This window comes from Natator depressus, chromosome 2 (genome assembly GCF_965152275.1).
Source record: "Natator depressus isolate rNatDep1 chromosome 2, rNatDep2.hap1, whole genome shotgun sequence".
NCBI lineage: Eukaryota > Metazoa > Chordata > Testudines > Cheloniidae > Natator > Natator depressus.
Window position 1 is genome coordinate 126,214 of NC_134235.1, and position 144,179 is coordinate 270,392.

The 144,179-nt window shown below is 46.1% G+C and overlaps 2 protein-coding genes across 6 annotated transcripts; one reads left to right on the top strand and one right to left on the bottom strand.

The window, feature by feature from the left end:
* Positions 1-10,066: 10,066 nt before the first annotated feature.
* Positions 10,067-76,058, top strand: MAPK15 (mitogen-activated protein kinase 15). Of its 5 annotated transcripts, none has more exons than XM_074943598.1 (15): positions 10,067-10,368; positions 17,996-18,094; positions 18,554-18,583; positions 23,974-24,064; positions 24,689-24,813; positions 25,111-25,274; positions 28,448-28,587; positions 30,551-30,608; positions 52,938-53,075; positions 53,390-53,495; positions 64,043-64,337; positions 72,352-72,417; positions 73,163-73,317; positions 74,313-74,474; positions 74,857-76,058. In XM_074943598.1, exons 1-15 carry the CDS (start codon positions 10,300-10,302, stop codon positions 75,079-75,081), a joined length of 1,923 nt encoding a protein of 640 aa, XP_074799699.1. In that variant the 5' UTR covers positions 10,067-10,299; the 3' UTR covers positions 75,082-76,058. The 5 variants fall into 5 exon arrangements, with proteins under 5 accessions (XP_074799699.1, XP_074799698.1, XP_074799701.1 ...); XM_074943597.1 differs by having other exon boundaries at positions 24,683-24,813; positions 74,857-76,057; XM_074943600.1 differs by having other exon boundaries at positions 10,067-10,393; positions 18,556-18,583; positions 24,683-24,813; positions 74,857-76,056.
* A 14,106-nt stretch (positions 76,059-90,164) lies between these two features.
* On the bottom strand, positions 90,165-141,632 carry FAM83H (family with sequence similarity 83 member H). The gene is made up of 5 exons (XM_074942907.1): positions 141,521-141,632; positions 99,408-99,871; positions 95,323-95,487; positions 94,870-94,994; positions 90,165-93,686 (listed from the first exon to the last, which is right to left on the bottom strand). The coding sequence occupies exons 2-5, from the start codon at positions 99,855-99,857 to the stop codon at positions 91,046-91,048; spliced, it is 3,381 nt and encodes a 1,126-aa protein (XP_074799008.1). The 5' UTR covers positions 99,858-99,871; positions 141,521-141,632; the 3' UTR covers positions 90,165-91,045.
* Between the last annotated feature and the right edge of the window lie 2,547 nt (positions 141,633-144,179).

Below are 144,179 nucleotides of genomic sequence, written 5' to 3' on the forward strand. Positions count from 1 at the left end.
AGTATTGGACTCCAGGAGCTATCCCAGAGTGCTCCATTGTGACCACTCTGGACAGCACTTTCAACTCAGATGCACTAGTCAGGTACACAGGAAAAGCCCCGGGAGCTTTTGAATTTCATTTCCTGTTTGGCCAGCATGGCGAGCTCATCAGCACAGGTGACCATGCAGTCCCCCGAAAGCGGGGGGAACTGGATCTGATCGCTGTATGGGGAGACGAATCCGTGCTATCAGAACTCCGTTCCAAAAGACGTAATGCCAATATATATGCCAAAATCTCCAAGGGCAAATGTGAGGTGTTTACAATGCTCTCAACTGCAGCGGTGAGCGGAGCGGGCTCCCGCTTGCAGTGCTATGGCGTATGCGCGGGCAATCCAGGAAAAAGGGCGAGAAATGATTGTCTGTCATTTCTTTCACGGAGGGAGGGAGCGAGGGAATGGTCACTGACGACACGTACCCAAAACCACTGGCGGTTTCCTTGTCCGTTATCTCAATTTTTTTTAATTAATAAAGAATGCATGGTTTCAAAACAATAGTTACTTCATTTTGAAGGGGGGAGGGTGGTTGGCTTACAGGGAATTAAAATCAACAAAGGGGACGGGTTTGCATCAAGGAGAAACACGCACAACTGTCACACTGTAGCCTGGCCAGTCATGAAACTAGTTTTCAAAGTCTCTTGTGATACGCAGTCTGCCTTGCTGTGCTCTTCTAATCAGTGTCTGGCTGCTCAAAATCGGACGCCAGGCAATTTGCCTCAACCTCCCACCCCGCCATAAACGTCCCCCCCTTACTCTCACAGATATTATGGAGCATACAGCAAGCAGCAATAACAATGGGAATGTTGGTTGCGCTGGTGTCTGACCAACAACGCCAGTGAGCTTTTAAACGTCCAAAGGCACATTCTACCACCACTCTGCACTTGCTCAGCCTATAGTTGAACTGCTCCTTACTACTGTCCAGGCTTCATGAGCCATGGGAGCAAGGGGTAGGTTGGAGTAGGTGAAACTGCACGGTGTTGCCGGCTGGGAGAGCAGCCTGAGGCAGAAGCCTGCAGCTCGCAGGAGATCAGGATAGCAGAGTTGCAGCGGAAGTGGTGGAGCGAGCAAAACACCATTGATGAGGACGGCTAGCAGTCCTACTGCACCATCTGCTGCAGAGTTGCTGTGAAAGCAGTGGAGCCGTTCACCATTGATGCGAAGGCACCTAGGAGCTGCTGCTGTGTGGCCGAGGCAAAAGAGCAGGAGCCCTGGAGCTGTTTCATGTGGAATGTGCGCCTGCAAGACTTCTTCACCAGTGACAAAGGACAGGAATATGATGCACCTGAAATCTAAAAAGGCCTGCACATTTCCCAGAGTCACTACCCTTGATAACAGAATGTCAATGATTGCATTGGCTACTTGGATCACAGCAGCCCTCACAGTAGACTTGCCCACAACAGCAGTGGTGACGGAGAGCTGAGTGGGCTCCCGCTTGCAGTGCTATGGCGTCTGTGCGGTTAATCCAGGAAAAAAGCCGCAAAACGATTGTCTGCCGTTGCTTTCATGGAGGGAGGGAGAGAGGGAGGTGCGACTGACAACATGTACCCAAAACCATATTTTTGCCCCATCAGGCATTGGGAGCTCAACCCAGAATTCCAATGGACAATAGAGACTGCGGGAACTGTGGGATAGCTACCCACAGTGCACCGCTCCGGAAGTCTACGCTAGCCACGGTACTGTGGACGCACTCCGCCGACTTAATGCACTTAGTGGGGACGTAGGCAATCGACTGCATAAAATCGCTTCCAAAAAATCAACTTCTATAAAATTGACCTAATTTCATGGTGTAGACATACCTTAAATCATGATACTAATTTTTCAGTCTCATCCACCAATTATGCAAAGGTTTTTGTTGAAATTTGGCTAGTAAATTTCCATCTTCCCTGATGTCAACCACTTGTTCTTGCAAACTAATTGGAAGGTGTTGCATTTTTATATTTTTAACAAATGGGTTCAAAACCCACTGAAACTCTTTGTTTGGAAGATTTTTAAACAGGTTAGAAAATTCTGTTTCCAAGTTTTTTAAGTGTGCAGATATGAGAGTTTTTATAGGTGACACACTTACGTCGTTTTCGGCAACAAAATCACATAACGATGGAAACATTTCCAAACATCTGTTTTCAAAAAGCTCTTGCCATAGCACGAGTTTCTTTCAAAAAGCAGTTACTTTCTCACTCATTGTTAAAACGTCACCTTTACCTTGAAGGGACAGATTAAGTGTGTTTATTTTTTCAAAAATATCTGCTAGGTAGCATACTACTGACAGCCACTTGTCATCACAGAAAAGGTCAGCAAATTTGGAACACTTGACTTTTTGTAAAAGAAAAATATGTAACTCATCTTTAAGTTTGACAACTCTTTTAAGCACTTTGCCACAAGATAACCAGCGAACCTCGGTGTGGTACAAAAGATTTTCATGGTCACTCCCCATCTCATTTCAAAGTATTGTAAAAATTTTACTATTTAAAGGTCTTGTTTTTATAAAATTAACCACATCGATGACATCCTGTAGCACTTTGTGAACTTCTGGCTCCAACTTCTTTGCTGCAATAGCTTGCCTATGAACGATGCAGTGAATGAATTTCACATGCGGTGCTATCTCTGTAACCTTACCCCGGAATCCTTTCTTTATTCCAGTCAAAGCAGCCACTCCATCAGTGGTTACACTTACACAGTTTTTCCATAAAACATTGTTTTTATTAAATAAGTCATTTACTGTTGAGAATATATATTCTCTGGTACATCTTTCCTTTAGTGGCTCACAAAAAACTTAGTTCTTCATGTATTTCATTATTGAAACAGAATCTAGCAAATACCATAAGCTCTCATCTAGCAAGAGATGTCAAGAGTAACAAGAAGGGTTTCTTCAGGTATGTTGGCAACAAGAAGAAAGCCAAGGAAAGTGTGGGCCCCTTACTGAATGAGGGAGGCAACCTAGTGACAGAGGATGTGGAAAAAGCTAATGTACTCAATGCTTTTTTTGCCTCTGTCTTCACGAACAAGGTCAGCTCCCAGACTGCTGTGCTGGGCATCACAACATGGGGAGTAGATGGCCAGCCCTCAGTGGAGAAAGAGGTGGTTAGGGACTATTTAGAAAAGCTGGACGTGCACAAGTCCATGGGGCCGGACGAGTTGCATCCGAGAGTGCTAAAGGAATTGGCGGATGTGATTGCAGAGCCATTGGCCATTATCTTTGAAAACTCGTGGCGAACGGGGGAAGTCCCAGATGACTGGAAAAAGGCTAATGTAGTGCCAATCTTTAAAAAAGGGAAGAAGGATGATCCTGGGAACTACAGGCCAGTCAGCCTCACCTCAGTCCCCGGAAAAATCATGGAGCAGGTCCTCAAGGAATCAATCCTGAAGCACTTACACGAGAGGAAAGTGATCAGGAACAGTCAGCATGGATTCACCAAGGGCAGGTCATGCCTGACTAATCTAATCGCCTTCTATGATGAGATTACTGATTCTGTGGATGAAGGGAAAGCAGTGGATGTATTGTTTCTTGACTTTAGCAAAGCTTTTGACACGGTCTCCCACAGTATTCTTGTCAGCAAGTTAAGGAAGTATGGGCTGGATGAATGTACTATAAGGTGGGTAGAAAGTTGGCTAGATTGTCGGGCTCAATGGGTAGTGATCAATGGCTCCATGTCTAGTTGGCAGCCGGTGTCAAGTGGAGTGCCCCAGGGGTCGGTCCTGGGGCCGGTTTTGTTCAATATCTTCATAAATGATCTGGAGGATGGTGTGGATTGCACTCTCAGCAAATTTGCGGATGATACTAAACTGGGAGGAGTGGTAGATACGCTGGAGGGCAGGGATAGGATACAGAGGGACCTAGACAAATTGGAGGATTGGGCCAAAAGAAACCTGATGAGGTTCAATAAGGATAAGTGCAGGGTCCTGCACTTAGGACGGAAGAACCCAATGCACTGCTACAGACTAGGGACCGAATGGTTAGGCAGCAGTTCTGCGGAAAAGGACCTAGGGGTGACAGTGGACGAGAAGCTGGATATGAGTCAGCAGTGTGCCCTTGTTGCCAAGAAGGCCAATGACATTTTGGGATGTATAAGTAGGGGCATAGCGAGCAGATCGAGGGATGTGATCGTTCCCCTCTATTCGACATTGGTGAGGCCTCATCTGGAGTACTGTGTCCAGTTTTGGGCCCCACACTACAAGAAGGATGTGGATAAATTGGAGAGAGTCCAGTGAAGGGCAACAAAAATGATTAGGGGTCTGGAACACATGACTTATGAGGAGAGGCTGAGGGAACTGGGAATGTTTAGTCTACAGAAGAGAAGAATGAGGGGGGATTTGATAGCTGCTTTCAACTACCTGAGAGGTGGTTTCAGAGAGGATGGTTCTAGACTATTCTCAGTGGTAGAAGAGGACAGGACAAGGAGTAATGGTCTCAAGTTGCAGTGGGGGAGGTTTAGGTTGGATATTAGGAAAAACTTTTTCATTAGGAGGGTGGTGAAACACTGGAATGCGTTACCTAGGGAGGTGGTAGAATCTCCTTCCTTGGAAGTTTTTAAGGTCAGGCTTGACAAAGCCCTGGCTGGGATGATTTGATTGGGGATTGGTCCTGCTTTGAGCAGGGGGTTGGACTAGATGACCTCCTGAGGTCCCTTCCAACCCTGATATTCTATGATTCTATGAGACATGTTAAAAACATCTGTATTTTCATCCAACTGTATAGCAAACCTCCCACACTGCGTAATTTGTTCTAATACTTGTTTCTTTAAATCTTCACCAATGTTTTCTATGCGTCTTCCAACAGTATTTGCTGACAAAGGAATGCATTTTAGTTTGTCGCCACACTGTTTTCCGTGTATTATTTCATTCATTTTTACTGTGGCAGGAAGAACAAGTGTTTCCTCAATGGTATGTGGCTTTTTGTCTTTCGCTATAAAGTAAGAAACCTCAAAAGAGGCTCTTAACATTTATCATTGAGTTTAGTGAAATTCTGTAAAGCACTGGATTGAGTATTGCATGACCTTAAACATCGCTGAAAAAATAGTAGAGATTTGTCTTCATGTTCTGGATGCTTAGTTTTTAAATGTCTTGCTAATCGTGATGGCTTCATATTATCATTAGCTAATACCTCAAGGCACAATATACATTTAGGGCGAGGTTCATTGTTAACGATAGTGGATATAAATCCATATTTCAAATAGTCTTCTTGATAATTTAGAATTTTTTTGGCCAACTTTTTGTCAGATCTGATAATATGGCTGACGAAGAGCTCGTACTAGGAGTAGGAGAACTGTCAGCTCTGCCATTTTCTTGTTCGCTTGTGCTTGCTTTATTAGTATTATCTTCAATCCGCGGTTTCTTTGCAAGAATCTTTTTAAGCCACGTGTCCATTTTGTGAGGGTTAGTTTAGTTAAAACTAGATAATTTAATCTGTAAATCCACTTAACCGGGCACACGTAAACTGCAATACGTCGCAATACACTGAAAGCGAATGAATGAGTGAGGACGCCACTGTCAACCCCTCCGTGTTGTGGAACTCCCACTCTTCCTTCAGGATACCTCGCAGGGCCGGCTCCAGGCACCAGCGTAGGAAGCACGTGCCTGGGGCGTCACACTGTAAGGGGTGGCATTCTGGCCAATCTTAGGGCAGTGCTCCTCTGGCTGCCCCCCTTTTATTTTTTCATCTGGCGGCGCTCCTCTTGCCACGCCGCCCTTTTGCTCCGGTGGTGCTCCTCCTGCCGTGCCCCCCAATGGATCGTCTTGGGCACCCCACTTTGGAGACCACTGCCCTAGAGGGTCAGGGATGGGAGACATGAAAACCGCCCCCTGAGGGTTGTTCGAGGACTAGGGAAACTAAAAAACCTCGGGGGCGGCAGTGATATGGGGGACGGAGGGGAAGGAGGCGGGCAATGCGTTGCCAGGGGCGGAAGCGGGGCTGGTGTCAGGACCAGGAACAGAGGCAGGAGTAGGGGAAAAGGTGGGAGCGGAATCCCCGGCGACTATGTCACTGGGGTGCAGCACCTCTTGACCAGATTCAGGGGCCGAGGGGGCGGGGATGGGAAGGGGGCCCTCACCAATGCCTGGCCTGGGCGCTTCAATTAGCTCAGTGCCCTCAACCACAGCGTTGGGCATGGTGGCATCAGCGGCAGGGCCCCCAACCGGGTTGGGAAGCAGCTGCCTTGTCTCAAAAAGGGGCGCACCCAAGAGCTCGGGGCCTGGCTGCTTGGCACCGGCCATCACCACCAGGGTCTCAGCAGCCAAGAGCAAGGTCCAGTCTGTGGCCAGACAGATGGACTAACCCAGGGGTGCCCCAAGGTCGAGAGCAGGGGCAGCTGCCTGGGGCAAGGGGGAAAGAGGAGGAGGGGGTGGCGTGACTAAGCCGCCACCTAGATTGAGGCCCATTGGCAAAGGGTCATTCACCGCCTCAGTGATCGGGATCAGACCCAGGGCCGCGATCTCCTCAAAGATGGAGGTGAAGTCTCCCCACACCACCCCAGAGTCCTCCCTGCCATCAACCAAGACAGCAATTGCCTCGGCGCCGACGGGGGGCTCGGGTGACAAAAGGGTTGGGGGGGCTCCATCTGAGGTTCCCTTGGGGAGAGATTCTGAGAGGGGGGTAATTCCGCCCCCCCTCCGCTACCATGGCATTCCCGACTGACTCCACCTGCTGGACTCTATCAGGGGGTGCAGCGGAAGACTCAGCAGCGGCAACCCCCCTCATGGTCTTGTGGGGGGCCTCCCCCCTCCGCATTGAGGGGGTGTTTCTGAGCCCAAGACTTCCTTTTGCTGCGCTTTCCCTGCACGAATACCCAGCCCTCCGAGGTGGAGGGCCAGCCAGCAGGCGTTGGGCCAGGGGGCAAGGGCGATAAACTTGGGGGTTCGGGAAGCAAGGAGGGGACAACGAGGGGAAGGGAAACCTCCCCCTGGGGAGCGCCCTCTCCTGTGCCCAGCAATGGCCCTGCTGCCCTCTCCTCCATGGGCCCCGCTGGACCACACACGATGGAGGCAGGGCCCACCCCCTCATCTGGGCACACTGGGGGGGGGCTACCCCTGGGGCCCGAGCCAGAGCGATGGAAGAAGGAGGAGGGGTGACTATGGGAGCTGGACCACCAAGGTCACCGGCAATGGCAGGGCCGGTGCCCTCCCGGATCTCGGGGATCCGGGGGCCCCTCCATCCTGGGCCAGGGGGCAGTCCCTCCCAAAGCCTGGTCTCCCCTGAGGAGTAGTGCACCCGGTAGTGGGCCCCCTGGTAGGGCACCAGAAAGGATCCCTCGAGCGCCACCCCGCCACGCACCGCTGGCGGCAGTTGGTTGGACCTGCTGGCGGAAGGACAGGACATGATGGAGGGCGGGGTCCTTGCAACCAAGTGGGAGAGGGCTGATAATGGAAATGGGCTTCCCCAGCTTGGAGAGGAAGGGTAAAAGGGCAGCATTGGACAGGGCAGCGCATGGAGCCCCTGTGGCCACCTCTGCACCTAGGAGCCAGAGGGAGATGCCGGCTGCTTCCCAGGAGCCGTGCAGAGTCAGGCAGGCAGCCTTCCTGCCCCACTGCTGGTGGCCAAAAGGACTTTTAACGGCCCAATCAGTGGTGCTGGCGGGAGCCCCCAGGGTCCCTTTTTGACTGGATGTTCTGATTGAAAACCGGATGCCTGGCAACCCTAGTGAAGACTTTCTAAACAATTACTCTAGCTCAAACATGGGTTTGGTGCTTAATACTAGGCAATATTCTATAGCCTGTGTTATGCACCAGATCAGACTAGCTTATCCTAATACTCCTTTCTGGCCCTCCAATATTAGGGTTGCCAACCCTCCTGGATTGGCCGGGAGTCTCGCGGAATTGGCCTTGATCTCCTAGTGGCTATTGAAAGCCATTTGGGAGATTTTAATGGGCCAAAAGTCCAGCGGGTGGCGCAGCAGGGCTAAGGCAGACTCCCTACCTGCCTTAGCTCTGCGTGGCTCCCAGAAGTTACCGGCATGTCCCTCTGGCTCCTAGGCACTGGGGCGGCCAGGGGGCTCTCTGTGTGCGGGAACCGCAGCCAATGGATTGCACCGCAGAGCCGCCTGGCCACCCCTGAGTCTAGGAGCCAGACATGCTGGTTGCTTCTGAGAGCCACCTGAGGTAAGCGCCACTGTTACGAATTATACCTGATAGGACATGCACACAAGGGGACCCCGAATACAGATTATACAAAGGTTATATACTTTTTAGCAAAGCATGTTGCCCTCGTGCATCAGAAACCTTAGCCAATAAACAAACCCTTTTCTTATCTACCACCTATCCCTGCTTGGTGCATTCCTCGTGCTAAACCAGTATGTTAATAACACAGCATGGTCCTAAAGCCATGCATCAGTAACTTTTATTATCAGGATGGGAGGCCTCACATCAAAGGCCAGGAGATAGGGAGTTAGAGACTGACAAAAAGCAGATACTGGGAGTCAAGGCAGGCTGGAGACAAGGAGGAGGATTTTCACAGGGATGCAGTGTCTAAGGAACACTCCTCCTGGTGTATGATGTGCTTGCTTTTAGACAATGGTGGGCCCCAAACCAAAATGGAGTCACATGTGCTAACTTTTCCTTAACATCACCCAGCTGGAGCCTGCATCCCAAACCCCCTCCCACACTCCAACCCACTACCCCAGTCCTGAGCCCCCTCCTGCACCCAAACTCCCTCCCAAAGCCTGCACCCCACACCCCCTCCTGCACCTCAACCCCCTGCCCCAGCCCTGAGCCCCCTCCCATATTCCAGAACCCTCGGCCCCAGTCTGGAGCCCCTTCCTGCACCCAAACTCCCTCCCAGAGCCCACACCTAGGGCTGCCAACTTTCCATTGGCACAAACCTAACACCCTAGCCCTGACCCTTCCCCGAGGCCCCGCCCCTTCCCTGAGGGCCCACCCACTACACTCCCCCTCCCTCGCTGGCTTGCTCTCCCTCACCCACTTTCACTGGGCTGGGGCAGGGGATTGGGATGCGGGAGAAGGTGAGGGCTCTAAATGGGGGTGTGGCCAGAAATGAGGGGTTCAGGGTGTGGGAGAGGGCTGTGGGTTGAGGCAGGGGGTTGGGGTGTGGGAAGGGTGAGGGCTCTGGGCTGGGGGTGCTGGTTCTGGGGTGGGGCCATGGATGAGGGGTTTGGGGTGCACGAGGGGGTTCCAGGCTGGGGGGTGGGGCTGAGGGATTTGGAATGTGGGAGCGGGCTGCAGGTTGAGGCAGGGGGTTGGGGTGTGGGAGGGGTGAGGGCTCTGGGCAGGGGGTGCAGGCTCTGGGGTGGGGCCAGGGATGAGGGGTTTGAGGTGAAGGAGGGGGCTCTGGGTTGGGGTTGGGGCATAGGCTTACCTCGGGCAGCTCCCGGTCAGTGTTGCAGCAGGAGTGCTAAGGCGGGCTTCCTGCCTGTCCTGGGGCACTGCGCTTGCTCCCCAGAAGTGGCCAGCAGGTCTGGCTTGTAGGCAGGGGGTGGGGTAGGAGGCTCCATGGCGTGTACTGCTCACTCCCGGAGGTACTGCCCCCCCCCCCAGCTTGGCCAATGGGAGGGAGAAGCTGGTCCTCGGGGCACCATGAGCCTCCTGCTTTCCCCCCACCCCCCGACTAGGAGCCGGACCTGCTGGCTGCTTCCGATGCCCCAGGACAGGTGGGGACTAGCTTGACTTGGCATCGCAGCACCGACCGGACTTTTAGCAGCCTGGTCGGTGGTGCTGACCGGGGCCACCGGGGTCCCTTTTTGAGGGGGTGTTCCCGTCGAAACCCAGACAGCTGGTCACCCTACCCACACCCCAACCCTCAGCCCCACCCCGATGAGAGGGAGGGGGTGGAGTGAGGTTATGCCCGTTAGACAGTTGGAAATGGCGCGATGGAGTCCCAGGCGAGAGACGCCTGCAGGCAAGGGGGCGCCCGCACGGTGATGTGTGTGGACGCTGCCCCGCGGCAGGGGCGGGGGAGCCGAAGAGCGGCTCGCGGAGCAGCGCGGGGGCGCCCCTGGAGTCGGTCCGCTGACCCGAGAGCCCGCAGTACTGCCCACACTGGGGGCGAGTGAGACGCTCTGCGCATGCGCGCACGGCACCCCGCCCACTATTTCTATGGCAACAGAAATCAACAGGCCTGCTTGCGGTTTGGGCCCCGGCCTGCACCTCGGCGGCGGGGTCTCGCGCCCATTCCCCGCGTTCAGCGTGTCCTCCGTGAGGGCAGCTGGGCGGCGCGCGCCGCCGGGAGGCTGAGGGCGCCTCGGGCGTCAGCGCTCCGGACCCTCGGCTGTGAGCGACCCCGGGGCCTGGGAGGGCCCCCGCTGGCCAGGGCCGAGGCACCATGAGCGTGGCGGAGGTGGAGGAGCTCGTCTCCCAGAAATACGAGATCAAGAAGCGCCTGGGCAAGGGGGTGAGCGCGGCCGCTGCCCCGCGGGGTAGGACCCCCGGCGCCTTCCGAGCGCCAGCGGCTGGCCCCCGCCCGGAGCCGGAGGGAGGGATGGCACCCAGGCTGCTGCTGTGGTGCGGCGTTCGCCGGCTGCCCCTCGCCGCGGTAACCGGGGGCCGCGGGGGCAGAAGCGCCCCTTCGCCCGCTGGTGCCTGGGCTCCTGCTGCCCGGGAGACGGGCTGCGGCGTTGCTGACGGGCTGCGCGCCGCGGCCGAAGCCCCACCGCGCTGGAAAATGCCGGACAAGCTAACCCTGAGGCGGGCAGAAAGGGAAACGCAAGCCAGTGGAGTGGGAAGCTTGGAATGGCTCTGCCTTCAAATTTGCCAGTGATGTTTAATGTTAGAGCAGCCCAGTCACTTGGAAACAATGACCATGTCAGTCCCTTCGCTGTCAGCCCCGCTCAGACCATTCGTTAACTCACTTATGTTCGCGCTGTGCTTTCTAAATGCTAACTCTTAACATTAGGCAAGCAAACAACAGGAAAAAGCAGGTTTTTCCTGCTGATCTAGCCTGAGGGATGCAGGACTTGCTGGGGTGCTTTACACTTTAATGCTTTTTAAAGGGTAAACCCAACCAGTTCAGGCCTCCCAATTAATTTTCTTAATTAAAACAAAGCTTTAAATGACCCAAGTTGCTGATAAAGTGGAGGAATAGAGGGTTTAAGGAAAAGAGGTCGTTTTAATCCCCTCCTCCTCCTACAATGCACAGTTTACCTTTTAAGTAGCACTTTGACTCTTCAGTCATATTTTCTATTACAATTAGACTGGAAGCTGTTTTTTTCAGGGTTTTGTTTTTCTTTTTCAGTAAAAAGACAGTTGAAAACATTCCTGAAAGGGCAACTAGACTTATTAGGATGAATGTGGTCTGATGAGGCCAAGAACCTATAGAAGAGAAAAGTGATATACTTCTTAAAACTCATGCAAAATCCTGTAGGAGCCTAAACTCACTCAGTGCCTAAGTTTTGTTTTTTTTTTTTTTCTTCTGGGTAAAAATTCCCTATATGCCTACATTTCTGCCTCTGGGCATGATCACTGCTGTCTCACTCTAGGCATCTGGATGTCTGTCTCCCACTTAAGCCCCAGAGCATTTTGCAAACCAGGGGAAGATCGGCATTGAGCTGCCTAACTTCATGCAGGGCTCAAATTGGTAGGCATGCTTATAGGCAGTGGTGAGCTGGAGCCGGTTCGCTAGAACTGGTTGTTAAATTTAGAAGCCCTTTTAGAATCAGTTGTAAAAGGGCTTCTAAATTTAACAACCGGGCAAAAGTGGCGCTTTAGGTGCAGACTCCGTGGGTGCTCCGGGGCTGGAGCACCCACAGGGAAAATTTGGTGGGTGCAGAGCACCCACCGGCAGCTCCGCACCCGGCCCCAGCTCACCTCCGCTCTGCCTCCTCCCCTGAACGTGACGCCCCGCTCTGCTTCTCCACCCCCCCACCCCCAGCTTCCCACAAATCAGCTGTTCGCGCGGGAAGCCTTGGAGGGCTGAGAAGCAAGCAGCAGCTTCGTGCTCAGGCCCAGGGAGGCGGAGGCAGAGCAGAGGTGAGCTGGGGCAGGGGGGGCGCGAGGTGGGCTGTCCGCACTGCAGCAGGTAACCCGGGGGGCGCAGGGGGACTGCTCCCTGCCCCAGCTCGCCTCCGCCTCCACCTCCCTGGGCCTGAAGGCGAAGCCACTGCTTGCTTTTCAGCCCTCCCAGGCTTCTCGCGGGAACAGTTGATTCGCGGGGGGCCAGGGGGTTGCGGAGAAGCAGAGCAGGGAGGAAGTGGAGGTGGAGCGGAGGTGAGCTGGGGCCGGAGGAGGGGCAGGTGGGCCCCCTGGTAGGGCACCAGAAAGGATCCTGGAGCTGCTGGTGGGGGCTCTGCACCCACCAAATTTTCCCATGGGTGCTCCAGCCCCGGAGCACCCATGGAGTTGGTGCCTAAGGCGCCACTTTTGATGTGATCAGTGGGGGGAGCGGCCACTCCCCCTGCTTCCCCCCCCCCAGCTATGCTACCCCTCCCCTAGGAGCCAGAGGGACTTGCTGGATGCTTCCTGGGAGCCGCCCCAGGTAAGCAACGCCAGGACTCCCTACCTCGCTCCCTGGCAGGTCCCTCTAGCTCTTAGGGGCAGGGTGGGCATGCACTACGGTGGCCCATGAGATCCTCCTGCCTGGTTCTGGGGGCAGTCAGGGGACGGAGGAGGGGGATGAATGGGGCAGGAGTCCCGGGGGTGGGGGTGGGCCACGACCCCCTCGTGGGGTGAGGAGGGAACTGGTTGTTAAGATTTTGGCAGCTCATCACTGCTTATAAGTGCCTGTTGGATTTGGTCCCATTCAGAATCAAAGAGGAGGAGCTGCTTCCAACCTTAAAACTTGTAGCCCAGTGGTTAGGTCACTCACTTTGTATATGGGAGATCCAGATACAATTCCCCCATTTGCCAGAGATGGGATTAAGATTTGGCCAGGGGTCTTCCACCTCTCAGATGGGTGCTCTAACCACTGTGCTATGGGATATTTTGATTTGGAGCTCCCTCAAGCTGTCCTGTTGAAGCTATTCCACTGTGGATAGATACTAAAATAGCCATTGGGTGAGAGAGAATGAGTGTGTAGGAATGACTTTGTAACGCAATGATTAGGACTTTGGTGAGGTGGGAAAGCCCAGGTCCAGTCCTCCTGCTTAAACCATTCTTTCGTTATTGATCCCCAATGAGACAGCTTCAACAGGAGAGACTTAGGGAGATCCGCATCTGAATATCTCGTAGCTCAGTGGTTTGTGAATGCTCTTGAGATGTGGGAGACCCCTGTTCAACTGCCCCCGGACAGCTATGGGGAGTTGAACCTGAGTCTTCCACATCCCAGGTAAGTGCTCTAACTAGTGGGCTACAAGTTATAACATGGGTACCACTGCCGCCACCTCTGGCCATTTTGTTTGGCATGAGGCAGGCACCTAATTCATTTTCACAAAGAATTCCTTAGCACCTAAGCCAGGTGGAAGGTGCTTGTTCATGGATTGCTAAGCAGAGCTAGGCATCTCTTTACAGCCCAGACTTTTAAGTCACCTGTCTTCAAAAGGGGGACCGGGCTTAGCACACCCACCTCTTGTTGGCATTTCCCATTAGCTAGCTTAGGCCGCTCCCTGCCTAGTGTCTTGGCTTTTGAGGATCTCAATCTAAGAGTATGTCTACACTGCAATAAAACACCCACCACTGGCCCATGTCAGCTGACTTGGGTTCCTGGGGCTCAGGCAGTGGGGCTGTAAATTTGCAGTGTAGATGTTTGGGCTTGGGCTGGAGCCTGGGCTCTGGGACCTCGTGAGGGTGGAGGGTCCCAGAGCCAAGGCTCCAAGCCTGGATGTCCGCACTGCAATTTTATAGCCCTCAGAGCCCAAGTCAGCTGACACAGGCCAGCCATGGGTGTCTTATTGCAGTGTAGACATACCCATTCATTGTATACAGAAAATGTGGAAATCGCAGAGGTGCTTAATAGCTTCTTTGTTTTGGTTTTCACCAAGAACCTTGATGGTGATTGGATGTCTAACATAGTGAATGCCAGTGAAAATGAGGTAGGATCAGAAGAGGCTAAAATAGGGAAAAGGAACAAGTTAAATATTACTTGGACAAGTTAGGTGTCTTCAGGTCACCAGGGCCTGATGAAATACATCCTAGAATACTCAAGGAGCTGGTTGAGGAGACATCTGAGCCATTAGCAATTATCTTTGAAAAAGCGGCAGAGAGTCCTGTGGCACCTTATAGACTAACAGACATATTGGAGCATAAGCTTTTGTGGGTGAATACCCACTTTGTCGGATGCATGTAGTGGAAATTTTCAGAGGTAGGTATAAATATGCTTCAGTTCATTTGCAAATTTGACCCTATCAGCTCAGGATTAAACAAAGACTGTGAATGGCTAGTCAACTACAAAAGCAGTTTCTCCTCCCTTGGTGTTCACTCCTCAGCTGCTAGAAGAGGGCCTCATCCTCCCTGATTGAACTAACCTAACTAACTCATTATCCCTAGCCTGATTCTTGCTTGCATATTTATACCTGCCTCTGGAAATTTCCACTACATGCATCCGATGAAGTGGGTATTAACCCACGAAAGCTTATGCTCCAATACGTCTGTAGTCTATAAGGTGCCACAGGACTCTTAGCCGCTTTTACAGATCCCGACTAACACGGCTACCCCTCTGATACTATCTTTGAAAAGTCATGGAAGACGGGAGAGATTCCAGAAGACTGGAAAAGGGCAAATATAGTGCCCATCTATAACAAGGGAAATAAGAACAGACCAGTCATCTTAACTTCTGTGCCTGGAAAGATAATGGAGCAAATAATTAAGCAATCAATTTGCAAACATCTAGAGGATATTTTGATAAGTAACTGTCATCATGGATTTGTCAAGAACAAATCGTGTCAAACCAACCTGATAGCTTTCTTTGAGAGGGTAACAAACTTTGTGGATGGGTGGGGGGAGTGGTAGATGTGGTATATCTTGACTTTAGTAAGGCTTTTGATACTGTCTCTTATGACCGTCTCTTAAACAAACTAGGGAAATCTACTACTATAGTAGGGAGCTACTATAAGGTGAGTGCAAAACTAGTCGGAAAACCATTCCCAGAGAATAGTTATCAGTGGTTCACAGTCAATGCTGGAAGGGCATAAAGAGTGGGATCCAGCAGGGATCAGTTCTGGGTCCAATTCTGTTCCATATCTTCATCAGTGATTTAGATAATGGCATAGAGTGTATGCTTTATAAAGTTTGTGGATGATAGCAAGCTGGAAGAGGTTGCCAGTGCTTTGGAGGATAGCATTATAATTCAAAATGATCTGGACAAACTGGAGAAATGGTCTGAAGTAAATAGGATGAAATTCAATAAGGACAAATGCAAAGTACTCCATATAGGAAGGAACAATCAGTTGCACACATACAAAATGGGAAATGACTGCCTAGGAAGGAGTACTGTGGAAAGGGATCTGGGGGTCATAGTGGACCACAACCTAAATATGAGTCAACAGTGTAACACTGTTGCAAAAAAAGCAAATATCATTCTGGGATGTATTAGCAGGAGTATTGTAAGCAAGATGCAAGAAGTAATTCTTCTGCTCTACTCTGTACTGATTAGGCCTCAACTGAAGTATCGTGTCCAGTTCTGGGCGCCACATTCCAGGAAAGATGTGGACAAATTTGGAAAAAATCCAGAGAAGAGCAACAAAAATGATTAAAGGGCTAGAAAACATGACCTATGGGGGAAGATTGAAAAAACTGAGATTGTTTAGTCTGGAAAAAGGAAGACTGAGAGGGGACATAATAACAGTTTTCAAGTATATAAAAGGTTACAAGGAGGTGGGAGAAAAATTGTTGTTCTTAACCTCTGAGGATAGGACAAGAAGCAATGGGCTTAAATTGCAGCAAGGGAGATTTAGGTTGGACGTTAGGAAAAACTTCCTAACTGTCAGGGTGTTTAGCCAATTTATTCCAGTGCTTAGGGAGGTTGATGAAAATTCCACATTGGAGATTTTTAAGAGCAGTTTAGACAAACACCTGTCAAGGATGGCCTAGATCACGGGTGAGCAAACTTTTTGGCCTGAGGGCCACATCGGGGAACAGAAATTGTATGGCAGGCCATGAATCCTCAAAAAATTGGTGAGGGGGTGCTGGGGTGGGGCTGGGGATGAGTTTGGGGTGCAGGGCAGTGCTCCAGGCTGGGATCAAGGGGTTTGGAGAGCAGGAGGGGGATCAGAGCTGGGGCAGGGGTTGGGGCTTTGGGAGAGGCTCAGGGGGTGCAGTCTCTAAGCGGCGCTTACCTCAAGTGGCTCCCAGAAGCAGTGGCATGTTTCTTCTCTGGCTGCTACACAGAGGCACAGCCAGGTGGCTTTGCACGCTGCCCCTTCCACAGGCGCTGCCCCTTCCACAGGCACCGCCCCTGAAGCTTCCATTGGAGTGTGTAGGAGCCGGAGCGGGGCCATGCCGTGGCTTCCAGGAGCCATGTGGTGCGTCCCCCAACCCTGCGCCCCAGCCAAAGTGGGGCCGAGACATGTGGTATGGCTCGTGGGCTGGCTTAAAACGGCTTGTGGGCCAGATCCAGCCTGCAGGCCAGCCATAGTTTGCCCACCCCGGTCTAGATAATACTTAATCCTGCCATGAGTGCAGGGGACTGGACTAGATGACCTCTTGAAGTCCCTTCCACTCCTATGATTCTATGACTGAATAGATAGCCTAGGCACCTAACTCAGCATTATGGATCTCATTGTTGTTTTTGGATTTTCTAGGCACCTAAAGTTAAGCACCTTCACGCTCAGCATTGCAACGCTTGAGTCCCTTTGTGCATTCCACCTCTCATGCCTACTGCAGTTCAGTATTTTGCCTGTGTCAGTACCCTTTATTTAATCTCTTAGCCAGTTTTCAATCCACAGGACAGTGACCTATTTAAGATCATTTGAATTCCTTTTTCTGTCAAGATTTTGTGAGAAACTGTATCACATGCTTTACTAAAATCCAAGATATATAACATCTTCTGTAGGCCCATCATCAGCTGCTAATGTAATTCTATCAAACATATTGATAGGACAAATTCCCAATGCATAACTTTATTCACTCCAATCTCTCTAGATACTCATAGTCCTAAGAGTCCCTCAAAAACATTAATATATAATAGTCATAAAATATAATTGAGATCAAGTGCTTAATAGGATTTTAAAAATGACTGAATATTTAGGGGAAGGATTGTCTTTTGGTTAAGGTACTGAAATGAGGTTTAGGCGATATGAGTGCAATTCCCAGCTGTGTCACAACTTTCTGTGTTACCTTGCTGGGCAAATCATTTAATGTTTCTGTGCTTCAGTTCATAATATGTAAAATGGGGATAATACTTCCTTTCTCCTACTGTTTGTCTTGTGTATGTATATATTGTAAGCTCTTTGAGACAGAGCCTGTCTGATAGTATGTAAACACATAGGCCCAGATCCACAGATATTTAGGCTTCTTAGGAGCCTAAATACTTTTGTGGATTTGGGCCATACATAGCATATAGTACAATTGCATCCCATTCTCAGTTGGGGTCACTAGGTGCTAATGTAATAAAATAATAACTATATGGGTAATGAGACTGTCCAGAATTACATTGGATAGGATAACTTTTTTTTATTAGAGGTATAAAGTATAACGCTTCAGTGTCTAAGCTGATCTCTGACAGGGGTTAGGAAGAAACTTCTCTTATGGACATGATTTTCGGTAACTGTCTACTGTGGGGTTTCTTGCACCTTCTTCTTAAACATCTGATGCTGGCAACTGTCAAAGACAGGATACTGTACTAGAAGGACCCCACTAGTTTGATCCAGTGTGACTGTTCTTATGTGACAAAAGTATTGCTATTTTTATTTATTTATTTATTTTTTAAATCTAGCAAGATTTATTTTTTACAGCCCTCAATCCTAACAGTGCTTCTTATTGATCCTGGGTCTCTACCCTTTAGATGTTTAGTGATTGATTTTTTTTTTTTCTGTTAATACCTTCTACTAAGAACATTTCCCCCCTAATCTGGTCCTAACTGAATCTAGGGACTGAAAGGAAATTTGGTGTGGGTGATATAACTGGTGAATCCATCTATCCTTTTTCCCTAGGCCTATGGAATTGTGTGGAAAGCAATTGATCGCAGGACAGGAGAAATAGTTGCTGTCAAGAAGATCTTTGATGCTTTTAGGAACAGAACAGATGCTCAGGTAAGGAACTGTTTTACCAGTGTGTTCTGAAAGACCTACATGGTGAGTTCAGGGGTACTTCAAAGAGTCACACATTGACCTAGATGGGTAGATCTCTGGAACTTGTTGCCACAAGATATTAAGGACAAGAGTGTAGTAAGTGATTTGACATTTATATGGGCAATAAGAATATCACCCTCTACAGCTTACACTAGTTTGGCTACCTCTTACACATTTTTATCCTAACTTCATGTGTCATGATGTAACTAACCACTGACTGGCTGATGTTGAGAAGAAACTTCCTCCATAGACATGAAAATATTTTCATGTTACCAAGCAGTTAGATTTTCCCTAGTCTGACCCACACACATGGTACTCCACTCCTTAATAAATGGGGTTTAACCATCGCACTGGGCAATCACTTCCTCTTCCATCTATTATCTTATTGCTATGACAGTAAATATTTTTGTTTCTTTCTAGAGAACGTTCCGGGAAATCATGCTCCTGCAGGTAAGTAACACCTGTCTTCTGCCCTCTGATGTATTCTTTAGCTCTCCTTTGTATCTCTTCCAGCCAGCATTCGCTTCTTTCCTTCTCATCCTTTAGTTACAGTGCAGTGACTACTGCCACTACCTCTTGTCATATCTCAATCATTCTTTTCTGTGTTGTCAGTCTCAGCAGTAGCAAGCAGTCTTTCCATGCCTTTTATTTATTTTTAAACGAATCTGGTGGTGTTCCTCCCAGAGTGTGTCCATCTGACTTGTCTGTGGATTCACTACTCTTTTATCTTCTTAACTATGCTCCTGTCATTGTTTCTGATCTATAATCGGTCTCACTCCCCCTGCCTTCTTTCTTCCCTTTTCTAAATGATATATCCTGCACACAGCCAATCCTTGGTTTTAGCTCTTGCATTTTATTAGATGCTCTGGTAGGGAGGTCATGCTGTCAGGTTTGGAAGTCCTTGTCTGGGGAAGGAGGGCATGTGGTGTTCAAAACCAGAGGCCCTGGTTGGGTAGGGAAGAAGGTGAAAGATGTTCCTTACCTCACCTGTGAGGGAGAGAGCCTGATCATCTGAAATAATCAAAACTTGACAGAATCCTATAAAATGTATTGTAAGGAGCAATTCTATACATAGATTTGAAGGTCAGAAGGGATCATTGTGATCATCTAGTCTCACCTCCTGTATTATACGGGCCACAGAACCTCCCCAAAATAATTCCTAGAACATATTTTTTAGTAAAACATTTCAACTTGATTTAAAAATTGTCAGTGATGGACCATCCACCACGACCTGTGGTAAATAGTTCCAATGGTTAATTACCGTGGCTGTCAAAAATGGATGCCTTATTTCCAATCTGAATTTGTCTACTTTCAACTTCCAGTCACTGGATCATGTTATATCTTTCTCTGCCAGATTGAAGAGCCCACTATTAAATATTTTGTTCCCCCTGGAGGTGCTTACACACTGTAATCAAGTCACCCCTTAGCCTTCTCTGTATTAGACTCAAAGAGCTCAGTTGATTTAGCTTACCCCACTATAGGGCAAGTTTTCTAATCCTTTCATCATTCTCGTGGCACACTAGCATAATAAATCGTACAATAAAATTAAGTCTCAGCAGCATTAAAATCAATTCCACAGGAACTCAGCCAGCCAGCCACCTTGCTACTGCCTTCATCATTTATGAAGCATATCTTCTCCAGAGACACTATCAAACAGAACTGATATTATTAGGCAGATGATTTTATCTTTGTATGTAGCATTGCTGCGACTGATACTGCAATACTATATCCAGTTCTGGTGTCCACATTTGGAAAATAATAATAATAATTTGAGAGGGAGCAGAGAAGAGCCAAAAAATGACTTAGTGACAGAGTTAGGAGGCTCAATCCGTTTAGTTTATAAAAAGGCAACTTGATTACAGTGTACAAGTACCTTCACTGGGAGAAAATACTAGGAGGGATAGCTCAGTGGTTTGAGCATTGGCCTGCTAAACCGAGGGTTGTGAGTTCAATCCTTGAAGGGGCCATTTAGGGATCTGGGGCAAAAATTGGGGATTGGTCCTGCTTTGAGCAGGGGGTTGGACGAGATGACCTCCTGAGGTCCCTTCCAACCCTGATAGTCTATGATTCTATGAATTAAGAGGTTCCTTAATCTAGCAGAGAGAGACATAACTTCCAGCCATTTGCTCTTGTTAAGACAGACAAATCCAAATTAGACATAAGGCACACACATTTAATAGTGAGGATGATTAACCATTGGAAGAAACTCCCAGGGGAAGTGGTGTGTTCTCCATCTTGTGAAGTCCAAATCAATTCTAGATGCCTTTCTGGAAGATATACTTTAGTCAAACAGAAGGTATGGGACTCAATACAGGAGTAACTTGGTGAGATTCTATGGCCTATGTTATACAGGCGGTCAGACTAGATAGTGTGATGATTCCTTCTGGCCTTAAAAATCTATGAATCTGAAAAACTAATTATAGATGACAGGTTTCAGAGTAACAGCCGTGTTAGTCTGTATTCGCAAAAAGAAAAGGAGGACTTGTGGCACCTTAGAGACTAACCAATTTATTTGAGCATAAGCTTTCGTGAGCTACAGCTCACTTCATCGGATGCATACTGTGGAAACTGCAGAAGGCATTATATACACAGAGACCATGAAACAATACCTCCTCCCACCCCATTCTCCTGCTGGTAATAGCTTATCTAAAGTGATCACTCTCCTTACAATGTGTATGATGATCAAGTTGGGCCATTTCCAGCACAAATCCAGGTTTTCTCACCCTCCGCCCCCCACCCCCCACAAACTCACTCTCCTGCTGGTAATAGCCCATCCAAAGTGACCACTCTCTTTACAATGTGTATGATGATCAAGTTGGGCCATTTCCAGCACAAATCCAGGTTTTCTCACCCCCACCCCCCAAAACACACACACACAAACTCACTCTCCTGCTGGCAATAACGCCACTAGCCGTCACCTTCAGCCCCCAACTAAAACCCCTCCAACGCATTATTAAGGATCTACAACCTATCCTGAAGGATGACCCAACACTCTCACAAATCTTGGGAGACAGGCCAGTCCTTGCCTACAGACAGCCCCCCAACCTGAAGCAAATACTCACCAACAACGACATACCACACAACAGAACCACTAACCCAGGAACCTATCCTTGCAACAAAGCCCGCTGCCAACTGTGCCCACATATCTATTCAGGGGACACCATCACAGGGCCTAATAACATCAGCCACACTATCAGAGGCTCGTTCACCTGCACATCCACCAATGTGATATATGCCATCATGTGCCAGCAATGCCCCTCTGCCATGTACATTGGTCAAACTGGACAGTCTCTACGTAAAAGAATAAATGGACACAAATCAGATGTCAAGAATTATAACATTCATAAACCAGTCGGAGAACACTTCAATCTCTCTGGTCACACAATTACAGCGACCTTCATGTCTGTCTTACAACAAAAAAACTTCAAATCCAGACTCCAGCGAGAAACTGCTGAATTGGAATTCATTTGCAAATTGGATACTATTAATTTAGGCTTAACTAGAGACTGGGAGTGGCTAAGTCATTATGCAAGATGTTCTGGTTAAACTTGGATTTGTGCTGGAAATGGCCCACCTTGATTTTCATACACATTGTAAGGAGAGTGGTCACTTTGGATAAGCTATTACCAGCAGGAGAGTGGGGTGGGAGGAGGTATTGTTTCATGGTCTCTGTATATATAATGTCTTCTGCAGTTTCCACAGTATGCATCCGATGAAGTGAGCTGTAGCTCACGAAAGCTTATGCTCAAATAAATTGGTTAGTCTCTAAGGTGCCACAAGTACTCCTTTTCTTTTTAATTATAGATGATGCAAGTAGTGACCACTATATTAAGGTTGCTTAATTCTTCCTTTGATGACCCCTTATTTGCAGTTGTTTATATCTTTGCTAAATTTAAACTATTTGGGTTGCAGTTTTCCATGCTTGGGCTCTGCCTCAGGTTGGATTTTTAAAAAAACTTTCAGTACAAATGATGTAGCCATTTTTAAGACTAAGCTGGTAGTCGGGGGTGGGGTGGATAGGAAGATTTTCCAGTATAAGCCACTTTCTCTGACCAGTTTTTGGAGAGCTCAGGCATTTCAAAACTTCAGAACAGGAACTTGAAATTTGGTCAGGGGGTAGTTGTTGGGTCAGAGGTGTGCTTTTTGCTATTCCTGAAAAAATGTGTTTAGATCTTGCCATGTAATAAGAGAAATTGCTTTTCACACATGTACAGTAGAACTTGTTGAATGTTTTGTGCTTAATTTTCTAAACATATTATCTGAACTGTGCATGCTCCACTGCATCATTGAGCTTCTGACGTCATTCTGAAGTGAGCATACAGAGCTGATTCTCTGGATGAGAAAAAGACACACAGGTGGTGCTAATATTACAGAATTTGGAATATGTATAATGAATGAGTCAGAGGACTGTTGGAAGAGAGAGGATGGTCTTGTAGTTAAGGCAGTTAGTTGATTGTGCACCATGAAAACTGAATTCTGCCCTGATTCTGCCTCAGACGTCCTATGTGATGGTGGGCAAGTCACTTAAACCAAAACTTTCACTACCACTGCTATTCTGGGTGGTCAGTTTGAAACGCCTACAGCCTAATTTTCACAAGTGCAGCACACTCACAAATGCAGTTAAAAGCAATGGGTACTGCAATGGCTTAGCACCTCTGAAAAATCAGGTCCTGGTTCTCTTCAGTAAGGCATCCAGTCATCGAGGAACCCAAAATTAGTGGTCACTTCTGAAAATTTTGGCCTTAACCTTGGTATGCCTCAGTTCAACATCAGTAAAACAGGAATAATAGTATCACTCACTTCATAGGGATGTTGTGCAGATAAATTCACTGTTTCTGAGGCACTCAAACTATAATGATGAGCACTATAGAAAAGGTTTCAGAGTAGCAGCCGTGTTAGTCTGTATTTGCAAAAAGAAAAGGAGTACTTGTGGCACCTTAGAGACTAACCAATTTATAGACTGTACTAAACTATAGAAAAGGAAATTACTAATTCTTTCTTTATTTCAGAGTTTGGGTTGTGAGCAGTAAATAAAGAATGGGGCCATTTATTGAATAATCAGAATAAAGGAGACTAATGCAAATCTTTAACAGTGACATCCATAGTGTTATAGCAAATTAACTTCACAAATTCATGGAAATGAGCCATGACAATGAGCCATGCTGATGTGTTTATGTAGTTGATACAAAAGCATAAGAAGTCACTGTTAAGGCTTTCCATTAGAGTGTGAGTTTAATGAAGTTGGAGTGTGAATTACTTTTGGGTATCTGTTGACATGGAAGTGAAAGCCTTGTGGAGCATTGTACTGTATTATCAACAGTGTTGTAGACAGTATGAAGGTGGAAAGGAATGCACAAGTCATTCCACTTAACCTTAAATGCATGGAAATAAGTTTTTGGTGGATGGGGTGTATCCTGCTTCAACTTTAACTGTCACTAAACATAGGGTTTTTGTGATAACAATAATGATGGTAATGCTTAACATTTATATATGTTTCACCATTATTATCACACTTCTATAATCAAATAGTTCTTTGCTTTAAATACTATGTGTGGATTGATGTGAATATTCAGGTTTTGCAGTTATTTTGTGTATAATGCTTTTTGGTACTAAAGTGTGAGGAGGAGTAACCTGAGAGCCAAGTGGGAGGGTTGTGTAGCTTAAGTGGCAGCTCATACTACAGAGCAAGGTAGGCTTTTTATTTATTCCCTAAAAAAAGTCTGTATTTTAGTAGAGGCACAATGAAGGGAATATCCTCCTGGTCTTTATTTTGGAGTGTAATCTTTCATATAATAGGTTCAGTCACTTGACTCTGACAAGTGGGTCTTATTTCCCTGCAGGAATTTGGAGAACATCCAAATATCATCAAGCTGCTTAATGTCATCCGAGCTCAGAATGACAGGGATATTTACCTGGTTTTCGAATCTATGGGTGAGACCCACCACTGCTTCAGCTGTTTTCACTCTTTAGAGAGAGAGAATGTATTTCATTCACTGCCTTGAAAGTAGCAAAATAGAAAGATTCATGTAATGAGATAAATGTGAATGTTGGTGGAGCTAGATGGAAAAGTGAACCAATGAATGTGGTGAAGTTAGTGGGGAAGCAATTGCATAGGAATTGATTTGGAAGTGGGACAATGGCAGGCAGATTGGGAGAGATAAAGTGAATGGGTGTCCAGCTGCAATTTTGGGGTAATGAGGAGAGTGGGACAGTAAAACAATTTAAGAGGATAAATGAATGAGTGACTATAGATGGGTGGATGTAATGTAGGATGTGAGTGGAACAATAAGTCCCATTGTAATTTTTCAGTTACTGTCTAGTCTTTGCTTTCAGTGAAGTATTTTTCCCTGCCCTAAGTGAAGTTCAGGAAATAGGGCTGCAGTAGTTCAGGAAATAGGGCTATAGCAGATACAACTTTTTCAACGGCTGTCTTGCTGAGCTTCTGTTTAAAAATGAGCTAGAGAGCTTAGAGTTTGGAGAAGAGACTTGCTGCCCTAGCTTTGGGTTCCTTTCACTCCCAAACAATAATTCTCTAATGTTCTATGTTAGAGACAGATTTACATGCTGTGATCAAGAAGGGGAATTTGCTGAAAGACATCCACAAGTGTTACATCCTCTACCAACTCCTGAAGGCAACCAAATTCATCCACTCAGGGAATGTCATTCACAGAGACCAGAAGGTACATTTGCACTCACTAGGCCTTACCTAAATGGAAAGATTTGTCCTCCATTCAAGACTGGAGTTAAATGATATATGTAGGGGGGTGAAGGGAGTGAAGAGAAAAGAAAATGACCATAGTATCACATGACCTTTAGTAGGTCATGTATACCTTTTGTTTCGGTTTCCTCCTAACACCCCTAAAAGCACTCTGTCCCTGGCAGGGGGAAGTGCAGCCTGACATGGGTTTTTATTTCCTCCCTTTCTGTCCTATACAGAGAATAAAGAAATTCTTATAAATGTTTGTGTTCAACTGCAGCCCTCAAATATCCTGCTGGATGCAGACTGCTTTGTTAAGCTTTGTGATTTTGGACTGGCTCGCTCCCTTTGTCAGATCCATGAGGACCAAGGCAGCCCTTTACTGACAGAGTATGTGGCAACACGCTGGTACCGAGCCCCTGAGATCCTGCTTTCCTCTCATAGGTAATTGTTTTCCAGTCTTTCAATCTGCCTGATGTCTCTGAGATGGGCTATTTTGAGATGGTTTGGGAACCCAATTTTGGTTTTATTATACACCCTTGAAACACTGTCAAGAAAACTTAACAGTTGAGGTAAAAATCTTATAGTCCACCCTTACCACAAACATCAACACATGCAATCCCTTGTCCCCAGTTCTCTTTACACATACAACCATACACACCTGAACTCCTCTCTCTACATTGGTCTCTTGCACACCAGACAGCCCTGCATTCATCTGCTACTCAGCCCCCACCATTCGCTTGACTTTCACCCAGTTCTTCCTCACATATACCAAATTAATCTTTTCTCTTCCTACCTTTACAAAATTTGGAAAATGCCTCAGCCTTTCTTTTCAAGTCTGGCCTTAAGTGTTCCCCAATGGCAATCTTTTCTCCTTATCTCCTGGCTGCTCCACTTGAAAAACTGCTTCCCTAGTCCCTGTGGAGGGGCTCTGGGGGGGGCTTTGCTCTGTCAATTCTCTTGGTCAAGGAGAAGCCACTGGAGCTGATAAGACTTTTTTTTTTTTTTTTTTTTTTTTTAAATCCCACCTAGGATGTCATCTGTTCCCTTCACTAGGCCTAGGAATAGGATTGCTAGAGCTGGATGAAAGCTTCTTTTCACCCCTAGACACTGGCTGTATGGCAGGAGACTTTTGAGCCTAGCCTCAGCCAATTTTAAGTGAGGAGGAAACAAACCTATCCCAAGGAGGAGGAGCCTAGAGGAGCTGCTGATCTTTACTCCCATTCATGGGACATAACAATTTAACTAGGGCTGTTACAGTTACTCTTCCACTTGCTTTGCTGCTGAAGGAAGGCAGAGTAATTAGAGTTCCTGTTCCATGATGTGATGCTTTTGCACAAAGTCGAACATTTATAGCAGCCTTTCTTTGCAAACTCATATCTAATACGCTGCTCAATTTAAGTATCACACCGCATGGTGATGGACTCAGTACAAAAACCTAGATAGATAAGATTTCACTCTTCAGTATCTCAATTAGCTATTTTTGCTTCCAGGGTTTCTCCTTTCCACTAAGGTTCAGTGTGTTTTAGCTGCCTTTGGTCCATATTAAATCTCATTTTGCTATTTTCTGCACATATTTCTTTCCGCTGGTGTTTGTTGCTCCTCCTAGTTTAGTATGCTCTGTACATTTTTAATAACCTGTTGTAAACACCCTCTTCCATGGGATTAATTCATAGTCATAGATTCCAATGCCAGAAGGGATGATGTGGATCATCTAGTCTGACTTCCTGTATAACACAGACAAAAGAACTTCCTAAAATAACTCCTGTTTGAGCTAGAGCATATTTAAAAAAAAAAAAATCCAATCTTGATGTAAAAAGCACTAGTGATGGAGAATTCACTGTAACCTTTAGTAAATTTTCCAATTGTTGATTACCCTCACTGTTAAAAATTGACACCTTATTTCCAGTCTGAATTCGTTTAGCTTCAACTTCCTACCATTGGATCTTGTTACACCTTTGTTTGCTAGATTCAGTAGTCCATCATCAAATATTTGATCCCCATGTAGGTATTTACAGACTGTGATCAACTCACACCTTAACCTTCTCTTAGTTAAACTAAATAGATTGAACTCCTTGATTCTATTGCTATAAGCCATGTTTTCCAACCCTTTAATCATTATTGTGGCTCTCCTCTGAACCTCTCCAAATTATCATCATCCTTCTTGAATTTTGGACACCAGAACTGGACCCAGTATTCCAGCAGTGGTTGTACCAGTGCCAAATACATAGGAGAAATAACCTTTCTATTCCTACTCAAGAGTCCCCTGTGTATGCATCCAAGGATTGTATAAGCCCTTTTAATCATACAGTCACATAGAATCATAGAATATCAGGGTTGGAAGGGACCTCAGGAGGTCATCTAGTCCAACCCCTGCTCAAAGCAGGACCGATCCCCAATTAAATCATCCCAGCCAGGGCTTTGTTGAGTCTGACCTTAAAAACTTCTAAGGAAGGAGATTCCACTACCTCCCTAGGTAACGCATTCCAGTGTTTCACCACGCTCCTAGTGAAAAAGTTTTTCCTAATATCCAACCTAAATCTCCCCCACTGCAACTTGAGACCATTACTCCTTGTTCTGTCACACTGGGGGCTTATGTTCAGTTGATTATCCACCATGACCCCCAAGTCCTTTTCAGAGTCTGCTTCCCATGATAAAGTCCCTCATCTTGTTCCTAGATGTATACATTTACACTTGGCCATATTAAAATGCAAATGGTTTGCTTGCATTCAGCTTACAAAGTGATCTGGATCACTTGATGTCAGTGATCTATGTATGTAATTCAAATTTGCACTAGACTTACCACCAACCCATGTGAGTCCCCAAAACTCGATATGCTGTCATACATAATAACACTTCTGTTTAGGTCCTGCAAGCCAACTTTTAATCTGTGTGGAGGCATGATATCCCTGCCAATTTGAATTAATTATTGCAGTTAGATTTCATGAGACATAGTTTTAGATTTTAATACAGTATTTGATACTGTCACATCCACTGCATTCTCTTTATCCACTAATTTTTTAATTATAGCAACAGCCTAAAAAGGCTATTATATTTGACTGGAAAGATTTGTTTAGCCACTCTTCAAGTGGTTCGTTCTTTTAATATTTGGTTTACTTTTTATTAGTAGTTTAATTATTTAAACATATATATTGGGTTAAGGAGTATGAATGTTGACAAACTTTTATATCATTCTCTGCATTGTTTCCCATTGACTCTGCTTAAGTAATTTTAACTGATTTCTGGATATCTAAGATCCCAAGAGGTTTTGTCATTGACCACACCATGTCAGTTCCCAGAAATCAGCTTGTGTCTTGATTTTTAGTCATATGAGTACCCCAGATTTTTATTATCTAATTACCATCTTCATCTTTAATTGTGTAATGAACTTCCTCTGACTGCTTATTTCAAATAGGCCTCGACAATAAATCCCTCAGGTGATTGCCACCTCCATATTTTCTTTGGCTTCCCTTATAGCAACAACCCATCAACACATCATCTCCTGTGGGGATATTAGACATGTTTGTTTTTCCTTGCAGGATGGTCAGAAATAGAAGGGGGTCTCAGTGTTACAAAAGCATATTGGCGCGTCCTGATAAATCTGTTCTTTCTTGTAGCTACACAAAGGGCGTGGACATGTGGAGTATTGGCTGTATTCTGGGGGAGATGCTGCTTGGAAAACCTATTTTTCCTGGAACGTCCACAGTGAATCAGATAGAGCAGATCTTGAGTGTCATTCCTGCCCCATCCCAGGAAGGTGAGACTTTTTTCCATGAAGGGAAGTATTAACAGCCCAATTGCTAAGAGAATGACTCATAATTGACATTCTTGCTGTCTCCCAGGAACTCAGAAGACTGAGTGGTGGAATGTTGGGAACAGCATGGAAAATAAAACCTTAAGTGATGTGATACAGCAGGGCCAGGGAGCAGTGGGAGAGGAGAGATATATAAGCCTTGGGGTAATTAAAGCATGGTTCCCTGTAGACTAGGGAAGGCTACTCCAGGTTAATTGGAGCACCTGTAGTCAATTAAGGCCCTGTCAGGAACCTAATAAAAAAAACCCTGCTTCAGGCAGAGAGGGTGGTGTGAAGAAGGAGAGAGGACTGGAGTTTGGAGTTGTGTTGCTGAGAATTGAAAGACCAGAGGAAGGCAGACCCTGCCGCAGCACGGCAGGGAGACTCCCTCCCCCAGTGTCAAGGATAGAGGGTAAACCTACCCAAGGGGGAAGAAGGTAAGAAGCCTGCAGGGGTTGAGAGGGGCTGAGGCTCAGAGTGAGGAACAAACCCAGACACTTCCCTCCTCTACCACCTTCCTGGGCCGCTAACGGGGCCCTCGGCGCTTCAAGAGCAGGGGCAAAGAGTGGTGTCCTAGGTACCCCCCAGGAAAAGCAAAGGACCCACCATACCAACATTGGCCATTTTGTCACCGTGATCAGATGACATAGATAACATACTGCTTCTAGCATGCATGGAGGTGGTTGATGACAGTTACATATATTAAGGTGATTGATGTAATAAGTCAATCAGGCTTCCTGACCTGGTCACCTGAACACAAACTCGAAGCCTGAAATTCATAGATGGCTTTTTTTTTTTTTTAAGGCCAGAATGATTTATTATGATCATCTAGGCCAGTGGTTCTCAACCTATTATCATTGTGGGCTGCATCCATGTGCGCGCGCTCTCTCTCTCTCTCTCTCCACACACACACACACAGACACAGGCACACAACCTGTATGGCCCTGAGGATGTCACATGAGCCACAGCTGTGTGCTGATTGGGCCGCAAACGGGCCGCTGGTTGAGAACCACTCATCTAAGCTGACTGTTTGCATAACACAGGCTATAGAATTTCACCCAAGAATTCTTGCATCAAGCCCATATGTTATGGTTGAGCTAGAGCATGGTTTTCTAGAGAGAGATCCAGTCTTGATTTAAAGATTTCCAAGTGATGGTGACTTGACCTCATCTTTTGGCAAATTGTTCCAGTGGTTAATTACACTCACTGGGGATTGTCTATATGAACATTAGTAAATTTATAGCACAATAGTGTGCCATGCATTAACTGGCTGTGTGGATCCTGTTACAACACATTAAAAGTTCCATGGTGCACTTTGAACTACTCCCATTTCAAAGTGAAATAAATCAAAGTGGACTATGGCACTTCTAGTGCAAAGCAGTTGGGTCCATACAGCGAGTTAGCACACTAGCCTGCCGGGCACTATAGACTTACACCCCAGCTACTCATGCACTAACTGTTCATATAGACAAGCCCACTGTTAAAAATCAGTCTGAATTAGTCTTATTTCTAATCTGAATTAATCTAGCTTCAATTTGCAATCTTATTATGTCTTTAATCTATCAGACAAACAGTCCTCTTCTATCAGAAATATTCTCCTCCATGCAGAAATTCCAGGATTATAAACCCTGCTCTTCCACTTACTATCTCTAGAGTACCTGCTATGGTGTACAGGAATCTCTGTCACTCAATTGCCATCTGTTAAATGGGACTCTTGCTTATAATACCTCATAAGGTGCTGTGTTCATTTAATGTATGTAAAGCAATTGAGATTCTCTCTTGGAAAACATTAGAGATGGGTAAAATATTATTGAATCTTCTCTACCAAAATTAACACCTTAGGTTCAAATTCAAAGTTTCGAGTCACAAACTGCATGGCTCTTGGAATCCTGCCCATGGCGTTCACGAAATCTGTTTTCCGTTGCAGATATTTTAGCTATCCATTCGGACTACAGAGCCTCTGTTATTAACCGCATAAGTTCCAGGTAAGCCTTTTACGTTGTGTCACTAGCAGAAACCAACAGATGTTGATATAATGTGGGAATAAGCTCAGCAACCAGCTGGCAGGGATCTCTGTCTACAGACTCACTTATTCATCCTCAAGGCAGTGACATTAGATAGAAACAACTGAAGCAAAAACCAGTGACCGCTCATCATTCAGGACTAATATTAAAGTTGACCTGACAGCTTTTTACTTGCCATGGCCCAAATTCCAGGCTTTTATGTTGTGATGTTGTCAAAAGTAGAACATTCCCTTGTATTCTTTGTGCTGGTTATAATCTTAAGATTATGCAGTCGAGGATGGCTGGTTCTCTCTAATATGTTGGGGGTTTTTTATTTCAAATTTATGAAAAGTTTCTTTATGTATTTTTATTAGAAACCTGATTTTTCTTAGAGAGCCCACGTTAAAAATTCTGTATAGCTTAAGACAGAGGATTCAGGACTCCACCCTTGTAGTAAGCAAATTCCACTTTTATTACTACTTATTAAAAACAATCAATAAAAATGCATGTCACATTACAACACCACAGTGCACTTCTGTTAGCTCATACATTGCACTGTAAAACCAACCAAAGTGCACATTATGGGGAGTTTTACCTTGTATTAATTTTAGTTACAGGAACAGGTTTACCTTACGCAAACATTTATTATTATTGTATTTGTTTTAAGAAAAATGCTAAAACTTTAAAGTTACTTATTAGAAATTGTTTTTTCTTCAAACTGCAGGGGTTTTCAGATAACTTAGTCTACCTTAAATCTGGCTAAAAATCATGTAACATATCATAGAATATCAGGGTTGGAAGGGACCTCAGGAGGTCATCTAGTCCAACCCCCTGCTCAAAGCAGGACCAATCCCCAATTAAATCATCCCAGCCAGGGCTTTGTCAAGCCTGACCTTAAAAACTTCTAAGGAAGGAGATTCTACCACCTCCCTAGGTAACGCATTCCAGTGTTTCACCACCCTCCTAGTGAAAAAGTTTTTCCTAATATCCAACCTAAACCTCCCCCACTACAATTGAGACCATTACTCTTTGTCCTGTCCTCTTCTACCACTGAGAATAGTGTAGAACCATCCTCTCTGGATGATCCTGTATCTGGATATACAATCTTAGATGTTGTTCCATTTAGGCTTTTAATACTAGTGTGGAGTAATGCTTAATTTCTGTCTGTGTGTAGTTACATCTCCAGATGGGTAAGATGGGATCTTACAATTCTTTAGTTTGCCTTGACACAGTTCTTCTCCCATGGACTAGTTTTGGGTACTAGTTTTGGCTAGTCTACTTTGGATTCAATTCTCTGCAGGAGCTGGTGAACAGCTTTGTATGTCCTAAACAATCCTCTTTTAGGTAGAGATGTTCTTTCACCTGGGGGTAATTCTGCCTTGCACTAAAATATTGAATTGTCAGTCCTCAGCTTCTGCTGACCAATATCTCAGAAGAACTTTTTAACTTCCATCTTGGTGCTTTCCCTGAATATTTTTTGTAACTACATACTGGCTAGTCCAGTATCTGGATTTAAACCTGTTAATCTTAACCTCACACTTACATTCCATTTTCCTTCTGTTTCTCCTTTTTTGAGAGAGGTGCAAATGGCTTCCTCTTATTTAAGAATATTTTGGTGGTTATACTTTTTATAGGATGAGTTGATACACTTTTGTTTTTGTTATAATGTGACACTGTTTAGTTTTATCTGACAAAAGTGTAATTTTAGCTTTAACTTTTTGTTTCAACACTTTTTCCTCAACGCTATGTATTTGTACCAACAGCCCATCATATGTTACTTAGTCTAAAACAAGTGACTACAAGTATCCCTTCCTTGGTCTTTAGGCTTTTCCCCTTCTGTTCACAGCCCTTTGCGACACCTTAATGGGAGGAAAAAAACCGAGGAGTACTTGTGGAACCTTAGAGACTAACAAATTTATTCGGGCATAAGCTTTCATGGGCTAAAACCCACTTCATCGGTTGCGTGCAGTGGAAAACACAGTAGGAAGATATATATGGAAAAAATGGGTGTTGCCATACCAACTGTAACGAGACTAATCAATTAAGGTGGGCTATTATCAGCAGGAGGAAAAAAAATGTTAGTAGTGATAATCAGGATGGCCCATTTCAAACAGTTGACAAGAAGGTGTGAGTAACAGTAGGGGAAAAATTAGCATGGGGAAATAGTTTTTACTTTGTGTAATGACCCATCCACTCCCAGTCTTTATTCAAGCCTAATTTAATGGTGTCCAGTTTGCAAATTAATTCCAATTCTGCAGTTTCTTGTTGGAGTCAGTTTTTTGAATTTTTGTTGTTGGAGAATTGCAACTTTTTAGGTCTGTCCTTGCCCTTCCTGACTGATTCTTTGGGTGAGGGTTGAAGCTTCAGAACCTCCTTAACACAACAAGTGCTGATGGATAATAATGGGGTGTGATTGGTTGTCACCCTGGGGTGCAGTCTCAGAGTTGTGGGCACTGCGGGGGCCCCTCTAATCACTCAGTTGGGTTGGCCCTACTCACCCTGGTTGGGGACACAGCCAGCCTAATCCAGGCCGTGTTATCATAGAATCATAGAATATCAGGGTTGGAAGGGACCTCAGGAGGTCATCTAGTCCAACCCCCTGCTCAAAGCAGGACCAATCCCCAATCAAATCATCCCAGCCAGGGCTTTGTCAAGCCTGACCTTAAAAACTTCCAAGGAAGGAGATTCTACCACCTCCCTAGGTAACGCATTCCAGTGTTTCACCACCCTCCTAGTGAAAAAGTCTTTCCTAATATCCAACCTTAAACCTCCCCCACTGCAACTTGAGACCATTACTCCTTGTCCTGTCCTCTTCTACCACTGAGAATAGTCTAGAACCATCCTCTCTGGAACCACCTCTCAGGTAGTTGAAAGCAGCTATCAAATCCCCCCTCATTCTTCTCTTCCGTAGACTAAACATTCCCAGTTCCCTCAGCCTCTCCTCATAAGTCATGTGTTCCAGACCCCTAATCATTTTTGTTGCCCTTCGCTGGACTCTCTCCAATTTATCCACATCCTTCTTGTAGTGTGGGGCCCAAAACTGGACACAGTACTCCAGGTGAGGCCTCCCCAATGTCAAATAGAGGGGAACGATCATTTGGCCTTCTTGGCAACAAGGGCACACTGCTGACTCGTATCCAGCTTCTCGTCCACTGTAACCCCTAGGTCCTTTTCCGCAGAACTGCTGCCTAGCCATTCGGTCCCTAGTCTGTAGCGGTGCATTGGGTTCTTCCGTCCTAAGTGCAGGACCCTGCACTTATCCTTATTGAACCTCATCAGGTTTCTTTTGGCCCAATCCTCCAATTTGTCTAGGTCCCTCCAGCGTGTATACCACTCCTCCCAGTTTAGTATCAGTTATCACCCAACACGACAGCAGGTGGCACCACACACCCAAACTGAGCTACCTGAGAGAGCAGCTTCACGGAAGCCACTCAAATACATGCAGCAGACAGCAGCCAATTTCCCAGCTTTCCAGAGTCATCTCCTTCTCTCCCCCCCTCCTACGCTGGAGTATAAACCCAAAATTATACCATCTTGTGCTGCACAGGGAACTGTACAGCATAAGCTCATAAAATTCACCCCTTCCCCCAACGTGGAGAGGAATATGCAACAGCCTTTTCCCCTTGAACTAAGATTCCCATACACGTCACTCCAACTCACTGGTTTAGATCAGGGGTGGGAAAACTTTTTGGGCTGAGGGCCGCATCTGGGTGGGGAAATTGTATGTGGGGCAGGGGGTTGGGGTGCGGGGTGTGGGAGGGAGTGCAGTGTGCAGGAATGGGCTCAGGGCCAGGGACTGGGGGAGAGGAGAGGTGCAGGGTGTATGAGGGGGCTCAGGGAAGGGGGTTGGGGTGCAGGAGGGGTGTGGGGTATGGCAGGGAGTTGGGGTGTGGCAGGGGGCTCAGGGCAGAGGTTTGGGGTGCGGCAGGGGGGTTGGGGTGCAGGAGGGGTGCTGGGGGCTTAGGGCAGGGAGTTTGGGGGGTGGGGTGCAGGAGGGGTTCGGGCTGTGGCCCAGCACCACTTACCTAAAGCAGCTCTGGGATGGCAGTGTTGCACACCGGGGCCAGGGCAGGCTCCCTGCCTGCCCTGGCCCCGCACCGCTCTGGAACCGGACGGAACCACGTCCCTGTGTGGCCCCTGCGGGAGCGGAGACACAGGGCTAGATGCGCTGCCCTTGCCATGCCTCCAGGTACCTCCCCCAAAGCTCCCATTGGCCGCAGTTCCCCCTTCCCAGCCAATGGGAGCTGCAGGGGGCGGTGCCTGGAGGCAAGGGCAATGCACGGAGGCCTCTGGCACCCCCCCCCTTCTATCCCCCAGGGATGTGGTGCCAGCCACTTCTGAGAGCGGTGCAGGGTCTGCGGCATCACGGGGTGCAATCCCACGGACTGGATCTGGCCTGCAGGCCGTAGTTTGCCCACCCCTGCTTTAGATAAACAAAAACAAGTTTATTAACTACACAAGGTAGATTATAAGTGAATATAAGATCAAAGCAGATTACTTAGCAAAAAAACACAAACTAAGCTTAATATACTAAATAGACTGGCTATGAATAGCAGATTCTCAACCTAAGAGCTGATACAAGCAGGCTGCAGATTCTTAAGGGGCAAGCTGCACTTACTTTACAGCTTGGAATCCCCAGGTGTCTCATTCACTGGCTAGAAATCCCTTTAGCCTGGATCCAGCACTTCCCCCAGTTCAGTCTTTGTTCCTCAGGTGTTTAAGAACATCATAAACATAAGAACAGCCATACTGGGTCAGACCAAAGGTCCATCCAGCCAAGTATCCTGTCTACTGACAGTGGCCAATGCCAGGTGCCCCAGAGGGAGTGAACCTAACAGGTAATGATCTAGTGATCACTCTCCTGCCATCCATCTCCACCCTCTGACAAACAGAGGCTAGGGACACCATTCCTTACCCATCCTGGCTAATAGCCATTAATGGACTTAGCCTCCATGAATTTATCCAGTTCTCTTTTAAACCCTGTTACAGTCCTCGCCGTCACAACCTCCTCAGGCAAGGAGTTCCATAGGTTGACTGTGCGCTGAGTGAAGAAGAACTTCCTTTTATTTGTTTTAAACCTGCTACCCATTAATTTCACTTGGTGGCCCCTAGTTCTTATATTATGGGAACAAGTAAATAATTTTCCCTTATTCACTTTCTCCACACCACTCATGATTTTATATACCTCTATTATATTCCCCCTTAGTCTTCTCTTTTCCAAGCTGAAAAGTCCTAGCCTCTTTAATCTCTCCTCATATGGGACCCGTTCCAAACCCCTAATCATTTTAGTTGCCCTTTTCTGAACCTTTTCTAATGCCAGTATATCTCTTTTGAGATGAGGGGACCACATCTGTACGCAGTATTCAAGATGTGGGCATACCATGGATTTATATAAGGGCAATAAGATATTCTCCGTCTTATTCTCTATCCCTTTTTTAATGATTCCTAACATCCCGTTTGCTTTTTTGACTGCCACTGCACACTGCGTGGATGTCTTCAGAGAACTATCCACGATGACTCCAAGATCTTTCTCCTGATTAGTTGTCGCTAAATTAGCCCCCATCCTATTGTATGTATAATTGGGGTGGATTTTTCCAATGTGCATTACTCTACATTTATCCACATTAAATTTCATTTGCCATTTTGTTTGCCCAATCACTTAGTTTTGTGAGATCTTTTTGAAGTTCTTCACAGTCTGCTTTCGTTGTAACTATCTTGAGCAGTTTAGTATCATCTGCAAACTTTGCCACCTCGCTGTTTACCCATTTCTCAAGATCATTTATGAATAAGTTGAATAGGATTGGTCCTAGGACTGACCCTTGGGGACCACCACTAGTTACCCCTCTCCATTCTGAAAATTTACCATTTATTCCTTCCCTTTGTTCCCTGTCTTTTAACCAGTTCTCAATCCATGAAAGGATCTTCCCTCTTATCCCAAGAGCCTTTGGTGAGGGACCTTGTCAAAGGCTTTCTGGAAATCTAAGTACACTATGTGCACAGGATCCCCCTTGTCCACATGTTTGTTGACTCCCTCAAAGAACTGTAATAGATTAGTAAGACATGATCTCCCTTTACAGAAACCATGTTGACTTTTGCGCAACAGTTTGTGTTCTTCTATGTGTCTGACCATTTTATTCTTTACTATTGTTTCAACTAATTTGCCCGGTACTGACATTAGACTTACTGGTCTGTAATTGCCAGGATCACCTCTAGAGCCCTTCTTAAAATATTGGCGTTACATTAGCTATCTTCCAGTCATTGGGTACAGTAGCTGATTTAAAGGACAGGATACAAACCATAGTTAATAGTTCTGCAATTTCACATTTGAGTTCTTTCAGAACTCTTGGGTGAATGCCATCTGGTCCCGGTGACTGGTTACTGTTAAGTTTCTCAATTAATTCCAAAACCTTCTCTAATGGCACTTCAATCTGTGAGAATTCCTCAGATCTGTCACCTAGAAAGGATGGTTCATGTTTGGGAATCTCCCTAACATCCTCAGCCGTGAAGACTGAAGCAAAGAATTAATTTATTTTCTCCGCAATGATTTTATTGTCTTTAAGTCCTCCTTTTGTATCTCGATCGTCCAGGGGCCCCACTGGTTGTTTAGCAGGCTTCCTGCTTCTGGTGTACTTAAAAAACATTTTGTTATTACCGTCTGAGTTTTTGGCTAGCTGTTCTTCAAACTCCTTTTTGGCTTTTCTTATTACATTTTTACATTTAATTTGGCAGTGTTTATGCTCCTTTCTATTCACCTCACTAGGATTTGACTTCCACTTTTTAAAAGATGCCTTTTTCTCACTGCTTCTTTTACGTGGTTGTTAAGCCACGGTGGCTTTTTTAGTTCATTTACTGTGTTTTTTAATTTGGGGTATACATTTAAGTTGGGCCTCTATTATGGTGTCTTTGAAAAGTGTCCATGCAGCTTGCAGGGATTTCCCTCTAGTCACTGTACCTTTTAATTTCTGTTTAACTAACCTCCTCATTTTTGCATAGTTCCCCTTTCTGAAATTAAATGCCACAGTGTTGGGCTGTTGAAGTGTTCCTCCCGGGATACCGGGAGGAAGCACAGGCAGGAACGTCTGTGATGGGAGGGCTCCTGCCTCATACTGAGAATGAGGGGCGATCAGCAGGTTCTCTCAAGTGCTTATATACGAATGCACAAAACCTTGGAAACAAGCAGGGAGAACTGGAGGTCCTGGTGATGTCAGGGAATTATGACGTGATTGGAATAACAGAGACTTGGTGGGATAACTCACATGACTGGAGTACTGTCATGGATGGTTATAAACTGTTCAGGAAGGACAGGCAGGGCAGAAAAGGTGGGGGAGTAGCACTGTATGTAAGGGAGCAGTATGACTGCTCAGAGCTCCGGTACGAAACTGCAGAAAAACCTAAGTGTCTCTGGATTAAGTTTAGAAGTGTGAGTAATAAGAGTGATGTAGTGGTGGGAGTCTGCTATAGACCACCAGACCAGGGGGATGAGGTGGATGAGGCTTTCTTCCGGCAACTCGCAGAAGCTACTAGATCGCACGCCCTGGTTCTCATGGGTGACTTTAATTTTCCTGATATTTGCTGGGAGAGCAATACAGCGGTGCATAGACAATCCAGGAAGTTTTTGGAAAGCGTAGGGGACAATTTCCTGGTGCAAGTGCTAGACGAGCCAACTGGGGGGGGAGCTTTTCTTGACCTACTGCTCACAAACAGGGAAGAATTAGTGGGGGAAGCAAAAGTGGATGGGAATCTGGGAGGCAGTGACCATGAGATGGTCGAGTTCAGGATCCTGACACAGGGAAGAAAGGTAAGCAGCAGGATACGGACCCTGGACTTCAGGAAAGCAGACTTCTACTCCCTCAGGGAGCGGATGGGTAGGATCCCCTGGGGGACTAACATGAAGGGGAAAGGAGTCCAGGAGAGCTGGCTGTATTTCAAGGAATCCCTGTTGAGGTTACAGGGACAAACCATCCCGATGAGTCGAAAGAATAGTAAATATGGCAGGCGACCAGCTTGGCTTAATGGTGAAATCCTAGCGGATCTTAAACATAAAAAAGAAGCTTACAAGAAGTGGAAGGTTGGACATATGACCAGGGAAGAGTATAAAAATATTGCTCGGGCATGTAGGAATGAAATCAGGAGGGCCAAATCGCACCTGGAGCTGCAGCTAGCAAGAGATGTCAAGAGTAACAAGAAGGGTTTCTTCAGGTATGTTAGCAACAAGAAGAAAGCCAAGGAAAGTGTGGGCCCCTTACTGAATGAGGGAGGCAACCTAGTGACAGAGGATGTGGAAAAAGCTAATGTGCTCAATGCTTTTTTTGCCTCTGTCTTCACTAACAAGGACAGCTCCCAGACTGCTGCGCTGGGCATTGCAACATGGGGAGTAGATGGCCAGCCCTCAGTGGAGAAAGAGGTGGTTAGGGACTATTTAGAAAAGTTGGACGTACACAAGTCCATGGGGCCGGACGAGTTGCACCCGAGAGTGCTAAAGGAATTGGCGGATGTGATTGCAGAGCCCTTGGCCATTATCTTTGAAAACTCGTGGCGAACGGGGGAAGTCCCGGATGACTGGAAAAAGGCTAATGTAGTGCCAATCTTTAAAAAAGGGAAGGAGGAGGATCCTGGGAACTACAGGCCAGTCAGCCTCACCTCAGTCCCCGGAAAAATCATGGAGCAGGTCCTCAAGGAATCAATCCTGAAGCACTTACACGAGAGGAAAGTGATCAGGAACAGTCAGCATGGATTCACCAAGGGAAGGTCATGCCTGACTAATCTAATCGCCTTCTATGATGAGATTACTGATTCTGTGGATGAAGGGAAAGCAGTGGATGTATTGTTTCTTGACTTTAGCAAAGCTTTTGACACGGTCTCCCACAGTATTCTTGTCAGCAAGTTAAAGAAGTATGGGCTGGATGAATGTACTATAAGGTGGGTAGAAAGCTGGCTAGATTGTCGGGCTCAACGGGTAGTGATCAATGGCTCCATGTCTAGTTGGCAGCCGGTGTCAAGTGGAGTGCCCCAGGGGTCGGTCCTGGGGCCGGTTTTGTTCAATATCTTCATAAATGATCTGGAGGATGGTGTGGATTGCACTCTTAGCAAATTTGCGGATGATACTAAACTGGGAGGAGTGGTAGATACGTTGGAGGGCAGAGAGAGGATACAGAGGGACCTAGACAAATTGGAGGATTGGGCCAAAAGAAACCTGATGAGGTTCAATAAGGATAAGTGCAGGGTCCTGCACTTAGGACGGAAGAACCCAATGCACAGCTACAGACTACGGACCGAATGGCTAGGCAGCAGTTCTGCAGAAAAGGACCTAGGGGTGACAGTGGACGAGAAGCTGGATATGAGTCGTCAGTGTGCCCTTGTTGCCAAGAAGGCCAATGGCATTTTGGGCTGTATAAGTAGGGGCATAGCGAGCAGATCGAGGGACGTGATCATTCCCCTCTATTTGACATTGGGGAGGCCTCATCTGGAGTACTGTGTCCAGTTTTGGGCCCCACACTAGAAGAAGGATGTGGATAAATTGGAGAGAGTCCAGCGAAGGGCAACAAAAATGATTAGGGGTCTGGAACACATGACTTATGAGGAGAGGCTGAGGGAACTGGGATTGTTTAGTCTGCGGAAGAGAAGAATGAGGGGGGATTTGATAGCTGCTTTCAACTACCTGAGAGGTGGTTCCAGAGAGGATGGTTCTAGACTATTCTCAGTGGTAGAAGATGACAGGACAAGGAGTAATGGTCTCAAGTTGCAGTGGGGGAGGTTTAGGTTGGATATTGGGAAAAACTTTTTCACTAGGAGGGTGGTGAAACACTGGAATGCGTTACCTAGGGAGGTGGTAGAATCTCCTTCCTTGGAAGTTTTTAAGGTCAGGCTTGACAAAGCCCTGGCTGGGATGATTTAATTGGGGATTGGTCCTGCTTTGAGCAGGGGGTTGGACTAGATGACCTCCTGAGGTCCCTTCCAACCCTGATATTCTATGATTCTATGATTCCCACCATAGAAATGTTAAATGTTGTTATATTATGGTCACTATTTCCAAGCGGTCCTGTTATAGTTACCTCTTGGACCAGATCCTGCGCTGCACTCAGGACTAGATCGAGAGTTGCCTCTCCCCTTGTGGGTTCCTGTACCAGCTGCTCCAAGAAGCAGTCATTTAAAGTATCGAGAAATTTTGTCTCTGCATTTTGTCCTGAGGTGACATGTACCCAGTCGGTATGGGGATAATTGAAATCCCCCACTATTATTGAGTTCTTTATTTTGATAGCCTCTCTAATCTCCCTTAGCATTTCATCGTCACTATCACTGTCCTGGTCAGGTGGTCGTTAAGAACAGAACAGTAGGGATCTATTAGAGCATGGAATTACTATCCATAGAGATTCTATAGAACATGTGGATTCATTTAAGATTTTTATTTCACTTGAGTCTACATTTTCTTTCACATATAGTGCCACTCTTCCGCCCCCTGCATGACCTGTTCTGTCCTTCTGATATATCTTGTACCCCGGAATGATTGTGTCCCATTGATTGTCCTCACTCCACCAGGTTTCTGTGATGCCTATTATATCAATATCCTCCTTGAACTAGAGTGCCTCATGTTAACCCATCTTATTATTTAGACTTCTAGCATTTGTGTACAAGCACTTTTAAAAAACTTGTCACTGTTTGTCTGCCCTTTTCTGATGTGTCAGATTCTTTATGTGAATGTTTCTTGTCTGATCTGGCCCATACTTTGTCCTCTTTCATCCCCCCCCCCTTCCTAAAACCTAGAGAATCTCTATCAATAGACTCTCCTCTAAGAGAAGTCTCTGTCCAATCCACATGTTCCTCTGCAGCAATCAGCTTTCCCCCATCTCTTAGTTTAAAAACTGCTCTGCAACTTTTTAATGTGAAGTGCCAGCAGTCGGAGAGAAGGCTTTGGATTCTTTGACCATGGGATGGTGTTCCATGAAGGGGGAGTGCTGGGCAGAGACGGGCTCCATCTTACGAAGAGAGGGAAGAGCATCTTTGCGAGCAGGCTGGCTAACCTAGTGAGGAGGGCTTTAAACTAGGTTCACCGGGGGAAGGAGACCAAAGCCCTGAGGTAAGTGGGAAAGCGGGATACCGGGAGGAAGCACAGGCAGGAATGTCTGTGAGGGGAGGGCTCCTGCCTCATACTGGGAATGAGGGGCGATCAGCAGGTTATCTCAAGTGCTTATATACAAATGCACAAAGCCTTGGAAACAAGCAGGGAGAACTGGAGGTCCTGGTGATGTCAAGGAACTATGACGTGATTGGAATAACAGAGACTTGGTGGGATAACTCACATGACTGGAGTACAGTCATGGATGGTTATAAACTGTTCAGGAAGGACAGGCAGGGCAGAAAAGGTGGGGGAGTAGCACTGTATGTAAGGGAGCAGTATGACTGCTCAGAGCTCCGGTACGAAACTGTGGAAAAACCTGAGTGTCTCTGAATTAAGTTTAGAAGTGTGTGCAACAAGAGTGATGTAGTGGTGGGAGTCTGCTATAGACCACCAGACCAGGGGGATGAGGTGGATGAGGCTTTCTTCCGGCAACTCACGGAAGCTACTAGATCGCATGCCCTGATTCTCATGGGTGACTTTAATTTTCCTGATATCTGCTGGGAGAGCAATACAGCGGTGCATAGACAATCCAGGAAGTTTTTGGAAAGCGTAGGGGACAATTTCCTGGCGCAAGTGCTAGGGGAGCCAACTAGGGGGGGCGCTTTTCTTGACCTGCTGCTCACAAACCGGGTAGAATTAGTGGGGGAAGCAAAAGTGGATGGGAATCTGGGAGGCAGTGACCATGAGTTGGTTGAGTTCAGGATCCTGACGCAGGGAAGAAAGGTAAGCAGCAGGATACGGACCCTGGACTTCAGGAAAGCAGACTTCGACTCCCTCAGGGAACAGATGGCCAGGATCCCCTGGGGGACTAACATGAAGGGGAAGGGAGTCCAGGAGAGCTGGCTGTATTTCAAGGAATCCCTGTTGAGGTTACAGGGACAAACCATCCCGATGAGTCGAAAGAATAGTAAATATGGCAGGCGACCAGCTTGGCTTAATGGTGAAATCCTAGTGGATCTTAAACATAAAAAAGAAGCTTACAAGAAGTGGAAGGTTGGACATATGACCAGGGAAGAGTATAAAAATATTGCTCGGGCATGTAGGAAAGATATCAGGAGGGCCAAATCGCACCTGGAGCTGCAGCTAGCAAGAGATGTCAAGAGTAACAAGAAGGGTTTCTTCAGGTATGTTGGCAAAAAGAAGAAAGCCAAGGAAAGTGTGGGCCCCTTACTGAATGAGGGAGGCAACCTAGTGACAGAGGATGTAGAAAAAGCTAATGTACTCAATGCTTTTTTTGCCTCTGTCTTCACGAACAAGGTCAGCTCCCAGACTACTGCACTGGGCAGCACAGCATGGGGAAGAGATGGCCAGCCCTCTGTGGAGATAGAGGTGGTTAGGGACTATTTAGAAAAGCTGGACGTGCACAAGTCCATGGGGCCGGACGAGTTGCATCCGAGAGTCCTGAAGGAATTGGCGGCTGTGATTGCAGAGCCCTTGGCCATTATCTTTGAAAACTCGTGGCGAACGGGGGAAGTCCCGGATGACTGGAAAAAGGCTAATGTAGTGCCAATCTTTAAAAAAGGGAAGAAGGAGGATCCTGGGAACTACAGGCCAGTCAGCCTCACCTCAGTCCCTGGAAAAATCATGGAGCAGGTCCTCAAAGAATCAATCCTGAAGCACTTACATGAGAGGAAAGTGATCAGGAACAGTCAGCATGGATTCACCAAGGGAAGGTCATGCCTGACTAATCTAATCGCCTTTTATGATGAGATTACTGGTTCTGTGGATGAAGGGAAAGCAGTGGATGTATTGTTTCTTGACTTTAGCAAAGCTTTTGACACGGTCTCCCACAGTATTCTTGTCAGCAAGTTAAGGAAGTATGGGCTGGATGAATGCACTATAAGGTGGGTAGAAAGCTGGCTAGATTGTCGGGCTCAACGGGTAGTGATCAATGGCTCCATGTCTAGTTGGCAGCCGGTGTCAAGTGGAGTGCCCCAGGGGTCGGTCCTGGGACCGGTTTTGTTCAATATCTTCATAAATGATCTGGAGGATGGTGTGGATTGCACTCTCAGCAAATTTGCGGATGATACTAAACTGGGAGGAGTGGTAGATACGCTGGAGGGGAGGGATAGGATACAGAAGGACCTAGACAAATTGGAGGATTGGGCCAAAAGAAATCTGATGAGGTTCAACAAGGACAAGTGCAGAGTCTTGCACTTAGGACGGAAGAATCCCATGCGCCGCTACAGACTAGGGACCGAATGGCTCGGCAGCAGTTCTGCAGAAAAGGACCTAGCGGTTACAGCGGACGAGAAGCTGGATATGAGTCAACAGTGTGCCCTTGTTGCCAAGAAGGCCAATGGCATTTTGGGCTGTACAGGTAGGGGCATTGCCAGCAGATCAAGGGAAATGATCGTTCCCCTCTATTCGACATTGGTGAGGCCTCACCTGGAATACTGTGTCCAGTTTTGGGCCCCACAGTACAAGAAGGATGTGGAAAAATTGGAAAGAGTCCAGCGGAGGGCAACAAAAATGATTAGGGGACTGGAACACATGACTTATGAGGAGAGGCTGAGGGAACTGGGATTGTTTAGTCTGCGGAAGAGAAGAATGAGGGGGGATTTGATAGCTGCTTTCAACTCCCTGAAAGGGGGTTCCAAAGACGATGGATCTAGACTGTTCTCAGTGGTAGCTGATGACAGAACAAAGAGTAATGGTCTCAAGTTGCAGTGGGGGAGGTTTAGGTTGGATATTAGGAAAAACTTTTTCACTAGGAGGGTGGTGAAACACTGAAATGCGTTACCTCAGGAGGTGGTGGAATCTCCTTCCTTAGATATTTTTAAGGTCAGGATTGACAAAGCCTTTGCTGGGATGATTTAGTTGGGGATTAGCCCTGCTTTGAGCAGGGGGTTGGACTAAATGACCTCCTGAGGTCCCTTCTAACCCTGATATTCTATGATTCTGTGTCATGTACTACGACCACCAGCTCCTCCCCAGCACTAGACATAAGTCTATCTATATGCCTTGAGAGATCCGCAACCTTCAAACCAGGCTGGCAAATCACCATAAGGTTCTCCTGGTCATCACAAACCCAGCTATCTGTTTCTAATGATCGAATCTCCCATTACTAACACCTGCCTTTTCCTAATGAGTGGAGTTCCTTCCCCCTGAGTGGTAACCTCAGTGCAAGAGGTACCCCAACATCATCTGGAAGGAGGGTCTTAACTATGGGAAGGTTTCCTTCTGTTCCTGTTGCCTGCTGTCCTCTGGGCCTTTCATCTTCCTTAACAGCGCAGGGGCTGTCTGATTGGAGGTAGGACAAATCTACAGTGTCCTGGAAAGCCTCATCAACATACCTCTCTGCCTCCCTTAGCTCCTCTAGTTCTGCCATCCTAGTCTCCAAAGCCTGTAAACGGTCTCTGAGGGGCAGGAGCTCCTTGCACCGAATGCACACGTATGCTACTCACCCACAGGGCAGGTAATCATACATGCTATACTGAGTGCAATAAACAGGATAGCCCTTACTCTGCTGCTGGGCTTCTGCCTGCATTTTCTCCTACACTTACCGAGGTTAATGATAGGGTTTGTTTTAAATCAAGAAGTTTTGATTATAGCTTAGTGTAAAGGTTTTAAGAATGGCAATGTACCTTGTCCCCTTCCTACTCCCCTTTCAAACTCCCTCTCGAAACTCCCTGTTAGCGGCCCTTGTTCACAAAGCTCCCGGGTTTCAGGAGTAGTCTTTTGTGTGGGGAGTGAAGAACATGAGATGATGTCACTGATGGGTTCGGCCACAGAGAATACCCCCTCCTCCCTCCCCCGCCCCCGCCCCCCCCCGGGACTGTCACCTGATGTGCTGAAATTACCTCTGAGCCCATTTTCCACTGCCAGCTTGGGACTCCAGACCCCTGCCTTGTTGAGCCAGACATACTAGTTTGCTACAACACAGACCTAGGTTTGATCCATGCCCCTAAAGCTGCACATTTTAACCAAAAACTGTTCAGCAAGTCACCTATCTCCAGCACCCAGCTCCCAATGGGATCCAAACCCCAAATAAATCCTTTTTACTCTGTATAAAGCTTATACAGGGTAAACTCATTAACTGTCCACCCTCTATAATACTGATAGAAAGAGAGATGTACAGCTGTTTGCTCCCCCAGGTATTAATCACTTTGGGTTAATTAATAAACAAGTGATTTTATTAAGTATAAAAAGTAGGATTTAAGTTGTTTCAAGTAATAACAGACCAAACAAAGTAAGTTACCAAGCAAAAGAAAACAAAACACGCAAGTCTAAGCCTAATACATTTAAGAAACTGCTTATAGGTAAATCTCGCCCTCAGAGATGTTCCAATAAGCTTTTTTCACAGACTAGACTTCTTCCTAGTCTGGGTCCAATCCTTTCCCCAGAACAGTTCCAACTCAGGTGGTAACTTGGGGATTTCTCATGACCAGCAACCCCCTTTGTTTTGTTCTCCCCCCCATTATAGGATTCCCGCCTTGTGCCAAACATTTCTCTCTGGGTTTCCAGCCTTCCTTCTAAATGGAAAAGCACCAGGTTTAAGATGGATTCCAGGATCATGTGTCATGCTCACATGTACTGTGAGACTTCATTACTCACTGGCTGGCACCCACCGTGTATACAGGAAGGCTTACAAGTAAAGAGAGCCATTTACAACCAATTTTCCTAGTTAATGGGAGCCATCAAGATTCCAAGGCATCATTAATGGCCCACTCTTTGCATAATTAAAATAGAACTTCAGAGTAATACTTTATATTTCTAGCTTCAGATACAAGAATGATACATTCATACAAATAGGATGAACACACTCAGATTATAAGCTTTGTAATGATACCTTTTGCATAAAGTATATTCCAGTTACATTATATTTACACTCATAAGCATATTTCCATAAGCATATGGAGTGCAATGTCACAGTCACTCCCTGCTTTATAGGGCTTTTGCACATGGTGAGAACCCTTTGTTTCAAAGCTTGGTTCCCAGGCCAGTCTGTGGAAAAATACTGACATCCCAAGATGGAGGCCAGCATCATGTGGTCTGACCATGTGTCCTTGTAGAGTCATAGTAGCCATTACTCACAGGCTGTTTGGAGTGTTCCCAGGAAGGCTCCTCACCAGGTGGGCGATAAGCTTCTCCTAAGACCTATTGCTTTTTCTTAATGGCCAATTGCCCTGAATCGGCCCTTCCCCACCCACGATCTAAACTAAAAGCATCTTGTCTAGTGGGCATTACCCAGGTGTAACTACATTTGAAATACAGATACATAGTAAATATTCATAACTTCAGATAAATCATATATGCATACAAATAGGATAACCATGTTCTGCAAATCATTACTTTTCCAGTGACACCTCACATAACTTATCTTGCATAAAATACATCATAATTATGTCATCTTCATAGTGATATTATTATGATAAATATGGGGTGCACTGCCACAGGGTGTATTTGGGGCCCAACAAGGGATAAGCTGTTAATAAAATCCTTGCTTAGTGATGCAACATTAAGCATGTTTTGTGGTTTGTGTCAAGTTATTGCTGGTTTACCCCAGTTGTAACAGCCACCATTGAAAACATTTTAACATCTTGTTGAACACATAGGAAAAGGGGTGGGGGGGAGTTAAAGACTTAAGTAAGACTTTTATTTAAAGAATTTTCCTTATTCCCTTTCGCTATATATGTGATGGGTTCGATCACAGAAACCCCCTTGGGACTGTTACCTGATGTGCTGAGACTACCTCTGAGCCCATTTTCTCTGCCAGTTTGGGCCTCAAGAACCCTGCCTTGTCGAGCCAGACACGCCAGTCTGCTCTAACACAGACACAGGGTCTGAACCATGCGCCCCAAAGCTGCAGACTTAACTGAAAACACTGAAGACTTAACTCCTGTCTCTAGCAACCAGACACCCAGCTCCCAATGGAATCCAAACCCCAAATAAATCTGTTTTACTCTGTATAAAGCTTATACAGGGTAAACTCATAAATTGTCCACCCTCTCTAACACTGATAGAGAGAGATGCACAGCTGTTTGCTCCCCCAGGTATTAATTACTTATCTGGGTCAATTAATAAGCAAAAGTGATTTTATTAAATATAAAAGTTAGGATTTAAGTGGTTCCAAGTAATAACAGACAGAACAAAATAAGTTACCAAGAAAAATAAAACAAAACACGCAAGTCTAAGTCTAATGCATTAAGAAACTGATGACAGATAAAATCTCACCTCCAGAGATGTTCCATAAGCTTCTTTCACAGACTGGACTCCTTCCTAGTCCGGGTCCAGCAATCACTCACACTCCCTGTAGTTACTGTCCTTTGTTCCAGTTTCTTTCAGGCATCTCTTGGGGGTGGAGAGGCCATCTCTTTAGCCAGCTGAAGACAAAATGGAGTGTCTTCCAGGGCCTTTTATAGTCTCTCTCTTGTGGGCGGAAACCCTTTTGTTCTTCTGTGCGAAGTCACAGCAACAGGATGGAGTTTGTAGCCACCTGGGCAAGTCACATGTCCATGAATGATTCAGCTTTTTGCAGTCCAATGCCATTGTTTACATGTTAGTTTGAACGTTCCCAGGAAAGCCCACATGTGGATTGGTGTCTCCCAAAGTCCAGTGTCAGTTAAGTGTTTGGTTACTGTAACGATGCTGCCTTTGGTGGGACTCTTCTGAGAGTATCAATTCAGGACAAATTGCTTGGAGCAGGGCAGTTACAGCCTAAGGCTGGGGTTTCTCCACTTCTAAGGCACGCCAAACCAGCCAGACAGGGAGGACTTTGGTTTTACCCCACTGGCTAACCATAAGTCATACAAGCAATGCCCTTAGACAGTCCAGTTTCCTAGTATCACACCAGTGCCACTTGTTATGGGGATGAATGGTTATGAAAAGCAATACCCCAGTGAAACGAAAAAAAGGTTCTCCTGATCCCAAAGGACCAAGCCCCAGACCCAGGTCAATATACAAGTTGGATCTTACCCACAAATCATGCTGTTGCCAATCTTTTAGAATCTAAAGGTTTATTCATAAAAGAAAGAAATATAGATGAGAGCTAAAAATTGGTTAAATGGAATCAGTTACATACAGTAATGGCAAAGTTCTTGGTTCAGGCTTGTAGCAGTGATGGAATAAACTGCAGGCTCAAATCAAATCTCTGGAGTACATCCACAGCTGGGATGGGTCATTCAGTCCTTTGTTTAAAGCTTCCATTTGTAGTAAGGTTCCTCCAGAAGTAAGAAGCAGGATTGAAGACAAGATGAAGGAGATGCAGCAGCCTTTTATAGGTTTCAGAGTAACAGCCGTGTTAGTCTGTATTCGCAAAAAGAAAAGGAGTACTTGTGGCACCTTAGAGACTAACCAATTTATTTGAGCATGAGCTTTCGTGAGCTACAGCTCACTTCATCGGATGCATACTGTGGAAATTGCAGAATACATTATTATATACACAGACACCATGAAACAATACCTCCTCCCACCCCACTCTCCTGCTGGTAATAGCTTATCTAAAGTGATCATCAAGATGGGCCATTTCCAGCACAAATGGCCCATCTTGATGATCACTTTAGATAAGCTATTACCAGCAGGAGAGTGGGGTGGGAGGAGGTATTGTTTCATGGTGTCTGTGTATATAATAATGTATTCTGCAATTTCCACAGTATGCATCCGATGAAGTGAGCTGTAGCTCACGAAAGCTCATGCTCAAATAAATTGTTTAGTCTCTAAGGTGCCACAAGTACTCCTTTTCTTTCAGCCTTTTATAATTTCTTGGCATGTGGCCTCTGCTTTCTTTGTTTCAAAGACAAGCTCTCCAGCACATGGCATGGAAAAAACTTAGCATGTCCCTGCCTGCCTTGCTGAGTCACAAGGTGTATATACCTTCTCTCAGTGGGTCAGTTGTATAGCTGATGGTGCTTAATGGGCTATCAAGCAGGCTAGGCAGTGCTGATACCAAATTGTCTGGGGTGTCACCCAGAAGCATAGCACAAGTTTGAAATACAGACAGTATAGAGCCAATACTTGTAACTTTAAATGCATAAATGAAACATGCATACAGATAGCATAATCATAACCAGAAAACTACAACCTTTCCATAGACACCCCACTTGACCTCCTCTGTACAAGACCTGGTGCAACCATAGGACCCTGGTTGAAACAATGATCTATGTGGTCACAGTTCATGTCAATAATGTCACAGTATAGTCTTTTATAGCAGAAGATCTCCGCTTGAAAGTCTTAGATCATATTAAAGATGGTATTAACTGTCCCTTTTGGGGGAAAGAGAGAGAGAGAGTTAAGATGGTCTTTGGTAGTTGTTGTTGAAGTCCAATCATCTTTTCTTTAAGACAAAGCCAGACAACTTGCTGAAAAAGGGAGAGAAAAGATCTGCAAAGATAGAAAATGCAGCTTCTGTCTCTAACACTTTATTTCCCTTGCAGTCCAGGTGCTGGGAAATGATAGGCCCAGCACATGGTCTTATCAGCCACTCTTAAGATTGGCAAACTTTTACCAGCATTGGGCTATTTAGGACATTACTTTTAGCTGCTTCCCTGGTCACAGCAATATTACAAAAGGTGGAGTTTTCTTGGAGGCTAAATCAGACTCTTATCAGACAAAAAAAAGATAGGAAAGAGGAGGAAAAAGGGTGGGGAAGGAAAATGACACTCCAGGGACGGGGTGACAGCTGGAACCCAGAGTGCCAATTCTAGGTGGTGGTCAAGATTTAGTTGAAGCTGGTGGATGGGGTAATGTCCTGACCAGATCAAGCCAGAGACACCTTTCAGGATCAGGATAATAAAGTCTCAGTGGTGTCTTAGTGGATCCCAGGACACTGGGAGACTGGTAGCAGCCATGATGGTGAAACTTCCTCCTAATTCACTGTCCTGTTGTCTGTCACAGTGGCCCCTATATAAATGATGTCCAAGGAGAGATGACAACCATATTCTGCTGAAATTAACCAATTTAAACAAAAGTTATTTGAACTATAAATATTTCCTCCCATTTTTAAAATCTTTTATCTAATTGTCATGGCAACCCATGACACTTCCAGGAACTTGAGGACCTCTTGTTCCACTTCTTTAACTTAAGCAATCCAGTGTGTCTCCAAATTTTGCTTGCTTTCATAAACAATTTTGTATAATGCACTGAATTGGCTTCAGTTCCTCCTACTACTAATTGGATATTGCTAACTAGTCACCTTGAGTGGGATCCATGCATACAAGGACTCAAAGAGGAAGGAACAGTTACTTACCTTATAGTAATTTGGTTCATAGAGATATTTTGTTCATGAGATCCCACGATCCACCACCCATCCCTATTTCTGAGTCTTATCCTAATAGGGTTTCTGAATTAGGGAATTGAAGGGCAGTGGAGAGGCAGAAAGATATGCAGGGTGCAGGCACGCCCCGATAGACACTGCTGGTCAAAAATTCTGATCTCTCATTCGTGAGGTGCATGTGTACCTTGGAAGGGATCCACATAGATAAATCGTCTCAAACCACAGTTATTGTAAGGTAAGTAGCTGTTCTTTTCCTTTGCAACTTTAACTCTGACTACTGTATGTGTGTGTCAACATCAAAGTATCACATTCATTATACAATATGAATCATTATGTTCAAAGAACACCATAACCACTAACCATCCCTTTCACACAACAAAAACAGATAAATACAAATAAGCAGAAGGACTTGTGACAAATGGAGAGATGATACTGTTCAGTATCCAGTCTAGAGGTGATGGATTCTTCCTAGAAGAGGGGGGCACAAGGCCCTGCCCCTGCCATGGCTCCGCCCTTGCCCCTCCTCTTTCCCACAAGGCCCTGCTCCCCAGCCAAGCTGGAGCTGGGTCAGGGAGCGTGGGCCCCTCCACTTGCCTGGGGTGGGGGCAGCTGAGAGCATCCCCCTGCCCATGTCCCCACCCCCTGTACCCCCCACTCAGGGCAGGTGGAGGGTCTGTGGCTCCCCACGGGTGCCTGCGCAGCTCTTACCCCAGCCTAGCTCCGGCTTCCAGGTGGCTTGGAGGAGGGGGCCCGGGGGCTAAAGAGCAGCAGCTAGGCCATGGTAAGAGCTGCTCGGAGAGCTGCGGACACTCTGTCTGCCCTGGGCAGGGGTCCCAGGCCGCAGGAACATGGATCGGGGGCTGCTCGTGGGAGCCCCCTACCCTGGGCTGGTGGAGGGTCCATGGCTCCCCACAGCTGCCTGGGCTCCAGCTTCCGGCCTGGCCAGGGGGTGGGCCCATGGGAGGAAGAAGAAGGGCAGGGGGCTGGGCCAGGCCTGTGGCAAAAAGCAGACTGGCCAGACCTGTCCACTTTCAAAAGCAGGAGGGCCAACATAGCCTCTTCACCTCCCCTACTCTGGCACCCCCAATCCAGTCACCCAGAAGGTCATTACCATGACATTGCAACATAGTTTAAAATAGTGATTTTATTTTTGTAATGAAGGTTTTTTAATTTGAACTGACTTTTAAAAAATTTATATCAGTTTTTATGTATGTGTTCCTAGCAGTTTACTTCTATCATAAATTCCTAACAAAGATGTTTTGCTTGTGTTTCTTTGCTTAGTTTTCTAACTCTTAGTAACACAGAAAAATGTTTCCATGTCATTACCTAGCTAGGTTTGAGACCTCACAATAATCTAGTTATTTGAGCATGACACTGTATGGCTGGGTCATGACAAAAGCTAAGATTAGGTTACAGAAGTCACAGACTCTGACTTCCAGCGACCTCTGTGACATTGAGGACCCTGCAGCCACCCGGCCTCCTTGGGCAGCGGGACCCCCTGCAGCTCCCAGCCAGCAGTGGCCCCCTGGAGATCCTCAGACTCCACTGCTGGCAGGAGCCTCCCTGCAGGTACCCTGCCTCTGCAGGCAGTGGGGGACCCCCCTCCTGCAGCTCCCAGTCCCACAAGGCAGCGGGGGGGACTCCTCCCAGCCACTGGGCAATCGGGTCTTTGCAGCTCCCAGCCACTGTGGTGGGAAGGGGCAGGGTGCTGGACCCTCCTCCCTCCCTTTGTCAGGGATGTTTTTAGTAAAAGTCAGGGACAGGTCACGGCTTCTGTGATTTTTTTTGTTTATTGCCCGTGACCTGTCCCTGACTTTTACTAAAAATATCCATGACAAAACCGTAGTATTAGTCATGAACCACTCCTTGGGAGTGAAATCTGGGGTTAGGAGTTACCTCCATGAGATTCCCAGGATTGAGATACAGGGTTTTGCAGTGAAATTGGGCACTGGGAGCTACAACTTTGATTCTTGCCTTTCAGACGGCGAGTGACAATTGAGGAAATTTTACCCTCCTCTATCCCCCCTCATGCCTTGGACCTTCTAAAGAGGCTCTTAGTATTTAACCCTGACAAACGGCTGACTGCAGAAGAGGCCCTGCAACATCCCTATGTGAAAAGGTGAGGGCATTGCCAGTGTGACATTTCCCAACCCCCGCTCCAAGCCTGTTGTGTGGCTGCTACCAGCACAAGTTTCCCTTCTGCCATATGAAATGGTGAAAGTAATGGTAGTTTTCAATCCGCTTTCTCCTCCTCTTCATGTGAAAAGGTGAGTGTGCCTTTAGTATGTGATATTTCAGATCTCTCACTCTCTCTCTCTGTTTTAGCTTTCATTGTAGCCTTAAAATCTATTAATATCTAGCGCCTCTCCTGTTGTGTTTTTTTGTGTGTGTTCACTCTCAGATTTCGTCACATATTTGATATCTTCTTGGTAGGTTCCACTGCCCCGCCAAGGAGCCCTCTCTGGACTATGATGTGATTCTTCCTTTAGATGACGATATCCAGTTGTCTGTGGCAGAATATCGCAATAAACTGTATGAGGTAGCTTCTCTTATTCTGCTTCCCATAACACTACTTCTCCAGATTACCTGCCACCTTTTCCACAGACATTCAATCCTACCTATCTCCTCCTTCCATTCACCTTCCACTCACCCCTAGTCCTGCACTTATACCTGACCTTGCTCATCATACTGTCCCATGCTGCTATATCGTGGGGGGTGGGAGGGAAAATAACTTGAAAGCCACGTTCTCAGTTGGAGGGAGATATATGTGGAGAAGGAATGTCTGAGAGAGACTGAGGTTTGATGGTGGAAAGTAAATTAGACTTGAATTTGCAGTTCAATAGAATAGTAAAAATGCCAATGAAATTCTTGGCTGCATACAAAGAAGTATGTCACAAAGCAATGAGATAAAGCGGAAGGACAGTCAGTGGAGGGATTCAAAGAGCGGCTGATAAGATCAGAAAAGTGTCCAAAGATGATCTTAGCAGAATTATTTTGTATGGCCTAGAATGGGTTGATGTGGAAGTTGGGAAGAGCAGAGAGAAGGATGACATCATAATCAAGACAAGAACATAAGAACGGCCATACTGGGTCAGACTAATGGACCATCTAGCCCAGTATACTGTTTTGTGACAATGGCCAATACCAGGTGCTTCAGAGGGAATGAAAGAACAGGGCAATCATCAAGTGATCCATCCCATCACCCAATCCCAACTTCTGGCAAACAGAGGCTAGGGACACTTCAGAGCATGGTTTTGCATCCCTGCCCATCCTGGCTAATAGCCATTGATGGACCTATCCTCCATGAACTTATCTAGTTCTTTTCTGAACCCTGCTATAGTCTTGGCCTTCACAACATCCTCTGACAAGGAGTTCCACCAGTTGACTGTGCATTGTGTGAAGAAATACTTCCTTTTATTTGTTTTAAACCTCCTGCCTATTAATTTCATTGGTGACCCCTAGTTCTTGTGTTATGAGAAGGGCTAAATCAGTGGTTCTCAACCAGGGGTACATGTATCCCTGGGGGTATGCAGAGGTCTTCCAGGGGGTACATCAACTTATCTAGATATTTGCCTAGTTTTACAACAGGTTACATTAAAAGCACTAGTGAAGTCAGTCCAAACTAAAATTGCATACAGATAATGACTTGTTTATACTGCTCTATATACTATACACTGAAATGTAAGTACAGTAATTATATTCCAATTGATTTATTTTATAATGATATGGTAAAAATGAGAAAGTAAGCAATTTTTCAGTAATAGCGTGCTGTGACACTTTTGTATTTTTGTCTGATTTTTGTAAGCAAGTAGTTTAAGTGAGGTGAAATTGCGGGTACGCAAGACAAATCAGACTCCGGAAAGGAGTACAGTAGTCTGGAAAGGGAAAGATTGAGAACCACTGGGCTAAATAACACTTCCTTGTTTACTTTCTCCACACTGGTCATGATTTTATAGATTTCTATCATATCCCTCCTTAGTCGTCTCTTTTCCAAGCAGAAAAGTCCCAGTCTTATTAATCTGTCCTCATATGGAAGCTGTTCCATACCCCTAATCGTTTTTGTTGCCCTTTCTGTACCTTTTCTAATTCCAATATATCTTTTTTTGAGATGTGGCGACCAGATCTACACGCAGTATTCAAGATTAAATAACTATCTTGAGTAGTTTTGTGTCCTCGGCAAAGTTTGCCATCTCACTGTTTACCCCTTTTTCCAGATCATTTATGTATGAAGAAATTATGAGAGGCTGAATGAGACCTTTAGTTGCACAGATAAAAGAAAAAGATAGACTTTAGACACAGTTTGGATGATCAGGGTAAGGGAAGTATCTAAGAAAAACCTGCGTTACAACCCGGAGTGATAGGGAAGATAGTGGTTTTGTCAATGGTGATGGAGAATGGGGAAAATAAGGAATTTGACTTTGGCCGTGTTAAGTTTAAGTTCATAGTGAAACAGCCATGAAGAGACATTCAAAACAGGCTGAGGCCCAGTATAGGGTGGAAGAAGACTAGTCAGGAGTGGAGAAGAAGATTTATGAGTAATCAATGCAAAGATGATACTTGAAATAGTGTGAGTGAATTAAATTATCCAAAGGCAGGGTCTGTAGTATTAAAGAGGAGAGGGTTCTGAGAAACTCTCATGCGTAGTGGGAGAAGAAGCAAACAAAAGAGACATTGAAGTAGTGGTTAGAGAAGTAGGAGGAGAACCAGGGTAGGAAGGTCAGTAAGGGTACAGGGCAAAAAAGGAGAGTGTGTATGACGGGTTGAATCACAGAAACCCCCTGGGGGTTGCTAACTGATGTGCCAAGACTACTTCTGCCCCTGCTTTCCCTGCGAGCTTGAGACTCCACCCCCCTGTCATGCTGAGCCAGACACACCAGTCTGCTCCAACACAGACCCAGGGTCTGAACCATGGGCCCCAAAGCTGCAGACTTAACTGAAAGCAATTTAAGAAGCGTTCCTGTCCTTGACACTCAGGTGCTCAACTCCCAATGGGGTCCAAACCCTAAATATATCCATTTTATCCTGTATAAAGCTTATACAGGGTAAACTCATAAATTGTTCACCCTCTATAACACTGATAGAGAGATGCACAGCTTCCCCCCCCCCAGGTATTAATACATACTCTGGGTTAATTAATAAGTAAAAAGTGATTTTATTAAATACAGAAAGTAGGATTTAAGTAAAAAGGAAAGGAGTACTTGTGGCACCTTAGAGACTAACAAATTTATTTGAGCATAAGCTTTCGTGAGCTACAGCTCACTTCATCGGATGCTGTAGCTCACGAAAGCTTGTGCTCAAATAAATTTGTTAGTCTAAGGTGCCACAAGTACTCCTTTTCTTTTTGCGGATACAGACTAACATGGCTGCTACTCTGAAACCTAGGATTTAAGTGGTTCCAAGTAGTAACAGACAGAACAAAATGAATTGCCAAGCAAAATAAAATACGCAACTCTAAGCCTAATACAGAAATAAAACTGAATATAGATTAAAATGTCACCCTCAGATGGTTTCAACAAGTTTCTTTCACAGACTGGATGCCTTCCTAGTCTGGGCACAGTCCTTTCGCCTGGTACAGCCCTTGTTCCAGCTCAGGTGGTAGCTAGGGGATTTCTCATGATGGCTGCCTCTCTTTGTTCTGTTCCACCCACTTATATATCTTTTGCATAAGGCGGGAATCCTTTGTCCCTCTCTGGGTTCCCATTCCCTCCTTCTCAATGGAAAAGCACCAGGTTAAAGATGGATTCCAGTTCAGGTGACATGATCACATGTCACTGTAAGACTTCATTACCCACTTGCCAGCACACACGTATACAGGAAGACTTACAAGTGAAACAGAGCCATCTACAGACCATTGTCCTGGTTAATGGGAGCCATCAAGATTCCAAACCACCATTAATGGCCCACTTTGCATAATTACAATAGGCCCTCAGAGTTATATTCTAGTTTCAGATACAAGAGTGATACATTTATACAACTGGGATGACCACACTCAGTAGATTATAAGCTTTGTAATGATACCTTACAAGAGACCTTTTGCATGAAGCATATTCCAGTTACATTATATTCACACTCATTAGCATACTTTTATAAAATTGTATAGAGTGTGTCACAGTATGATTATCAGCATCGAATACAGCAGAGAGGTCTAGGAGGATGAGTACGTGCCTTGAGTCTTGGCTGGGAAGAGGTCATGAGAGATGTTAATGAGAGGAGTTTCAGTGGAGCAGAGAGGTCAGTAGCTGGATTGGAGGGGATCTGGGATGAGCAGGAGAAGACGAATGTGTGAGGTAGCACTTGTAGGTGGGACATTCGTTGAGTTTAGAAGTGAGAGGGAGATGAGGGCAGTAGCTAGAGAGGCAAGGAGGGTTTTTTTTTTTTTTTTTTTTTTTTTAAGAATGGAGACGATAAATCTTAAATGATAAGGCAAAGGATTAGGCAGATGATGAGAAGTAGTGGAGGAAAGTAGGCAGGGAGCGTAAGGGTGATGGAGATTTAGGGGATGGGTTCACAGGAATGGCTGGAGGGGCTAAAGGTGAACAAGCAAGTGACCTAAAAGGTAGTTACATGGGAGAAGGGGATCATGACAAAGTTTGTTGATTTCCCTCTTCATCTCTTCCCTGCCCATTGGAAAGATTCTGCATGATCAAGAGGAGGAATGGAAGGAAGGTTGGGAATTAACGAGAGAGACAGACGTTGGAAGGAGTGGATTGTTACCCACACAATGTAGGGTTCTCACCCCCCCACCCCACTCTCTCTTGGGCACTCAGAAAGTAAGGGACCCAACTTTATACCCCTTCCCGGTGGACTCAGTGCTCTGTGTGTCTGCAGGACCTTTACCTAAGGAAAGATCCTGACACAGTAATATCCTTTGTTTGTTAATTTACTACTTTTCTCAAAATTGCTTTCCAGGTAGTTGCAAAGTATCAGTAGCAAAGTACAAAATCAGTCAAGCTGTTTCCCAACATAATTTTTAACTGTTCTTCCTTTCCTTTGGACATAATTCCCCACTCAAACAGGCTGAGCTCTAAGTCCCAGTAACAGAATTTATCCATAAATTAACTCGAACTACGACACAGGCACTTGTAGAGAACTACCCCACCACACCATCTTTTACCTCCTATTGCAATAGATAAACTGTTTGTACCATTCGTCTCCTTCCTCTCCACCAATCCTCTCTGGGGCCTCCAATTCTGTTACTGTGGTTCTAAAACCCCAAAGCTTTTGGTAACTATTACTCTTGGTGAGGCAGTGGCAGGAAATAAATCAAGGGAAACATGGCCCTCCGACCAATAGATGTCTGGCACACGCAGTACAATACAAGACTGCTTTCACTTAAAGCTGCACTTTATTTTAGTCTTAAGCACTTAAACATGTCTGCAACAGGTTAATATTCTATAGGTCTATACAGGTTTATTCATAGAATCATAGAATCATAGAATATCAGGGTTGGAAGGGACCCCAGAAGGTCACAGGGTCAGGGTCAGATTCCCCCTCAACCCCTGCCCCCCCGGCTGCTTGCTTAATTATAGTAAGGCCATTGCAGAGGCCTGTTAAGGCCTACTGATTTAGCTGCTTTTGGCAATGAGCATGATAATCAATATTCTAATTATCAGTAGTGGTCCAGGCATTTTGCTGGTGTGCCAAGATCTCTCCATACAGAATGCTTTGGTAAAGTGGGGTGAAGATTGAGACGAGAGTGGTGTGGCTGAGAAATCATGGATGGTGATCAATTAGCGGTCACAGATGGCCCGACCAGGGGACAAATGGGTGACGTTGAATAAAATGACAGTTGATAGAGAGGACACTCTGGTATTGAAGGAGCAATGGTTGGTGAAGATATGGTCAAATGAGGGGTCAATTTTGTGAGTGGGAGAGCTGGTCTCTTGTTAGAAATAAAATGAGAGGAGTTAGGCCTCTAAGGGATTGGATGGAACATCAGCATGGAAATTAGTCACCGTGTATGAGGGTAGGGAAGATTTTGATGAAATAAAAGGGAAAGCCATGTATCAAAACCAGAGAAGGGAGGTGATTAGCAAGGAGTTGAGGTTGCAGATGACAATTGCATAGACTGGGAGAGGAGAGGAGTTTCTGGAGTGCTGCTTAAAAGAATGCAGAAGGACTGGAAGATACATCACTTTGGCCAATTAAAATTAGACTGGAAAAAATTCCAGGAGAATGACTAAGAAATAACTTTGTGGTACCCTTTCAGAGAATGGAGAAGATAACTAACAGTTGAGCCCTGTGGATTTGCAAATGCAAAATAACACAGAGGAAAACAAATTGTTAAAACATACATACTCGGGAGTGACAGCTCCTGTGGATCCTGTCCTGCAGGGTTGGGGCTGGCTCCCAAATCATGTCCAGATGCACGGGTTCACAGTTCCCCTCAGGTCTGGCCCAGCTTCCACTCAGTACTCCAGATAAGGCCTCACCAATGTCGAATAGAGGGGAACGATTACGTCCCTCGATCTGCTGGCAATGCCCCTACCTATACATCCCAAAATGCCATTGGCCTTCTTGGCAAGAAGGGCATACTGTTGACTCATATCCAGCTTCTTGTCCACTGTAACCCCTAGGTCCTTTTCTGCAGAACTGCTGCTGAGCCATTCGGTCCCTAGTCTGTAGCGGTGCATGGGATTCTTCCGTCCTAAGTGCAGGACTCTGCACTTGTTGAACCTCAGATTTCTTTTGGCCCAATCCTCCAATTTGTCTAGGTCCCGCTGTATCCTATCCCTACCCTCCAGTGTATGTACCTCTCCTCCCAGTTTAGTGTCATCTGCAAACTTGCTGAGGGTGCAATCCACACCATCCTCCACATCATTTATGAAGATATTGAACAAAACCGGCCCCAGGACCGACCCTTGGGACACTCCACTTGATACCGACTGCCAACTAGACATGGAGCCATTGATCACTACCCGTTGAGCCCGACAATCTAGCCAGCTTTCTATCCATCTTATAGTCCATTCATCCAGCCCATACTTCTTTAACTTGCTGGCAAGAATGCTGTGGGAGACCGTGTCAAAAGCTTTGCTAAGGGCAAGGAACACCACGTCCACCGCTTTCCCCTCCTCCACAGAGGGAGTTATCTCTCATAGAAGATAGGCAATTAGATTAGTCAGGCATGACTTGCCCTTGGTGAATCCATGCTGACTGTTCCTGATCACTTTCCTCTCCTCTAAGTGCTTCAGAATTGATTGAGGACTTGCTTGATGATTTTTCCAGGGACTGAGGTGAGGCTGGCTGGCCTGTAGTTCCCAGGATCCTCCTCCTTCCCTTTTTTAAAGATGGGCACTACATTAGCCTTTTTCCACTCGTCCGGGGACTTCCCCGATCGCCATGAGTTTTCAAAGATAATAGCCAATGGCTCTGCAATCACATCCGCCAACTCCTTTAGCACTCTCGGATGCAGCGCATCCAGCCCCATGGACTTGTGCTCGTCCAGCTTTTCTAAATAGACCCGAACCACTTCTTTCTACACAGAGGGCTGGTCACCTCCTCCCCATGCTGTGCTGCCCAGTGCAGCTGTCTGGGACCTGACCTTGTTCGTGAAGACAGAGGCAAAAAAAGCATTGAGTACATTAGCTTTTTCCACATCCTCTGTCACTAGGTTTCAGAGTAACAGCCGTGTTAGTCTGTATTCGTAAAAAGAAAAAAGAAAAGAAGTACTTGTGGCACCTTAGAGACTAACCAGTTTATTTGAGCATGAGCTTTCGTGAGCTACAGCTCACTTCATTGGATGCATAGCATATCGTGGAAACTGCAGAAGACATTATATACACACAGAGACCATGAAACAAAACTTCCTCCCACCCCACTCTCCTGCTGGTAACAGCTTATCTAAAGTGATCATCAAGGAGGGCCATTTCCAGCACAAATCCAGGTTTTCTCACCCTTCCCCCCCCCCCCCCACAGACACACATACAAACTCACTCTCCTGCTGGTAATAGCCCATCTCTCTTTGAAACCTCTCTTTATAATGCGCATGATAATCAAGGTGGGTCATTTCCAGCACTAATCCAGGTTTTCTCACCCCCCCCCCCGCACACACACACACACACACCCCTCCAAAAACCACACACACAAACTCACTCTCCTGCTGGCAATAGCTCATCTTACAATGTGCACAGCAATAATCCAAGTTTAACCAGAACGTCTTGGGGGGGGGGGTTGTAGGAAAAAAACAAGGGGAGATAGGCTACCTTGCATAATGACTTAGCCACTCCCAGTCTCTATTCAAGCCCAAATTAATAGTATCCAATTTGCAAATGAATTCCAATTCAGCAGTTTCTCGCTGGAGTCTGGATTTGAAGTTTTTTTGCTTTAAGATAGCGACCCTCATATCTGTGATTGCGTGACCAGAGAGATTGAAGTGTTCTCCGACTGGTTTATGAATGTTATAATTCTTAACATCTGATTTGTGTCCATTTATTCTTTTACGTAGAGACTGTCCAGTTTGACCAATGTACATGGCAGAGGGGCATTGCTGGCACATGATGGCATATATCACATTGGTGGATGTGCAGGTGAACGAGCCTCTGATAGTGTGGCTGATGTTATTAGGCCCTGTGATGGTGTCCCCTGAATAGATATGTGGGCACAGTTGGCAGCGGGCTTTGTTGCAAGGATAGGTTCCTGGGTTAGTGGTTCTGTTGTGTGGTATGTGGTTGTTGGTGAGTATTCGCTTCAGGTTGGGGGGCTGTCTGTAGGCAAGGACTGGCCTTTCTCCCAAGATTTGTGAGAGTGTTGGGTCATCCTTCAGGATAGGTTGTAGATCCTTAATAATGCGTTGGAGGGGTTTTAGTTGGGGGCTGAAGGTGACGGCTAGTGGCGTTCTGTTATTTTCTTTGTTAGGCCTGTCCTGTAGTAGGTGACTTCTGGGAACTCTTCTGGCTCTATCAATCTGTTTCTTCACTTCCGCAGGTGGGTATTGTAGTTGTAAGAATGCTTGATAGAGATCTTGTAGGTGTTTGTCTCTGTCTGAGGGGTTGGAGCAAATGCGGTTGTATCGCAGAGCTTGGCTGTAGACGATGGATCGTGTGGTGTGGTCAGGGTGAAAGCTGGAGGCATGTAGGTAGGAATAGTGGTCAGTAGGTTTCCGGTATAGGGTGGTGTTGATGTGACCATCGTTTATTAGCACTGTAGTGTCCAGGAAGTGGATCTCTTGTGTGGAGTGGACCAGGCTGAGGTTGATGGTGGGATGGAAATTGTTGAAATCATGGTGGAATTCCTCAAGGGCTTCTTTTCCATGGGTCCAGATGATGAAGATGTCATCAATATAGCGCAAGTAAAGTAGGGGCGTTAGGGGACGAGAGCTGAGGAAGCGTTGTTCTAAATCAGCCATAAAAATGTTGGCATACTGTGGGGCCATGCGGGTACCCATAGCAGTGCCGCTGATCTGAAGGTATACATTGTCCCCAAATGTAAAATAGTTATGGGTAAGGACAAAGTCACAAAGTCACTAGGTTGCCTCCCTCATTCAGTAAGGGGCCCACACTTTCCTTGGACTTTCTTCTTATTGCTAACATACCTGAAGAAACCCTTCTTGTTACTCTTAACATCTCTTGCTAGCTGCAACTCCAGGTGTGATTTGGCCTTCCTGATTTCACTCCTGCATCCCCGAGCAATTTTTATACTCATCCCTGGTCATTTGTCCAATCTTCCACTTCTTGTAAGCTTCTTTTTTGCGTTCAAGATCAGCAAGGATTTCACTGTTAAGCCAAGCTGGTCGCCTGCCATATTTACTATTCTTTCTACACATCGGGATGGTTTGTCCCTGTAACCTCAATAAGGATTCTTTAAAATACAGCCAGCTCTCTTGGACTCCTTTCCCCCTCATGTTATTCTCCCAGGGGATCCTGCCCATCAGTTCCCTGAGGGAGTCAAAGTCTGCTTTTCTGAAGTCCAGGGTCCATATTCTTCTGCTCTCCTTTCTTCCCTGTGTCAGGATCCCGAACTCGACCATCTCATGGTCACTGCCTCCCAGGTTCTCATCCACTTTATCTTCCCCTACTAATTCTTCCCGGTTTGTAAGCAGCAGGTCAAGAAGAGCTCTGCCCCTAGTTGGTTCCTCCAGCACTTGCACCAGGAAATTGTCCCCTACCCTTTCCAAAAACTTCCTGGATTGTCTGTGCACCGCTGTATTGCTCTCCCAGCAGATATCAGGGTGATTGAAGTCTCCCATGAGAACCAGGGCCTGCGATCTAGTAACTTCTGTGAGTTGCCGGAAGAAAGCCTCGTCCACCTCATCCCCCTGGTCCGGTGGTCTATAGCAGACTCCCACCACGACATCACCCTTGTTGCTCACACTTCTAAACTTAATCCAGAGACACACAGGTTTTTCTGCAGTTTCATACTTGAGCTCTGAGCAGTCATACTGCTCCCTTACATACAGTGCAACTCCCCCACCTTTTCTGCCCTGCCTGTCCTTCCTGAACAGCTTATATCCATCCATGACAGTACTCCAGTCATGCGAGTTATCCCACCAAGTCTCTGTTATTCCAATCACATCATAATTCCTTGACTGTGCCAGGACTTCCAGTTCTCCCTGCTTGTTTCCTAGGCTTCTTGCATTTGTGTACAGGCATTTGAGATAACTCACTGATTGCCCCTCTTTCTCAGTATGAGGCAGGAGCCCTGCCCTCTCGCGCGCTCCTGCTCATGCTTTCTCCTGGTATCCCACTTACCTGAGGGCTTTGGTCTCCTTCCCCCGGTGAACCTAGTTTAAAGCCCTCCTCACTAGGTTAGCCAGCCTGCTTGCGAAGATGCTCTTCCCTCTCTTCGTTAGGTGGAGCCCGTCTCTGCCTAGCACTCCTCCTTCTTGGAACACCATCCCATGGTCAAAGAATCCAAAGCCTTCTCTCTGACACCACCTGCGTAGCCATTCGACTTCCAGAACCAGGAACTGAATGATGGGATGGATCAATAAATAAAGTGCCCTGTTCTGTTCAGTCCCTCTGAAGTATGTGGCACCAGCCACTTGGGAAGATGGGGTAGTTGGACCATTGGTCTGACCCAATGTGGCCATCTTTATGTTCTTAATCACGTTTATAGGTTTTAAATCTAACCAGCTTCTTGTTCCTGCAGATGATTCTGGAAAGGAAGGCAAATAACCGTCAACAGAAACAAATCCAGAGAGAGAACCTTCAACCAAGTCCATCTCAGTTCAAACCATCTCTTCCAAACACCAGCTTTGTGCCTTTATCTACCATCGGGGATCAGAGAGAGCCAAGACCCACTCTTATGAAAAGTGCACATGTGCCTGCAGGGCCTACAGTGCTTTGTGAAGTTTCCAGCCAGAGAGAGGGTTTAGCAGGAACTCTCTGCCAGAGACCTAAAATCAACATGCTTTACAACCCCATAACGCACACCACTGTTCAGAGTATGTACCAACCTCCTGAATTAGAATGTGTTGCACATAATAGCTAAGGACAGGGACATCGAAGCAGGAAGGAGATAGAAACCAATGAAATTTACAGGGGCAATATGAGATGGTGAGTGTAAAAGGGGAAGGGAAGTTGCACCAGGAAGACAGTGCATAGAGAATATCAAGACAAATGAATTTCCAATTGCGGGGGGTGGAATTTTCCCTTCTCGGAATGATTTGTACTGACACTTTTGTGGAGAGGTGCTGGGTGTTGAAATTCCCTACTCAAATATTTGGAACACCAAATGCTCATTCAAGAATCACAAACTTACCAGTAAAGACTCAATGATAATTCTTTTGGCTGTTAAACAATATCTTTCCTTCCCAAAATCCTTTCTTTCTACTATTTCCATTCTCAAAATCACATACCAGTAGAATGTGCCACCAAACTGGCCTGGGACCTATGTGAGAGACTTCCTCTCTCCCTGTGACATACTGCCACAATTACAGTCAAAGCCCCAACAGTATAAGAGAAGGAAAAGCTGGGAAGGCATTCTTTTTAGGGTTCCTGGGTCTTTGGAACTCCTTCCTTTGGGCTGTAACAGCTCATATTTGTTCGCTTTCAGGGGATGATGCAAGGCCTGCCTTTTTGCCATTGCTCATGAGGAGTTGGGTAGACCTGGTAGTGGTAATAGAGGACTCTGGTGAGGATTGTGAACAGACCAAATAATTTTTATTACTTATGTTGTCTCTGGGTTATTTGATCTGGAATAACTAATAGGTCTTAATATATTTTTTAAAGATTGTCAAATGCACCTGGAACATTGAATGGTCCTGCTTTGAGCAGGGGGGTTGGACTAGATGACCACCTGAGGTCCCTTCCAACCCTGATATTCTATGATTTAATGGGCACTCTTTTATTATAGTTTAGTAAAAGGCTAGTTACTGATTTTTTATTAAGGATATACAGAATTTTTCAGTACAAATTATCTTTTTACAGAAGAATTAAAAGAGAGGGTGACAAATACAAAATAAAAGGGAATACAGCAGAGTTAATTGAAGGCATTTCAAGCTAATGTTACATACATATATAATAGAATCATAGAATCATAGAATATCAGGGTTGGAAGGGACCCCAGAAGGTCATCTAGTCCAACCCCCTGCTCGAAGCAGGACCAATTCCCAGTTAAATCATCCCAGCCAGGGCTTTGTCAAGCCTGACCTTAAAAACCTAAGATCTAAGCCAGGGGTAGGCAAACTATGTCCCGGGGGCCACATCCAGCCCTTCAGGTGTTTTAATCTGGCCCTCAAGCTCCTGCCAGGGAGAGGGGTTCGGGGCTTGCCCCACTCTGCCTGTGCTGTGGCTCTGCGCACCTCCCGGAATCAGCGGCATGTTCCCCCTCTGGCTCCTATGCCTAAGGTCAGCCAAGGGGCTCCACAACTCCCATTGGCTGGGAACCATGGCCAATGGGAGCTGCAGGGGTGGCACCTGTGGATGGGACAGCATGCTGAGCTGCCTGGCTGCACCTCTGCGTAGGAGCCGGAGGGGGACATGCCGCTGCTTCCAGGAGCTGCTTGAGGTAAGCGCCGCCTGGAGCAGCACCCTTGGCCCCCTCCCACACCCCAACCCTCTGCCCCAGCCCTGATCCCCTTCCCGCCCTCCAAACCCCTTGGTCCCACCCCAGAGCACCCTCCTGCACCCCCAAACCCCTCATCCCTGAGCCTGCACCCCCAGCTGGAGCCCTCACCCCCCCCCCCGCACCCCTGCCCCAGCCTGGAGCCCTCTCCCACACCCTGAACTCCTCATTTCTGGTCCCATCCTAGAGCCTGCACCCTCAGCCAGAGACCTCAGTCCCTCCCACAGCCCAACCCCCAATTTCATGAGCATTCATGGCCTGCCATGCAATTTTCATACCCAGATGTGGCCCTCGGGTCAAAAAGCATGCCCACCCCTGATCTAAGCTATCATCACTAAGCCGAAGCACAATAATGATAGCCAGTGATTCCTGTGAGGCTGATTTGTCTATTACACTTACAGAGTTAGTGTAGACCAGCCCTATCTAAGTTATGCTAGTTCAGTTACTTAAGTTACTGTAACTGAAGTCGACGCAACTTAGGTTGCCTTACAGCAGTGTCTACATCGCACTGTGTTGACGGGAGACGTTCTCCTGTCAATATAGCTTTTGCTTGTTGGGGAGGTAGAGTACAGACAGACATCACCAGGAGAGTGCTCTGCCATTGACTTAGTGTATCTTCACCAGATCTGCTAAATCTACACTGATGCATTGATTGCAGCAGTGCTGGTTTAGCCAGTAGTGTAGACATGGCCTCAGACCCAACCTGCCAAAGCCTGTTACAGAAGAACAAGCTATCTCATTAAAAACTTTAAAACAAAGAGACTCCCACCCTTTTTCTTTGAGGAGTGTCCCTGTGGGTGCTCCACTTTAGGCGAGTCTGCGCCCCAGCGCTTGTAGTTGGACATTTTTAGTAGCAGTGCCTCGTTGGGTTGCACATGCGCTCTCCCCATCTTGCGCTTCATCTGGCGGTGAATAGCCCTGTGCAGCCAACACCCCCTCAGTTCTTTCTCTACCATGCTCTGCTTGAGATGAAGCACTTAGCAATGCCTCTGTTTTTCTCTCTCTCTAGTTTTAACTTTAGAATACTAGTTAGTTTTGTTTACTTCCTCTTCCCTATTTATTTTTTTCTTAAATTCCTAAAGATAAGAAAAAAAATTAAGTTTCAGTTATTAGAATACCCTCCCTCACAGGAGAAACTCTACTTTGAGGGGCATGACCAGCTCTCTGGGTTTTAAATGTTGCCTCCCTTGCCGCTCCTCAATCCCGGCATCTGACAGGCACGTACAGTGTGTCTGCTGCCTCAGCAAGACACATATTCCTCAGAAGTGCTCCCACTGCCACAGTTTGTAAGCCCATGCCAGGAAGGTGAGAGACCTACAGATAAAACTTCTCATGATGGAGAAGTTGTGCTCCATGTCCTATATAGGATCACAGACCCCTCCTGGACAGTCTCCCATGGCAGCATCTGACAGAGGTTTCCCTCCACCATCTCCGGGGAAGGAGCCCTGTGCCAAAAAGGCAAGAAAGAAGTGGGCTCTGACCTCCCCTCCTTGGGAATCCACCAAAAGCAGCATTCCCTGACTTGTCAGACCCCATCAGTACCGACCTCACCAAAACCATCCAACTATGAGGTAACAGGACCATCCAGTACCAGGTGTACCATGAGCCAAAGACCCTAAGTGAGCTGGCTTGGAAAGAGGCACTAAATGGAAACCTATAGTCCCTGCCTCAGTACCGCCGGAGCCACACAAACATGTGGCAGCAAGCAGCTTGGCAGTGCTACAGTCTATGGCTTCTGCCTCTACAGCGCATAGTGTATGACCCTCTGCACCAACAACTGTGGTAAAGGCATCAGTACTGCTGACAACACCTTCCTTGGTACCGATGCTCTTGGTACCACAGCAATTTCTCCACCACAAGGATCTTCTGATCTCCTCGGCACCGGAATCTCCACTCCTTAGTACCAACCTCACTCCAGCACGCTTGGTACGGAATTAACTTACCACACCAGCCAGATCAGCTGCTTCTTTATCCAGTGGCAAGGATGATGAAATCTACTCCTCCCATCACTCCTTGCCTGTCCACACAGCTACCAGACCAGGTCCACTAGAGCACCACACAAGACTCAAGGCTGGTATAGACATCCATGCTTTTTCCACTACAGTGGCCTTACTGGGGCCTATGGACAGCATAGCGCCAACACTAAGGTTCCCAGTCCACCTAGGGCAAGGGCAAGGGCAAGGGCAAGGCATTCTGCTTCCCCCTCTGTACCTGGACCCTCTGAACCTCCAGAAGAGGCAGTCAAGGAATTAGAGGACACTTCGGATCAGGAAGTTGCACCAACTGCCAATTTTTCATCCTCTTCCTCAAATGAAGCTATCATGCCCCCACCACCCTCACAGATGACTTTAAACAGTTCCACAAAATGTTTAAGAGGATTGCAGATTCCCAGGAGATACCTATGGAAGAAGCGGCGGAGTCCAAACATAAGTTGCTGGACATCCTCCAGACTTCAGCCTCCTCCAAGATTGTCGTCCCTATAAATTAGGCTGTCATGGACCCAGTCAAGACTGCCTGGCAAACCCCAGCAACAATTCAGCACACCTGCAAAAGAGCAGATAAAAATTATGTCCTTTCCAACAGGATGGAATTCCTATTTTCACACCCCACACCAAACTCTGTAGTGGTAGAGGCCGGGAACAAGCAGGGCAGACAACACCATTTCAGATCCACCCATAACACAGACTGGAAGAGGTTGGATCTTTTTGGGTGCAAAGCATACTCTTCAGCGATTCTACAGTTTAGGATCGCAGACTATGAAGCAGTAATGGCCAAATGCAACCACTCAAATTACTCAAAGCTGTCTTGTGGCGCTTTAGAGACTAACATTTATTTGAGCGTAAGCTTTCGTGAGCTACAGCTCACTTCATCGGATGCATTCAGTGGAAAATACAGTGGAGAGGTTTTATATACACAGGGAACATGAAACAATGGGTGTTACCATACACACTGTAACAAGAGTGATCAGGTAAGGTGAGCTATTACCAGCAGGAGAGCGGGGGGAGGGGGGAAAACCTTCTGTAGTGATAATCAAGGTGGGCCATTTCCAGCAGTTGACAAGAACGTTTGAGGAACAGGGGGGGGGGGGGGGAATAAACATGGGAAAATAGTTTCACTTTTGTGTAATGACCCATCCACTCCCAGTCTTTATTCAAGCCAAAGTGAATTGTATCCAGCTTGCAAATTAATTCCAATTCAGCAGTCTCTCATTGGAGTCTGTTTTTGAAGTTTTTTTGGTTGAAAAATTGCTACTTTTAGGTCTGTAATCGAGTGACCAAAGAGAAATTGATGTGTTCTCCGACTGGTTTTTGAATGTTATAATTCTTGACGTCTGATTTGTTTCCATTTAGTCGTTTATGTAGAGACTGTTCAGTTTGGCCAATGTACATGGCAGAGGGCCATTGCTGGCACACGATGGCATATCACACTGGTAGATGTGCACGTGAACAAGCCTCTGATAGTGTGGCTGATGTGATTAGGCCCTATGATGGTGTCCCCTGAATAGATATGTGGACACAGTTGGCAACGGGCTTTGTTGCAAGGATAGGTTCCTGGGTTAGTGGTTCTGGTGTGTGGTTGCTGGTGAGTATTTGCTTCAGGTTGGGGGCCTGTCTGCCAAGATCTGTGAGAGTGATGGGTCGTCCTTCAGGATAGGTTGTAAATCCTTGATGATGCGCAGGAGAGGTTTTAGTTGGGGGCTGAAGGTGATGGCTAGTGGCATTCTATTATTTTCTTTTTTGGGCCTGTCCTGAAGTAGGTAACCTCTGGGTACTCTTCTGGCTCTGTCAATCTGTTTCTTTACTTCAGCAGGCAGGTATTGTAGTTGTAAGAACGCTTGATAGAGATCAAGAATTATAACATTCAAAAACCAGTCGGAGAACACATCAATTTCTCTTTGGTCACTCGATTACAGACCTAAAAGTAGCAATTTTTCAACCAAAAAAACTTCAAAAACAGACTCCAATGAGAGACTGCTGAATTGGAATTAATTTGCAAGCTGGATACAATTCACTTTGGCTTGAATAAAGACTGGGAGTGGATGGGTCATTACACAAAAGTGAATGTATTTTCCCATGTTTATTCTCCCCCCCGCACCCCCACTGTTCCTCAGACATTCTTGTCAACTGCTGGAAATGGCCCACCTTGATTATCACTACAGAAGGTTTTCCCCCTCCCTCCCCCCACTCTCCTGCTGGTAATAGCTCACCTTTCCTGATCACTCTTGTTAGTGTGTATGGTAACACCCATTGTTTCATGTTCTCTGTGTATATAAAACCTCCCCACTGTATTTTCCACTGCATGCATCCAATGAAGTGAGCTGTAGCTCACGAAAGCTTATGCTCAAATAAATTTGTTCGTCTAAGGTGCCACAAGTCATGGGGAGTAGATGGCCAGCCCTCTGTGGAGAAAGAGGTGGTTAGGGACTATTTAGAAAAGCTGGACGTACACAAGTCCATGGGGCTGGACGAGTTGCATCCGAGAGTGCTAAAGGAATTGGCGGATGTGATTGCAGAGCCATTGGCCATTATCTTTGAAAACTCGTGGCGAACGGGGGAAGTCCCGGATGACTGGAAAAAGGCTAATGTAGTGCCAATCTTTAAAAAAGGGAAGAAGGAGGATCCTGGGAACTACAGGCCAGTCAGCCTCACCTCAGTCCCTGGAAAAATCATGGAGCAGGTCCTCAAGGAATCAATCCTGAAGCACTTACACGAGAGTAAAGTGATCAGGAACAGTCAGCATGGATTCACCAAGGGAAGGTCATGCCTGACTAATCTAATCGCCTATGATGAGATTACTGATTCTGTGGATGAAGGGAAAGCAGTGGATGTATTGTTTCTTGACTTTAGCAAAGCTTTTGACACGGTCTCCCACAGTATTCTTGTCAGCAAGTTAAAGTAGTATGGGCTGGATGAATGCACTATAAGGTGGGTAGAAAGTTGGCTAGATTGTTGGGCTCAACGGGTAGTGATCAATGGCTCCATGTCTAGTTGGCAGCCGGTGTCAAGTGGAGTGCCCCAGGGGTCGGTCCTGGGGCCGGTTTTGTTCAATATCTTCATAAATGATCTGGAGGATGGTGTGGATTGCACTCTTAGCAAATTTGCGGATGATACTAAACTGGGAGGAGTGGTAGATACGTTGGAGGGCAGAGATAGGATACAGAGAGACCTAGACAAATTGGAGGATTGGGCCAAAAGAAACCTGATGAGGTTCAATAAGGATAAGTGCAGGGTCCTGCACTTAGGACGGAAGAACCCAATGCACAGCTACAGACTACGGACCGAATGGCTAGGCAGCAGTTCTGTGGAAAAGGACCTAGGGGTGACAGTGAACGAGAAGCTGGATATGAGTCAGCAGTGTGCCCTTGTTGCCAAGAAGGCCAATGGCATTTTGGGATGTATAAGTAGGGGCATAGCGAGCAGATCGAGGGACGTGATCGTTCCCCTCTATTCGACATTGGGGAGGCTTCATCTGGAGTACTGTGTCCAGTTTTGGGCCCCACACTACAAGAAGGATGTGGATAAATTGGAGAGAGTCCAGCGAAGGGCAACAAAAATGATTAGGGGTCTGGAACACATGACTTATGAGGAGAGGCTGAGGGAACTGGGATTGTTTAGTCTTCAGAAGAGAAGAATGAGGGGGGATTTGATAGCTGCTTTCAACTACCTGAAAGGAGGTTCCAAAGAGGATGGCTCTAGACTGTTCTCAGTGGTAGCAGATGACAGAACAAGGAGTAATGGTCTCAAGTTGCCGTGGGGGAGGTTTAGGTTGGATATTAGGAAAAACTTTTTCACTAGGAGGGTGGTGAAACACTGGAATGCGTTACCTAGGGAGGTCGTGGAATCTCCTTCCTTAGAGGTTTTTAAGGTCAGGCTTGACAAAGCCCTGGCTGGGATGATTTAATTGGGGATTGGTCCTGCTTTGAGCAGGGGGTTGGACTAGATGACCTCCTGAGGTCCCTTCCAACCCCGATATTCTAGGATAAGTCCTTTTCTTTTTTGCGGATACAGACTAACATGGCTGCTACTCTGAAACCAGACCACTGAACACTTTCTCAAGGGTTTTTGTAACCTCTACCCCGAAATACGAGCCCCTACTCCACCATGGGCACTGCTCTACAGTCACCTCAAGTAGAGCACCCATAGAGACATGCCTTGAAGAAGAAGAAGAAAAGGTTTACTCACCCTATGCAGTAACTGAGGTTCTTTGAGATGGTTGTCATTGTGGGTGCTCCACTACCCTCCCTCTACTTCAGAATTTTCATGTTAGAGACTGTGCAGTAGAGAAGGAACTGAGGGTTGCAAAGTAGTATGTAACCACCAGAAGTGGCATGAGATGGGGACAGCACATGTGCAACCCAACTAGGCACTGATACTAAAAATCTCCGATTACAGGCACAGGCTCACCTAAAGGGGAGCACCCACAGGAACAACAATCTCGAAGAACTTCAGTTACTGAAGGTGAGTAACCTTCTCTTTCCCATGCAACCCCTTTCTTGATTCCTCTCTCTGTATTCACTCACTTTGTCTCTACCTGTTTGCTTCTTCACTATTCTTGTTCTGGCTCTGTGTGTTCCTTTTTCTTCCCCTCCCTTTGTTTCTTCCACCTTTGCTCTTTCCCTCCCTGTAGGAGAGAAGGTATGAGATGCACCTCTTCCACCTCCCTCCCCCACTTATTATCTTCTCTTCTGTTTCTCTATGAGGTTCTTTTTCTTTGTCATTTCATCCTTTCTAACCTTGCTCTAACTTTACCATCTGTGTTTCATCCTTCTCACTCTAATTCTCCCTCCTTTCTATGTATCACATTGTGACTGGGGTCCTAGTGCAGAGCTAAGTATGGTCACTCAATTAGGGTGCACTGCAAAAAAAAAAAAAAAGGGAGCAGACAAACCCCAAAAATTATGACAAAGCTGGTGGATATTCCAATACTCAGATTTACCAAGCTAGCATAAAACAGCTTCTTTATTACCTTACTGGTTACTCAATTAGTTTACAATTCATTTAAATGATAGGATGTTCTTTTGACCTCTGAATTACCAGAATGTAGCATAGACAGACTGTTGATTACATTGTCAACCCTACTCATACATATGTAAATACACAAAACACAAACATTATCTCCCCACATGTCTTGAGGGTTATTTATTTTGCAGGATGTTTAACCCTTTTTAGCCATGCATCACACACGTGTTCTTTCTTCCTGCAGATAGCCTGGGTTCTGTTGTAATGGCCAGGAACCATTCAGCACCGCTCCCTCAGCATCAGAGAGCATCCTCCATCAATAGGAAACTTGGGAGACAGATCACATGGGTGAATATGAGTGCTCAGCCACCTGCAACAAGCATACAGAATCCCTATAATGTGAGTAGCATCACACAAAACCAGTCTTACAAACTGTTTGCAGGGATCTAAGTTGCTGTGGGGGGAAATGAGTTTTTACTTGCCTTCCACTCTGGTGCCATTTCCAAGGGGAAGTCAAGTTGGTCTGTGAGTTGCTCAGTTAGAAAGGCTGAAAGGCTTCTTGTGACTGAGGTAAGTGCTGCAAGACATATGGAGAGTCTTTCATCAGAGAGTTCCCACAGTCTGCACAGTGTGGGTAATAATCCCAGTGTGCCCACACAGAAGATTGATGTTTCCTTTGCCAGGGACACTGAAGAGAAGGCTGGCTATAGAGTTTTTGCTAGCATGAGTAAGAACTGGATGCCCCACAAAGGCTTTTTCATCCCTAAGATCCAATGTTTTTACATCAGATTTTGAAGCAGTGACTAATAGTGACATCACAAGAATTAGATGTGAAGTAACAGCAGTTCTTCTAGTGTCCATGAGTGTATTCCTCTTGAGGAGGAGGAGAATAGTCATTGTTTCACACCATTAGAAGGCAGCTTTGTGATTTTCCGTCCTTTTGTGCATGTAGAGTCCTGTTGGTGACTAAAATGATCTGCCACAAGGTAGGCAGAGGTGATGTTTCTGCTGGTGAATTAGATACCAAGTGCTAGTTAACACGATGTATTTTTGGAACATGTATATGTCCAACACCTGTGCATGTGCTCATTGTCAAAGCTAGGAGAGAGTTTGAACAGAAGCAACCGTTTCTGAAGGGTTAACCCCTGCATATTCCCTTGCACTGGTACAGAAAGGGTTATCCATCCTGAGAAAAATGTAAATGGAGGTGATCACCCCAGATGTAAAAACCACAGATGTACTCTTAATAAATCCTGCCTGGCAAGAAATTCCACTTGTTCTGTGATGGTAGCAAGAGAAGAGCTTTTTCTTCAGAATACTGATCCTCCTCTCCCAGCCCCAGGGGCTGCCAGACACTGCTGCTCAGCCCTGTCACTGATATCTTTCTCCTTCAGGATCAGAAAGTGCCAGAAGGTCCTGACTCTCAAGGTCAGTCTGTATCCAACCTGAGATCATTTTCACTATCCAGTCAGGCACAGAAAGCTGCTATCCACAGTCACCTGACCAGGAAGGACTCTCCCATGATGGTTGTGGTGACAGCAGCCAGTACCAGATTAGTAAGTATGGGCATTTTCCTTTCCCCATTTCAAGTGACTGATTGGAGCTGCACAGAGTATCTACAGCTGTATGCCTTTCCCATCAAACTCTTTTCTGGTGGGATCATAGTCTGTGTCTCTTCATATCTTGTCTGATCCCCATTGTCTTCTCCCTCTCGGGGTGCAGGCTGAGCCCACATCTCCTTTACAATCTTCTCTCCTTCACCTTCTGGACAGTCCTGCCCTATGCCCCTTCTCCTTCACGTTCTGGGATTTGCCCTACTCCTCTGCATAGCCAGGATCTGTCCCACTCCCCAGACCATTCCATTTCCACACCCCTTGTTTCTGTATGAGGAGTTGATTTAGGGTGCCTGAGCTGTTTTGACTTTTCTTTCTCACACAGAATCCAAGGAACCCACAGTTTCCCAGCAGGGATGCTCACCCTCTTCTGAAGTCCAGTAAAAAGATGTTCCAGGTCACAGCAAATATGGGAGCTGCTGGAGATCCCAAGGCATCGATGGGCAGTTACTCCCAGTCCTATGGGACCATCTGTAAATCTGCACTCCAGAATCTTCCAATATCAAATTCCTGCCAACAGGCACCAGCATTGAATATGCACCAGCACTGACCAAATGGAGTACAGCCCAATCCACCCAGCGACAGGCCCTGTAGGGAACAAACAGCTGGCGTACAACCCCACTCCCAGACATTTGGCAGGACCCCAAATGCTAGAGAAGTACTGCCTGCACTCACCATATGGGGCACAGTGCCACTTTCTCAGAGCAAGATAGCAAGAATGGTCTGGCATTCTGATCCATTTAACTTCAAGCCTGTGCAAAGACACAAGGTAGGCAGGGGATGCAGCACCATTTGTTTCCATACAATGCTGTAGGCACAGTTTATCTTTATATACTTTTCCGCATATTCAGTATCGCTGATAGCTACAGAAAGCTGCTTTATTCTGCTGCTGGCTTGTGTTGTTAGATATATCCAGGCTGATTTGTCCATTTCTATTGGCCTCAATCGGTTTGTGTTCACTGAATCCAAACTTTGGAGAGGAGCAGGTAACTAAGACTAGATCATTCTCTGAAGCCCAGGAAGAATGAATTTACCATGGATATCTTGAACTCCCTTCTCTTTATGTTCCCAGTAGTTCCCATATCCTTTTGGGGTACAAAATCAGTTATTAACATTCTCTCATTCCAATAAAGTAGTTCCTTTTCTTTTATGTATTTTTCTCCAGTGTATTTAATACTATAACTACCGTGTGTCGATATACTCTTGTATGTATTGTAATAATAAACTGCTTATATTTCACTGAGGGAAGTACCTTCTTTTCACAGCATGTTGTCTGCTGTGTAAGAGAGAATCACTAGGGAAGTGCTTCTTTGTCTAATGGCCTGACACTGATTATACATTCACTTCTCTCCCAGAATTCAGCACTCCATGAGATGCCTTTGCTGAATCATAAAGTTGTTATGGAACAGTTGCCCTATCATAATTAAGGCTAAAGCTAACTTCCCACTTTAACAGCGGTCTTTCCAACGCATTCCCCTCTCAACTTCCCCCAAAAGAAGCCACTGTCCCTGAAGTTTCACAAACCACATCTCATTGCAGGGTAGTGTTTTTCCAATCAGAAAAACAATATTCAAATTATTGTGTTTTAAATATATTCCTGTTACCAACTCTGAAAATTTTCCAAGCTCTTGTTAGCCCATCGTATCTCCAGCTTTGTTTGTAAATTCAAAATATAGTTTATCTATCTGGCTTTTCTCAGAAGTGACTTATTGTTTTGGGGGAATTACAGTGATACGTAGTTTAAGGAGCTGGTGATGGGGTGTACATATCCCACACTAAGGTAGGAAAGGAATGGGTTAACTAAGGACTTAGGTTAGGGTTATAAAGAGAAGATAAAAGATGGCTGGGGAGGGCATCAAGAGGGAAAGGAAATGCTGACTGATGCTCTGCCTGCAGCTCAAGGCAGGCTTTGTACAGTTACATGGGGGCTGCCTCTTACCAAAGCCCATGGCCTCCTGCAGCCCTCTAGCCACTCCTGGCTCACCAGGGGTGCCATTTCAGATTTTGGGGGCTTGGGGGAAACTTTAACCATGTTCCAGAGACTACTTAAGCGCCTGAAAACTAGGGATTTTGTTTGGTTGGGTTGTTTTTTTTTTTTGGCGGGGGGGGAGGAGGGGTTTGCAGGTAACTTGAGAATTAGCTGACAGGAGCACAGTATCCAATTCCTATATAAAGAAAGAAAAAATACATATAAATTAAAACCATATTTTAATTTATATGTAAATTTAGAACAATCAGGAGATAATACAGCAAGATATTCCCAATCCCAAGCCTTGAGGTATCAGTTCTAGAACTTTAACAGAGATATCAGAAACACAAGTTTGATACTTTGTACACTATCTTCAGTAGAGATAAATAAAATCTGCTTACTTTCTCTAACAGATGCATTCTATGTTACTGCCATTATCTACTCTATTTTAGTAGATTGTTTTTCACTCCACTAAAAATGTATTCGCTTAATTTTAATATATGTGATGGGGGAGTCTGAGAGACAGCATGCTGTCACTTTAAGCACAGCACTCACTAGTCTGAAGGCTTGTTCAGACAGCAGCAGCTGCTAGCAGCTCCCACTCCTGACCTAGAAGCAGCAGCAGACTCCTGTTCCCCCACCCCAGTTCAGCAGAGACTGGGTACACAGGCAGGGGGGAGGGGGGACACCCTGACAGCCCTCCTCTCCCGCACTGCACAGTAGACAGGAGGTTCCCAGGACCAGCTTGGCCAGAGGCAGCTCCAAAGCAGAGGGCAATGGCTGCAGACAGCAGCAGAGCGGAAAGGAGGAATACCCTGCTTCAGAGGCACCCCACCCTTTGAACAGCACCCCTGGGAAGTCGCCCAGCCTGCCCACCCCTAAGCCTGGCCCTGTTTTCTTTCCCTTTAGATATTGGAATATTTTACTGGGAATAAATTCCCTGCTTTTGATAGTGCTTCCAGTAATGTTAAAATATGTTCAAATCTTTTTTTGGTGGAAAAGAAAAATAGGTGTAGTTCAAAGGCCCTTTGAAAGAAAGAGAGAGCTTCTACAGTCATATGTACTTCTTTGGGTGTCCCTGAGGACTGTAACCAGGATGCCCTTTGCATGGTAACAGCCATGGCCCTGGAACGGGCTGCTGTGTCAGAGGAGTCACGGACTGGTTGGAGTAAAGTTCTGGCTACCAATTGTTCCTCTGAAATGACAGATTTTAAGTCAACTCTTATTTCCTGGGGGGGCTTTTCATAGAAGGGTGATACTCTGCCACAGATCAGGTAGTCATATTTAGCAAGAAGATAAGAATGGCCATACTGGGTCAGACCAAAGGTCTATCTATCCCAGTATTCTGTCTTCTGACAGTGACCAATGCCACATGCCCCAGAGGGAACGAACAGAACAGGTAATCAAGTCATCCATCCCGTGTCGCCCATTCCCAGCTTCTGGCAAACAGAGGCTAGGGACACCATCCCTGTCCATCCTGGCTAATAGCCATTGATGGACCTATCCTCCATGAACTTATTAGTTCTTTTATGAACCCTGTTATAGTCCTGGCCTTCACAACATCCTCTGGCAAGGAGTTCCACAGGTTGACTGTGTGAAAAAATATGTCCTTTGGTTTGTTTTAAATCTGCTGCCTATTCATTTCATTGGGTGACCCCTAGTTCTTGTGTTATGAGAAGGAGTAAATAACACTTCCTTATTTACTTTCTCCACACCAGTCATGATTTTAATAGACCTCTATCATATACCCCCTTAGTCGTCTCTTTTCCAAGCTGAAAAGGCCCAGTCTTACTAATATTTCCCCATATGGCAGCCGTTCCATACCCCTAATAATTTTTGTTGCCCTTTTCTGAAGGGCATCAAAATATATCTTTTTTGAGATGGGGCAACCACATCCGCACACAGTATTTGAGATGTGGGTGTACCATGGATTTATATAGAGGCAATATGATATTTTCTGTCTTATTATCTATTCCTTTCTTAATGATTCCTAACATTCTGTTCACTTTTTTGGCTGCCCCTGCACATCGAGTGGATGTTTTCAGAGAACTATCCACAATGACTCCAAGATCTCTTTCTTCAGTAGTAACAGCGGATTTAGATCCCATCATTTTATATGTATAGATGGGTGTAATAGAGCCTGACTCACCCAGCAGCGCCTCCTGTTGGTTGTCCTTGGGAATTGCTCATCAGCCTCTGGAGCGCCCTCTGCCGATCCACCTTACCACCAGCCCCAGTCCCTCCCAGGACCCAGTGCCTCCTCCCACAGGGGTGCTGTCCCCTGGCAGTAAACCCCAACAATCCCTGAGGGTCTCCCCTCCCTGCGGAACCCCCACCTCACCTCAGTCTTGGCTACTGCTAGTCATCGCTTAGCCCTGCTCCCCAGGGCAGACTGCAGCATATCAGCCACTCATCACAGGCAAGGGGGTTTGGACCCGCTGCCTCTGTCTACCTGTAGGCTGCCCCCTTGCAACCCCAGTACCTAATAGGCCCTAATCTACACCTCACAGTCTTGGGGGTTCCAGGCCAGAGCTCCCCAGGCCTTTCCCCCTCTGCCCTGCCCCCAAGCTAGGTATTCCCTCAGGTTCCCCACAGCCAGGCCCTTCCCTCTCTGAACACAGAGAGAGACTAGCTAAGCTTCAGCCTAGCAGCCCCTTTATAGGCCCAGCTGTGGCCTGATTGGGGCATGGCCCAGCTGCGGCCATTTCCCCAATCAGCCTAGCTTCTCTTGCCCTCAGCCCTGGCTCTCTCCCAGGGCTGGCTTTTAAGCCCCACAGGGCAAGAGCAGGTAACCACCCCGCTACATTGGGATTATGCTTTCCAGTGTGCATTACTTTGCATTTATCAACATTGAATTTCATCTGCCATTTTGTTGCCCAGTCATCCCGTTTTGAGAGATACTTTGCTCTTTGCAGTCTGCCTGGGACTTAACTATCTTGAGTAGTTTTGTATCATCTGCAAATGTTGCCACCTCACTGTTTACCCCTTTTTCCAGATCATTTATGAATATGTTGAATAGGCCTGGTCTCAGTACAGATCCCTGGGGGACACCACTATTTACCACTCTCCATTCTGAAAACTGACCATTTATTCCTACCCTTTGTTTCCTGTCTTTTAACCAGTTACCAATCCATGAGAGGACCTTCCCTCTTATCCCATGACAGCTTACTTTGCTTAAGAGCCTTTGGTGAGGGACCTTGTCAAAGGCCTTCTGAAAATCTAAGTACACTATATCCACTGGATCCCCCTTGTCCACATACTTGTTGACCTCCCTCAAAGAATTCTAGTAGATTGGTGAGGCATGATTTCCCTTAACAAAAACCATGTTGACTTTTCCCTAACAAATTGTGTTCATCTATGTGTCTGGCAATTTTGTTCTTTACTATAGTTTCAACCAGTTTGCCTGGTACTGAAGTCAGGCTTACTGACGTGTAATTGCTGGGATCACCTCTGGAGCCTTTTTTAAAAATGGGCGTCACATTAGCTATCCTCCACTCATCTGGCACATAAGCTGATTTAAATGATAGGTTACAGACTACAGTTAGTAGTTCTGCAGTTTCACATTTAAGTTCCTTCAGAACTCTTGGGTGAATACCATCTGGTCATGGTGACTTATTACTGTTTAGTTTGTCAATTTGTTCCAAAACCTCCTCTAATGACAACCTCATTCTGGGACAGTGCCTCAGATTTGTCACCTAAAAAGAATGGTTCAGGTTTGGGAATCTTGCTCACATCCTCAGCCATGAAAACCGATGCAAAGAATTCATTTAGTTTCTCCGCAATGGCCTTATCATCCTTGAGTGCTCCTTTAGCATCTCGATCGTCCAGTGGCCCCACTGGTTGTTTAGCAGGCTTCTCGCTTCTGATGTACTTAAAAGGAATTTTGCTATTACTTTTTGAGTCTTTAGCTAGCTGTTCTTCAAATTCTTTTTTGGCCTTCCTAATTATATTTTTACACTTTATTTGCCAGCGTTTAGGCTCCTTTCTTTTTTCCTCACTAGGATTTAACTTCCATTTTCTAAAGGATGCCTTTTTGCCTCTCACTGCTTCTTTTACTTTGTTGTTGAGCCACGGTGGCACATTTTTGGTTCTCTTACTATGTTTTTTAATTTGGGGTATATATGTAAGTTGAGCCTCTATTATGGTATCTTTAAACATTTTCCATGCAGCTTGCAGGGATTTCACTTTCTGCGCTGTACCTTTTAATTTCTGTTTCACTAACTTCCTCGTTTTTATGTAATCCCCCTTTCTGAACTTAAATGCTATGGTGTTGGGCTGCTGTGGTGTTGCCACTGCCACAAGGATGTTAAATTTAATTTTATTATGGTCACTATTACCAAGCGGTCCAGCTATATTCACCTCTTGGACCAGATCCTGTGCTCCACTTGGGACTAAATCAAGAATTGCCTCTCCTCTTGTGGGTTCCAGGGCTAGCTACTCCAAGAAGCAGTCATTTAAGGTGTCAAGAAACTTTATCTCTGCATCCTGTCCTGTGGTGACATGTACCCAGTAAATATGGAGATAGCTGAAATCCCCCATTATTATTGAGTTTTTTATTTTAATAGCCTCTCTAATCTCCCTGAGCATTTCACAGGTGGTCGGTAATATATCCCTACTGCTACATTCTTATTATTAGAGCATGGAATTACCATCCATAGAGATTCTATGGTACAGTTTAGTTTGTTTAAGATTTTTACTTCATTTGATTAGGGGGCTGGAGCACATGACTTGTGAGGAGAGGCTGAGGGAACTGGCATTATTTAGTCTGCAGAAGAGAAGAATGAGGGGGGATTTGATAGCTGCTTTCAACTACCTGAAAGGGGGTTCCAAAGAGGATGGATCTAGACTGTTTTCAGTGGTACCAGATGACAGAACAAGGAGTAATGGTCTCAAGTTGCCGTAGGGGAGGTTTAGGTTGGATATTAGGAAAAATGTTTTCACTGAGAGGGTGGTGAAGCACTGGAATGGGTTACCTAAGGAGGTGGTGGAATCTCCTTCCTTAGAGGTTTTTAAGGTCAGGCTTGACAAAGCCCTGCCTGGGATGATTTAGTTGGGGATTGGTCCTGCTCTGAGCAGGGGGTTGGACTAGTTGACCTCCTGAGGTGCCTTCCAACCCTGATACTCCATGATTCTACGCTTTCTTTCACATACAGTGTCACTACCCCACCAGCATGACCTGTTCTGTCCTTCCAATACATTTTGTACCCTGGTATTATTGTGTCCCATTGATTATCCTCATTTCACCAAGTTTCTGTGATGCCTATTATATCAATATCCTCATTTAATACCAGGCAGTCTAGTTCACCCATCTTATTATTTAGCCTTCTAGCATTGGCATATAAGCACTTTAAAAACTTCTCACTTTTTAGCTGTCTGCCATTATATGATATAATTGAATGGGACTTTTTTTCATTTGACTGTTTTTCATCAGATCCTACCTGTTGCTGGCACAGAGTGCCTGAGGCAAGCAACAGCAGGGGTTCATTGCCCGGTATGCGTCACCGAATAATCACAACGGGGTGGAGAAGTAGAAAAGTTTATTTGGAATTCCAAAGAAAGGTACAGGGAGAGAAATCTCAAATCCTGCACACCAGAGCAGGTCATTACACACACTTTTATATTCTTTAATGCTACTGCACTACACATCAGCCAATCAAAGCTTTGCACATATACTTTGCCTTCCTTATATGGGTTACAATAATGTTTATTTCCTGCAACCTCTAACAAGCATTCCTAGCAACTTAAACAACCAGCACATCCCACCTGGCCTTGAAGCTGTCTCCTCCTGTTATCTTAACTTGGCGTCAGCAAACCCTACACTATGGAACATTATCTGTGGCTGCAACATTATTTTAAAAGAAAAAGAGCTAATTCAGGCCAGCCAGGCCTAAGTTCCATTAAGGGGGGGGGGGGTTGAAAAGAAGCCCCTGAGCCTAGAGCAGGGAGACTTCCTCGACCCTCATGGTATTCCATCCCATTGACTTAACTAGTGGCCATGCCCTGGGGCCCCAACATACCTGTATTTTATCTTCCATCCTCTCCTCCTTACTAGGACATAGAGAATCTCCATTAATAGATCCTCCCCTAAGGGATGTCTCTGTCCAAACCACGTGCTCCTCCGCACCTGTCGACTTTCCCCCAGCCCTTAGTTTAAAAACTGCTCAACGTCCTTTTTAATTTTAAATGCCCGCAGTCTGGTTCCGTTTTGGTTTAGGTGGAGCCCATCCTTCCTGAATAGGCGCCTCCTTTCCCAAAAGTTTCCCCAGTTCCTAATAAATCGAAACCCCTCCTCCCTATACCATTATCTTATCCAGGCATTGAGACTCTGCAGCTCTGCCTAACTGTCCCCGCGCGTGGAACTGGAAGCATCTCAGAGAATGCTACCATGGAGGTCCTGGACTTCAATCTCTTACCTAGCAGCCTAAACTTGGCCTCCAGGACCTCTCTCCTATCCTTCTCTATGTCACTGGTACCTACATATACCACGACCACCGGCTTCTCCCCAGCACTACACATAAGTCTATCTAGATGTCTCGAGAGATCCACAACCTTCGCACCAGGCAAGCAAGTCACCATGCGGTTCTCCCAGTCATCGCAAACCCAGTTATCTATGTTTCTAATGATCAAATCGCCCATTACTAATACCTGTCTCTTCCTAACAACTGGAGTTCCCTCCACTGGAGAGGTATTCTCAGGGTGAGAGGATACCACATCATCTGGAAGGAGGGTCCCAACTATGGGATCATTTCCCCCCGTCCACAAGGCTTGTTACTCTGTCAAAGGACCCCTCCTATGTACCTCTCTGCCTCCCTTAGCTCCTCCAGTTCAGCCACTCTGGTCTCCAAAGCCCGTACATGGTCTCTTGAGGGCCAGGAGCTCCTTGCACCGAATACACACATATGCCACCTGCCCATAGGGCAGGTAATCATACATGCTGCATTGGGTGCAATAAACTGGATAGACCCTACTCTGTTGCTGGACTTCTGCTTGCATTATCTTTTTACTCCTGAAGCTTGTACCTTTGTTGTTGTTTTGTTTTCATCAGGTTTTCTTAAGTTTAAAGAAGTTTAAGGAATGTTAAGTGTATCTAGCCCCCTCACACACTCTCCCCCTGTAAACTCCCTCACAAAACTCCCGTTAGCCTCTCCTGTTCACTCCCTTCCCACCAAACCTTTTGTGTGGGTTGTTAATTGGTATTTAATAAAAACATACTCTCTGAAAGATAACCAATCTTTATTTGTCTCCTACACATGTTGATTGCTGCTGGAATTAATTCAAAGTGGCAATTTGATCATTTGCTGAGTACAAATCACGGTCAGTAACCATCAAAATTTTCATGCAAGGCAGCCAGTTAACAAAGCATGGCAGACTGCTGGATAGAAAGACACATTACTGGAGCTCATTGTCAAAATGGTGCTTCAAAGCCTCCCCGATTCAAATAGCCCCCCATTGTGCCCCTCTAGTAGCCCTGGTATCTGGCTGCTCAAAATCAGCTGCCAGGCAATCCTCTACCATGCTCTACCCCAGGGGAAACTTTTCACCCTTAGCATTGCAAATGTTATGGAGTGCAGGGCAGGCTGCTATGACCATGGGAATATTTTCCTCATTTAGGTCTAACTTGCCATAAAGGTAGTGCCAATGTGCTTTTAATCTGCCAAAGGCACATTCTACACCTGCTCAGCCTGTTGTTGATGTGCTCCTTGCTACTGTCCAGGTTTGTCATGTGAGGCTTCATGAGCCATGGGAATAAAGCGTACGCTGGGTCTCCAAGGATCACAGAGCATTTCAACATCCCCCACTGGAATCTTCTGATCTGGAAAGAAAGTCCCTGCTTGCAGCTTTCTGTACAGGCTAATGTTCCTGAAGATGCATGCATTGTGCACCTTCCCGGATCACCCTGTGTTGATGTCAGTGAAACTGCCATGGTGCTCCACAAGCGCCTGCAATACCAAAAAGAAATACCCCTTTCTATTGATGTACTCCATCGCAAGATGGTCCAGGGCCAAAATGGTATATGTGTGCCATCTATCGCCCTGCCTCAGTTAGGGAATCCGATTGCCACAAAGCCATCCACTACTTCACGCACATTTCTAAAAGTCACAGTCCTTCATAGCAGGATATGATTAATGGCTCTGCACAGTTGCGTTAACACAGACCCAGCAGTGGACTTCCCAACACCAAACTGATTCACAACTGACCAGTAGCAGTTTGGAGTTGCTAGCTTCCATACAGTGATCGCCACACACTTCTCCACCGAGAGGGCAGCTCATTTTGGTGTCCTTTTGCTGCAGTACTAGGGTGAGTGCCACATAGATTTCCAGGAAGGTGGCTTTCCGCATCCAAAAGTCCTGCGGCCACCGCTCGTTATCCCAGACCTACATAACGATGCAATCCCAGCACTCAGTGCTTGTTTCCCAAGTCCAAAAGCAATGGTATACCTTGTGCAGCTGCTCTGTTAATGCCAAAAGTAATCTGGTGTTGTTTCTTTCCATGGCACACAGCAGGGCAGGCACCTCTGATTCCTTTTCAGATTGGGTGCTAATGATATACTGCATGACCAGCCGTAATGTGTTCATAACAGTGACCACAAAAGTAGAGAGCAGTGCAGGATCCGTCCTTTCAGACAGCGATGGTGAGCACACATAAACAGGGGTAGTTGAAAAATGCCGCAAAATGCAATTGGAAGCCTGTGGAATGATGGGAGAGGAAAAATGCATCATGGGACATTGAGCCCATACCCAGGATGCACTGTGATCCATTCCGCCTTCCCACAACTTCTAGCTGCAGAAGGTGGCAAGTAGCACAGTAGGATAGCGACCCACAGTGAACTGCTCTTTCTGTCAATGCTAGAACACCAACTGTGGACGTGCTCTGCGACAGAAGAAACCTTGTGTGAACATGCACAAGTGATGTAATTATACCAGTTTTTGATTGTCGGTGTAACTTGCATCAACAAAACTCTGTAGCGTAGACAAGGCCTTAGAGTGTCACAGCTAAATACAAAGTGGAGTGGATTGTTTAGCATAAGGAATTACCATGTAAGAGACCATTCAAGGTGAAGTGGACGGTTAACACCTCTGCAGGCATAGGACAATGGAGGGTTAGTAGGTTATAGATTGTTGTAATGAACTATAAATTCAGTGTCTTTATTGAGTCCATGATTTTTAGTGTCTAACAAAGTTATGAATTTAAGCTCCCAGGTTTGTCTTTTGAAGGTGTTGCACAGGTTTCCTTTGAGTATGCAGACTGAGAGGTCAGATATAGAAGGATCATTTTGTGAAGTCTTCTTTCCTGGGTAATATGGTGTTTTTGTCTTTTATCGTTTGAGAGCATATTAGCATACTGCGCACCAACTGTCCATGTGGACCCTGTTGCCACACCCTAAAAGTTCCCTGGTGCACTTTGGATCTTCTCAACTTTGAAATCGGAGTAACTCAAAGTCCTCTAGGGAATTTTTGATGCATGGCAGCAGGGTCCACACAGATTGTGTGTGGTTTGCTAGTCCTCTCCAAATTTATACCCCAGGTTGCTGCACACTAACTGTTCATCTGGACCAGTGGTTCTTAACCTTTACTGTGGCCTGCACCCTTTTGGTTCTCAAAATATGTTCTCACACCCCTTATCAAAAATCAAAATATGTTCTCGCACCCCTTATCAAAAATCATTGAAGTAGGTCAGTTCTTTAAACCTAGATATATTTTTTGTTTGTATATTACAGTAATTGTTAAAAAATGTATAATGTACTTATGTGCATGTGCTTAATTTGTGTTTTCGATGATTTACCTTCTAAAAATATCTGGCATGTCCCACACCCACAGAAAGGGCATCTCGCAGCCCCAGGGGGTTCGTGCACCCCAGGTTAAGAACCATTGATCTAGACAAGCCCCCAGAAATAATATATAAAATCAGTAGTATACCTCCAACAATACATTTCAGTTGCAGAGCAAGGAGGGCACAGTTATGGTTGGTAGCTTGATGGAGTGATGAAGAGTAGTATGAACATGGCAGTGGAGAAGTGGCTGGGTCACTTTACTATTCATTTTTAGACTTTCAAATAATTTGGTTTAATTCATACAGTACTGCTGTTTGTAATAACAAATGAATTATCCAAATGCTTTTCTGTGTATATAAAAATTGTGGTTTAGATCCTTAGATGGTGCAAGTCGGTGTGGTACTGTTGAAGTCAATGGAAGGACACAGATTTTAAACCACCCAAGGCTCTGGCCCTGCATATATTTGAGTGGATCTCTATCCCCTCACCTTCATAGTGCAGCTGACTGTGTTTTGTACAGCACCTTGAACAATATGGCCATGATCTTGACTAGGGCTTCTGGGTGTTACTGATTTCATATATAAAGTTATTAGAGGTGTAGAACTTGGTGTAGAATGTGTCATGCTGTTTTTATTTCTTTCTCTTCATATTAGCCACACTTCACTGAGGCTCTTTTCTTTTTAACAATCTCTTTTTATTTGGGGAAAGAAAGTGCAGATGGAAAATATGTACAGGTCAGGTAATCTGTGACCCTCCAGCTCACTGCCTGCCTGGCTTTGACATCCTTGCCTCCCTCATCTCACCTACAGCATTCAGCTCACCATCATGTGCTTCACTAAACAATTCTGTGTGTGAAATCTGACTCCAGCACAGTGTTTTAGTAAAAATTAATTTGTTTATTTTATGCACCACAATATACAGAATGGCTTAGATAGCATCCTCTTAATATATAACAGTAGCAAGAAACTGAATAAGAAAAGAGATGCAGCTCTGTACAGGAACAAGACTGTTCTGTTCTACTGTATGAACTCTTGTGCCATCTTCCTCCTAATATTATTTGCAACATGGAGTAAATTTAAAATGCCCTTTAGGCTCCTTATTGTGTTTTTGGCCCACTCCTCTGCACTTCTCTGCTCATTTCTTTGTGCGAATATATTTACGTCTAATTGAACTGTTCATGTTAGAAATGATATATAATCTTGATCACTGGAGATTTCAATCATCACTTGTGGGGCTTCCTGACCAGCCCATTCTTCAAATTGGGAAATCCAGCCACACAGGGCTTCATTTGACACTGCTTCCAGCAACCAATAAAATAACCACCATTTGTCACTGAAAATTTAATTAATTTATATAGTGCTGTTAGCATGACAGCTAGGCATCTTGAAACCTTTAATTCTTTAAGACATAAATAAAGCTACTGTCAACTGTTGGCACTCAATCGGCCCTTCCCCCACCTGTCACCCACATACCTGTAGCAGGGTTGCTGAGCTTGCAGCTCCAGTCCCGGTACTTGTTCATTAGGGCTGCAGGTTTATTTCAGCATTTTTTTCATCAAAAATTTTAAAAATGTTTTTTTTTTATTTAAAAAAATGCCCTCCTTGCCTCACCAAGGGGGCACCAACCACCTGCAGCAGGACCCTCCACTCCAGCACTGCAACCCTAATCCTGGCTGAGTGCAGAGGGGAAGCTGGTGGGAGCTGCTGTGGAGAGAACCCACCCCACAATCACCCCGCAACTGGCTTCTTTGTCCCACAGGACTGGACCTGGCACCCTGCACTGGCCCTGCAGTGGCAGCTCCTGTGTCCCATGGTTCTGGGCCCAGTGCCCTGCACTCACCCCAAAGTGGCAGTTCCTGTGGCTCCTGTGTCCCATGATGCTGGGCTCAGCACCTTGCTCCTGGCATTGCAACCGGGCACACTGGTTCGCAGCACTGCTTAGGTTTGCCTGACTGCTCTGTCATGATAGAATGTCAGGCAGGCCAAACCTGAGTGGTTCTGTGGCCCAGTCCACTGGGGCACAATGCCATTCATTGAAGTTTTCTCCCTCACCCTTCTCCCTCCCAGTCATGATGGAGGGTCTGGCAGGTCAAACTTGAGCAGGTTTGCAACCCAGGGCATGCAGAGCAGAGAGCCAAGCTCAAACCATGGGACAGGAATTGCATGAGCTGCCACTTCAGGATGAGTTGTGGGCACAGAAAAAAAGTCATGGACAAATGGGAAAAGCACAATACATGACTTTTTTTTCCTGCTATGACAAACCTGCAATCCTAGTGATCATGGAAGGGGCATCAGCTGTTTCTCAATCTCACTGGTGCTGGCAGAAAAACTCAGAAGGATAGTTCAAAGTAAGGGCACTTACTTCCTACCCACAACATATGCACCAGGTGAAACATGAGCTGGGCTGGGAATTTGGGAGATTCTTCAGATAGGGATGGAAAATACTCTTCAGTGTAGGTCACAGGAGAGAAAGAGATGGTCTGCCCAGTCCTTTAGGATCATTTGATCACTGTCTTGTAGATAGAAAAGGAGGACTTGTGGCACCTTAGAGACTAACACATTTATTTGAGCATAAGCTTTCGTGAGCTACAGCTCACTTCATCCGATGCATTCAGTGGAAAATACAGCGGGGAGATTTTTTATTCACAGAGAACATGAAACAATGGGTGTTACCATACACACTGTAACCAGAGTGATCAGGTAAGGTGAGCTATTACCAGCAGGAGAGAAAATGGAAATGGCCCACCTTGATTATCACTACAAAAGGTTTTTTTTCTTTCCTGCTGGTAATAGCTCACCTTACCTGATCACTCTGGTTACAGTGTGTATGGTAACACCCATTGTTTGATGTTCTCTGTGTACAAAAAATCTCCCCACTGTATTTTCCACTGCATGGATCTGATGAAGTGAGCTGTAGCTCATGAAAGCTTGTGCTCAAATAAATGTGTTAGTCTCTAAGGTGCCACAAGTACTTCTGTTCTTTTTGTGGATACAGACTAACACAGCTGCTACTCTGAAACCTGTCTTGTAGATGTGGCTCTAATAGAGTTCTAAAACATAGTTCTCTGCTACATTCCTCTTTTGTTTTTGCTTGACTTTCCACCTTGCTTGTTGTTGCGGGAACTAAGGAGCACCTGACATGCATGAGTTAGGCCTCAGCCCTTATATCTTTTGCCTCCCCTTGTTAGAAACACAGTCCAAAGGAGTAAGGCAGCCACTTCCAATAAGAGGTATGGGCCTCTTTCCAGAGTTACAGTTGTCACATAATGGCCTAGACTGCAGGTAAACTCCCAACCTGTGAGGCTGGGAGGGAACCACAGTTGTAATGGGGAACTGAGCTTCTGGCAGTGATGTGGAGTAAAGGAAGGTGGCCAGAACTGATTCTCAAAAGTCTTGTTACCTATTTTCAAAGAAATTATTTCTCCCTTCCCACAGCCCAGGTACTATAAGATGTTCTTCTAGGCTGCCTTGCCAGCAGAGGACTTGAGCTTGCTGTGACTTTTTATGCATTTATTTTTTAATTTACCAAATGTGTTTATTTGTACCTGTTGGCACACAGATAAAAATATAAAGTCAGATATAATTTCCAGCATTCAGACCCATTGCCACTGCTGCTGTGTTGCCTAAAAGAGAGAGTCCCAGGCTGAAGAACAACAGACCCAAGGCAGAAAACCTTATGTACGATGCTCTTCTTTCTTTTTGACACCCACCCTCCGCCCACTGTCCTGCCAGACAATCCAATACCACAGTATGAACCATACAGGCTGGTCTGGGCCAGGCCTGGTACCAAACACCTGAAAGAAATCTATGTAAGAAAAAAACATTGCTGAGCTTTAAGAAAAGATAAGTTACAGTAAAGCTCAGTTACTTCCTCCTTTTGTCTGAACCCCTCCTCCCTCTCCTGTCGTCACAATGAGGAAACCTGCTAACACTTGAAATGGCTTATCCTCTGCTACAAATCCCTCCCTGAGAGAAAACACCTCTTCTTGGCGGTACACCCTCAAGGAAGATTCTGCTTGATGAAGGCTGCATTGTACAGGCTTGATTCAGTGCCCTACTAGCTTGGTTAATTTAAACTAGAGACACCTCTGTATCCCAGCATGGCATGTAAATTCCCTCTGCTGCTGCCTTCCAGCTGCCTGCTCATGCCTCCCCCTCTAAAGCAATAATATTTTGAACTATATTTAAAAACACCCATAAGGTTATACAATGCTAAGTATAAAAGCTGGACATGTGCCGATGAACAGGGTCATAACTACAGGTAAGGGCAAAGAATTTACTGCAAGATCTTGCTCCTGGAAACTGTCAAAGATCCTCCTGGTACCACATATGTGGAAAAAATGGACCACAACCTGAGAAATATCCAAAAATCAGCATTGTTCTTGTAAATGAGAAGTACGGACTTCCCTGGCTCAGGGCAGAGCTTTGCATTATAGTTTCACCCCTCCCCGAATAATAGCAAGCTTGTTCTGTCTGCTGAGGAGCTTCCCTCTGCAGATGATAAATAGACTCCACTTTATTTTTGTTTTAAACAATCTGTTGATTTAATTTTTTTATAATTTGGATCCTATTGCAGTAAAATTGCCTTTCACCATGTAACTATATGAGGAAATCATGCTGTAGGAGGCCAGTGTTGCACAACTGCGCACTCAACAACATGAAGGAGTATTCAGTATGTTACTAGTGTCCATCACTGAAGCATAACCTCCCATTTCTCCATTGACAGACAGTAATTACAGCCCCTGGAGTTGGGATTTAGGCAGGATTTCTAAGGTCACTTTTTGGTTTTGAAGGTCCCCAGGAGTTTGGGCATCAATTTTCCCATTTTCTTGTCTTTGGCATCTGTGTCATATTCCCCATCACTCTGAACTGGTTGTTCATCCTTCTTGCAGAAGACCTCAAACCTACTATAGACCCGTTTCTCCTTTCGCATATTCTCCATCTTTTTCAGAAGGGTATCTCTGTCCTCTGATGGTTGCCTCTGAGGATTCCTCTTATGGCTCCCAAAACTTTCTGACCTGCTAATGTTGCAGCTTTTCTCCTTCTCGCCTTTACATTCCAAGCTGCTGGAAGACTTGGTAAGATCAGGATTACTTGTGGAAGGTAATTGCTTGGCCAACTCAGCTCTGTTCTTCTGACTGTTGGCAGAAATTTGCTCCAGAATCACCTTTGTGTCATCACGGAGGTTGCTGCTGTATAGGATGTTTGCCGTGGAAGAAGCAAACCTGGTCTGAGATGGCTGGTTGCTTTTGAAAGCAGGTGCTGTTGTGATCCTTTGGGATTTCTCTTCCTCCATCACTTCCTGAAAATCCCCCTTTGAAGATCGTTTAAGGCTCATGGTCTGCTTGTCAAACTTTCCACTCTCAAGAATGGTTTCTTCCTCTGATTTCTTTTCACCTTTTGGATTCAGCAACTGTTTCAACCTTAGCGACCCTTTCCTAAAAAATTCCAATGGACTCTGTTCCTGTTTGGCACCCTCTTCCTCGGATTTATTGAGAGAGCTGTCAGACCCTTGATTCTTGGATAAACTTTCAGGAATTGATGTGGTGCTTATCCTAGCCTGTGGTTTCTTGAATTCTGTGTCAGCTAGTTCCTGTGTGTCTCTTCTGAATGTCAGTTTCTCCCTCTTCTCTGGCAGAGCAAGCTTCTGAGTGTCTCCTACAAACATCAGGTTCTCCTTCATTGGAAGAGTAGGTTTGCTGTCTATGGGACAGAACCGAGAAGATAATTTTTCCATTTTGCTGCTAATATTTGTTATAGGATCTTTACTTAGTGTGTCAAGGAGCTGGGTGGCTGAGGAAGACATACCAAGCTGTTTCTCAGACTCAATGTGCATCTTGTAACTACTGAAGGATTCTTTTGAGTCTAGCACCCTACTCTCCAGGATCTTGTATTGCACAGCTTTGGTACATTTTTTCTCTGCATTCTGAGATTCTTCCTGTAGAAAACTGGAAACAGCTTTGGTGTGACTAACTGTAGCACTCTCTCTGTCTTTGCCCACAGTTTTGTACTTCTCTAAAAGCTCTGCCACTTTAGAAGAGGTGGCTGCCTTTATAGTTTCATTGTCTTTTATAATATCACTGGACATTTGCTCCTTTTGGATCATCTGAACCTTCTCCATTGTCATATTCTGCTGATCTAAATTGGCAGCATTAAAAATCAAAGAAGATCTGAGCCTTGAGCTCCTCTGGATCAAAGGATTTATCCTGGACCTAAAGGAATCCTGTTTCGCAAGGGAGGTCTCCTCGCCTGCTCTCTCAGTACCTGCCGACTCTTTGGCGCTTTCAATTCCCAATGATTTATTATTAAATGACATAGGAGACTTGAAAGATGGGATCAGGTCACTGGGGTGCTTTGTGAGGGGCTCTCCAAGGCTCAAAACATCATTATATGACTCTGATTCCATGGGCATTGGGATGCCTTCGTCTCCTGGTTCTGACTGGTATGCACTCAGGTATGAAGAAATCCTCCAGTTACGCAAACCTGTTCTATTTTCCTGGGTCTTCTTGTCCTGATCTGGGTCCTGGTCTTGTAAAAACAGTCGTTGTTCCAGGCTCTGCTTCTGTGTGGGGGATGTCTGGCACATGAATTTCTGCCCTATGTTTTGCCTCCTTAGTGACATCAGCCCTGCAGGGTTTACCTGGTCAGAACCATGCCTCACTTCCCTGGAAGAATTTGAATGCTCATAATCTAGCCTTAAGGGGAAACCCTCTTGTGGGAAGTGGGATTCAAGTTCAGGGTATCTGGGGTCCTGTGCATAGTCCTCCATTTCATTGAATCCCGGCCTACCCCCTCGGATTCGCTCAAAGAACCCCTGAGGCCTGCTGGAACCATAGGGATGTTCAAATTGATACTGGTAGAACTGGTCCTTTTGAAAGTGACTGGACTGCATTTTAAAGTCATCCAGATTGTTCATGAACATCTGCCTAGAACACTGCTTTGAGGAAGAAAAGTTTTCAAAGGTTCCTTCAGCAAAGCTGTGCCTCTTAAAGGAATCCAGCTCTAACTGCCTGGAGCGAAATAAACCTCTGACAGGATCAATCTGAGAATTCTCCATTTCTGCCTTCTTAGAATACATGCGCATTGCTGACCCCTCCATACTGTGGCGCATCAGTTCATCCCGTCTAAAGGCTGACAAGAAGTATCTGTCTGGATCAACTCTGTCCATGAAGGGCGGAAAGACAGTGTCATCCCTCTGGAATAGCAGGTGTGGTTTCTTTGGAAAGAAGGGCATATTGTTGCCAAAGGGGGCCATGGTAAATGGGTTCTCTGCCTTCACCAAGACATTGGCTGGAGGAATGAGAGGGTCTGACTGAGCAAACAGAATTCGGAATTCTTCATCAAAGCTGGACACCAGCTCCCCTTGGAAGATGTGAGCGATGCTTCGATGAATCTTCTCAAAGGACCACATAAAACTGTACCAAGATACAGAAAAGATGAGATGTGGTTAGCATCTGATGTGTCAAATCAGTGGCACCACTTCACATCCACCATGCACTAGATCTAGCCTTCTACTAGCACCAAGTACTACTCTGGCAGCTTTCTACAGCCCACAAGAGTTCCCCCATTAACAATTATTGATTATTGGGCATCAGTCAGTCCCAAAACTAATAGGCTCACGTTCTAAACTGAGAGATCTAACATATCAAGTGGTAACCACAGAGAAGAGGGGATGGGGGAAAGGAGGATGAGGGTTATGGTAAAATATGCTAATATGATTGTCCCGTGCTGAATTTTTTTTAATTAAATATTTTAAAGTTATTTTAATACATTCTTTTTATTTGTAAATAAAGTACCCACCTGTACAGCACTGAGACAAGGACTCCCCTGCAAGGAAGAGCACCCCATTCCTCAAAAGTATTATCTCACTCTCTCAGCAAGATCCATACAGCATGCTCCCTGCCTCAATGAGGTAATAATTTTCCTTATCTGGGTTTTTAATGTGGGGCCACTCACTTTAGTACCAAAAGTACTTAGTATGCTGTTTTCATTAGATTGACCTATCTAAACTCAGAAGTATAACACAGCCATTGACATAGTAACTTCTATATATTAATATTATGCAATAGTCACTCCCATACTTGTAACTAGATGCTGATTTTAATAACCCACCCATCTTTTTAGCAACTTTAATTATTCTATGATAACACTTAGGTTTGGTGCTGGGCTGAAATAAAAAAATATTTCAAAAACCTGACTATGTTTTCTCAGGACACAATCACTGACATGACTCAGTCTGGGCTGATTATGTTGTGGCTTCAGCCAGGTGGTATTTGGACTTAGCGTCCCTAGCACTGCTGGTGTCTGCAGTGATTTTGAGTGTTTAAATTAGTTGTAACAATTACTAACCTTTGTACAGATATTTTATGTCCTGGATATGAAACAAGCTTGGCTTTAGACTTCTGTAGTTTCCTTAGCTACAGAATTATATATTATCCCTTGGAATAATCGTGCATTGTGTGCCAATGTCGAGTTTAAGGGATACAACCTTGCCACTGACATTTAGTTGTCATAGTTAGAGCGCCCTCTTCCACCAGCATCTCTTCCTAATGGAGACAGGGCCATGCCATTCTGCAGTCCCTCCCTACACCCCCTCACCTGTAGTTGCCACTTAGCACCACCATGCAGTCCACCAACAGGAACTTCTCTTTCACATGCCCTTTGAAGGACATCCCCGTGCGGCAGTAATAGGTGGGGCCAGAAACTGTCCGGACCCTCAGGAACTGCAAACCAGCAAAGAGATGAGGCAGTGACTTCCAAAGGCAGCAGCTGCTCTTGCCCTCCCCCTGTCCCCCATTAGCTCATTTCTTCATACCCATCTCTCCCATAACATCAGCACTAGCTTCTCTATTTGCCTTTCTGTCCAGCTACAGTGTCTCATCATGACACTACCCAGGCTTCCTCCCGCCTTTATCTCCCCTCATTACTGAGATAAATCCTTTCTCTCCTGGCCCCTTACACCCATCTGCCTTGTAAACCCCTCCCTCCCCCCGCCCCCCAGCTCTTCAGGACCAGACCATAGGGTCCCAGCGATGAACCCGCCCAGGTCACCTCCACATAGTTGAGGTTGACTTTGCACTTAGCAGCTGTGTCTAGGAAGAGCTGGGAGTTCATTTCGTCCAGGAGGATATACACAGGGACCCTGCGGGCAGCAGCATCCAGCACCTCACTCAGCAGATCCACATCTGTGAAAACGTCCATCACTATAGCTACTACCTGTGGGAGAGAGAGTTAGGTAAGGACAGTCCAGTTTCAGGCCTGCCTTCGTCATCCCTATATATGAGCATTCACTGGCAGCTGCTTACAGCACAGTCCCTCCCACCCCAGCATCTGCCTCTGTTGTACTTGCTGCATTCCTTCCCCCTACCCTGACAGCACATACCCTGCTGGACCTGTTCTGTCCCCACTCTGGCACCTGCCCCTTCTGGACTCACTTCGTGTCCCGAGAGTAAGAATTCTTACACTTTAAGGCTGGAAGGAATCATTAGATCATCTAGGTCTGATTTACACCTAAAACTTAGGTTGACCTAGCTACATCACTCAGGGCTATGAAAAAATTCATGCCCTGCATGACAGCTAGGTTGACCTAACCCCACTGTAGATGCGGCTAGGTCAATGGAAGAATTCATCCACTGCCCTAGCTACTCCCTGCTGAGGGGGTGGGTGGGATTACTACTGGGATGAAAAAACCCTCACGTCACTGTCGTAAGTGTCTATGCTACAGCGGCATGGCCTGCAGTGCTTGTAGCATAGACATATCCCTAGTCTAATTTCCTGCCTAACACAGGCCTGAGAATTTCACCATTACCCCCTACTGTCCATGATACTTTGGGTTTGAATGAGCATATCTTCCAACAAAGCATCCTGTCTTGATCTGAAACCATCAAGAGATGAAGAACCCAACACTTCCCTTGGTAACTTGTTCCAATGGCTAACCACCATCACTATTAAAAATGTGTGCTTTATTTCTAATTTTAATTTGTCTTCAGCTTGTAGCCTATCTGCTAAATTAAAGGTTTCAGAGTAGCCGCCGTGTTAGTCTGTATCCGCAAAAAGAAAAGGAGGACTTGTGGCACCTTAGAGACTAACAAATTTATTTGAGCATAAGCTTTCGTGAGCTACAGCTCACTTCATCGGATGCATTCAGTGGAAAATACAATGGGGAGATTTATATACACAGAGAACATGAAACAATGAGTGTTACCATCCACACTGTAACAAGAGTGATCAGGTAAGGTGAGCTATTACCAGCAGGAGAGCGGAGGGAGGAGAGGCAGGTGGGAAAAACCTTTTGTAGTGATAATCAAGGTGGGCCATTTCCAGCAGTTGACAAGAACGTGTGAGGAACAGGGGGGGAGGAACATGGGGAAATAGTTTTACTTTGTGTAATGACACATCCACTCCCAGTCTTTATTCAAGCCTAAGTTAATTGTATCCAGTTTGCAAATTAATTCCAATTCAGCAGTCTCTCGTTGGAGTCTGTTTTTGAAGTTTTTTTTGTTGAAGAATTGCCACTTTTAGGTCTGTAATCGAGTGACCAGAGAGATTGAAGAGTTCTCCTACTGGTTTTTGAATGTTATAATTCTTGACATCTGGTTTGTGTCCATTTATTCTTTTACGTAGAGACTGTCCAGTTTAGCCAATGTACATGGCAGAGGGGCCATCATCCCTGGCAAATGATGGCATATATCACATTGGTAGATGTGCAGGTGAACGAGCCTCTGATAATGTGGCTAATGTGATTAGGCCCTGTGATGGTGGCCCCTGAATAGATATGTGGACACAGTTGGCAACGGGCTTTGTTGCAAGGATAGGTTCCCGGGTTAGTGGTTCTGTTGTGTGGTGTGTGGTTGCTGGTGAGTATTTGCTTCAGGTTGGGGGGCTGTCTGTAAGCAAGGACTGGCCTGTCTCCCAAGATATGTGAGAGTGATGGGTCATCCTTCAGGATAGGTTGTAGATCCTTGATGATGCGTTGGATAGGTTTTAGTTGGGGGCTGAAGGTGATGGCTAGTGGCGTTCTGTTATTTTCTTTGTTAGGCCTGTCCTGTAGTAGGTAACTTCTGGGTACTCTTCTGGCTCTGTCAATCTGTTTCTTCACTTCAGCAGGTGGGTACTGTAGTTGTAAGAATGTTTGATAGAGATCTTGCAGGTGTTTGTCTCTGTCTGAGGGGTTGGAGCAAATGTGGTTGTATCGCAGAGCTTGGCTGTAGACGATGGATCGTGTGGTGTGGTGAGGATGAAAGCTGGAGGCATGTAGGTAGGCATAGCGGTCCGTAGGTTCCCGGTATAGGGTGGTGTTCATGTGACCATCGCGTATTAGCACCGTAGTGTCCAGGAAGTGGATCTCTTGTGTGGACTGGTCCAGGCTGAGGTTGATGGTGGGATGGAAATTGTTGAAATCATGGTGGAATTCCTCAAGGGCTTCTTTTCCATGGGTCCAGATGATGAAGATGTCATCAATGTAGCGCAAGTAGAGTAGGGGCGTTAGGGGACGAGAGCTGAGGAAGCGTTGTTCTAAGTCAGCCATAAAAATGTTGGCATACTGTGGGGCCCTGCGGGTACCCATAGCAGTGCCGCTCATTTGAAGGTCCCCAAATGTGAAATAGTTATGGGTGAGGACAAAGTCACAAAGTTCAGCCACCAGGTTTGTCGTGACATTTTCGGGGATAGTGTTCTTGACGGCTTGTAGTCCATCTTTGTGTGGAATATTGGTGTAGAGGGCTTCTACATCCATAGTGGCTAGGATGGTGTTTTCAGGAAGATCACCGATGGATTGTAGTTTCCTCAGGAAGTCAGTGGTGTCTCGAAGATAGCTGGGAGTGCTGGTAGTGTAGGGCCTGAGGAGGGAGTCTACATAGCCAGACAATCCTGCTGTCAGGGTGCCAATGAACTTAGGCTTGAATAAAGACTGGGAGTGATGTGTCATTACACAAAGTAAAACTATTTCCCATTCTTCCCCCCACCCCACACACACATTCTTGTCAACTGCTGGAAATGGCCCACCTTGATTATCACTACAAAAGGTACCCCCCTTCCCCCTGCTCTCCTGCTGGTAATAGCTCACCTTACCTGATCACTCTCATTACAGGGTGTATGGTAACACCCATTGTTTCATGTTCTCTATGTATATAAATCTCCCAACTGTATTTTCCACTGCATGCATCCGATGAAGTGAGCTGTAGCTCACAAAAGCTTATGCTCAAATAAATTTGTTAGTCTCTAAGGTGCCACAACTCCTCCTTTTATTTTTGCTAAATTAAAGAGACCTTTAATAGCTGTTTTTTTCTCCCCATTAAGATACTTCTACATCATAATCAAGTCACCTCTTAAACATCTTTTTGATAAGCTGAACAGACTGAGTCCTTTCTCTTACTGTAAAGCATTTTTTTTCCCAGCCTTGGAATCATTTTTGTGGTTCTTCTTTATATCTTCTCCACTTTTTCAACACACTTTTTAAAATGTTGACACTAAACCTGGACGCAGTATTCCAGGATCGGACTCACCAATGTAAAAATCACTTCCCTACACGCATTCACTCTCTTTGTTTTATACATCTACCATGTCTCAGTGGGAGCTCATGTTCAGTAGCCTGTCCACTGTGACCCCCTCAATCCTTTTCAGGATTTACAGCTTTGCAAGATACAATTCCCCCATTCTGTAGGTATTGCCTATATTCTTTAAAGTTGGCAGTGGGGGTGGTGTCTTTAAGCCATCTTTGGGCTCCTCGTGTTCTGAGACCATGCAGAGTCCTGTGTAACCTCTGGTGTAGCATAGCCTCAGGGCTGCTCTAACTTATGCAGTTTCCTATGGCCTCTTGGCAGCAGAGAATAACTGTAGTACAGTGAATGCTGGCCGTGCATCCAACACCCTCCCTTTCCCTCCCCATGCCAGGGACTGGGAGGAATGCCAATGCAGAGCCTTTACACTGCTCTACACAAACTAGGGAGGCCCCTGTATGAGGGGAGTCTCAGGGAGCTGCTTCCAGTCCAGTAAAACCCCTTTCAATTGTCAGAGTGGCCTAAGGGGTCCTGAGTGTAATTTTGCACAGGGAATAGAAGAGGGAATCAGTGCAGAGCTGCCGCATCCTGCCCCATCCCCTTCAGTTCTGTTGGTTCCTGGCCTTTGTTCAATCTCACCTGTTGTGCAGCTCGGATCATCCTACGGGCTTCTTCCTTGATGCTGGGATTATCTGGGGGTGGTGGCTGCACCAGAGTTGTTACCTCAGTACCCTTGAATCCAAAGACCATTGGCCAGCCCAGATCAAGCTCAGGGACAGCAAGGTCAGAATTCATAGGCCAATAAGTCCCAGAGGATCCGTCCATGTCATTGTCATGCATGGCATCCACGCAGCTGCCCTCCTGGTTGGCATACTGGGGCTTCTGGAGATGCTGAGTGATGTGCTCAACCTCTGTGCTGCAGAGAAAGTCAGGGGCTCCTTCTTCATCCAGGAAATGATGATAATTCTCTTGCCCCTTCTCAGCTAGCACATCCAGAGCCAGCCGGTAATACTCCTTGTAATGGGGTGGCAGGTAGTTAGGGTCCAGGGGGTTGTCCCCCTGTGAGGAGCTCTGGGACCGGCGAGCCATGAGGGGCAGGGGAGCTGCAGGAAAGGAATAAAGAGCAGGGAGCTAATAGCCAACATTAACCATCACCCTCATCCCCATTGACACCTTCCTCCTCCCAAATGGCTATGCGTAGGGATCATGCATGGTAAAATAGTGGGAGACAGTGAACAGATGTCAAGTGCACTGGATAGTAATTACCGTATATACAGCTTTTTTTGCGGTATGCGAGGCATTATATATCAGTGTTATAGTGGCTTGGAAATTGATCTCTTGGCAAGGAAATGGGATTGTACGGTCACCTACTAATGTGTTACTTTGACATATTAGCATATATTTGTTCAAAGTTATGGTTGGGAGGATGGTGTAAATTGGGAAGGTGTGATGGTGAGTGATAAGGGATTATAAAGCAGGATGCCTTAGCTGTTCATTTTCAGGCTTTCTAAAGTTAGATTTTTTATTTTTTTGTAACAGTCTAGACTTTTTGTTAAAGCAAGTATAATTTGTCTGGATATTAGCTGGACGTCAGTGAAACAAACTATCAGTCTCGCTTTTAAATTAATTATTTTGTGAAACAGGGCACTGGATGAAGCGGTACACTCATACATCGCTGTGCACCTCTTCAAGCCCTTGGATCCTTTAAAACTGGGAATTATAGCCACCAGGGCATATGATTAGGAGCCTACAGGAAGCTAGAAACACCTCTGTGGGTAGGTGTAGCTGGCAAGAAGAACTTGGGTATGTCCTAGTAGCTAGGAAGGGCTACTAAAGAGAAAGGTGAGGTCTCTTCTCTCCCATCTGATGGGAGCTGGGAAAGTTTAGGTTAGTACCTCGCCTTCACACTTTATTTACTCTTGTTCTGAAACTCTTATTTGAGAATAAAGACAGACCTGAGGGCAGGGTCTTGGATTATGGTTGTTGGAAGCTTTTTTTCCTACCTTCCTGACTGGTTAGTTGGCCATTAGCTTAGGTTCTCTTTAGGAATTTTCCCTGTTGTGTTTTTTTTTTCTACTGTGCTCCTGAAATTGAAATCAGGTTTCTGTTTTTTGCAGGCCTGCTTTGCCTTCTCAGCTCTAGTCTAGCTGTAGGGAGGTGTTGGTTTGTTGATGTTGTGAGTTACATTAGGACTTTACTTGATGTTGGAGTCTGTGTAATTTGCATACACTTGTGTCTGTCTGGGTCACAATTTCTGCTGATGGATTAGAAGATCCTAAATTTAAGTTCCTTGTTTATCTTGATGGTACCCTAATCATAGTATAGACTAGTTTAGTGTGTAGTCGTGTGTGTGTGTGCATTGTCTCTGTCTCTTGGTATGTGGGTGTATGGAATGTTGTCTTGCTGTCTGCCTTGTATATTTGAGTCTGAGAGTGGTGGTGTGTGTGTGTGTGTGTGTGTGTGTGTGTGTGTGCGCGCGCGCGCGCACTTCGGGTTGGACAAAAGCTTGGAAATGTACCTGAAAGGCAACTAAACTAGCAACATGCCTATGCGTTCTGCAGAGCATCTGGAACCTGATTCTGAGAGGGTGGAACTGATTCTCACTGGAGCATTAACTCCCAGCCCCACGGTTCCAGGAGCCCTGTCAATGACCAGCAGAGAACTCTCTGTAATAAGAGAAGAGTAAAGAGGGCCTGGGCCACCCACCCAATCAGAGACACCCCTGTAGCTGAGGTAAGTACTGTGGGAGTTTCGGCTGCCCTTCCTTTCTCCTAGGGGAGAGGGATCCCATGCTGCTTATAAAGGGTAGAGTAGGGTGGGGTGTGGTGGGGGGTTTCAGATCTGCTGCTCCTGGAGGAAGAGGAGATTGGGGACCCAGAGTATAACCCTTGCCAATCTGGGAAAGGTGAGGGGACCCTTATGTGAGAGTGGGGCTACAGTGCTGCAGGGATGAAGCCACAGGGAACTCTGTAGTGGTGTTTCTAGGCCTCACGATTGCCTAATCCAGTGCTGGGTGCAAGGTGTCTCTCTTGTGTTTTGCGTATGCTGGGGGATGTCCTCTTACTGTCAGGTGTGCAGATGGCAATGGCTGGATGAATGTGGCTCAGAATGTTATATGTCCTAGACAGACTCGGGGGGGGGGGGGGGGGGGGGACAGAAAAAACTATTCTGATCATCTAGGCTGAACTTCAGTTTAATACAGGCCAGAGAACCTCGCCCAGGGATTCCTGCTTCAAGCCAAATAACTCCTGCCAGAGATAGAGCAGCTCTTCTAGAAAGATCCAAACTTGATTTACAGACTCCAGGTGATGGAGAATTCCCCACAGCCTTTGGTAAATTGTTCTGATGGTTAATTACCCTCAGTGTTGTTACCTATCAGCTCTGTGTTCTTGGGGAACCTGGGCGCAACACCCAGCCTGTCTGACTCACAAAAGACGTCCCCCACCCCAACAGCCTCTGCTTGAACCAAATCTGCATCAGAAGAAAGACTTACAAAAAGCAATGAAAAGGCAGTGGGAAACACACCTAAACCCCTGGGACAAAGGTTACAGGATTAAGGAAACTCCCCTAGGCTCAGTTGCATCGAAGATGGGACAGGGAGGCATCTCCATTAGCACACAGAATGGAGAAAAGAGATTCCAAGGCAAGAATCGCACGGAACTCTGGAACTAGAAAAGCAGGGAAGCACTGTATGGTGGGGGATCTCTGCTCCAGATGTTAATGAACCCACGCCTGCATACACGCAGCTCTGTAGTTATCAGACCAATTCTAGTAATAAATCCTTTATTGGTATCCAAAATAGTGAAGCTTCCTAATTGTACTGTGAGCTCCCTCCAAGGAACATCGCCCAAAGCCAGGAATGATCAGTTCCTGTTGTCTAGCCTGAACAAAACAACTTTGGGATACTCCCTTGAGCCATCAGTTTACCCATAAACAAATCTAGTGTTCTCCCTTGAACCATTGTTCTTTCCCTACAAAAACCCTAATAAATGAGCATACCCCAAAGTAATGGGCAAATGTGGTAACACTGTTAAAAATCTGCACCTTATATCTAGTCTTAATTTGTCTGGCTTTAGAATAATAGAATCATAGAATATCAGGGTTGGAAGGGACCTCAGGAGGTCATCTAGTCCAACCCCTGCTCAAAGCAGGACCAATCCCCAACTAAATCATCCCAGCCAGGGCTTTGTCAAGCCTGACCTTAAAAACCTCTAAGGAAGGAGATTCTACCACCTCCCTAGGTAACGCATTCCAGTGCTTTACCACCCTCCTAGTGAAAAAGTTTTTCCTAATACCCAACCTAAACCTCCCCCATTGCTCCTTGTTCTGTCATCTGCTACCACTGAGAACAGTCTAGATCCATCCTCTTTGGGACCCCCTTTCAGGTAGTTGAAAGCAGCTATCAAATCCCCCCTCATTCTTCTCTTCTGCAGACTAAATAATCCCAGTTCCCTCAGCCTCTCCTCATAAATCATGTGCTCCAGCCCCCTAATAATTTTTGTTGCCCTCCACTGGACCCTTTCCAATTTTTCCACATCCTTCTTGTAGTGTGGGGCCCAAAACTGGACACAGTACTCTAGATGAGGCCTCACCAGTGCCGAATAGAGGGGAATGATCACGCCCCTCGATCTGCTGGCAATGCTCCTACTTATACAGCCCAAAATGCTGTTAGACTTCTTGGCAACAAGGGCACACTGCTGACCCATATCCAGCTTCTCGTCCACTGTAACCCCCAGGTCCTTTTCTGCAGAACTGCTGCCTAGCCACTCAGTGCTTTGACCTCAGTCCTTTGGGTGTGAGGGGTCTGTCTCTCTTTTGCACTTTGGCAACTCTCACGTAGCATGTTATGCTAATAAAGTCCTGGAACAGAACTGGATGGTCAGCCTCAGTGACAGTGGTGGTGATCTATGGTGTGTCAGATACTCAGAGATCAGTTGACTACTTCACTCCCCAGGGAACTGAGTTAAGGTGAGCTGCTGGTGATGCGTCAGATGCCAAGGTATAGAAAATGTTCTCAACAACCCTGTGTGCTAGACTGCTGCTGTGTTCTGGGAACGGCCAATGCTAGAGAAGCCTAGAGTAGTGCAAAGCAGAGGTGCAAATGGGAGGCTGACATTATACTCCCCCTCCATTTACTTGCTCCAAGCAACCCATGTCCTGATGCAGTGCTGGGACCTGGCAGCAGTGCAAGGGAATTGGAGAGACCAAGATACTGCTTCGTGGGTCACAAATTAAAAACTTCCAGACCCACGAGATTTAGCTGCTAAACTGGTTCCTAGAGGTGAGGGAGAGACCCAGGTTCTGCTCCTCTTGAGAGGGTGGAGATCCTCTAGCTGTTGGAGGCATCTCATTGATGGAGGGAGGTTTTATATAGACACAATATGTATTTTAAGAGCTATAGCCATTGCAGTTTCGCTCATTTGATGACTGCGTCCTACTGTCTCTGCTGCTGGGAAGAAGGAGGAAAGAGGTGATGCTACAGAGCCTGTTAAGTTCTCCTCTGTCTGCAGTAGCTGGACTAGGCAGCTCTGTGCACTGCCCCATCTGCAGATGCTGCCCCTGCAGCTTCCATTGGCCATGGTTCCCAGCCAATGGTAGCTGCGGGGGTTGGTGCTTGGGCGGGAGCAGCATACGGAGCCCCCTAGCTGCCCCTACGCGTAGGAGCCAGAGGGATGACATGCTGCTGCTTCCAAGAGCCGTGCGGAGCCATGGCATGCACAGAGTGGGGCAGGCCCCCAAGCTCACTCCCCGGCTGGAGCGCCAGAGTGGGGCAAGCCCCCAGTGCTGCTCCCTGGTGGGAGCTCAAGGGCCGGATTAAAAGGTCTGACGGGCCGGACGCAGCCTGTGGGCCGTAGTTTGCCCACGCTTGCTCTAGATCATTGATACTAAATAGCATTGGGCCCGGAACAGATTCCTGCGAGACCCCCTCTAGAAACAAATCCTCATTGGATAATAATTCCCCATTTACAATTTTTTTTCAATTTATCAATTTACTCATTTTTAATCCTGTTGTGTCATCCAGCTGTCACTCTCATGTCATGGGAGCATCATCTTCACTTTGTCACAAATGGCTCAGGTATGCATGTAGTCTAGTTGGTGTGTGAAGTGTTTTACTCTCAGGTTTATGTGTGAAAGGAGGGTATCTTCTTGCTCTGTGTTTCTTCCAGCCTGACTCAGAGTAGCAAGTAGTATGGCAGGTTGGCTGGGGCCTCTTGTCAGCGATGCGGCATTGGTTTGTGAGGGGAGATAGAACTAACTCTCTACTTGTGACATGTTGTATAAGTGTTGCCTGGCTATTACTTCTGGTCTATTTCTGTCAGTCTTGTCTCTAGGACAGGGGATGGTCTTTACTCTGTGCCGCACACAGCATACCGGGGCCTTGACTGGGACCTCTGGAGTAAAAATAGCTGTAGCATGGCACTGTCCCTCACTGTATTTCTATGCAAAAGGAGTGTGTCCTCTTGCTGCAAGTACACTGGATACTCTGTCTTCTGTACTGTTGGCCTCAGCTGTGATTAATGCAGGATGACTGTTCTGTCCTGTGGGGTTGGTGGAGGCTGCATGCAGGGTGTGATGCTGGAGATCCTGGGGGAAGCTGCAAGCAGGAATGTGTCCCTGAGGCTGACAGAAAGTGGGTGTGTCAGCAAGAGAGTCAGCACTGGGACGGGCTGGTGCTGCAGTGACTTGGGGATGGCAGAAGGAGCCTGATTTCCAGGTGTAACACACACCTCCTGGGTGTGGTGTTCTGTCCCATCTAGTAGCACCAAGACCACTTAGAGAGAGATAAAATGAGTCTGATCTACAGCGATAGCTAACAGTCAGTTGGCTTTTCACTCATGCGGTAAAGGCTCATGCTCTAAGCTCCAGAGGTCCCAGGTTCGACCCTGCCCACTAAAGACTGGGGTCTGTTGGTGTTACACCTGGACAGATTTTTTTAATCAGAATGACATGTGCAAAATCTGGACTTTGTTCCATTGCACTTTTGTCAAATGCTCTAGAGAATGTGTCTGCAACCATCAAATTTCTCCCAGGTTTGTATTCAATTTACAAATCATACATTTGTAACTGAAAAAATAATCTATGTATTGTGGGGCAGAGGTGGGGGTTGCTTGACCCCTTTTGGCACTGGTAATAAGTGATATATGGTTTGTTTCACATAACACAGACCTCCCATAAATAAATATGTTAAACTTTTACGCCCATGGAATAAGGCCAAAGCTTCCTTCTCTATTTGAGCATATTAACACTCAGTTTTTGTTAATCCCCATGGTGCATAAGCCACTGGTCTCCAATTCTGACCATACTGTCATGTGCCAATACCTTCCTTGGCAACATCTGGGGACAACTTAGTTTTGTGCTTACTGTCACGGTACCTCAGAACTGGGTCCTCTAATTCAGGGGTGAGCAAGCTACGGCCCATGGGCCACGTCCAGGCCATTGGACCTTTTAATCCGGCCCTTGAGCTCCTGCTGGGGAGTGGTGTTGGGGCTCGCCTCACTCCGTGCATGCCATGGCTCCGTGCAGCTCCCGGAAGCAGTGGCATGTCCCCCCGCCAGCTCCTACGCGTAGGCGTAGCTAGGGGGCTCCACACGCTGCCCCCGCCCCAAATGCCACCCCCTGCAGCTCCCATTGACTGGGAACCACAGACACCACTGCAGAGCCTGCGGATGGGACACCACGCAGAGCCACCTGGCCGCACCTCCGCATAGGAGCTGGAGAGGGGACGTGTTGCTGCTTCCATGAGCTGCTTGAGGTAAGCACTGCCCAGAGCCTGCACCCTGACCTCCTCCCATTCCCCAACCGCCAAATCCCTTGGTCCCAACCTGGAGCACCCTCCTGCACCCCAAACCCCTCATCCCCAGCCCACCCCAGAGCCCGCATCCCCAGCCAGAGCTCTCACCCGCCTACCCTGCATCCCAACCCCCTGCCCCAGCCTGGAACCCTCTCCTGCACCCTGAACTCCTCATTTTCTGGCCCCACCCCAGAGCCCGCACCCCCAGATGGAGCCCTCACCCCCTCCCGCACCCCAGCCCCCAATTTTGTGAGCATTCATGGCCTGCAATACAATTTTCATATCCAGATGTGGCCCTCAGGCCAAAAAGTTTGCCCACCCCTGCTCTAATTCCTTCAGTTTCTCTTTATTAAGATTTGCACACCATGTTCATTGGACAGCTTTGCATAATACAGCTCAGGTTGCTGGTTCGGGCAGCTAAAGTAGGCACAAATTTCCCTACATAGTTCATGATTCCGAGGAATCTCTGTATTTCTTCCTTGTCTACTGGGGCAGGCATGTTGTTGATGGCCTCAACCTTGCTGTGTTAACTTCTCTCCCAGGTTTGTTATTTCTGTTGTACAGAATTTACATTTTTGTTCAGCCCATCAGCTCCAGACAAAGATGTGTGGAGCCTCTGGTCATGCTCTTCTATTGTTTTGGATCCCCTACTCCACCCCCCTCCCTGATGAAAATGTCATCTATGTAAACCTTAGTACCCTCCATAGGATCAAAAAAAAATTTGTATTTTCTGGTGAAACATGCTGGGTGTTGAACAGAATCCAAATGGCAATCTGCAGAAACAGTGTCTCCCAAAGGGGGCACTGAATGTGCACAAATGTGCTTTGTTTTCCCAATAGGCTTGCCAGAAGCCTGCTGATGCATACCTTAAGAGTTTAACAACAAAAAATATTTAGCATCAGCCATCTTCTACAAAATTTCTCCACTTGCAGGTAGTGGAAAATGTTAGGGGTGTTAATTGTGGGATGGTTGGGCTCTTCCCCTCCCCATCCTTTTTTTTTTGTACTTTGAGATCTTCCCTATTTCCTGAGAAACATTTTTTCAAACTCTTCCTCAATTGTTTTGGTTCCCTGATCCTCCCTGAATGCATCTTCTTGATGAGACCAATGGCTTGACATACTTTTAATCCAATAATAGGTACACTTTTCCCTGGTACTATTACAAATCGGAAAAGAGAGACAAGGAGGGTGAGGTAATATCTTTTATTGGACCAACTTCTGTTGGTGGGAGAGACAAGTCCAATAAAAAATATTACCACACCAACCTTATCTCTCTAATATCCTGGGACTGACACGGCTACAACTATACTACATACAAAGTTGCAAGATACAGTTTGTTATTTACCTATACATTTAGTTCATGTACCCATGTAGTGGGAATGAGCGCACCCCTATAAGCCCTGAGGTTTACCTGCTACCTGTAGCTTTATCTTCCAGTTACTAACAGTGTTTCTGGCAAGACATTGGCTTGTGTATCAGTGTCCAACTTAAAAGTAATAAATGTCCCATTTGCTTCCAGGTTGACAGTCCAATCATCTGCTGCAGTGGTCTCCATTGCTCCTATGAAGAATCCTCTGAGCTAATGGTGCTGTTTTTTGCTCATGCTGTGTGCTCTCTGCTAGTGCTTGCAAACTCTTGCAAAGTGATGTAAACCATTCACTTTTTGCCTTTGTTCCCACATTCCAGGAACAGTCTTAACTTGTACTTATTGCCACAGGGTATGCAGCTCCATGTGCTGTTTTTGCTGGATTTAGACTTTGAGTTCTGTGTGCTTTTATTCCTCTTCTCTCTCTTCCCTCAACTCCACTCCCAACATGGTATTTTGGATTCTCAATCATAGCTGCTGTGTCAGAGCACTGTGTGGTGTTTAGATGTTGCTTGTAATTATTAGAATTGGGAGCACTGGCTGTTGGGAGTCTGAAAGGATAGGAAACAGGAAGGAGGGGGGAGGAGTTGAAGAGGCTGAGGCAGAGCTACTGAGGGTGCAGCAGCAGCTTGGAAAAGAGGTTTCCACTTTAAAAAATAAAGTCCTGGTGAAGTTTGTTAGTACTTTGCCTGGCTACTACAACATTTTGGCAACGAGGATGGATCTTCTGCCTCTGAACCCACCTGCACCCTTTCTACAAAGCCCAGGTGAGCCTCCAATTGCTTTTACTGCCTGGATCCATATGTTTGAGACTTATCTGCTTGCAATCAGTGCTACAGAGATTTCTGAAGTAAGAAAGTGTGCTCTGCTACTCCACTGCCTTGGAGCAGAAAGGCAGCATATATTTTACACTTTTCCCCTTGCAGACGATAAATAGGAGACCGCACTCACTGCATTAAAGAACTTTTTGGTACCAAAAGTTAATGTAGTAGCTAATCGCTACAGATTTTGCCAGCATGAGCAGAAACCAGGAGAGACTATAATGCAGTATATTGCTTCCCTGAGGAGTCTGATTGTAACTTGTGACTTTGGGAATACAGCAGATGAGATCATTAGAGACCAGCTCATTGAGAAAACAACCATGCTTCGTGTAAGAGAACGCTTACTTCTAGAACCACAACTTACACTAGAAAAAGCAATAACCATTGCTAACCAGATTGAGTCAGCTACAGCTGAAGCCAAAATAATGAGCATGGATACAGGAGGCACAGTCCAGTCTGTGACTCCTTTGCAGAAAAGTTCACTATCACTGCAAACAAACAATTACAAGAGGAAAACTAATGAAAAACCACCAAATCAGCAAATTCAAAATACAGTAAAAGCATACTTTCGCTGTGGATCCCCACAACACCTTGCAAGCTACACAGGATGTCCGGCAAAAGTAGCTCAGTGCAATCATTGCAAAAAGATTGGGCATTTTGCTAAAGTATGTCGCAGCAGCCAGTTCAATCAACAGGTGCATGCAGTTACAATACCAGATGTTACTGTGCTGAGCGTGGACAAAATCGCTACTGCACATATTCCAGAACAAATAAAGTGCACGGTAAACATTTCTGCCATACCCTCAGGCAAATCACACTCTATTCAACTAATGTTGGACACTGGCTCAGCAGTATCTATACTACCTGATTCCATCTATTTGCATTACTTTAAAGATGTGCCTCTTACTGAACCCACGCAACTTGGTGTGCTATTTGAAAAACCATATTCCAGTACGTGGCTGCCTGCCAACAATAGTTACTTTTAGTGATTGCTGTGTAACTGCAGAGTTCTACATTGTCCACAAAGGCGATCTTCCTCAGCAAAGCACTCTTGCGGTACACACACCTGTTTCAGCTGGGACCCAACACCAGGTTGAGGAGAAACTCGGCTGTGCTTATGGGTTTCTGCATAAAGTTAAAATGCGGAATAATGTGATGGCCTGTATGATAGAAATTACGGCACTTACCATTTTCAGTCAGGGAAGCTGTTTCAGCGGAACTTAGAAAACTTGTTCAAGAGGACATTATTGAAGAGATTAACTCGTCGGAATGGGTTTCACTTATAGTAGTGACGCAGAAGAAGGGTGGAGGCATTCACCTTTGTGTGGACTTAAGGGAGCCAAATAAAGCTATTGTGATTGACAGCCATCCTCTTCCTCACATAGAAGAAGTATTTGCAGAACTCTGTGGGGCAAAGATGTTTTCTACTCTTGATTTGCAGAGCGCATACCACCAGGTTATGTTGCACGAAGATAGCAGAGACCTCACAGCATTTATTACACATGAGGGACTATTCCATTTTAAACACGTTCCATATGGTCTTGCATCAGCCCCAAGTGCCTTCCAAAAAATGATGTCATTGATTTTGAAGAATCAACATGGAGTTCAGTGCTATTTGGATTATATTATTGTGCTTGGAAATACTTCGGAGGAGCATGACAATAACCTGCAGTCTGTACTAAACTGTATCAGCAAAGCAGGCCTCAAGCTCAATAGGTCCAAATGCAAATTTAGACAAACTGAACTCTCCTTTCTGGGGCATACAATTTCACAGGCTGGACTAAAACCTGATCCGGCTTATATCCTGGCAATTTCAAATGCTCCTCCTCCAACAGATTTGCAAATCTTACGTTCCTTCTTGGGTCTTACCTCCTGGTATGCAAAATTCATTCCCAATTATGCTTCTGTCATTGAACCATAATGAGAATTACTATGGGGAAGTTCCACCTTAGTGAGGACAATGGATGCACAAGCTAGTTTTGAAACGGTGAAAGACTTGATTGTACATAGTCCAGTACTTGCCCTATTCAGTCCTGCATTGCCCACAATTGTAACTACTGATGCTTCTGATTGTGGACTTGGGGCTGTCCTCACACAACTTCATGAGGACAACACAGAGAAGACTGTTGCATTTGCTTCAAAGACACTAAGTAATGCTGAGAGAAAATATTCTACAGTCGAAAAAGAAGCACTTGCTTGTACTTGGGCTACTGAAAAATGGAGAACTTACCTGTGGGGCCCCACGTTCAAGTTGCGCACAGACCACAACCCTTTGACAATGTTGCTCACCACAAAAGGACTGAAAAGAGCAGGATACCGTACTGCTAGATGGTCTGCAAGACTACTCTCCTTCAATTATGAACTGGAATATAAGCCTGGAAACCAAAATGTGGTCGCTGATTGCCTTTCTCGCCTGCCTTTGCCTTCACCAGATGGTCCACCGGAGGATGAGGATGTCGTGGTTGTGCTTTACAAGTGCTCTCACTGCAGTTACAAGAGAACAATTTCAAGCTGCTTGTTCAGCATGTCCAATTCAACAAAAACTACAGGAATTTCTGACAAAGAGATGGCCCAGTAACCCTAAAAACCTTGAAACAGTTTTGCTGCCTTATTTTAGAGTTTGGGATGAACTTTCTTTGCTTGATGGCTGTGTGCTACAAGGTACACACCAGATCCTTATGCCAGAAGAATTACAGTCAAAACTCATACACCTGGCACACGATACTCATCAAGGAATTGTTCGAACCAAACAACGTCTACGGGATCCATATTGGTGGCCAGGGATGGACTCTCAAACTGAAGCACTCATAAAATCCTGTGTCACTTGCCGAATCATAGAATATCAGGGTTGGAAGGGACCTCAGGAGGTCATCTAGTCCAATCCCCTGCTCACAGCAGGACCGATCCCCAATTAAATTATCCCAGCCAGGGCTTTGTAAAGCCTGACCTTAAAAATATCTAAGGAAGGAGATTCCACCACCTCCCTAGGTAACGCATTCCAGTGTTTCACCACCCTCCTAGTGAAAAAGTTTTTCCTAATATCCAACCTAAATCTCCCCCACTGCAACTTGAGACCATTACTCCTTGTTCTCTCATCTGCTACCACTGAGAACAGTCTGGAGCCATCCTCTTCGGAACCCCCTTTCAGGTAGTTGACAGCAGCTATCAAATCCCCCCTCATTCTTCTCTTCCGTAGACTAAACATCCCCAGTTCCCTCAGCCTCTCCTGATAAGTCATGTGTTCCAAACCCCTAATCATTTTTGTTGCCCTCTGCTGGACTCTTTCCAATTTTTCCACATCCTTCTTGTAGTGTGGGGCCCAAAACTGGACACAGTACTCCAGGTGAGGCCTCACCAGTGTCGAATACAGGGGAACGATCACGTCCCTCGATCTGCTGGCAATGCCCCTACATATGCATCCCAAAATGCCATTGGCCTTCTTGGCAACAAGGGCACACTGTTGACTCCTATCCAGCTTCTCGTCCACTGTAACCCCTAGGTCCTTTTCTGCAGAACTGCTGCCTAGCCATTTGGTCCCTAGTCTGTAGTGGTGCATTGGATTCTTCCATCCTAAGTGCAGGACTCTGCACTTGTCCTTGTTGAACTTCATCAGATTTCTTTTGGCCCAATCCTCCAATTTGTCTAGGTCCCTCTGTATCCTATCCCTACCCTCCAGCGTATTTACCTCTCCTCCCAGTTTAGTGTCATCTGCAAACTTGCTGAGGGTGCAATCCACACTATCCTCCAGATCATTTATGAAGATATTGAACAAAACCGGCCCCAGGACCGACCCCTGGGGCACTCCACTTGATACCGGCTGCCAACTAGACATGGAGCCATTGATCACTACCCGTTGAGCCCAACAATCTAGCCAGCTTTCTATCCATCTTATAGTCCATTCATCCAGCCCATACTTCTTTAACTTGCTGACAAGAATACTGTGGGAGACCGTGTCAAAAGCTTTGCTAAAGTCAAGGAACAACATGTCCACTGCTTTCCCTTCATCCACAGAGCCAGTTATCTCGTCATAGAAGGCAATTAGATTAGTCAGGCATGACTTGCCCTTGGTGAATCCATGCTGACTGTTCCTGATCACTTTCCTCTCATGTAAGTGCTTCAGAATTGATTCCTTGAGGACCTGCTCCATGATTTTTCCAGGGACTGAGGTGAGGCTGACTGGCCTGTGGTTCCCAGGATCCTCCTTCTTCTCTTTTTTAAAGATGGGCACTACATTAGCCTTTTTCCAGTCGTCCGGGACCTCCCCCGATTGCCATGAGTTTTCAAAGATAATGGCCAATGGCTCTGCAATCACATCCGCCAACTCCTTTAGCACTCTCGGATGCAACGCATCCGGCCCCATGGACCTGTGCATGTCCAGCTTTTCTAAATAGTCCCGAACCACTTCTTTCTCCACAGAGGGCTGGTCACCTCCTCCCCATGCTGTGCTGCCCAGTGCAGCAGTCTGGGAGCTGACCTTGTTCGTGAAGACAGAGGCAAAAAAAGCATTGAGTACATTAGCTTTTTCCACATCCTCTGTCACTAGGTTGCCTCCCTCATTCAGTAAGGGGCCCACACTTTCTTGGACTTTCTTCTTGTTGCTAACATACCTGAAGAAACCCTTCTTGTTACTCTTAACATCTCTTGCTAGCTGCAACTCCAGGTGTGATTTGGCCTTCCTGATTTCACTCCTGCATGCCCGAGCAATATTTTTATACTCATCCCTGGTCATTTGTCCAGTCTTCCACTTCTTGTAAGCTTCTTTTTTGTATTTAAGATCAGCAAGGATTTCACTGTTAAGCCAAGCTGGTCGTCTGCCATATTTACTATTCTTTCTACACATCAGGATGGTTTCTCTCTGTAACCTCAATAAGGATTCTTTAAAATGCATGATAAGACAGCAGTGACATGTACCCCTCCATTACAGCCTGTTCCTCTTTCTGAATCTGCATGGGAAAAAGTGGTGATTGACATTGTAGGACCATTTGATATTGCTCCAATTGACTGCTGTTATGCCATCACCTTAATAGACTATTTCAGTAAATGGCCTGAGGTTGCATTTACATCGCAAATCTCTTCTGCTACAGTAATTAAGTTCCTTTCTTCAGTTTTTAGCAGGGAAGGTAATCCCAAAGAACTGGTTTCAGATAATGGTAGTCAATTTACTTCCCTGGAGTTTGAAACTTTTCTAGCAAAGAGGAACATTTTACACAGAAGGTCATCCCTATACTACCCTCAAGCCAATGGGGAAATCGAACGGTTTAATAGAAGTTTGAAAGAGTGTTTGCAAATGGCTAAACTGGAAGGGCGATTGTGGATAACCTGCACTACTGATTTCTTGCAAGCATACCGGGCTACATGACATGCCACAATGCAAAGATCACCCGCAGAATTACTGCATGGAAAACAGATGAATACTAAACTGAACATTGCTGGATTGTTAAAGGCACGACCTGAGGCCCCAACCAAGGATGATGTGAGAAAAACAGTTGAACAGAACCAAGCAAAGTATAAGGCTTTCACAGGCGATCAGCAGGTTATCTCAAGTGCTTATATACGAATGCACAAAGCCTTGGAAACAAGCAGGGAGAACTGGAGGTCCTGGTGATGTCAAGGAATTATGACGTGATTGGAATAACAGAGACTTGGTGGGATAACTCACATGACTGGAGTACTGTCATGGATGGTTATAAACTGTTCAGGAAGGACACGCAGGGCAGAAAAGGTGGGGGAGTAGCACTGTACGTAAGGGAGCAGTATGAATGCTCAGAGCTCCGGTACGAAACTGCAGAAAAACCTGAGTGTATATGGATTAGGTTTAGAAGTGTGAGAAACAAGAGTGATGTAGTGGGAGTCTGCTATAGACCACCGGACCAGGGGGATGAGGTGGATGAGGCTTTCTTCCGGCAACTCACAGAAGCTACTAGATCGCACGCCCTGGTTCTCATGGGTGACTTTAATTTTCCTGATATCTGCTGGGAGAGCAATACAGCGGTGCATAGACAATCCAGGAAGTTTTTGGAAAGCGTAGGGGACAATTTCCTGGTGCAAGTGCTAGACAAGCCAACTGGGGGGGGAGCTTTTCTTGACCTGCTGCTCACAAACCGGGAAGAATTAGTGGGGGAATCAAAAGTGGATGGGAATCTGGGGGGCAGTGACCTTGAGTTGGTCGAGTTCAGGATCCTGACGCAGGGAAGAAAGGTTCACACCAGGAAAGCAGACTTCGACTCCCTCAGGGAACGGATGGGTAGGATCCCCTGGGGGACTAACATGAAGGGGAAAGGAGTCCAGGAGAGCTGGCTGTATTTCAAGGAATCCCTGTTGAGGTTACAGGGACAAACCATCCCGATGAGTCGAAAGAATAGTAAATATGGCAGGCGACCAGCTTGGCTTAACGGTGAAATCCTAGCAGATCTTAAACATAAAAAAGAAGCTTACAAGAAGTAGAAGTTGGACATATGACCAGGGATGAGTATAAAAATATTGCTCGGGCATGTAGGAATGAAATCAGGAGGGCCAAATCGCACCTGGAGCTGCAGCTAGCAAGAGATGTCAAGAGTAACAAGAAGGGTTTCTTCAGGTATGTTGGCAACAAGAAGAAAGCCAAAGAAAGTGTGGGCCCCTTACTGAATGAGGGAGGCAACCTAGTGACAGAGGATGTGGAAAAAGCTAATGTGCTCAATGCTTTTTTTGCCTCTGTCTTCACTAACAAGGACAGCTCCCAGACTGCTGCGCTGGGCATCACAACATGGGGAGTAGATGGCCAGCCCTCTGTGGAGAAAGAGGTGGTTAGGGACTATTTAGAAAAGCTGGACGTGCACAAGTCCATGGGGCCGGACGAGAGTGCTAAAGGAATTGGCGGATGTGATTGCAGAGCCATTGGCCATTATCTTTGAAAACTCGTGGCGAACGGGGGAAGTCCCAGATGACTGGGAAAAGGCTAATGTAGTGCCAATCTTTAAAAAAGGGAAGAAGAAGGATCCTGGGAACTACAGGCCAGTCAGCCTCACCTCAGTCCCCGGAAAAATCATGGAGCAGGTCCTCAAGGAATCAATCCTGAAGCACTTACACGAAAGGAAAGTGATCAGGAACAGTCAGTATGGATTCACCAAGGGTAGGTCATGCCTGACTAATCTAATCGCCTTCTATGATGAGATTACTGGTTCTGTGGATGAAGGGAAAGCAGTGGATGTATTGTTTCTTGACTTTAGCAAAGCTTTTGACACGGTCTCCCACAGTATTCTTGTCAGCAAGTTAAAGAAGTATGGGCGGGATGAATGCACTATAAGGTGGGTAGAAAGTTGGCTAGATTGTCGGGCTCAACAGGTAGTTATCAATGGCTCCATGTCTAGTTGGCAGCCGGTGTCAAGTGGAGTGCCCCAGGGGTCGGTCCTGGGGCCGGTTTTGTTCAATATCTTCATAAATGATCTGGAGGATGGTGTGGATTGCACTCTCAGCAAATTTGCGGATGATACTAAACTGGGAGGAGTGGTAGATACGCTGGAGGGCAGGGATAGGATACAGAGGGACCTAGACAAATTGGAGGATTGGGCCAAAAGAAACCTGATGAGGTTCAATAAGGATAAGTGCAGGGTCCTGCACTTAGGACGGAAGAACCCAATGCACCGCTACAGACTAGGGACCGAATGGCTAGGCAGCAGTTCTGCGGAAAAGGACCTGGGGTGACAGTGGACGAGAAGCTGGATATGAGTCAGCAGTGTGCCCTTGTTGCCAAGAAGGCCAATGGCATTTTGGGATGTATAAGTAGGGGCATAGCGAGCAGATCGAGGGACGTGATCGTTTCCCTCTATTCGACATTGGTGAGGCCTCATCTGAAGTACTGTGTCCAGTTTTGGGCCCCACACTACAAGAAGGATGTGGATAAATTGGAGAGAGTCCAGCGAAGGGCAACAAAAATGATTAGGGGTCTGGAACACATGACTTATGAGGAGAGGCTGAGGGAACTGGGATTGTTTAGTCTGCAGAAGAGAAGAATGAGGGGGGATTTGATAGCTGCTTTCAACTACCTGAGAGGTGGTTCCAGAGAGGATGGTTCTAGACTATTCTCAGTGGTAGAAGAGGACAGGACAAGGAGTAATGGTCTCAAGTTGCAATGGGGGAGGTTTAGGTTGGATATTAGGAAAAACTTTTTCACTAGGAGGGTGGTGAAACACTGGAATGCGTTACCTAGGGAGGTGGTAGAATCTCCTTCCTTAGAAGTTTTTAAGGTCAGGCTTGACAAAGCCCTGGCTGGGATGGTTTGATTGGGGATTGGTCCTGCTTTGAGCAGGGGATTGGACTAGATGACCTCCTGAGGTCCCTTCCAACCCTGATATTCTATGATTCTATGGCATATAATGAAATGCACCTCTATTCTGTATAGCATCTTTCCTTGAAGCTGCCCATCCCCAGGTACTTTAGAGAGTTGTAGCTATTACTATTTACCAAGTCAGCAAGAAAATTGCTAAGGGAGATTAGAAAGACTATCAAAATAAAAAACTCAGTAATAGTGGGGGATTTCAATTATCCCCATATTGACTGGGTAAATGTCACCTCAGGATGAAATGCATAGACAAAATTTCTCGATACTTTAAATGACTGCTTCTTGGAGCAGCTGGTACAGGAACCCACAAGGGGAGAGGCAACTCTCGATCTAGTCCTGAGTGGGGCACAGGATCTGGTCCGAGAGGTAACTGTAACAGGACCGCTTGGAAATAGTGACCATAATATAATAACATTTAACATTTCTGTGGTGGGAAAAACACCTCAACAGCCCAACACTGTGGCATTTAATTTCAGAAATGGGAACTATGCAAAAATGAGGAGGTTAGTTAAACAGAAATTAAAAGGTACAGTGACTAGAGTGAAATCCCTGCAAGCTGCATGGACACTTTTCAAAGACACCATAATAGAGGCTCAACTTAAATGTATACCCCAAATTAAAAAACACAGTAAAAGAACTACCATGGCTAAACAACCGTGTAAAAGAAGCAGTGAGAGATAAAAAAGCATCTTTTAAAAAGTGGAAGTCAAATCCTAGTGTGGTAAATAGAAAGGAGCATAAACACTGCCAAATTAAATGTAAAAATGAAAGAGGAAAGTGAAAAAGGAGTTTGAAGAACGGCTAGCCAAAAACTCAAGAGGTAACAACAACGTTTTTTAAATACACCAGAAGCATCCTGGGAACTACAGGCCAGTCAGCCTCACCTCAGTCCCCGGAAAAATCATGCAGCAGGTCCTCAAGGAATCAATCCTGAAGCACTTACATGAGAGGAAAGTGATCAGGAACCGTCAGCATGGATTCACCAAGGGAAGGTCATGCCTGACTAATCTAATCGCCTTCTATGATGAGATTACTGGTTCTGTGGATGAAGGGAAAGCAGTGGATGTATTGTTTCTTGACTTTAGCAAAGCTTTTGACACGGTCTCCCACAGTATTCTTGTCAGCAAGTTAGGGAAGTATGGGCTGGATGAATGTACTATAAGGTGGGTAGAAAGCTGGCTAGATTGTCAGGCTCAACGGGTAGTGATCAATGGCTCCATGTCTAGTTGGCAGCCGGTGTCAAGTGGAGTGCCCCAGGGGTCGGTCCTGGGGCCAGTTTTGTTCAATATCTTCATAAATGATCTGGAGGATGGTGCGGATTGCACTCTCAGCAAATTTGCGGATGATACTAAACTAGGAGGAGTGGTAGATACGCTGGAGGGCAGGGATAGGATACAGAGGGACCTAGACAAATTGGAGGATTGGGCCAAAAGAAACCTGATGAGGTTCAATAAGGATAAGTGCAGGGTCCTGCACTTAGGACGGAAGAATCCAATGCACCGCTACAGACTAGGGACCGAATGGCTAGGCAGCAGTTCTGCGGAAAAGGACCTAGGGGTGACAGTGGACGAGAAGCTGGATATGAGTCAACAGTGTGCCCTTGTTGCCAAGAAGGCCAATGGCATTTTGGGATGTATAAGTAGGGGCATAGCGAGCAGATCGAGGGACGTGATCGTCCCCCTCTATTCGACATTGGTGAGGCCTCATCTGGAGTACTGTGTCCAGTTTTGGGCCCCACACTACAAGAAGGATGTGGATAAATTGGAGAGAGTCCAGCGAAGGGCAACAAAAATGATTAGGGGTCTGGAACACATGACTTATGAGGAGAGGCTGAGGGAACTGGGATTGTTTAGTCTGCAGAAGAGAAGAATGAGGGGGGATTTGATAACTGCTTTCAACTACCTGAGAGGTGGTTCCAGAGAGGATGGTTCTAGACTATTCTCAGTGGTAGAAGAGGACAGGACAAGGAGTAATGGTCTCAAGTTGCAGTGGGGGAGGTTTAGGTTGGATATTAGGAAAAACTTTTTCACTAGGAGGGTGGTGAAACACTGGAATGCGTTACCTAGGGAGGTCGTGGAATCTCCTTCCTTAGAGGTTTTTAAGGTCAGGCTTGACAAAGCCCTGGCTGGGATGATTTAATTGGGGATTGGTCCTGCTTTGAGCAGGGGGTTGGACTAGATGACCTCCTGAGGTCCTTTCCAACCCTGATATTCTATGATTCTATGATTAAGCAGGAAGCCTGCTAAACAACCAGTGGGGCCCCTGGACGATCGAGATAAAAAAGAAGCCCTTAAAGTCATCGCAGAGAAACTAAATGAATTCTTTGCTTCAGTCTTCACGGCTGAGGATGTTAGGGAGATTCCCAAACCTGAGCTGTCTTTTGTAGGTGACAAGCCTGAGGAATCGTCACAGATTGAAGTGCAACTAGAGGAGGTTTTGGAATTAATTGAGAAACTTAAACAGTAACCAGTCACCGGGACCAGATGGCATTCACCCAAGAGTTCTGAAACAACTCAAATGGGAAATTGTGGAACTATTAACTATGGTTTGTAACCTGTCCTTTAAATCAGCTACTGTACCCAATGACTGGAAGATAGCTAATGTAACGCCAATATTTAAGAAAGGCTCTAGAGGTGATCCTGGCAATTACAGACCAGTAAGTCTAACGTCAGTACTGGGCAAATTAGTTGAAACAATAGTAAAGAATAAAATGGTCAGACACATAGAAGAACATAAACTGTTGCGCAAAAGTCAACATGGTTTCTGTAAAGGGAGGTCATGTCTTACTAATCTATTACAGTTCTTTGAAGGGGTCAACAAATATGTGGACAAGGGGGATCCAGTGGACATAGTGTACTTAGATTTCCAGAAAGCCTTTGACAAGGTCTCTCACCAAAGGCTCTTATGTAAATTAAGCTGTCATGGGATAAGAGGGAAGATCCTTTCATGGATTGAGAACTGGTTAAAAGACAGGGAACAAAGGGTAGGAATAAATGGTAAATTTTCAAAATGGAGAGGGGTAACTAGTGGTGTTCCCCAAGGGTCAGTCCTAGGACCAATCCTATTCAACTTATTCATAAATGATCTGGAGAAAGGGGTAAACAGTGAGGTGGAAAAGTTTGCAGATGATACTAAACTGCTCAAGATAGTTAAGACCAAAGCAGACTGTGAAGAACTTCAAAAAGATCTCACAAAACTAAGTGATTGGGCAACAAAATGGCAAATGAAATTTAATGTGGATAAATGTAGAGTAATGCACATTGGAAAAATCCACCCCAATTATACATACAATAGGATGGGGGCTAATTTAGCGACAACTAATCAGGAGAAAGATCTTGGAGTCATCGTGGATAGTTCTCTGAAGACATCCACGCAGAGTGCAGTGGCAGTCAAAAAAGCAAACGGGATGTTAGGAATCATTTAAAAAGGGATAGAGAATAAGACGGAGAATATCTTATGGCCCTTATATAAATCCATGGTATGCCCACATCTTGAATACTGTGCACAGATGTGGTCCCCTCATCTCAAAAGAGATATACTGGCATTAGAAAAGGTTCAGAAAAGGGCAACTAAAATGATTAGGAGTTTGGAACGGGTCCCATATGAGGAGAGATTAAAGAGGCTAGGACTTTTCAGCTTGGAAAAGAGAAGACTAAGGGGGGATATAACAGAGGTCTATAAAATCATGAGTGGTGTGGAGAAAGTGAATAAGGAAAAGTTATTTACTTGTTCCCATAATACAAGAACAAGGGGCCACCAAGTGAAATTAATGAGTAGCAGATTTAAAACAAATAAAAGGAAGTTCTTCTTCACTCAGCGCACAGTCAACCTGTGGAACTCCTCGCCTGAGGAGGTTGTGAAGGCTAGGACTATAACAGGGTTTAAAAGAGAACTGGATAAATTCATGGAGGTTAAGTCCATTAATGGCTGTTAGCCAGGATGGGTAAGGAATGGTGTCCCTAGCCTCTGTTTGTCAGTGGGTGGAGATGGATGGCAGGAGAGAGATCACTAGATCATTACCTGTTAGGTTCACTCCCTCAGGGGCACATGGCATTGGCCATTGTCGGTGGACAGGATACTGGGATGGATGGACCTTTGGTCTGACCCAGTATGGCTGTTCTTATGTTCTTAAATTTACATAACAAAGAGGGTAGTGGGAGTCTCTTTTTGTGTGTAGCTCTGTCTGCTACGGAATTGGTTGGCAGCTTCCTTCACTTACCTGAGCTGAGGCCAGAACCAGAGCAATCCCTTAATGAGGAATTCTTAGGCATTGAGAGATTGAGAAGGCTGCTGTGTCTCTACTTGCATCTATGTTCTGCTCTGAATGGGATTTGGTCACAATTCCTTTAGGCACCTTTTGGAAATCCTAGCCATAGTTCCTAAAAACCAGTGGAATCCCTATATGTTAACATCCAGAGCAGCCTTCCCACCCACCTAGCACACTTAGCTTTCTCACCTCCAGTAATCTCCTTCTGGCATCTTGTGTACTGCCATCTGCATTGCATGCATTCCATCCTTTACTTCACACTGATGCACAAGATGAACTATGATCTCAGCGGGACAATGCTATTTAATTGATGGACACACTTTCATCAGGCTCTGTCACGCTTGTGTGATTTCGGGCAAGTCTACACTACAGTGCTACACTGGCGCAGCTGCGCTGCTGTCGTACGTCTGGTGAAGACATGCTATCCTGACGGGAGAGTGTCTCCTGCCGACATAGCGCTGCTGTGGACAGCACTGAAGCCAATGTAACTTGCATCACTCAAGGGGGTGTCCTGCGACACAAGTTACATCAATCAACTTAAGCGATACTGTAGACCAGCCCTTAGAGAAGGACCTAGGAAGGCTGCATTGAACAGAAGTAACTAATGGATCTTAGCTTTTCAATTATGTTATCTCTAACTGAGGAAATAATCTGATTAATTATGAAATTTCAAAAGTGGCTTGTGTCAGACTGTGTGCAGAGTTTGTGAGGCCTGTGTGTTAGCCAAAGGAACCCAAACCAAAATAGAGTAAAATTAAAAAAAACAGCAGCACCAGCATTTTAAAAAGTTTGTACAAAATTAGTTATATTTTAACTCAAAAAGATAACTGGCAAATCCAGTTTTCACTTGGTCAGTTAGTGACTATACTGTGGAGACTAAATTCAATCACTAAAGTACAAAGTGGAACCATTTTAGTCTTCTGAGCAGAAATGACACCACCTTAGCTCTGGAGTTGCTACCAACACCTCCATCATATTTTAAAAATAATCATATGAAGCCTGGACTTTCAGTTTATAAACACGTGCAGGTGAATTGTTCTGTCTGGTTAGATTCTAAGACCTTTGGGATAGGGCATCTTTTGCCGTCTACATTCTGTATGGTTTTAAGACACTCAATTTAAGATTATAGGTGTAGGATCAACTGCCCTACCAGAGAGTGAGGGGTTAACATTTTCTATTTTAGTGCATATGAGCCCAGAGGACTGGCCTGGCACAAATTTATCATCATCATCATGTTTCTATTACGCCTCTGGCGTTTAGGGCAGTGACGAAGCTCCTCCTCTCCTGTCTGTTTCTGGCAAGTCTTTCAATAGTTCCCCAGCTGTGCCCCAGGTTTTTCAGCTTGGCTTCCACAGCTCTTTGCCATGTTGTTTTCGGGCAGCCTCATATTCGCTTGCCTTCAGGTGTCCATCTTATTGCTACTCTGGTGATGGATTCAGTTTCCATCCGAAGCACACGACCGATCCATCTCCAACGCCTCTTGGCAATCATGGTGCTCAGATCTTCTTGGCTGCACTGTCTCAATAGATCTTGGTTTGAGATTGTTTTGGGCCAAAAGATACAGAGGATTTTTCTGAGGCACATTGTATGGAATGAAGACAGTTTTGACATGTCATACTTTCTGATTTCCCAGCATTCTGCACTATAAACTAGTGTTGAAAGTACACAGCTCTGATAAATCTTGAGTTTGGTTTTGGTGCTATATTTTGACGATTTCCAGACTGAATTTAAGCTCTTGAAGGTGTCCCTGGATTTATTGATTTTGTTCCGGATGTCCTGGCTTGTTCCACCATCCTGGCTGATGGTGCTGCCGAAGTATGTGAATGTTTCTACATTGGTGAGAACATAATCCTCTATCTGTACTGGTGACGGTGAGGCAATATTAAAGATCATGATATCTGTCTTATTGAGGTTGATTTTCAGTCCAATTTGCTGGCTGAATGTGTTGAGTTGAATTGTTTTTTCTTGTATATGGTGTTGGGTATGTGATGGGAGCTCATCATCATCTGCGAAGTCCAGGTCTTCAAGGGATGAGAAGAGTGTCCATTTAATGCCTCTTGGCATGTCTTCTGTTGTACACCGCATTACCCAGTCGATGGCAATGTTGAAGAGGATTGCAGATATGACCACACCTCTGACGTGCTCCTGTCTTGACTTCAAAACTGAGTTCACTGTGATAACACTGCATGTGCCATTGAAATAGAAGCTTTTGATGACGTTGATTATACGGAAAGGAATTCCATATGCCTGCAGAATGCGCCATAGGCAGGTCCTGTGAATGCTATCAGAAGCCTTCTCAGAGTCTATGAAATTTATGTAGCGTTGCCGTTGCCATTCTAAGCACATATTCAGATACATACAATTAGGAGCCTTTACCCCAAAGTTTCATCAGGAAAACGAGCAAGCCTGGGAAATATAGTCAGGGTTTTGTTTTTGCAGAGGTACTGAGAAGCCTTAAGTGGTCTCTGAGCCCTGTCTGCACTCAAGCTTTAATCTTTTTAAAGGAGTTGAACAAGACAGTCGGTAATCCCCTTATCAGCAAAGCAAGGCTAGGTGAGAGAGGTTAGCTAGAGTTTAGCATATTACTAACCCCTCTCCTCCAATGAGACCATGAGCTTTAAGAAATGGTCCAACTCATTCAAGATCTTGGAAGGAATTTGAGGCAAGGGGGAGGGAGAAGCATCAGTTACTGACAGACAGCGAGATTCTGATCCCACTTACATTGCTTGTATGCTAGTGTAGCCATTGATATCCTGCCTCTCTCTGGTGTCAGAGCAGAACCAGTCCCAGTGAGTCAAAAGCCACATTGCCAATGGTGGCTTCAAAGAGAGAAGCCTCCACAATTAGGCCTAAGTTTAAGAAGCTGTAAGTTTAGGCCCTGTGAGCTAAGAGAGCAAATGAACACATGCTTTACAGAGGCCCAGGGTCTGACTTGTTATTGCTCTAAGGCCCTTTATGCCATGTAAGTAACCAATCCCTCTTACCCCTACTGGAATGTTCCTAGAAGGAGGGTGCTCGGGGCCAGCTCTACACCAAACCCTCATGATCCCAGGCTGCCCCAGTAAGGCCTAGAATACTGAGACGTGGCTTTAGGCCATCTTTGCCCACCCCTTGTGCCTACACGAAGTGCATCTAAGATGGGATGACATATTGGGCTGCTCAGACTGGTGCACCAAGAGCTGTGAGAGGCTGACCAGCAATGGCAAGAAATCATCATCTTGTATAGAGAAAGGCATCTCCTATGAAGTCTTGTGCCACCAGGAAAGGTTTATAACTATTTTTAGAGAAAGGTGGAGTCTGCTCATTGCTTCCTGAAGAGCCAGAGACCTAATTTACCTGACTTGGAGACCTGAAATCCTGGGGAAGAGAAACAAGTTCCTGGGCTGCATTTCATATCTGAGACACCAGCTGGATTTAAGGAGCCAAGTACCTAGGGCCCAATTTGTCCTAGGCAAATTGAATTAACTGAAGCCAGAAAGTTACACCACAGTGAACTTGGCACCTGGTGCAGACCAGTACCTGACAGACCCTGAGGTATGCAGGAGTGGTCCCCAAATGCCGCTCCCATCCACCCACACTTGGATCAATGCAGCTTGGGAGGAAAATAGAAATTCCAGGAAGGAGCTAGCTTGGGGTGGGGGGGGGGAGGGGAGGGCAAAGAAACTCTCAAATCAGCAGGAGCAGAGAAGCCATCTCAGCAGGTATTACAGCCTGAGGGAAAGAGTAAAGATGGGATCCAGCCACAGCCACCCCTCCCCACTAGCAGCCCCTGGACTCAGAGGGACCAGGATGATCCCTGCACAATTCGAGAGGTACTAGGACCCAAGTGATACCTCAGCATCCTCCCCCAACATGCAGCATGTGGGCTTGGGAGAAGAAAAAGTCCAGGAGGAACCGGCTCGCTCTGCAACTGACCTGTCCCAAACTATATGCACCACTCCACAAATCTGTGCACCATCTGCAAACTTTATCAGCAATGCTTTTCTGTTTTCTCTAGGTCACTGATAAAAATATTGAATACCAGCTGGGTGAGAACAGTTCCCTGCAGGACTGTACTAGAAACCACCTCATTGGATGATGATTCTCCTTTTACATATACTTTGAGAACTATTAGTTAACCAGTTTTTAATCCATTTAATATGTGCTGCACTGATATTTGTACAGTGCTAATTTTTTAGTCAGACTATCATCTGGGCCTAAGTTAAATGCCTTTCAGAAGTCTGGGTATGGTAGGGTAGGCTAGGTGTTAAAGATTGTTCTTATAAAAGTTATCAACACTTCTTTTTATCACTTTTTCCCATTTGACCCATTTTTCCTCATTGCTAATCTAACATAGGCAGGCAATGGTTCCATTTCTCTAATTATTTTATTCTAACACATTTCTTTAGTGGTAAGATACATTTACTGGTTGTAGTCACAAGAATTCTAAACAGGTGTATCTCTAGTAGAAAACTGTGACTAAATACCTTTTGCACACCAGTCATAGAAAATAAATTCAAAGACTTTTGGTTTGCTTTTAGAAAATTGATGCCAGATCTATTTCAGGGATATATCCCACAAATTCCTGTTTATTATAAAGGCATGTTTTACCATTTTTATCCATACATTCAAATATGGGCAACCAAAAGCTGAAGTTGCTTTGATAAATTATTACAGGTTTCAGAGGGGTAGCCGTGTTAGTCTGTGGGTTATAACCCATGAAAGCTTATGCCCAAATACATTTGTTAGTCTCTAAGGTCTACACTACAGTTAGGTCAACATGCGACTGCTTATGTCAACCTAACTATGTCAGTGTCTACAGTACAGCATTGCTCCCACCGATGTAAGTGCCCTACTACACCGGCATAACTCCACCTCCATGAGAGGCGGAGGGCTTATGTTGATGTAGTTAGGGCGATGAAATGTCTGTGTAGACATTGCACTCCTCCACAGGCTGTTGGCTGTCTTGTCAATTTCATGGCTCTGCTGGAACTATGAAATTGACAAGAAAGCCAACTCCTGGTTCCCCAGCCAGGCTGCTACCCAGTCTCTACTCCAAGCCGGGCTGTCATGTCCAAACTGGGCTGCCACCTCCGGGGTCCCAGATCCCTGTTCCCTGCCAGGAGCATGACAGCTGACCAGACTCTGGGCACAGATCTCCCAGCTGGAGGCGAGACGCCCCAGGCTGCTTTCCCTCGCTCCCAGCTGGGAGTGGGGAGGCGAGAAGACTGGGGGACAGCTAGGCTCCTGGTGGGGAGCTGCGTGGAGCCGAGAGTCTTGGCTCTCAGCCCCCCACACTGCCCCTCTTCAGTTGGTAGAAGCACTCCTGGTGAGGACGCGCACCACCGACAGAAGGAGGATAGTGTGGACATCAGGCACCGCAATAAGTCGACCTAACATAGGTCGACTTAAGATTGTATTGTAGACATGCCCTTAGAGGTGAAAGATAACAGTGATAGATGCACATGGCTGAGTCATGAGATCTGAATTGTGTTCCTCGTCCTCCCACAACTTTCTTGTGTGATCTTGGGTACACGAACACTGCAATGAAAGACCTGTTGCTGTTCTGAAAGGAGGCAGCTGACTCAGGCTCAGAGGGCTTGTGCTGCAGAGCTATCAAATTGCAGTGCAGACATTTGGGCTCAGGCTGGAGCCCAGGCTCTGAGATCCAGTAAATGGGGAAGGTCCCAGAGCTTGGGGTCCAGACCAGCCCAAATGTCTACACTGCAATTTTATAGCCCAAGCTCCATGAACCCAAGTCAGCAGACTTGGGCCAACCAAGGCTGTGCTGCTGTTTTTTAATCGCAGTGTAGACATACCTCAGGGTAGACCAGCACCGCAAAAAACACCCGTTGGCAGTGAGTTTCAGAGCCAAGATCAACTGACTTAGGCTTGTGGGTCTTGCACTCTGGGGCTAAAAATAAAAGTGTAGCTATTCAAACTTGAGCTGGAGCCTGGGCTCCAAAACCCGATGACGGAGTGTCTCTGAGCTTGGGCTCCAGCATGAGCCCTAATGTCTACACTGCTATTTTTAGCCAGATAGCGTGAGTCCAAATCAGTTGATCCAGGCTCTGAAACTTGCTGCCGTGGGTCTTTTTTTTTTTTTTTTTTCTTTTTTGCAGTGTAGACAAACCATTAGGCAAAAATTTTCAAGCTTGAATACTTAAAGTTAAGCAGCTAAATGAGGGGCCTGATTTTCAGAGGTGCTAAGCAAGTGGAGATCGCATTGACTTCACTAAGAGTTATAGGTGTTCAACACCTCTGTAAACCAGCCCCCTCATTTAGCTGCCTAGCTTTAAGTATCCAGTTTGAAAATGTTAGTCAGAACCTCTTTGTGCCTCAATTTCCCCGTGTTCAATAGGGATAATTCTTTCTTTCCTGCTTCAAAACGGGGTTTGGAAGGATACATGAACTAATGTTTGTAAAGTGTTTTAAGACCATCAGACAACAGAATGCGTCCGATGAAGTGAGCTGTAGCTCACGAAAGCTTATGCTCAAATAAATTGGTTAGTCTCTAAGGTGCCACAAGTCCTCCTTTTCTTTTTGCGGATACAGACTAACATGGCTGCTACTCTGAAACCGGACAACAGAGAGGAAACCTTATTATTTATCATTTCAGTTATTTGTTTTTAAAAGCCTGTGTAGTTTTACCATCACTTTTCTGTTCCTGAAATGCAGACTGAGCTCATGCTGCTGCTGATGTAAGCTTGGTGAAAGCTGTAGATACTTGTTTTGGGATATTCCTGGACTGATGTCCACTAGATGCATAGTTTAAGGCCAGAAGGAACCATTCGATCAGTATTCTCCAACCTTTTCATGCACAAGATTACTTTATGAATTTAAGACCAAGCCAGGATCTACCCCGCCTCTTCCCCAAGGCCCTGCCCCCTCCCCAAGGCTCCACCCCGCTCACTCCATTCCCCACTCCCTCTGTCGCTCGCTCTTCCCCATCCTCACTCACATTCACCGGGCTGGGGCAGGGGTGCGGTGCTGGCTCTGGGCTGGGGCCGTGGGGTTTGGAGTGTGGGAGGGGGCTCCGGGCTGAGCCTGGGACAGGGGGTTGGGGTGCAGGAGTGAGGGGTGCAAGCTCTCGGAGGGAGTTTGGGTGCAGGAGTCATATGGTCACACTGCACCTAATCTCATAGAATCCACTGGACATTTCATGAGTTTTACATGAGGCTCTAGGCTGGGGCAGAGTGTTGGGGTGCAGGAGAGGGTGAGGGGTGCGGGCTCTGGGAGGGAGTTTGGGTGCAGGAGGGGACTCCAGGGTGGGGCAGAATGTTGGGGGGAAGGAGGGGGTGAGGGGTGCGGGCTCTGGGAGGGAGTTTGGTGCAGGAGGGGACTCCAGGGTAGGGCAGAGTGTTGGGGGGCAGGAGGGGGTGAAGGCTCTGGGAGGGAGTTTGGTGCAGGAGAGGGCTCCGGGCTGGTGCATGGGATTGGGGTGCAGGAGGGAGTTGGGGTGCAGGAGGGGGCTCCAGGATGGGAAAGGGGTGCAGGAGGGGGTGCAAAGTGCAGGCTCCAGCTGGGAGGCACTTATCACAGGCAACTCCCGGTCAGCAGCGCAGCAGGGCTCAGGCAGGCTGCCTGCCTACCCTGGCCCCACGCCAGTACCAGCAGTGGCTGGCTGCTGGCACGTCTCTGCGGCCCCTTGGGGGAGGGAGGCAGCGGGTCTCCGTGCGCTGCCAACACCCGCAAGTGCCACCCCCACAGCTCCTATTAGCGGCGGCCAATGGGAATGTGGAGCCGGTGCTCGGGGCGGGGGCAGCGTGCGGAGCCACTTCACTCCCCGCTTCCCCCTCAGGGATCGGGGTGGGATGGGGGAGGGGGAGTGTTACAAAATCCTGTCCTAATAATTTTTTGCCACACCACCAATCTTTGTGTCAGCCACAAATTTTATTAGCAGTGTTTTTTTTATTTATTTCCAGAGCACTGATAAAAATGTTGAATAGCATTGGGCCTATTGGGGGGGAGGGATAGCTCAGTGGTTTGAGCTTTGGCCTGCTAAATCCAAGGTTGTGAGTTCAATCCTTGAGGGGGCCATTTAGGGATATGGGGCAAAAATTGGGGATTGGTCCTGCTTTGAGCAGGGGGTTGGACTAGATGACCTGAGGTCCCTTTCAACCCTGATATTCTATGATTCTAGTACTGATACTTGCAGATCCTCACTGGAAATATATAATTGGATGATTCTCCATTTTGACAACTACATTTTGAGATGTGTAAGTCAGCCAGTTCTTTAATCCATTTAATGTGTGCTTTGGTTATTGCACAGTGCTATATTTTTAAATCAGAATATCATGTGATTCCAAGCCAAATGCCTTACAAAAGTCTAGTATATTACATCTATACAGTTATCTTTATCAATCTAACTCGTAATCTCATCAAAAAATGAATTCAGGTTTGTTTGACTAGATTTATTTTCCATGTTGATTGGCAATTGTTATATTCTTATCCTTTAATTTTGTATTGATTTGGCTTCTGCATCAGCTGTTTCATTATTTTGCTTCATACTGAAGTCAGGCTAACTGTCCTCTAATTATGTGGATCATCCCACTTACCCTCTTTTGAATTTTGGAATAATATTAGTACTCTTAGGTGCAAGTTATCCGGGCCTGCAAATTTAAAAATGTTTATCCATAGTAGATGCTATTTAACACTCATATTAATGGACTGGAAAGTACTTCATTATCCACATGTGATAAGAATACATCCTCCTGCTTCTTTCCAAATTCAGGTCACAACTATGTATTGATCACTTTTGCCTCTTCTACACCATCACTATCAATCTTATCATATCAATTTAGTAATGGACCTATATAATTTTGAGGATTTCTTTTGTTCCTTATATACTTATCTTTATTATTTAGATATTTTTCTCTGATGTCTTTAGTATCCCTTATCTATTTTCTACACTTCATAATGTCAAATCTATATTGATTGTTGTCTCCTTCCTCTTTTTTTTTCCATTTGTGGAAAGTGATTTGTATTTGGGAAGAAGCAGGATGATTTACTTTATCACATGTGGATGATGAATACTACACCCACTTCTGATGTCAACATTTTAAAAAAGAGGTTGAAAAATTCAAGTGGGTACAGAAAAGAACCACAGAAATAACAGGTAATAAATGACTGTTAAATCTAGCAGAGAAAAGCAGAGCAAGAACATATTGCTGGAAGCTGAAGCCAGACAAATTTAAATTTTAAATAAGGCCCACATTTTTAAACAGTGAGGTTGATTAACCATGGAACAAGCTGCCAAGGAAAGTGAACAAAAGAACAGCCATACTGGGTCAGACCAAAGGTCCATCTAGCCCAATATCCTGTCTTCCAACAGAGGCCAATGCCAGGTGCCTCAGAGGGAAGTGGTGGATTCTCCATCTCGTGATGCCTTAAAAATCAAGATCTTGCCTTTCCTGAAGACATGCTTTAGACAAACAAGTTATTGGTCTCAATGCAGGAGTAACTGGGTGAAATTCTATGGCCTATATTTCTCAAGGAGACAATATTAAAGGCACAAGTGCAAAGGAAAGACAGTAGGAGACCAATATGGTGCTGTCAGGAGCTCTTTAGCTGAAAATCAAAAAGGAATCCTACAAAAAGTGGTAACATGGACAAATTGCCAAGGAAGCGCACAAGAGATTAGCACAAGCACGTAGGGACAAAATCAGATAGGTGTAAATCGTTTTGTGCCTTTAGGCTAACAAGGGGCATAAAAGAGAAGGAGAGCTAATAACTGATGACATCAAGAGGGCTGAAGTGTTCAATGCCTGTTTTGCTTCATTCTTCACCAATGTCGTATGTAAGACACAGGAGGTGACTGTCCTGCTCTACTCAGCACTGGTGAGGCCTCAGCTGGAATGCTGAGTCCAATTCTGGGTGCCAGACTGTAGGAAAGATGTGGATAACTTGGAGAGAGAGCCCAGAGAAAAGCAATAAAACTGATAAAAGGGTTAGAAAACCTGATCTATGAGGAAAGGTTAAAAAATAGCTGGAGCAATCTCCAAACTGTTAGCAATTATCTTTGAGAACTCATACAGAACGAGTGAGGCCCCTGAGTTCTAGAGAAGAGCAAACATAGTACCTATCTTTAAAAAGGGGAACAAATAGATCTGGGGGAATTATAGACCAGTCAGCCTAACTTCCGTACCTGGAAAGATACTGGAACAAATTATTAAACAATCAATTTGTAAGCACCTAGAGAATAAGAAGGTTATCAAGACTAGCCAGCATGGATTTGTCATGAACAAATCTTGCCAAACCAACCTAATTTCCTTCTTAGACAATTACTAGCCTAGTGGATGGGAGAAACAGATGATGTGGTATATTTTGATTTTAGTAACGATTTTAACATAGTGCCACATGACATTCTCAAAAGAAAATTAGGGATTTGTCCCCTAGATGACATTACTGTAAGGTGGGGTGCACAACTGGTGGAAAGACCATACTCCAAGAGAAATTAACACTGGTTCACTGTCAAACTGGAAGGGCAGATCTAGTGCGGTCCCACAGGGCTCAATGCTGGGTCTAGTACTATTCAATATTTTCATTAAAGACTTGCACGATGAAGTGGAGAAGCTGCTCATAAAATTTACATAAGATAAGAATAGCAATACTGGGTCAGACCAATAGTCTATCTAGCCCAGTATCCTGTATTCCAACAGTGACTCGTGCCACATGCTTCCATCCCCTGTCATCCAGTCATTCTAGCGCTCAGAAATTTAGGAACACCTAGCGCATGGAGTTGCATCCCTGACCATGTTGGCTAACAGCCATTGATGGACTAATCTTCATGAATTTATCTAATTCTTGTCTGAACCCAACTACACTTTTGGTCTTCCCAACATCCCGTGGCAATGAGTTCCTCAGGTTGACTGTGCATTGTGTGAAGAAGTAATTCCTTATGTTTTTTTAAAACCGGCTGCCTATTAATTTCATTAATTTCTAAATTAGCTGTTATCATTCAAGAAAGAGATCTTGGAGTCATTTTGGATAATTCTCTGAAAACATCTGCTTAATGTGCCGGGCAGTCAAAAAAAGCTAACAATGTTAGAAACCATTAGGAAAGGGATATATAACAAGACAGAAAGTATCAGAATGCCACTATATAAATCCATGGTACGCCCACATCTTGAATACTGTGTGCAGATTTGGACTCCCCATCTCAAAAAAGATATATTGCAATTGGAAAAGGTACAGAGAAGGGCCACAAAAATGATATGGGGTATGAAACAGCTTCCATATGAAGAGAGATTAATACGACTAGGACTTTTCAGCTTGGAAAAGAGATGACTAAGGGGGGATATGACAGAGATCTGTAAAATCTTGACTGGTATAAAGAAAGTGAATAAGGAAATGTTATTTACTCCTTCACATAACACAAGAACTAGGTTTCAGAGTAGCAGCCGTGTTAGTCTGTATTCGCAAAAAGAAAAGGAGTACTTGTGGCACCTTAAAGACTAGCCAATTTATTTGAGCATAAGCTTTTCGGAATGCATCCGATGAAGTGAGCTGTAGCTCACGAAAGCTTATGCTCAAATAAATTTGTTAGTCTCTAAGGTGCCACAAGTACTCCTTTTCTTTTTACAAGAACTAGGGGTTACCAAATGAAATTAATAGGGAGCAGGTTTTAAACAAACAAAAGGAAGTACCTTTTCACACAACACATAGTCGATCTGTGGAAATCTTTGCCAGACTATATTGTGAAGGCCAACACTATAACAGAGTTAAAAAAAGAACTAGATAAGTTCATGGAGGATAAGTCCAACAATGGCTCTTAGCCAGGATGGGCAGGGATGCAACACCATGTGTGCCAGAAGCTGGGAGTGGATGACAGGGGATGGATCACTTTTTGATTCCCTGTTCTGTTCATTCCCTCTGGGACAGCTGGCATTAGCCACTGTCGGAAGACAGGATATTGGGCTGGATGGACCATTGGTTTGACCCAGTATAGCCATTCTTATGTACAGCAACAGAATCAGGTCCACAGGTCTTGCATCCTTCTCCAATTAGCTCTAGAGGCTTATCTTCCCCACCCTTCAGCGTGGCCTTGTCCAAAGAAGCTGGACTGGTCGCTGCTTCTGGGGACCTCTGTACAGGAAGCAGTGTCCTTTCCACTTCTGTATGTACCCAGAGGAGGCTAGCAGGGGAAGGGGAAGAGGAGAAGATCAAGCGTGAGCCCTCTGTTACCATCTGGTAGCTGAGGGAAGCAGTGAAGACCCTTGAAGCCACTCCTTTGAAGGAGTACAGTTCATAGGTGTCCCTTAGTACCTTGGGAGGCCTTTCAGTCTAAGAGCCTTGTGGGAAGTTTCCCTCTGGGCTGGGCTAGGGCCCAGTTCTACTCCCACACATCCCCACATAACTTGGAGTGACTCAATTAAACCCAACTCTTTTCTCACTCATTCAGCCCAGTGTGAACCACAAGATTCATTAGTCTGGAAAGCCTGCCTTAGACAGCTTCTTTTCTAAACTGAGCAGCCAAAAGCAGAACTCTCTCTGACAGAAAGCCGAAACTAGGTACATTCAGATGAGAAATAAGGTGCATTTTTTAAATAGGGAGGGTAATGAACCATTGGAATAACTTCTAGGGACATGGTATGTTCTAGGTCACTTGAAGTCTTACTGGATGCCTTTCTAAAATAAATGTTCGAGTTCAACCAGGAGGAATAGGCTCAATAGAGGAATCACTAAGTGAAACGCTCTGGCCTGTGTTTACAGAAGGTCCAATTAGATAAATAATAATGGGCCCATCAGGCCTTAAGTCTATGAATCAGTAGCAAATGCACAGGACTCAATTTTTCTCTAACCCTCATCTGACCCAGGAGTGAGGCCCCTGAAATCACTGCAGTGTTCTATACCAGTGTAAATCTGCTCTAAGTAAAAGGAGAAGTGGGTCAGAGTCATTCCTTTCTCACTTACATTCTACTGCCTGATGTCAGCTCCCACTGAAGTCTCAGTGCTCCAGGCTCACTCTGTTATTTTCCTGCCTAGTGCTGTGTCTCTGGTGCTTGTTGTTACCTGTTTCACTTGCACAGCTAGTTCCCAGCCTGCCTCTCTCTCAGCTGAGCCCCTCCCTGACTAGACCTGCTTGTCTGCCTCAGACACTCCCAAACATTGAGGTCTTCCTGGTGCTACATGCACCAGCAGAAAGAACGGCTGTGAGGCAGCAGTGCATGGGATAATCCCCCTGGAAAAGGGGTGGTTCCATGTGATCTCTGCCTGTTCCTAGCATCAGCCCTGCATGCACAGACACACACACACACACAACGTTTTGGGATCAGGCACCTTGCCTTTCTCAGAGCCCCAACCTTTCAGCACATGAGAGACAAGTAACATGTGGAGAGGAACCGACTTCACAGAAAACTCCTTGACTTGTCGGATCTTTGAGGTACCAATGAAATGCCCAGATCCTACTCAGTAAGGAGGAGCTTCCAAATCCCATGAGGACAGAGATATAATTCAAAAGGACCTAGAGGGGTTAGAAATCTGGGCAGGGAAGCAGAGGGAGGTGCAGCCTGGACACATGCAGTTAACAAATACTTAGACCTGAGTTCGCAATGGGCTGTGGCAACAAACAGACCAATGTGAGTTTGAAGCTGCATATCCAGAGGCTTCATGTGAACAGTCTCTTGCTAGGGCACTGGTGTGTTTGCACCTGAAATATCATGTTTAGTTCTGGGCACAATGACAGGCAGACACTGACAAACTGAAGGGAGTTCAGAAGAGTCACAGAAACAAGCAGGGGCCAGAAGACCTGAGATATGGGGGCAGATTTAAATAATTAAACCTGCCTGGTTTGACTAAGGAGCACATCAGAGACCCAAGATGCCTGCCTCTACACAAATGAGAAGAAATAGGACCTGTTTTCCAGGACATGGGGATGGACACCTTCATAAGAAGGAACAGTTTGGGACTGGCTTGCTGCTCAGGGACACTGGTCTGGGGACACACTTGGACCTTCACAGCCCCACCAGTTGTCTCCACCATGCCCTCACAGCAATTATTCTTTCCCTTTAATGTTTTTTCTTGTGCTTTCTACTGAACTCTCTCTGTTTCTGCCTGCCTGCAAAATGGAGTCTGAGCTGAGGGTTAACAACTTTGCCTGGGCTACAGTGGAGGCTCTTGCAGGGGACTGGACTAGATGACCTCTCAAGGTCCCTTCCAGTCCTATGTTTCTATTGAGGCATGTGCCTTCTTGTGACAGTGTTATGTTATTCACTCTTGCTCCAGACCTCCTCTCTGGGCATCTGACCGGCCTGTATTTGCCACTCTAGGTTAGTGCATTTGACTGGAATACAGTCCCATTCCTAGCACAAAATGGTTTCACATGAGCCAGTCACCATCTGTGCTGCATGATGCAGTGGAAAAAATGAGCAATACCTGCCTGCATCAGTCTAGAAGGAATTTCTCTCTTGTTGAGGTCATGATTAGTGGGTGAGGAACTCACTTTCATGTATTAATTCACCTAATCTCTCAATTTCATTCAGTTGCCGGTATCATACCTAGTGTGCATATACACACTTCAGCCCATGAACTAGGCTAACAAGCTCTAACATCCACATTAGTAATGTATTGGGTACAATTGGACACAAGATAGACCCCAGGAAGACAGTGATTGGGGATCCTTCTCAACGCCTGACTGACCCTTCTGGACCCCTTTTCAATGCTACCTTCCCATTCTGTTCAGGAGGGACTCATGGCATATTCCCTCCTTGGGGGTGGACGGCTGGAACATCTAGGTGATTCTGAGACCAGAGTAAGGCAAGGAGAAAAGTAGCAAAGTCGTCACATGTTCTAAGCTTCCCTTTGAAGTAGTTACTGGGACAATGAGTCATACCTGCCTCTCTCACAAAATAAAAAATCTGCTGTGTTACCGGGTGAGGGATAGATAAATCCAGCCTGCACAAAGTCACTTGGACAAAGCCTGATGTTTAGAACTGGTTATTTTCTGCACATGAAAACAGACTGGAAACTAAGGGAGATAGAGTGTGCGAAGAGTCTGTGCAGAAAGTTATACATGGAGAGGGCAGCCCCAAGCAAAGGGGTTGAAGTGACAAAGTCAGACCCTCACACTGGATTTGTACATAGCAGGGAGCCACAGGAGGGATGTCTCGTAACAGAGAGGGAAAGCAACAAGAGAAGATGTAATTTGGGGAGGGAAGATTATGGCAAATCAGCAAAACTGATTACAAGGTCCCCTCTGTGGGTTGTCCTGGGCCTCTGTTTTCATTACAAGCTGGGTTGGGTCATATGAGTTTACTAATAAAACTCCCATCCTTAGTGGGACTGTGCAAAACTTGCCAAATGGAACTTTACTAAAAGTTCAAAATATCTCATTTGGGCTAGAAATGTGCCAGGGACAGCTGCAGGATATTTTTGGTTTAGAATGTTTTGAGCACACGAACATAGGAGCTCAGAATGCAGGTGTCTCCTGAGCCAGGACTCTCCCCTGGTGCAGTCATACCAGACTATGGAGCATGATACTATCACTTGCCTACTTTGGCATGTTATCCTCCTTCAGCCACAAAACGAGGTTAATGTTGCCTTCTCATAATAACATCACAGTATTCCACCTCTGACAGGGCAAGACAGTCCCTCCAGAGCCCCAGACAGAAGAAGATACGCTATCTTGGGCCCATGGCTGGATGGGTAAATGTGTGCTATAAAACCCCCGCATAGCCCCGGTTAAAGTATGCTACAGCTTTTCTGCCCCGTGGGTTCTTTGCCTCTTACCACATTCTATGCATACATAGAATCATAGAACCATAAGGTTAGAAGGGAGTGCAAGGGGGCATCCAGTCTAACCCCCTGCCAAGATGCAGGATTTGTTGGGTCTAAACCATCCAAGACAGTTGGCTCTCCAGCCTCCTTTTGAAAACCTCCAGTGAAGGAGCTTCCACAACCTCCTGAGGTGTCTGTTCCATTGTCCTACTGTCTGTATTCCATCTGAAACTGAGTGCAACCTTTATAAACAAGGTGTCACCAACGAAATGAGGGGGAAAGGAGTCCAGGAGAGCTGGCTGTATTTTAAAGTATCCTTATTGAGGTTACAGGGACAAACCATCCCGATGTGTAGAAAGAATAGTGAATATGGCAGGCGACCAGCTTGGCTTAACAGTGGAATCCTTGCTGATCTTACACACAAAAAAAGAAGTCTACAAGAAGTGGAAGATTGGACAAATGACCAGGGAAGAGTATAAAAATATTGCTCAGGCATGCAGGAGTGAAATCAGGAAGGCCACATCACACTTGGAGTTGCAGCTAGCAAGAGATGTTAAGAGTAAAAAGAAGGGTTTCTTCAGGTATGTTAACAACAAGAAGAAAGTCAAGGAAAGTGTGGGCCCCTTACTGAATGAGGGAGGCAACCTAGTGACAGGTTTCAGAGTAGCAGCCGTGTTAGTCTGTATTCGCAAAAAGAAAAGGAGTACTAGTGGCACCTCAGAGACTAACCAATTTATTTGAGCATAAGCTTTCATGAGCTACAGCTCACTTCAACGGATACATTGAATGCATCAGAGGTCCCGGATGACTGGAAAATGCAACAGAGGTCCCGGACGACTGGAAAAAGGCTAATGTAGTGCCCATCTTTAAAGAAGGGAAGGAGGAGGATCCTGGGAACTACAGGCCAGTCAGCCTCACCTCAGTCCCTGGAAAAATCATGGAGCAGCTCCTCAAGGAATCAATTTTGAAGCACTTAGAGGAGAGAAAAGTGATCAGGAACAGTCAGCAGGGATTCACCAAGGGCAAGTCATGCCTGACTAACCTAATTGCCATCTATGATGAGATAATGGGCCAGTTTTGTTCAATATCTTCATTAATGATCTGGAGGATGGCATGGATTGCACCCTCAGCAAGTTTGCAGATGACACTAAACTGGGAGGAGAGGTAGATACACTGGAGGGTAGGGATAGGATACAGAGGGACCTAGACAAATTAGAGGTTTGGGCCAAAAGAAATCTGATGAGGTTCAACAAGGACAAGTGCAGAGTCCTGCACTTAGGACGGAAGAATCCCATGCACCGCGACAGACTAGGGACCGAATGGCTAGGCAGCAGTTCTGCAGAAAAGGACCGAGGGGTTACAGTGGACGAGAAACTGGATATGAGTCAACAGTATGCCCTTGTTGCCAAGAAGGCCAATGGCATTTTGGGAAGTATAAGTAGGGGCATTGCCAGCAGATCGAGGGACATGATCGTTCCCCTCTATTCGACATTGGTGAGGCCTCATCTGGAGTACTGTGTCCAGTTTTGGGCCCCACACTACAAGAAGGATGTGGAACAATTGGAAAACGTCCAGCGGAGGGCAACAAAAATGATTAGGGGTCTAGAGCACATGACTTATGAGGAGAGGCTGAGGGAGCTGGGATTGTTTAGTCTGCAGAAGAGAAGAATGAGGGGGGATTTGATAGCTGCTTTCAACTACCTGAAAGGGGGTTCCAAAGAGGATGGCTCTAGACTGTTCTCAATGGTAGCAGATGACAGAACGAGGAGTAATGGTCTCAAGTTGCAATGGGGGAGGTTTAGATTGGATATTAGGAAAAACTTTTTCACTAAGAGGGTGGTGAAACACTGGAATGCGTTACCTAGGGAGGTGGTAGAATCTCCTTCCTTAGAGGTTTTTAAGGTCAGGCTTGACAAAGCCCTGGCTGGGATGATTTAACTGGGAATTGGTCCTGCTTCGAGCAGGGGGTTGGACTAGATGACCTTCTGGGGTCCCTTCCAACCCTGATATTCTATGATTCTATGATTCTATGAAATTGCAGTGGGGGAGGTCTAGGTTGGATATTAGGAAACACTATTTCACTAGGAGGGTGGTGAAGCACTTGACTGGGTTACCTAGGGAGGTGATGGAATCTCCATCCTTAGAGGTTTTTAAGGCCTGGCTTGACAAAGCCCTGGCTGGGATGATTTAGTTGGGGATTGGTCCTGCTTTGAGCAGGGGGTTGGACTAGATGACTCCTGAGGTCCCTTCCAACCCTGATATTCTATGATTCTATGAAATCAAGTCACCGTTGACCTGGAATGGGCAAACCTTTTGGCCCAAGGGCCACATCTAGGTATGGAAATTGTGTGGCAGGCCATGAGTGCTCACAGAATTGGGGGTTGGGGTGTGTGAGGGGGTGAGGGCTCCGGCTTCGGGGGTGTGGGCTCTGGGGTGGGGCCGGAAATTAGGAGTTCAGGGTGCAGGAGGGGGCTCTGGGCTGGGGCAGGGGATGTGTTGGGGGGGAACAGGCTCTGGGGTGGGGCTGGAGATAAGGGGTTGGGGGTGCAGGAGGGTGCTCCAGGCTGGGACCGAGGGGTTCAGAGGGGGATCAGGGCAGGGGGTTGGGGTGCAGGAGGGGGTCAGGGGTGCAGGCGCTTACCTCAAGCAGCTCCCGGAAGCAGCAGCATGTCCCCTCTGAATCCTATGCAGACGCACAGCAAGGCAGCTCTGCATGCTGCCCCATCTGCAGGTGCTGCCCCTGCAGCTCCCATTGGTCATGGTTCCTGGCCAATGGGAGCTGCAGAGGTAGCACTTGGGGCAGGGGCAGCGTGAAGCCCCCTGGCTGCCCCTACATGTACGAGCTGGAGGGGGGACATGCTGCTGCTTCCAGGAGCTGTGCAGAGTCATGGCACATGCAGAGTGGGGCAAGCCCCCAATCCCGCTCCCCGGCTGGAGCTCGAGGGCCGGATTAAAATGACTGAAGGGCCGGATGTGGCCCCTGGGCCATAGTTTGCCCACCCCTGCCAAAGAGACTATTCTTCCTTCAAGACCCCATTTCCAGCATTGTCCCAGCAATACAGAGAGCCCCAGTCTGAAGCCAGCCCAGTGCTGAATTGCATTTCATTCACCAGAACCATTTCTGAGTGCCTGGGAAATGAGGCCTTCCCAATGCTTGACTCGTGCCAGGGCTGAGCCCCAGCACCTCTAGACTTGGCAGTTCATAGCCCCGGAACCTCTGGGCTTGCTGCATCAGTTATGAATGTAAAAAAATTGCTTGAGCCCAGGCCACTCTTTCATTACAAATTAAGCACTGGGTCTTCCCCTCTCTCTACACAGGTTTCAGAGTAGCAGCCATGTTAGTCTGTATCTGCAAAAAGAACAGGAGGATTTGTGGCACCTTAGAGACTAACAAATTTATTAGAGCATGAGCTTTCGTGGGCTACAGCCCACTTCATCGGATGCATAGAATGGAACATATAATAAGAGATACACACATACATACAATGGAACTTGTATGGTAATTCCCAGCTTATCTGTGTGTGTGTGTGTATCTATATCTTACTATATGTTCCATTCAGTGCATCCGCTGAAGTGGGCTGTAGCCCAGGAAAGCTTATGCTCAAATAAATGTGTTAGTCTCTTAGGTGCCACAAGTCCTCCTGTTCTCTCTACACACATAGTCAAGTTCTGTCATAGGAAAGACAAAGGTTTCCATCCGCAGAGGAAAGCAAGGGAGAGAGAGAGTGAGTGTGAGTGTGAGTGTGCGCGCATATGGAGGGAGGCCAGGGCAGGCAAAGAAGCAGAGGGTGGCAGCAAATCTTTCTGTGCCCCTGCCCACCTTGCCCCTCCCCTTTCCAGTCCGGTAACCCAGTTAGTCTTTTTCATCTTAATGCTCTGACCAGAACCTCCCAGTGCAGCATTTCCCGTCAAATTACACAGACATCTGCAGGCGCCCCTCTGAGGAGTGAGTCACACGCATGCAGCTTCCATCAGGTTGTGGATCCCCTCCCAGGTGGAATCAGAAAAGTTACTTTCCGTGGGGCATTCAGAAGAAGACTGGACAGAGACCTGATAAAAAGCTGCAAGGAAGAATCCTGCCCCAGGGCTTGGGGGACAGAGGAGAACAGCTTCCCTCCGCAACGCCCTCCCCGCCATCTAGTCTTTAGAGGGACCCTCTTTCCCCCAACAGGCATTTTTGGTTAGTCTCCGCTGCGATCCCCTTTTCCTCCCAGCCAGTCTGCTAGGATCTTCCCCTGCGGGGCTCGCCTCCGCTGCGGGGCTCCCCCTCCCCACCCGCTAGTACTTCATACACGGGGGGAGAATGGCTCTTTAGACCCTGCAGCAGCCGCCGCCGCCGCCTGAGGCAACGCACCCCCACTGCGAGCTGGGAGAGTCCCTGGTTCCCAAGCTCCCCCGCACCTGCAGCCTTTGGCTCGCTCACGCCAGGGCGCCAGCGAGTCCCCTGAGACCCTCAGACTAAGTAAAGTAGGAAGCCTAAACTTTTCCTACCTTCCCAGGTGAGCCAGTGCAGGTGGCGGGTCTCGCTCTGGGCTCTGCCTCTCCCCCTGACGTGCCTGAAGCCTGATTCACTGGCACCTCAGACAGGCCAGAGTGAAGCTCCACCCAGGGGAGAGGGTGAGTAAGCGAGCGAGCAAGGCACAAACTCCGGAGAGTTATTCCTCGGGATTGCAGGAGAGTGAGAGATAAGGGCACCGCATTCCTGAGCTACAGGCTGTCTGCCTCTCCCTTCCTGTCTTCCCTGCAGCCTATCGCTCAGGTCTCCTCCTGCAGGAAGGGAGAAAACAACTCCCAGCGGCTCCCAAAGATTCTGAAATTCAACACTTCACAGAGCGAAAAGAAAGTGATTTAGACATGCCCTGACTGAGCCTTGCACCGCTCCATTCGGGAGTGTTCCCAGTCCTTTCCCTCAGCAGATGACCAACCGTGAGGTCTGACCAGGCCCAGTGTCCCCCACAGTGTGAGGGGATAGCTTGTATTTAGCAGCAGCTAGCCAATCATTCGGGTTAGTTTCAAAGATGATTTCTAGCTTTTTGGTCTTCACTAGCATAGGCTCATGTTGGCAAAGTTGCAACAAAAACGTTCAAGCCCTGAGGGGCCTATAGTCACTTTGACACCTCCTAAACCCACAGACTTCCAAGTGATGGGTGAGTAGAATAGGATACAATAACTGTGACAGCAACCCCACACAGTAAGGGCCATAAATACCCACCTAGATTCCACTTAGAGAGCTAAAATGCTGCCCTTATCTGCACCCAGCACAGCTGCCAGGGCCCGGTGCAGCCGTCATTGTGGGCTGGCAAACCCCTTTGCAACGGAGAGACCTGGAAATTTGCCACATTGAGAAACTGCAACTACCTGGAGATTATTGGTTTACAAATTGAAAAGGAGGACTTGTGGCACCTTAGAGACTAACCAATTTATTAGAGCATAAGCTTTCGTGAACTACAGCTCACCTCATCGGATGCATGCAGTGGAAAATACAGTGAGGTTTATAAATTGGTGCTCAGAATGTGAGCTGTTCGGGGGCTGAACCTATGTCTCACTACCTACCTGAGCAGTGCACAGCATGATTCCAGTGGTTGGAGCCTTCAGCATGACAGTAGTGCTACTAATAATCATTCCCACCGGGGTTACCCCACACCCAAACTGCGTGCATACCCCCAACCTCCCCAGTCAGAGCCAGGGAATGACAAAAAGGGTGAGAAGAAAAATGCAGCGTGCTCCAGAGTAGAGGGTTTGAGGTGAGGGAGCTGGTCCTGCCTAGGTGAAAGGAAGTGGCTTGGCAAAAGAGTCTAGTCCAGATCACAAAGGGTTAACAAAGTGACATTTCCCTCAGCTGCGGGTGGGGCAGCTGCCTGTTATTTTGTCTTTCATGTTCTACCTTATGAAGCTTGGCAGCAGCTGTGACTGGTTGTGCAAAGGGTGGTGCCCAGGACTGCAGCTGAGGGAGCGGCTCGGGAGGCAGCTCCAATAAGGGAAGCTGTGAGCTGACTCACCTTGGTAACCCAATTCCTGACAAACACAGGGAAGTCTCTCTGATGCGGGGCGGGGGAGCCTTGCAGTGCTTTGTGTTTGCTCTGACAAATGGACACAAGGGATCATAGTCCACACATAGCATGTAGCCTCTGTGGGATCACACACACGCACCTTGACAGAGACCTGAGGGTTCTCTGCCTCTTTCCTTACAGCAGCCCTCATAGAGCTGACCATGTGAATGAAATCTCATTGAACTGGACTAAAAATTGCATAGAGACAGATAGGACAGGACAAGACCCTAGCTACAGTAAGTGGGGGAAAGAGTCTAGGACGGTGCTTAGGATAAGATTCACAAGGGGACTTGGCTCCCTGCCATCCAGTGGAATTTACAACTCTGAGTTAAGTGCCTTATACAATGCTTGGGGAAAGTTAGGAGCCTATTATTGTAGTGCCTAGGAGCCCCAGTCATGGACCAGGACCCCATTGTGCTAGGTGCTGTACAAACACAGAACAAAAAGACAGTCCATGCCTCAGAGAGTTTGCAATGTAAGTAAAAGACAAGGGGAAACAGACGGATGGGGGAGAACAAGGAGACAATATTGGTCAGCATGAGAGGTGGTGGCCTAAAAATGGGATTCCCAAAAACCAGCATGCTGAGCAGGGAACTGTCTAAGCTAGCCAGTAGGAAAAGCCAAGGAGAATGGTGTGACCTAAGGCAGTGGTTTTCAAACTGCGGGTTGCAACCCGGCACTGGGCCATGACAGCCAACCGGGCCATTAAAAGTCCTGTCGGCGGTGCTGCCCGGGTGAGGCAGGCTAGTCCCCACCTGTTCTGACACTGCACCCTGGAAGTGGCCTGCAGCAGGGCCAGGGCCAGCTCCTGGGTGGGCAGGAGGGAGGCACAGGGCTCTGTGCGCTGCCCGCACCCCAAGCACTGGCTCTGCACTACTATTGGCCGGTTCCCAGCCAATGGGAGCTGTGCCTGTGGGCGAGAGCCACGCAGAGCTGCTTGTGCACCTCTGCCTAGGAGCCAGACCTGCTGCTGACCACTTAGAATCATAGAATCATAGAATATCAGGGTTGGAAGGGACCTCAGGAGGTCATCTAGTCCAACCCCCTGCTCAAAGCAGGACCAATCCCCAATCAAATCATCCCAGCCAGGGCTTTGTCAA

Bases quoted from the DNA above. Each gene is read 5' to 3' on its own strand.
- MAPK15 (XM_074943597.1), top strand. From the start codon at position 10,300: ATGAGCGTGGCGGAGGTGGAGGAGCTCGTCTCCCAGAAATACGAGATC. The intron at 18,095-18,553 runs GTAAGGAACTGT...GTTTCTTTCTAG, and splicing joins GGAACAGAACAGATGCTCAG to AGAACGTTCCGGGAAATCAT. The intron at 28,588-30,550 runs GTGAGACTTTTT...TTTCCGTTGCAG, and splicing joins TCCTGCCCCATCCCAGGAAG to ATATTTTAGCTATCCATTCG.
- FAM83H (XM_074942907.1), bottom strand. From the start codon at position 99,857: ATGGCTCGCCGGTCCCAGAGCTCCTCACAGGGGGACAACCCCCTGGAC. The intron at 95,488-99,407 runs GTGAGATTGAAC...TCTCTCCCACAG, and splicing joins TGATCCGAGCTGCACAACAG to GTAGTAGCTATAGTGATGGA. The intron at 93,687-94,869 runs GTGAGGGGGTGT...ATCTTGGTACAG, and splicing joins GTGCTAAGTGGCAACTACAG to TTTTATGTGGTCCTTTGAGA.